Source organism: Medicago sativa, chromosome 8, assembly GCF_051527215.1.
Source record: "Medicago sativa cultivar Bolivia chromosome 8, Bolivia_mono, whole genome shotgun sequence".
Classification (NCBI taxonomy): Eukaryota; Viridiplantae; Streptophyta; class Magnoliopsida; order Fabales; family Fabaceae; genus Medicago; species Medicago sativa.
In genome coordinates this window covers 54,998,934-55,143,112 of record NC_140756.1, presented here as the reverse complement: position 1 = coordinate 55,143,112, position 144,179 = coordinate 54,998,934, and the positions used below count along the sequence as shown (strand labels likewise).

The window sequence follows — 144,179 nt, the reverse complement described above, 5'->3', positions numbered from 1 at the left end:
CTTGGTCAATGTTTTAAATCGCTTTCACATTAATGTTTGTGGTAGCACGGTGTTATACCCTAATTTTGGATCTAAAAATACTTGTTCAAAATCTTCTTTCATCTTTGATATATGTCTATTGTTCTTGAAGAATTGCCAATTTGCTATTGTTTACACTGACATTTTACTCTGCTTTATCTCTCAACTTAGCTTTACAAATCTTTTCAACTATGTATTTGTCCATGTTTTCTTGCATTTCAAGTCATCCAAAACATCTTTCTTGCATTTCAAGTCATGTGAATTTGTCTCTGATCAATTGCATCTTTCTCTGCATTTTATTTCAATGTTATTTGCAAAATTCATGAAAAAGGGTATTTTAGTCATTTCCTGCATTCAAATCCATTTTAGTCCTTGAAATTTGTTTTGAGTCTTTTCAATTGGTTTGTATAAATCCTTATTTCAATTCCATGTTAAAATCCATTTCAAAAATTGCATCTGAGTCATTTTGAGTCAGCTTAGCCCCTAGGGGCATTTTAGTCATTTCCAGTGTTAAAACTATGTTCAAACTCTAAAAATTGTCTCTGAGTCTTTTAATTTGCTTGTATAAACTCTTGCTTTAATTCCCTGTTAAAAACCATTTTAAAATTGCATCTGAGACATTCTGAGTCGTTTCAGTCCCTAGGGGCATTTTGGTCTTTTCACATGAAATTTTGACAGAGAGAGGTTACTTTAAAGTACCTCATTTAGTAGTTGGTTCATTTTAGTCCGTTTTGTTATTTTTAATCGTTTCACTTTACGTTATTTTCAAATTACATTTTTTACCAATTTTATTTTAATTAAATTTTGGTCCTTTTGTTATTTTGCATTTTAGTCCTTTTATTTCAGTTTTTGCAGATTAGTCCAAAGAGAGTTAGTTACAGTCCAGGTACACGTGGCAGATTATGACAGCCCAGAATATCACATGTGTCAGCTATAAATTCCAGTCATCACAGTCAAAGGGTCAACACCATTCATTCTACTACAACTCATCACAAACACTATTACTCTTTCTATCTCTGCATTTTTCGATCAAACTACACCAAAAATCACAAAGTCTCAAGAACATTCAAGAACACTCTTGAATGTTCAAACCCTAACAAACTTTCACCACCGTAACCAACTCCTTCCTCCACCTTCTTCCACCACAACAACCATCACCTTCACCACAAAAGCTCCCTAACCGAATCATCCATCGTAACTGAGACAACACAAACTCCAATTCCATTCGAATCATTATCGCATGTGAGTTCCAGAAATTCGCACAAATCATCAACGAACAATCACAAGAACACTGAGCTTACAAATCGAACCTGAAGAAAGAAGAAGAATAATGAATCAGTCAGTGTCCAGCAAAACGAATCTCATCACTTACCTAAGCCATAATTTTGCAACGGATTTGTGAAAGAGGACGCAAATCAGATCAGGTTTTGAATCGCGAAATAAGAACGAAGAAGCTTCGTGCTAAGCAACTTCCAGATCGGTGTAAGAGGCAAAACTGCGAGTTCAAAGCCAGATTGGTGGAGGTACGATCAGAAGATCAAGAGGTAAGTACGTCCTTCGTCATCTCTTCACTATTACTCTCTTTGGTTCCAAAATTTTCGTGAAGTATTTTTGTAGATCTAGGTCTTTTTAGTAGTTTGCAAAAAAAACTAGCCTCGGATTTGAACGGAGAAGACGAAGACGAAGCTTTCTGGGTAAAAATTTTAGAAAAAAGAAAAAAAGAGTGCTCCGGTGCGGCGGCGCAACGGCCGACCACCGCATCGGAGCGTTTTCCGGTCGTCTTCCCCGTTTACCTTCCGGCGACCAGTTTCTAAAGAGAGAGAGAGAGCACTTCGCTTTAGTGAGAGAAAACAAAGTAGGAAATGAAAAAACCGGTTTATAGGCTTATATAGGCCTAGGGTGGATCGGTTCAACCCATACCTGCTCCAAACCCGATCCAGTGGCCATTTGAGGCGCAAATGCTTTTGTTGATGCGTTTTGCTACGCACACACCCCCTTCCTGTGCTGTTTAACTGTTTCTTGACTACTCGCACCCCTGTTTGCCCCAAATTGCTTGATAAAATTTCTAAAAAAAAACTTTTCTAGTTGTTTTTCTTGATATTTTTATTAATTCTTGATGTGTTTTATATGTTAAAATGGCTTAGAAAAAATATATGTGAAAATATTGATTGTTTGTTTAGTTTAGTATTTTAACTTTGGTAAAAGTCTTGAAAAACGTCCAAATTGTGTGAACTTTCTTGTGGTTAATATTGACACATGAGGCTTGATTCTTGTGTTTTTTTCTTGCATGTTAAAAATTGATAAGAGTTTATGTAAAATTTCCTTGTGATCTTGTGGTACTTCTTGTCAATTTTTGTGAAGTCTTTGCATGCTTTTGATTCTAATATTTTGTCACACTTAATATGCAATTATGTGATGTGTTTACTTTTGGGAATTGTGTTTGTTGGCTGTTTTGAAAGTGCAAATTGTGAATTCCTTGTGTTGGATATTTGTATGTTGGCTTCACTTTTGCCTAAAACAAATATTCACTTCAGATGTGGAACACAATGTTCCAACATCAAGAGTTGTTCTGTACGTTCTGGGCCTGACCTATGTTTACGCACGCGCTTGCTTGATTGAAGGAATCCACACCAGCATGTGTTGGTATGAACCGTGTGCAATTATGAAGAGATCAGAACATATGTGATTTCTTAAGGAATTGATGAAATGACTTAGGAAAGTATTTTTATGTGACTTTTAATAAAGCCTATTTTATAGGAGTTTCTATATCCGTCCATTGCTTAATGAAGAAGTCACTGATCCGATCTGAAGCATGATTGAAGGAATGACACGCCTTGCTTCAGTATATAAAAGGCTGCAAGACCTGAAGATATTTATTCAAGACATTGTGCAACAAATAGAGTTTTTGTGTAGGTTTTGAGTCATACATATTGTGAGCCTTTCGTGTATCATCTTGATACATGTTTAGGACTGTGCTTTGAGTTGTAATACTGTGCACTACTCCGAAGCTTTTAAGCAAGGAGCTAGGTAGATTGTGGACTGCATCTAAGCTTTTAAGCAAGGTTGCAAGTTGTTGTTTTTCGAGGGTAACCTCATTTGGATTGAGTCTGTAATTTGGGAATCACAGGGGATTGTGATCTGTTGTAAGGGAGTGAGATGGGATCTCAAATCTAGGAGTTCCTAGGTTGAAGTCTAGTTGGGGTAGGTCCTAGGTCTTAAGTGCAAACGTGGTTTGCTGAGAGCTTTTGAATACGGACTGCACTAGTGGATTTCCTTCTTGGCTTGGTAGCCCCCAGATGTAGGTGACGTTGCACCGAACTGGGTTAACAATTTCTATGTGCCTCTTTTCTTTCCTGTGTATTATTTGCATTATTATGTTTGTATCTGTTAGCTTAATGTTCTAAACATCATATACAACATCTGCTTTTCTGTGTTTTGTGTTGGAACATCGTTTGGAACATCGTAAGTCTAACGTGCCAGAATAACAATTGGCATCAGAGCAGGCACCCTGCCTGTTATTGGGTGAGATCCAGAGGAGATCTATTCTGGCAATATGGAGAAAGAAGGAGGATTCGTTAACAGACCACCTCTGTTAGATGGAACCAATTATGACTACTGGAAGTCACGTATGTGTGCATACCTAAAGTCCATAGATAGCAAAACCTGGAAAGCAGTGTTAAGAGGTTGGGAACATCCAGTTGTCCTTGATAAAGATGGAAACAAAACAACCATTCTGAAACCGGAAGAGGAGTGGACTGCTCCTGTAGATGAATTGTCACTAGCAAATTCAAAGGCGTTAAATGCTCTCTTCAATGGGGTAGACAAAAATATGTTCAGACTCATCAAAAAGTGTGATGTTGCCAAAGATGCTTGGGACATCCTCAAGACAGCACATGAAGGAACCTCAAAAGTAAAGAGCTCAAGAGTTCAGCTCTTGAGAATCTGAAAATGCAAGAGGATGAGACCATCCAAGACTACTACATGAATGTCTTAGACATTGCAAATTCATTTGATTCTCTTGGTGAAAAGTTGTCAGATGAGAAATTGGTGAGAAAGATTCTCAGATCCCTTCCAAAGAAATTCGATATGAAGGTGATAGCTATTGAAGAATCTCAGGATGTCTCCAGTATGCAAGTGGAAGAACTCATAGGCTCTTTACAGAACTATGAGCTTGTTGTTGACAACAAAAGTGAGAAGAAAGGAAAAGGTATTGCTCTTACAGCAAATGCAGCTGATAATGATGAATGGTATGAAGATGCAGAAGATGACAAAATCGCAGATGATATGGCTATGCTGGGTAGACAGTTCAACAGACTTTTGAAACAAGTCAATAGCAGAATCAGAGGCAGTGGGCAAAACATCCGATTCAACATTGATAAGCAACAAAGCAATCCAAGGTATGACAGAAATAATGACAAAAATGTTCAATACAAAGGAGTGCAATGCTTTGAATGTGGAGGGTATGGTCACATTAGAACTGAATGTGCAACCTTGCTCAAGAAACAAAAGAAAGGGATGTTGGTTTCTTGGTCTGATGATGAAGATGGAGATGGTGAAGGAGATGCTGCCAAAATTGTCACTGCTTTGACTGGAAGAGTGATACCCCTGTGTAATTCTACTGATAAAGACCTTGCTGGTAGGGAAATTGTGGTACCTAACTATGATGATACAGACATGTCTAAGCTTCTAGCAGAGCATGATGAAATTATCAACCAGCTCCAGTATAAAAAATCTAATCATTCGAGAAAAGTTGCTGATCTTAATCATAAGGTAATATCTGTCAAATCTCATCTTAACAATGCCTCACAACAAGTTATGATGATGGGTGCTGGAACTGATGTTTTTACTGAGTCGTTAGATGGTCAAACAATAGAAGAACCTAATGACATAGAACATAATCATGAACCTTTGATAAATGAACATAAGATTAGTAACTAAGTCCAGTCTCTAGATCAGAATGAGATAGATAAAAGTGTGAACTCAGTTGAAAAGTTAAATTTTGTAACTTCTTCCAGCACAGTGGATAACCCTGGCAAAATGTTAGAACATCCTTCAGAACCTCTCCTAACTAAGCCTGAAAAAGAGTCTTCCACCTGGAAATGTCCTCCTAACAACTTACAAGGACATAAAAATCTGTTGTGTTTCAATCTGTACAAAACACCTGAACTGTATCAATCCAGATCTGTAGAGAGTGAAACATATAAAGAAAGGAAATCTAAATGTGTGGGTCTGATGATTCATACATCCCCAGCAACATCTGATGAGAAGGGTTGGTTCTTTGATAGTGGTTGTTCTAGACATATGACTGGTGAATACAATTACTTTGAAGACTTGAGACTGGTTGATGTTGGCCCTGTTACCTTTGCTGATAACTTTAAAGCCAGAGTTGTAGGAATAGGAAGCGTTAAGAAGAGCAAGTTACCTAAGTTGACTAATGTGTTTCTGGTCGAAGGACTCCGCTCAAACCTGATTAGCATAAGCCAGTTGTGTGATCAGGATCTAGAAATTACCTTCAGGAAGACTGGATGCAGAGTTGTGAACAAAGAAGGAGAAACCATAATGAAAGGGGTCAGATCTAGAGACAACTGTTACAAATGGGACTCAGAGTATGAGGAACACATTGAGATGTTGCGAGTAATGATTGAACATCATAAGGTGTCTGCCACTACTCAAGTTGAAAATACTGAAGGTGGAGGAAGTATGGGCGGAGATTTGGTGTCTATGCCAGATACTAAAAATACTATTTCCAATATCAGTTCTGATAATGTGACAGGGAACAAGGCCAATCTAGCAATACAAGATCCTGCTCTAGAAGAAAAGTTCAAAATTGTTGAAATCCTTGACTCTTTAGTTGAGTTTTAATCCATCTGTCTTCTGGTATGTGAAACGTTTATTCGAAAGGATAATGATGGATATCTTCAAAAAGATGTCTGTGTAGAAGAACACAGAGTTTATGATGACTCATCTCCTTCTGTCCTTGTGTACAAGAAAGCATGTTCGTACCTTGAGCAAGCTTCCAGATCTTGGCTCAAAAGATTCTCAGAGTCCTGTAACATTCAAGAATTCAAGAAAAGTGATGCAGACAAGTCTGTAAAGAAAGAACATGAAAGATTCCGGATTATCCTTACTTACCCTGATAATATTGTGTCTGGAGGAATGTCGAATCAAATGGTTCAACATTTCGTTCATCAGATGCAGTCTGAATTTGAAATGAGTCTTGTGGGAGAACTGACTTATTTTCTTGGTCTGCAAGACACAACCTTCATCTCTCAGAGCAAGTATGCCAAGAATATTGTGAAGAAGTTCGGGCTAGATAATGTCAGTCATAAAAGAACACCAGCAGCCATTCATGTAAAGCTATCCAAAGATAAAAATGGTGTAGCTGTTGATCAAAGCCTGTACAGAAGCATGATTGGAAGTCTCCTATATCTTACAGCAAGCAGACCTGACATAACTTTTTCTGTAGGGGTTTGTGCTAGATATCAAGCAGATCCTAAAATGAGTCATCTTGTTCAAGTTAAAAGGATTCTGAAGTACATAAAAGGCACCACAGACTATGGGATTCTCTATTCTCACGGTGGAAGTTGCAGGTTGATTGGCTATTGTGATGCAGATTGGGCAGGTAGTGCAGATGACAGAAAAAGTACTTCTGGAGGCTGTTTCCTCCTTGGAAACAATTTGGTGTCTTGGTTCAGCAAGAAACAAAATTCAGTGTCTCTATCAACCGCAGAGGCAGAATATATTGCTGCAGGTAGTAGCTGCTCTCAGTTAGTCTGGATGAAGCAAATGCTGGAAGAGTATGATGTTCAACAAAATGTTCTAACATTGTACTGTGACAATCTAAGTGCTATCAACATTTCCAAAAATCATATACAACATAGCAGAACAAAGCACATTGACATCCGGCATCACTTCATTAGGGATCTTGTTGAAGACAAAATTGTAACTCTGGAGCATGTAACAACTGAAGAACAACTGGCTGACATCTTCACAAAAGCCTTAGATATCAAGCAATTTGAGAAACTACGAAGAAAGCTGGGTGTTTGCATCCATGAGGAATAGCAACCACTGTTCAAAATGTCAGGTACTTTTAGCTGTAATTTATGCTTTTATCACATCTCAATTTGGCATATTCAGGTACTTTTAGCTGTAATTTATGCTTTTATCACATCTCAATTTGGCATATTTTATGGCTAAAAAGGGGGAGTAGGTATGTCCTTGCTGTATGTTACCTGGCTATGTGCTTGAGGATGTTGAGACATCCGATTCCGGCTTTCTGGTGATTTTGGTTTTTCTGATATTTCTGTTAGTTTGTATAAAAAAAATAATAATAAAATAATATGTATTCAGGGGGAGTAAAGAATATCTGTTTGTACTCCTTGAGGGGGAGTAAGCTTCTGTGTCCCTGAATGGTCCTGTGGATGTTAAAACATCCTGATGGTTTGAGCTACTGAGTACTATATTCCTATTTCTCTAAGTAGCGTGTTGTGACAGTTGACTGTCTGTTTAGGATGTACAGAAATTTATTTTTCCTTATACGTTCTTTGCTGCATAACTCTGATCTTCGCTCTGATACCTTTTAGTTTCTCTTGTCTGCAAAATTCCATATGTTAATTGTTGTGTGAAAATAGTGGAAGCAGAATCTGAGACATGTAATATAATTCTTCTAGTCCTGAAGATATGTGTGAAGACTGAAGAACTATATTTTGGTATCTCTTGGAAGTCTGAGAATGTGAACCTTTCTTCAAGGAAGATTTTATTTGTGAAGATTGAAGGAAAGGTTGCGTGTGCTATCTCTCTGTTTTTAACAGGTGTGGGCTGAATTTGTTTTAGCCAAAAATTTGCCAAAGGGGGAGATTGTTGGATATTTGTATGTTGGCTTCACTTTTGCCTAAAACAAATATTCACTTCAGATGTGGAACACAATGTTCCAACATCAAAAGTTGTTCTGTACGTTCTGGGCCTGACCTATGTTTACGCACGCGCTTGCTTGATTGAAGGAATCCACACCAGCATGTGTTGGTATGAACCGTGTGCAATTATGAAGAGATCAGAACATATGTGATTTCTTAAGGAATTGATGAAATGACTTAGGAAAGTATTTTTATGTGACTTTTAATAAAGCCTATTTTATAGGAGTTTCTATATCCGTCCATTGCTTAATGAAGAAGTCACTGATCCGATCTGAAGCATGATTGAAGGAATGACATGCCTTGCTTCAGTATATAAAAGGCTGCAAGACCTGAAGATATTTATTCAAGACATTGTGCAACAAATAGAGTTTTTGTTTAGGTTTTGAGTCATACATATTGTGAGCCTTTCGTGTATCATCTTGATACATGTTTAGGACTGTGCTTTGAGTTGTAATACTGTGCACTACTCCGAAGCTTTTAAGCAAGGAGCTAGGTAGATTGTGGACTGCATCTAAGCTTTTAAGCAAGGTTGCAAGTTGTTGTTTTTCGAGGGTAACCTCATTTGGATTGAGTCTGTAATTTGGGAATCACAGGGGATTGTGATCTGTTGTAAGGGAGTGAGATGGGATCTCAAATCTAGGAGTTCCTAGGTTGAAGTCTAGTTGGGGTAGGTCCTAGGTCTTAAGTGCAAACGTGGTTTGCTGAGAGCTTTTGAATACGGACTGCACTAGTGGATTTCCTTCTTGGCTTGGTAGCCCCCATATGTAGGTGACGTTGAACCGAACTAGGTTAACAATTTCTCTGTGCCTCTTTTCTTTCCTGTGTATTATTTGCATTATTATGTTTGTATCTGTTAGCTTAATGTTCTAAACATCATATACAACATCTGCTTTTCTGTGTTCTGTGTTGGAACATCGTTTGGAACATCGTAAGTCTAACGTGCCAGAATAACACCTTGTTTTGTAAATAATGTGTATTGTTACAATGGGAAATAATGTGTAAAATGGATTTGAAAATGCACTATAGGTCTTGGCTCATATTTGTCCTTATGATTCCCATAATATGGCTGAAATGAATCATTTGAAAATTACCATTGATATGAGAATTTTAAGTCTTAAATTTGCTTTGAGGCTATGGCAATTTTTCAAGTCCATTTTCCCATTTTCTTTGGTTAAAGTTTTTTGTTACTTTTTTGGTTAAGTTTTGTTCATGCAACTTCTACTTGCTTTATTTTCCATATCATATCTTGTACTACTAATCCCTTTGTCTCATGTTTCATTCATTCATAAGCATTCCATCCTCCATCCTACATTTTTAATTCCTTATTTCTTGCACTTTAATTTCTTGCACTTTAACTTTCATGCAAAGACTTAGTATGTAAAGACCTAGGAATTTTGTAATTTCCTTTATATTTTAATTTCTTGCAAGACCATAGCATGTATTTAGGCCAATGATGTAAAGGACAATGGACTCTAATGATGTACACCGACACAAGCACCGACACATGCACACACATCACATAGATATTTTAGATGTATGTTTAGGATATGTACGCTTAGATGTATGTTTAGGAGATTTGAAACTTAGAAAAAACTCTCTTTTCCAAAAAACATGAACAACATCACTCAAATCATTTTCCAAATAAACCTTGGGATCCAAATTCCCATTGATTTTCCCTTTCTTTTCTTAAATAAAACCTCAATGAATTTTAATCATACTTAGACCTTTTTTGCAAAATAATTAATTCCACCTCACTTTTTCACAATCTTATGCCCTTGAGGCCTCTCTCCCTCATTCTTCAAAATTCCAATTTTCAAACTTAAAATCAACCAACAAAAACAAAAAATATTTTTGGAAGAGAACTACGGTGGATTTGATCCCTTAAAAAGGTACGTAGGCAAGGAATCAAAATTCCTTCAATTCAAATAAAATAAAACTTCAAACGCTTTCTTCTCCCTCCAATTCTTCAGTTAGTAAAACCTTAGGTGTAAATATCACTTTTCAAATAGCATTTAAAAATAAAGCGCGTGCGTAGAAAGTAAAGACGGTTCCTATAGGATACTATAGTCGTTATGGGTGCCTAACACCTTCCCGTAGCGAAAACAACTCCCGGACCTTGATTCTCAAGGGTTTTGCTTATTTTTTTCTCTTCCCAAGAAAAAATGAGATATCAAAGGTTGAAACGGTTCAAACGTAATCAATGTTTGACACCCGAAAACCAAGATAAAACAGCTGGCGACTTCACTGGGGAGATTCGAGAGTTACGCCTAGTCTTTATTTCCACGCTTGCGCTTTCGTTTTTACTTGATTCTTTTACTTGCTTCTTTATGTGAATAAATGTTTAAATTCTTGCAAACGTGTGGGGTGAGAATATCAAAAGTCCTACACCCGGGCTGAGTGAACTTAGGATTTAGGGGGGGATATAATCGACAATTCAGTCCGAGGGTTGCCTCGTGTATTGGATTATGCGATCAATCACACATAGCTGAGGCATTTTGGGGGTGATGTTGTCGGCGCGTGTTATCGCGTTTAGGCACTTTACTTCTAATTGTTCTATGACGCTATGAACCGTAGATAACCGAACCCATCCATGGCCATTTTCTAGGATGTAGTGCGGAGACTAAACCGAGTGTTGTCTCGAATTTTAGTCGTCACGCGATACTACACTCAAGTTAGACCTTCTTACGGATAATCATGGAGCGAGTGTTTGTCTCGTGGCACCATGATATACGTCGGAGAGGTTGCAACTTGGGAACCTTTTTAGAACCCGGTTACTATTATCCAAAGCCCTAGTTTCGCCGGACGCCGTGTTCACCCATGACTCCTTGACTTTGAATTTCAACCCACCATGTTTTCTCCGTACTTGAACATAATCTTGCATACATGCATGCATGCATACATGCATAAACTCTTTTCCCATGAATTTATCGAAGGGCTTAGACCAATTGAATTTGTAAACATTGTAGGAATGGGGAAGACTAAGTCCTACAAGTTCAAGGAAGTGGATTTGGCTAGTTTGAGAGATTTGGCACTCAAGATCGAGGATCCGACTGGTTTCCGACACTGTTATGGGGATTTACTTACCATTCTCCGGACTAATATGGATGAGAAGCTTGTGCACACTCTGAAGGAAAATTGAATAGAAGAATGGAGTAGAAGCAGCGGAAAATTTTCGATTTTCATTCCTTGGATCATTACGAAATTCAAACATGAATCAGTGATTCGATTGTTACCTTGAACTGTGGAATCTGAAAGCTGGAACTGGAAACTGGAATCTCGATCATAGCCAAGCAAGCAGCAAGCAGCAAAGCCTGTAGCAAGTCCACACGAACAGTGCTCCTCCAAAACTCGGTGCTAGCCAATGAATTGGAAGTGCAGAGAAGAAAGGGGTTGCTTCAAAACGTGTAAAAAAAAAACTTCAGCACCAGAGTTCTATTTATAGAACTTCTAGTGTGCTCTGTAAGTCATAAGTCACCATTGGGCTTCAGTAAGCCCAACAACGAGTTTAGTAATTTTGCTAACTAATTAGTGTTATTTACTAAACGCACCCCTTATATAAGTCATACTTATATATTTCTCTTTTGACTGTTCTTTGTGTGTGACCCTATAAGTTCTAGTCACGGTGGCAATAATATTAAATCTAATATTTAATATTATAAACAATGAGCGGTATCTAGCAACACATCATTGCTACCCAAGTGACAAGAATGTCAAGTGATCTGACGAAACCTTTCCATGATAATACTCATGTGTACACTTACTCCTTTGTCTCGATATCTTTATTGATCCCAAGGCATAGGTATTGTCACCCTTGTATAGATCAATGTTTATATTCCTTGATTCCGAAATATACTGAATAACGAATAAGTCCAATATCTTATATTGACTTAGTTCGGCATGGCCATGCAATTTTACAGTCATATTTCATCAAGAGGGCTAAAGATATATCTCCCGTTTATGAGGTGGGATAAATCCCATCTAGGACACTCATGTCCCTCAGCATGATTCATCAAGTACCCATCAACCAACGTTATGGTTATCCTTTTACAGACAACGTTAGAATGGCAACAAAGCACTTGAGTCCACATCTAGGGATCATAGTGGTTTCAGGTCTAAGAGCGATATACATTATTATCATTGTGAGAATATCTTATGACATTTTCATAACATACTATGTAGTATTCTCACGGTGGGTCAATCCAGTATAAATATTACTCCTAATATTTATACCTATGTATAGACTTAATATCTCAATATCAATGACCCATAAGATGCGGTCATCAGTCTACATACATAATAGTCTTTATGCTTTATTATTATCCCAATTCATATTAAAGCTTGACTATGGATATGTTTAAGAATAGCGTTCTTTACGTAATGTAATCTCATGATTAAGTCACACTTAATATTCCATTACATGAACTATCTATTCTAGGGACTTTATTATTTTGAAACATAACAAAATCAATAAAGAAATGCCTTATTATTATATATATTCACAATATATATTTATATCAATATCATGATACAAAGCCAAACTCAATCAATTTTGATTGGATATTAGGGCTTACTCCAACAATCTCCCACTAGCACTAAAAGCCAATCAAATATCAACTCAATATATATTGATCAAGTGTTAGCATCAAGCACACCCTGGGCATGATACTATTCTAGTAGATAAGGAACTCTTTCCTATGTTGGTAGGTTACACTTCTTTCAATTTCCACTTTCGATCTTCCATCGAAAATAAATTGAAGTGTCAAAGTATACATTTGGATTATTGGTGAGATCAAGTATTCATTGCTCCCAAGATTAAACCAATTTCACCTCAGACGGGATCAATTGAATCCGCAACGCAAGAGACACATGGTTTCGCTCAGTTATGAGCTAAACAATCCAAATCATATATATTTGACATCTGTAATAGAAACAACAACTATTTGAAGCTTGTACTTTTACAAATTTCATAGTTGATATCCAAGCATAGCATTTATTCCAAATTGCGATTTGGATATATACTGTACACCGATATTAAAGTCAGCATCATTGTAACTTCTTTACAATGTTTCTTTAATCCGTGTTCAAGAAACAATCCTTAGTCCTTTAAGACATCCATGGATATTCTTGAAAGTATTCTAGTGTCGAACACTACAATCAATTTTGGTACATATTGAAAATAATTTTCTAACCATGTCTCACATGTATAGATAAATTGTTTTGGTGACTAGTATGTCATCCACATACTCCACCAAACTAATATCAATGCTCCCACTATTCTCCTTGTGTGCACAAGATTTTTATTAATCAAAGTTTTTCATAAAACTTCACTAATAAAACAAATAATTCAACTTCAAGAAGCTTACTCCAATTCATACATGAATTTTGTAATATATATACCTTTCTAGCATCCTTTGGATTAACGAAACCCTACATGTATGTCAAATACATATACAAGGTCATTCTAATTAAAGAATGCAACATCGTTGTCCATCTCCTAGAATTTGCATTATACAATAATGACAAGTGGGATCGTTAGATTTAAGCATTATGATGATGTAATAGTTTTGTCATGATTTGCATCACGAGTTGCATGAAACCTTCTACAATCAATCACATCTTAAATGTATTCATAATACCATCCATGTCAGCTTTCTACAAGAAAACTCACATTCATCTCATGAGTCATACTCATTTGGATGATTTAACCAATATCCATATATGGTTTGTGTACATGGATTCTTTATAAGATCCCATGGCATTTAGCCATTTCTCAAAGTTCAGGTCATTTACGACCTTCTAGTAAGTTTGGGGCTCATCTACCATGAAAATCATAACACCTTGTTGAGCCATGACAAAATCATGTTACTCATTGTAGTGATATGACATATCAAACTCATCTAGATCTTGTGCTACTCGAACTGGTGATTTAACAATAACCCTTTGTTGAATTAGTTCATGTTCCATTCTTAAAGATACATGTATTTTGTGGTACTTGACTTAATTCAAGTTCTACAACACTCCCACTGGCTCCTGCAGAGACATACTCCTTTAATAGGAATACTCCAGATCTAGAGACAAACGACTATTGTCATGAAAGGTGATGTATAATCAGTATCCCTTAGTTTCCTTAGGGTACCTCCACAAATGTACATTCATTTAATTTGTAGTTTAGTTTATCTAATAAACCATATAACCTCAAATTATCATAAAGTCAAAAACTAGGTACTCTTACCTCCATATCTAATATGGTGTCTTTATGATTACTCTATTAGAACTTGTAGTGGGTGAAGAATAACTGTAATTTAATTTAACATCAAGAGTCAATGAGTTATAACCAAACTATTTTAGATCGATTCATGTCAAACATGAAGCGATATAAATAATAATTATACTCATTAATCAAGCATTTACCATCACGACTTACTCATATGGTCTTTGTACTTTTCAAACCTATTTCTTTTACTTCATTGTTAAACTCTTCGAACAATTTCAAAGATTTCTTGAATTGTGTCAAATACACTTTTCTCATATACTATTAATTAGTAATGTTAGATGAAGTAAGAGAAATAAAATATCCAGCAAATATGTTTAGTGCTCCATATACATCTCATATGTATATCAGCTCAAATAGATTATGTGTCCTTTTCACCTTTACCGGTATACTAATCTATTTTGAAAGGTGGGACTCACATCCTTCAAATGATATAAAACCAAATGAGTCCAATAGTCCATATCCATGGATTTTGGAAATGTGAATCACACTTGTTTGTACTAAACAGTGATGCCAATGATATACAAAAGGTTCAAATCTCATTTGATCCTTTTCTCATATGTTATAGACTAGCTTATCAAGATCATGGAACTCAAATCCATTACTTGATCAGCACATTGTATAGAAAACATTATTAGGACAATAGGACAATATTTGTCTATCATTCAACTACATAATCCTTCTCTTGTCAATACAAGATTTATGATTTAATGTTTCTATTTTATATGGAATTTAATAACAATTATTTGGTTCCATATCAAGTTAAGTTTAAGTCCAAGCATAAGCTCTTATAGTCAATGAAACAATTTGTTCCATTCCAGGCGTAGGTGAACTTCACTTATAGTTAATGTTCTGCTTCTTTAAAACTCTCTATATTTCAACAAATATGAGATTAATCATCAAGTATCATATGCTTATGATGAAGAAGTAGAAATTTAACTTTCTATAACTATATGGGTAAATAAGAAGTCTTACTTCTTTCTTATATTTTGACCCTTTCAAAACTACGAGCAATTTTTGTTTTTCAACTTTTGAAATAATTGCTTCCCCTTTTTGCAACCGTGTTTAACCTTTCAAAGGTAGAAAAACAGAATTTGAATTTTATTCTTGTCCATGTACATCTACTTGATAGGCTTAAACTATTCATCTTATAACATTGAGGTTGAATGATCATATCATTCTCCATCGTCGTTACCACTATGAGATATCCTATATCTACTCATTTGACCCAATGCTTCTAATAAGCGTTGTTTTTCAAATATAGACATAGAAAGTTGCTAGGAAATAACTGCTCGAGAATATACAGTTTTTCTCATTCTTAAGAACAATTCTTAAATTTTGTACCAATTCAGAAACTCTTTTCTGAAAATTTTGTTCTTCATAAGAACTTTTAACAGTATAATAAAATTTATATGCTAAAGAAATTCTAAATACAGAAAATAAATAAAATAAATGTATCTTGATTTAATACATATTTAAATAGGTCTTTAATTAAATATGCTCCCACTATTTTACTCAAAACAAATGACCTTCAACATTTGAATCGGAAAATCTCATTGGAAGATTTTCTAGTGGGTTGAAATCCATATTTCACCTTGCTTTAAGTCAACGGGGGCTGTACTCAAAACTCAGTTATTTAGGTAGGAACTCCTTCCAATTGTATCTCATACAACTTTCAAATCATTTGAGTGAATAACACCTTACTCTAATCTATCATATAGATGTTCCCAAACATTGCTTCTAAATTTATTTTAATCTTATTAAAATTAATTTAGTTAAGTTAAACCCAAAAGAATAACACTTGGGTAAATTGGATTACCGCACCGCAACTTACTAGTATAGAAAGTGCACCTCGCGGAGGCGAAACCTACACATTTCGATATTAGTCTCGAAGGGTGTTAAACTTTTGGAAAGCATTAAACTTAATATTTTGAATTGAAGGATTTTTATTAAGATTGATCTCACCTCACCACGGCTTATATATCATATATATTCGCACTCCAATCATAACATGCATAACAATTATACAAAATAAAAGTGACATGATTATGGCCTCCTAACGTTATGACTCTCTCAAGCCAATGAGAGAATCTAAACTAATCCTAGAAACGACCTTGCTTCTCCAAGCTGGACCTCCAGGACTATCCTAACGCCTTCAGCCCTATTACCTACTTGTATTCTATTTACATTACATAATAAGAAACTCGTTTTACATACGAGGGAGTGGATGAGAAGAGAATGTACAAATAGAATATGAGAGAGAGGCACGACACGCAGGCCGTATTTCAAAATCCAAACAAAATAAAAGAAAAAGGACTAAGGCCATAATCATTCACACACATAATAATAACAAACACACTTTTATTATTATTAAGGTCTTATAATTAAAATAAATTAAATTAAAATTTGACATATGATCACACTACGCAGATTAGTTGGGGTTTTAATTGAGTACCAAAATATATTATATTGAGTACAAAAATATATTATATTAAGTACAAAAATATCTCATATTATGTACCAAAATATATTTTATTGAGTACCAAAATATATTATATTATGTACCAAAATATATTTCAGATCAAGTACTGAAATATATTAGATTGCATACCAAAATATCTCAGATTGTGTTCCAAAATATTCTAGATTGCGTATTTCGCATCAACACTTGACACGTTTATGAACACCCAAATCGTTTCGGCAAATATTATGATCAAATCCAAAAGATCATATATGATATTGAAACTCTTTCAAATCATAATTCTTTTAAATTATAAACAAATCAAGTTAAAGTCATGCAAATCGATTAAATAATTTCAAAAGATCATATATGACATTGAAACTATTTCAAATCATGATCTTTTAAATTAACTATCAATTTAGGATCGTTTATTACCTTTCAAACAACTTTTGAAAAACAATCCAAAAGGTAGAATTTTTTATTTACTTAATTATAGTAATATTGACACTCAATAATTATTATAATTAAATCTGCTTTATTTAGGCAATCAATTTGTTTCCAAAACAAATTACAGGGCTAAAATTAAGCAAATATTTTATTACCAAATTCAAAAATCATATCTGATATTGAGACTCTTTCAAAATCATGATCTTTTAAATTTACTACCTTTCTCCAATTAAATAAATTAATTAAACATAAATATTTTCAAAGATTGTTTGTTTAGCATGAACAACCGGATCTATGATGCTTCACCAGATTCGGATATTGAAGCTCACTCTCACGAATTGTTCAAATTCACAACAATCTCTTTGAAAACAATTGATCGAATGATACAACCAAGATAAAAGGGGTATGACAACTCTGTTTCATGATATGATTCACAAAGAGATTGAAGTATATGTTGATGACATGATTGTGAAATCAAGTGATGAAGAGCAGCATATTGTGTATTTGAAAAAGATGTTTGAAAGACTAAGAAAGTACAAGTTGCGGTTGAATCCTAACAAATGTACATTCGATGTAAGGTCTGGAAAGTTGCTAGGCTTCATTGTCAGCCAAAGGGGCATTGAAGTTGATCCTGACAAAGTCCGAGCCATCAGAGAGATGCCGGCCCCTCAAACTGAAAAGCAAGTCAGAGGTTTCCTCGGACGCCTGAATTATATTTCAAGATTCATATCTCACATGACTACTACCTGTGGACCAATTTTCAAATTGCTCAGAAAGAATCAGCCTGTTGTATGGAATGATGAATGTCAGGAGGCTTTTGATAGCATTAAAGAATACTTTAACTCCTACGTAATAGTTTGTTACAGAATAATCAATTAATCTATAACTAATATAAAAAGACATGTCCATTGAAATTACCATTTTGCCCCTAGAAGGGGCATTTTGGTAATTCAATTATTGAAGGGTGGGGTTTTTTTTAAGGTTGGCCTATGAATTTCCATTTTTGCCCCTAACCAATTTTTTTTAATTGTTTTCTAATTTTTATATTTTTAATAACTTTTAATTATTTTGCAATTTTTATATTTTTAACTATTTTTCAATTTTTCCGCCCAAATTTAAAAAGACATGTCCATTGAAATTACCATTTTGCCCCTAGAAGGGGCATTTTAGTAATTCAATTATTGGAGGGTGGGTATTTTTTTTTAAGGTTGGCCTATGAATTTCCATTTTTGCCCTTAACCAATTTTTTTAATTGTTTTCTAATTTTTATATTTTTAATAACTTTTAATTATTTTCCAATTTTTTTTAGCTATTTTTCAATTTTTCCTCCCAAATTTAATTGCTTCTACATTGCCGTTGTGGGAGATTAAGGTATCGTTTGACCCAACTATTTTCAAACTTCTCTACATTTTTAAGGAGAAGTTAGGCCGAATAAAATATCAATTAAGTACTTACTAAAAAAAGTACTTTTTTTGAACGCATAAAATTGAATGGAAAGAGCTTTGACCAGAAGCTGTTGAATGTTACTTTAAAAAACTACTTCTCGACAATTTATTTCACAAGCACCTCTTTTCAACTCACGCTGGGAACCTTTTCTTTATTTTTTAATATTATATTTCAATATGTTTTTTTCTTCCATTTAACTTTATTTTTTTTAACCGTTCCATTAATTTTTTAAGGTGGTTCCATTTAATTTTATTACCTTTTTTTTGAAAGGAATTTTATTATCTTTTTATCACTTATATATTTAATTTCAATATCGTTTAATCATCACAATCTCACAAATATTTTTATTCACGCTGTCATTTAATGATCCCAAATATTTTTATCTCCTTTCTTCAACCTCGCGAATATATACACACATTAACGTTTAGAGTAAAATTTTATGTTCGTCTGTCTGTTTTTTTATTACGCTAATGCATTAACTTTGAAGAAAACACCGTTATGGGGATTTACTTACCATTCTCCGGACTAATGTGGATGAGAAGCTTGTGCACACTCTGAAGGAAAATCGAATAGAAGAATGGAGTAGAAGCAGCGGAAAATTTTCGATTTTCATTCCTTGGATCATTACGAAATTCAAACATGAATCAGTGATTCGATTGTTACCTTGAACTGTGGAATCTGAAAGCTGGAACTGGCAACTGGAATCTCGATCACAGCCAAGCAAGCAGCAAGCAGCAAAGCCTCTAGCAAGTCCACACGAACAATGCTCCTCCAAAACTCGGTGCTAGCCAATGAATTGGAAGTGCAGAGAAGAAAGGGGTTGCTTCAAAACGTGTAAAAAAAAACTTCAGCACCAGAGTTCTATTTATAGAACTTCTAGTGTGCTCTGCAAGTCATAAGTCACCATTGGGCTTCAGTAAGCCCAACAACGAGTTTAGTAATTTTGCTAACTAATTAGCGTTATTTACTAAACGCACCCCTTATATAAGTCATACTTATATATTTCTCTTTTGACTGTTCTTTGTGTGTGACCCTATAGGTTCTAGTCACGTTGGCAATAATATTAAATCTAATATTTAATATTATAAACAATGAGCGGTATCTAGCAACACATCATTGCTACCCAAGTGACAAGAATGTCAAGTGATCTGACGAAACCTTTCCATGATAATACTCATGTGTACACTTACTCCTTTGTCTCGATATCTTTATTGATCCCAAGGCATAGATATTGTCACCCTTGTATAGATCAATGTTTATATTCCTTGATTCCGAAATATACTGAATAACGAATAAGTCCAATATCTTATATTGACTTAGTTCGGCATGGCCATGCAATTTTACAGTCATATTTCATCAAGAGGCCTAAAGATATATCTCCTGTTTATGAGGAGGGACAAATCCCATCTAGGACACTCATGTCCCTCAGCATGATTCATCAAGTACCCATCAACCAACGTTATGGTTATCCTTTTACAGACAACGTTAGAATGGCAACAAAGCACTTGAGTCCACATCTAGGGATCATAGTGGTTTCAGGTCTAAGAGCGATATACATTATTATCATTGTGAGAATATCTTATGACATTTTCATAACATACTATGTAGTATTCTCACGGTGGGTCAATCCAGTATAAATATTACTCCTAATATTTATACCTATGTATAGACTTAATATCTCAATATCAATGACCCATGAGATGCGGTCATCAGTCTACATACATAATAGTCTTTATGCTTTATTATTATCCCAATTCATATTAAAGCTTGACTATGGATATGTTTAAGAATAGCGTTCTTTACGTAATGTAATCTCTTGATTAAGTCACACTTAATATTCCATTACATGAACTATCTATTCTAGGGACTTTATTATTTTGAAACATAACAAAATCAATAAAGAAATGCCTTATTATTATATATATTCACAATATATATTTATATCAATATCATGATACAAAGCCAAACCAAATCAATTTTGATTGGATATTAGGGCTTACTCCAACACACTCTAGTGCAATTCTATGATAGGGACTATCGGTGCTTCACTTTTCCCGACTTTCAGTTGGTGCCCACACTCGAGGCTTATTCTTGCTTGATGGATCTATCTATTGCTAAGGGGGTACCCTTCGCGGGACTTGAGAATCCTCCTACTCCATTAGTTATTGCTAAAGATCTCTATCTCAAGACCACCGATGTCTCCAAGAATCTTGTCACTAAGGCTCACATCCGAGGGTTCACTTCGAAGTATCTACTTGAGAAAGCCAACCTCAAAACCACTTGTCAGGACACTCCTGAGGCTATTCTTGCACTACTCATCTATGGGCTTATTCTCTTTCCGAATCTTGATGACTTCGTGGATATGAATGCTATTATGATCTTCCACTCCAAGAATCCGGTTCCTACTTTGCTAGCTGACACATACCATGCTATTCACGATCGATCTGGCAAGGGTCGTGGATACATTCTTTGTTGTGTGCCTCTCCTCTATAGGTGGTTTATTTTGCACCTTCCGAAGTCTTTCCATGATAATCCAGAGAATTGGACTATTTCACAGAGGATCATGGCTCTCACCCCTAATGAAGTGGTTTTGGCTCACTCCCGCTGCTAGAGTCAAAGAAATCATCTTCGGTGGTGGAAAGTTTCTTAATGTACCTCTTCTCGGTACCCGGGGTGGAATCAACTATAACCCGGAGCTCGCCTTGCGATAATTTGGTTTCCCGATGAAAGAAAAGCCCATCAATCTTGCTACATCTCCTTACTTCTTCCACTACTCCAATGCACCCACAGGAATAAGAGAAGATTTCATAGAAGCTTGGTCCAAGCTTCGGAAGAAAGAGGTGAAGCATATGGGTGTAAGGTTCGGTGTTGCTCATGAGGCCTATACACAGTGGGTGATAAACCAAGCTGAGAAGATTGGTATGCCTTACCCCGCCCTGAGATATGTGTCTGCATCTATTCCAACCATGCCTTTGCCTCTACTTCCACCTACTCAGGAGATGTATCAGGAGCATCTAGCTATGGAGAACCGAGAGAAGCACCAATGGAGGACTAGATACTATGAGGCTGAGAATTTGATCATGACTTTGGATGGAAAAGATGAACAGAAAACTCATGAGGTCTTGACACTGAAGAAAGAGTTGGCTAAGGCTAGGAAAGAAATTGACGAAAAGGATAGTTTGCTTATGAGAGACTCCAAGAGGGCTAGGAGTGCCCGTAATTTCTATGTCCGATACTGCAGTTATGAGTCCGAGTCTGAGTCTGAGGATGATGCTTCCACTTCCTATGCTTGAGGATTTCTGTTTCCTGTTGTTATTCCAGTCGTTATTGTTGTTTTATATTTCAAAGTCTATCCCTTGGCTTAGTATTTCAAAGGGAGTCATCTTGTAAGACCTTGTGATGTTTAAATGTTTCAGTATGTTTAGTAATGTTTACAAACTTCTAATTTGTCTAAAAAACCCTTCGATAACACAAAAAGAGTCTTTTTTTGCATATGCATTTACACATTTCATGCATCATATGCATTCATTGGTCACAAAAGACTTCTCTCGTGCTCATTGCCTCCTGGTTCTTCTACCGCAGTCTGAAAAGTGGCTCGTGCTCGTAAGGTTTACCAACCAGATAGAGTTCATCAAACAAGATTGTACAAGAGAAGAAACATGGCTAACTTTGAAGAAGAAAACGCTCAGCTCCGTGCTGAATTGGCTGCTATGAAAGAAGACTTGGCTAAGGCTCATGACGCTATGTCTACTATGATGGCTGCACAAGAACAACCAGCCACATCTGTCCCAGCTTCTACTGAAATGATTCCATCTATCCCACTGTCTACTGTGATGTCTGATGCTCAGTTTGTTATGCCCAATGGACGCCCTTATGGACTCTCAGCTTTCTATGCTCCTAATACTGCAGATGGTATTTCTGGTATTGGCAATCAAGGACAGATTCCCGTGACAACTTTTGCCTCTACACCTATCTCTACTCCTAAGGCTCGTGATCTATGCCTGGTGTCCCGATTTGAGGTTCCTAAGAAATTCAAAGTGCCAGATTTTGACAAATACAATGGAACTTCTTGTCCACATAGCCATGTCATTCGGTATGTCTGAAAGATAGCCAACTACGCAGATAATGATGCTCTAATGATCCACTCCTTCCAAGATAGCTTGATGGAAGATGCGGCAGACTGGTATACTGGTTTGAGCAAAGACAATATCCACACTTTTGAGGAACTCGCTGCTGCTTTTGAAAATCATTATGAGTTTAACACCTGCTTGAAGCCGATTAGGGATTCTCTTAAGTCTTTCTCTCAGAAGTCAGATGAAACCTTCCGTGAATATGCTCAGAGATGGAGAGGGGCGACTGCCCGTGTTTCTCCTCGGCTTGATGAGGAAGAACTAACACAGACATTCCTGAGAACTTTGAAGAAGGGATATGTTGAAAGAATGATAGTCTCTGCTCCGAATAATTTCTCTGACATGGTTACTATGGGAACTCGTCTAGAGGAGGCTGTCAGAGAAGGTATCATTGTTCTTGAAAAGGGGGAATCTTCAGCTAGTGCACCTAAGAAGTATGGTAATGGCCACCATAAGAAGAAGGAATCTGAAGTAGGGATGGTATCTGGTAACCAGTCTACAGCTGCTACTCAGTTATCTCTACCCTACCAGTATATGCAGTACTCTCAACATCCTTTCTTCCCACCATTCTACCAGCAATATCCTCTGCCACCGGGTCAACCACCCGTGCCCGTTAACGCCATTGCTCAGCAAGTACAACAGCAGCCTCCAGCTCAACAGCAGCAGCAACAACAACAGGGTCCTCGGCCCAACTCTACTTGCTAAGGGCCACTGCGTCACCAGACCAGGCTAGCCTCCGCCTACGCCATTGCCTCCCAGGTTCCGGGCAGGATCTCACATGTGAATTCCATCAGGGCGCTCAAGGCCACGATGTTGAAGGTTGCTATGCTCTGAAATATGTGGTAAAAGACCTAATAGACAGAGGACGGTTGACTTTTGAAAATAGTGTTCCTCATTTTCTTGACAATCCACTTCCAAACCATGCTGCTGTTAACATGATCGAGGCTTTCGAAGGAGTTCGTGTTCCTCGAGAAGCCCCCACTTTAGATGTCCGTAATGTCGCTACTCCTTTGGTACCGCTACATGTCAAACTTTGCCAAGCTTCTTTGTTTAATCACGATCATGCTTCTTGTTCAGAATGTCTTCAAAATCCTGTGGGTTGTTGTGTGGTGCAAGGTGATATACAAAGCCTAATGGATGACAAGCACTTGATTGTCAGTGATGTTTGTGTGATTGTGCCAGTGTTTCATGATTCTCCTGCTGGAAGTGCATCTCAGACAAGGAACGTTGAACCTTTGGTGATCATGCTACTTGGCCCGGTATCTTATGCCTCTACTAAGGCAATCCCTTACAAGTACGATGCAACTATGATTGAGAATGGGGTGGAAGTGCCTCTGGTATCCTCAGCCACGGTTGATAACGTTGCTGGAGAAATTACATCTCTGAGAAGCGGAAAGGTCCGTCCACCCTTGTTCCAAAAGAAGGTGGTTACACCTGTTGCTACAATAACTCCACCAGTTGCTCCTCCTGTCGACAAAAACACCGGCCCCTCAGGCCAATCTATTGACGAGTCTAATCTGGACGAAATTCTGAGGCTTATCAAAAAGAGCGATTATAAGATTGTGGACCAGCTGCTGCAAACTCCGTCAAAGATATCCATCTTGTCTCTGCTCCTGAGCTCAGAAGCTCACAGGAAAGTGTTAATGAAGGTACTGGAACAGGCTTATGTTAATCATGAAGTCTCTGTGGATCAGTTCGATGGAATAGTGGGTAACATTACTGCTTGCAATAGCTTGGGGTTGGGTGATGATGAGCTCCCCGAAGCAGGGAAACACCACAACTTAGCTCTGCATATCTCAGTACACTGTAAGTCTGACATGATATCCAATGTGCTGGTGGACACTGGATCATCCTTAAATGTAATGCCTGAGTCTACACTGAGACAGTTGAGTCATCATGGACTCTCTCTAAGGGGAAGTAGCTATTTGGTTAAGGCTTTCGACGGATCTCGCAAGGATGTTCTTGGGGAGGTAGATCTACCAATTACCATTGGTCCTGAGACATTTCAGATCACTTTCCAAGTCATGGACATCAATGCTTCTTACAGTTGTCTCCTTGGAAGACCATGGATTCATGACGCTGGGGCAGTAACTTCTACTTTGCACCAGAAGCTCAAGTTTATGAGGAATGGTAAGCTTGTCACTGTACATGGTGAAGAAGCGTATCTGGTTAGCCAAGTGTCATCTTTCTCTTGTGTTGAAGCAGGGTCCGCTGAAGGGACGTCATTTCAAGGCTTAACTATTGAAGATGTAGAACCCCAGAGAGCTAGTGCTAGTATGGCTTCATTGAAAGACGCCCAGAAAGCTGTTCAAGAGGGGCAAGCTGCTGGCTAGGGCAATGTGATACAGATTTTGGAAAACAAGCGTAAAGAGGGCCTTGGATTCTCCCCGACCTCAGGCGTTTCAACAGGAACTTTCTATAGTGCTGGGTTCATCAATGCTATTGCCGAAGATGCTGCTGAAAGTAGTTATGTGCCTACGTTTGTTGTACCAGGAGGCACCGTGAGAAATTGGGAGGCCATTGATGTTCCTTTAGTCATGCATGCTTCCATGTAATGTGTCTTGCTGCTCATGTTTTTCTTTGTTTTCAAAATAACAATCCTTTCGCTCTGCCCAAGGCGAAAGTGATATCCTTGTAAGGGCATGTTTGTTTTGGCATTGCCGTTATCAATAAAAGTTGTCGTCTTTTCCGCGACTCTTTGTTTTTTTTACTTTTTAGTGCTTTTTTCTTGGAAATAATGGTAATGCCAGAAAAAAAACCAAAACATCTGTATTTTCTTATTAATTTCAAAAATATGCATGAAAAACATTTTTCTAAAATGATCCCAATCATATTATGCAGATTGAACCATAATAAACCCGTTGAACACAGTGACCCTATGGTTCCTCCAAATTTTGTATTCCCTGTATATGAAGCTGAAGATGAGGAGGATGATGAAGAGATACCGTATGAGATCACTCGACTGCTTGAGCAAGAAAGAAGAGTCATTCAGCCTCACCAGGAAGAGATTGAGCTCATCAACCTGGGTACTGAAGAGAACAAGCGAGAGATCAAAATTGGTGCTGCACTTTAGCCAGAAGTGAAAAAGAAGATTACTCAGCTTCTCCATGATTATCCAGATGTCTTTGCATGGTCCTATGAAGATATGTCGGGTCTAGATCCCAAGATTGTGGAACATCGGATACCGACAAGACCTGAATGTCCCCCTGTCAAACAGAAATTGAGAAGGTCTCGTCCAGACATGGCTCTTAAGATCAAGGCTGAGGTGCAGAAGCAAATTGATGCTGGTTTCCTCATGACAGCTGAACATCCTGAGTGGATTGCCAACATTGTACCAGTACCGAAGAAAGATGGGAAAGTTCGAATGTGTGTTGATTACAGAGATCTGAACAAAGCCAGTCCAAGAGATAACTTCCCATTGCCTCATATTGATGTGCTTGTTAACAGTACTGCTCAATCCAAAGTGTTCTCCTTTATGGATGGTTTCTCTGGCTATAACCAGATACGGATGTCACATGAAGATAGAGAAAAGACGTCCTTCATCACTCCATGGGGAACATTCTGTTATAAAGTGATGCCGTTCGGCTTAATAAATGCTGGTGCTACCTATCAAAGGGGTATGACAACTCCGTTTCATGATATGATTCACAAAGAGATTGAAGTATATGTTGATGACATGATTGTGAAATCAAGGGATGAAGAGCAGCACGTTGTGTATTTGAAAAAGATGTTTGAAAGATTGAGAAAGTACAAGCTGCGGTTAAATCCTAACAAGTGTACATTTGGTGTAAGATCTGGAAAGTTGCTAGGCTTCATTGTCAGCCAAAGGGGCATTGAAGTTGATCCTGACAAAGTCCGAGCCATCAGAGAGATGCCGGCCCCTCAAACTGAAAAGCAAGTCAGAGGTTTCCTCGGACGCCTGAATTATATTTCAAGATTCATATCTCACATGACTACTACCTGTGGACCAATTTTCAAATTGCTCAGAAAGAATCAGCCTGTTGTATGGAATGATGAATGCCAGGAAGCTTTTGATAGCATTAAAGAATACTTGTTGGAACCACCTATCCTTGTCCCGCCAGTGGAAGGAATGCCTTTGATTATGTATATGTCTGTGTTAGATGATTCAGTGGGTTGTGTTCTCGGCCAACAAGACGAGACTGGAAAGAAAGAACATGATATCTACTATCTAAGCAGGAAATTCATCGACTGTGAGACTCGGTATACAATGCTTGAAAAGACTTGTTGTGCTTTAGCTTGGGCTGCCAAACGCCTGCGTCATTATATGGTGAATCATACAACTTGGTTGATATCCCGAATGGATCCAATCAAGTACATCTTTTAAAAGCCTGCTGTTACTGGAAAGATTGCACGTTGGCAAATGTTGTTGTCTGAATATGATATTGTGTACAAAGCTCAGAAAGCAATCAAAGGAAGTATCCTTGCCGAGCATCTTGCTTGTCAACCTCTTGATGATTACCAGCCAATTAAGTTTGATTTCCCTGATGAAGAGATTATGTATCTAAAAGCAAAAGACTGTGAAGAGCCAGTGATCAGTGAAGGGCCAGATCCCAATAGCAAATGGGGATTGGTGTTTGATGGTGTTGTCAATGCTTATGGTAAAGGAATTGGGGCCATTATTGTAACTCCACAGGGGCACCACATTCCTTTCACTGCACGAATAACTTTTGAATGCACAAACAACATAGCTGAGTATGAAGCATGCATCTTGGGCATTGAAGAAGCCATTGACCTGAGAATTAAGCACCTTGACATTTATGGAGATTCTGCACTTGTTATTAATCAGATAAAGGGTGAATGGGAGACTCATCATGAGAAGCTGATCCCTTACCGTGACTATGCAAGACGTCTTTCGACATACTTTACAAAGGTTGAGCTGCACCATATCCCTCGGGATGAGAATCAGATGGCTGATGCTCTTGCTACTTTGTCTTCCATGTTTCGTGTGAATCACTGGAATGACGTGCCCGTAATCAAGGTGCAGCGTCTTGATAGACCCGCTCATGTGTTTACTATTGAAAATATGCCAGATCAGGCTGATGAAGATGTGAATAATGGAAAACCTTGGTATTATAATATCAAACAGTTCTTGCAGAGTCATGGATATCCACCTGGTGCTTCCAACAGGGATAAAAGACCTTGAGACGATGGGCTAGCAGATTCCTTCTGGACGGAGAAATCATATACAAGAGGAACTATGACATGGTCTTGTTGAGATGTGTTGATAAACAAGAAGCTGAGAAATTGATGCATGATGTACATGACGGCACCTTTGGGACCCATGCTACAGGTCACACTATGTCAAGAAAACTGTTAAGAGCCAGCTATTACTGGATAACTATGGAGCGTGACTGCCACAGACATGCCAAGAGATGCCACAAATGTCAAATCTATGCTGACAAGATTCATGTGCCTCCACATGCTCTCAATGTTATCTCTTCCCCATGACCTTTCTCTATGTGGGGGATTGACATGATCGGAAGAATTGAGCCAAAAGCTTCCAATGGACATCGTTTCATTCTAGTGGCAATTGACTATTTCACCAAGTGGATTGAAGCTGCTTCCTATGCAAATGTGACCAAGCAAGTGGTAGTGAAGTTTATCAAGAATAACATCATCTGTCGATATGGTGTTCCCAATAAGATCATCACTGACAATGGTTCCAATCTGAACAATAGCATGATGCAAGCTTTATGTGAAGAATTCAAGATCAAACATCACAACTCTTCTCCTTATAGACCTCAGATGAATGGTGCAGTCGAGGCTGCTAACAAGAATATCAAGAAGATTGTTCAGAAGATGGTCACTACATACAAAGACTGGCATGAAATGCTACCTTTTGCCTTGCATGGTTACCGTACTACGGTGCGAAGTTCAACCGGGGCAACTCCTTTCTCTCTTGTATATGGCATGGAAGCAGTTCTCCCTCTGGAAGTGGAGATTCCATCTCTTCGAGTGATCATGGAAGCAAAATTAACTGAGGCTGAATGGTGTCAAAGTCGGTATGACCAATTGAATTTGATTGAAGAGAAACGTATGGATGCTATGGCTCATGGACAGTTGTATCAAGTACGAATGAAGAATGCGTTTGACAAGAAAGTCCGACCTCGAGAATTCAAGGAAGGCGAACTTGTTTTTAAAACAAGGATAAGCCAGCAACCTGACCCAAGGGGCAAGTGGACACCTAACTATGAAGGTCCTTATGTTGTCAAGAAGGCGTTCTCTGGTGGTGCTTTGATCCTTACACACATGGATGGTGTTGAACTGCCTAATCCTGTTAATGCCGATATAGTCAAGAAATACTTTGTCTAAAAAGAAAAGAACAGCGTGGTAGGTCGAAAACCCGAAAGGGCGGCCTAGGCAAAAATGCGCTTCCCGGTGGATCGAAAACCCGAAAGGGCGATCCAGGCAAAAGTTAGGGACAAAAAAAATGAATATGAAAAAGCTCGCTGAGATTGTACGCAACTCAGGCAAGAATGAGCGTCTCGATGAGCCAAAAACCCGAAAGGGCGGTTCATGCAAAAATGAGATTGATAATAAAAGACAAGTAACTATATCTGGCAAACCACCATCACCCCTTGGGGCATCTGCAACTGTCAATGATCGTCTTCATTAGAAACTTCTGTACTTGTGAATTCAAAATTTCTATGAAATGTAGCGGTCATCGTGTTCAATGTACCACCAACCAATAAAATTACCATTTTTCAAGCTTTGTAAATCCGTGGAGTTATGCCTTTGGCTGACTCTCACTCTTCTACATCAATTTGAGCCTGTACTGTTGTTTAAAACTCTATTTTTCTTTCTACTTTCAATGATATATACAAAATATTTTCTTTCCATTTTGATAATGTCAATGTCTGAAACAAACATTTTTGAAAATTGAAAAACCTTTTTCTGTCTATTTTGAAAACAAACCTGAGCAATAAGGTACATTCCAGTGAAACATGCATGAATAAATGTATATCAATGTCTATTTCAATACATGTTACTTATTCCCCAGGATGATCTGTGGTCAATGGCAAGAATGAAAAAAAAAACAGAATGAAAATTTGAAAAAAATGCAAATGAAAAGCTCGCTAAGTTGAAAACCCGAAAGGGCGGCTTAGGCAAAAATGAGCACCCCGCTGATTGACAACCTATGAAGGCAATTCAGGCAAAAATGGGGCAGTGAAAAGAATGTTTTCCCGGTGAATCGAAAACCCGAAAGGGCGGTTCAGGCAAAAATGAGATTGAAAAATGAAAGAATGAAAGAATGAAAAGCATTGACCACAGATGCGAACATCCAACGTTTACCCAGCACTGACACGCCTAACAACGGCGACCTGTATCCAAGAATCTTCCAAGGGTCCCTCCTCTACAAGTTTTTATTGCCCTCAGCCATGGTTTTGATACGTCTTCCAACGACGGTCTTTCCAAAGAGGATTCCCATATGAATATGTTATAGCACGAGCCACTACGTGCCCAATCTTCCAATGTTTCGTCTGTCTCTGTGAAACTTCTCTGTCAAACTACAAACCAATCATGCATTTCAAGCATTCATACATGCATAATCATGCATTTTATGTGCTCATACATTTAATAATCTTGTTATACCATACATACATGTTGCATTCCCAATCTCAACTTTCAATTCAACTCAATCTTCACTTTCAATCCAGTTCAATCTCAACTTTCAATTCAACTCAATTTCAATTTCCAACTCAATCTCAATTTCAATTCAACCCAATTTCAATTTCCAATTCAATTCAATCTCAATTTCCAATTCAATTCAATTTCAACTCTCAATCCAGTGTCTATGTTTGTATCTCTGATTATTTCCAGCTTTCAATGTCTCCTTCAATGTCAACTTTCAATTCAATTCAAGTCGATGTTAATCCACTCCCAATTTGCTTTTGGGCCAACAATAATGGTCATGTCTATATCCAAATCAAATCAATGTCAACTTACTCTCGATTTGTATCTTTTCAAATCAAACTTCCAATCTGTATCTTGTTATGTCTTTTTATCGGTCAAGTGGCTAGTTCGATCCAAAGAACAGCTTGTACCTGCTTATATGCCTATGTTTCCGGTCAAACGGAAAGTTCGATCCATAGAACAGTTTGTACCCTGCTTATGTTTTGTTATCGGTCAAACGACAAGTTCGATCCAAAGAACAGTTTGCACCAACCTACATGTTGTGATATTGATCAAGCAGCAAGTTCGATCCAAAGAACAGCTTGTATCATCCTTTTGTCTATGTCCCCAGATCAAACGGCAAGTTCGATCCAAAGAACAGTTTGTACCTGCCTATCTGTTTGTGTTTTCAATCAAGCGACAAGTTCAATCCAAAGAACAGCTTGTATCTTCCTATATGACTATGTTTCCGGTCAAGTAGCAAGTTCGATCCAAAGAACAGCTTGTACCTGTCTTGTATTTCTATTCCCAGTCAAGCGGCAAGTTCGATCCAAAGAACAGCTTGTACTCATCTTCTATTTGTATTTCTTGGTCAAGTGGCGAGTTCGATCCAAAGAACAGCTTGTACCTATCTTTTGTCCCCTGGTTTGTCTACCCTGTCAATGTCTACCTAAATCCCCAGTGATATGACATGCTTTGTAGACTCCAGTTCGTTTGTCTTGCATTCATCAAAATGTTGCATGGAATTCATGTTTTTGAAAATGTGAGAAGCATATTTTTATGTCCAAAAGCAGTGCAAATGTTAATATTTAAGTATCTTCGTCCCGTCAAATCAAAGACTTCGTCTCTTGACTCTCCGGACAAAGAAACTTAAATAGGGGCAGCTGTTATACCCTAATTTTGGACCTAAAAATACTTGTTCAAAATCTTCTTTCATCTTTGATATATGTCTATTGTTCTTGAAGAATTGCCAATTTGCTATTGTTTACACTGACATTTTACTCTGCTTTATCTCTCAACTTAGCTTTTCAAATCTTTTCAACTGTGTATTTGTCCATGTTTTCTTGCATTTCAAGTCATCCAAAACATCTTTCTTGCATTTCAAGTCATGTGAATTTGTCCCTGATCAATTGCATCTTTCTCTGCATTTTATTTCAATGTTATTTGCAAAATTCATGAAAAAGGGTATTTTAGTCATTTCCTGCATTCAAATCCATTTTAGTCCTTGAAATTTGTTTTGAGTCTTTTCAATTGGTTTGTATAAATCCTTATTTCAATTCCATGTTAAAATCCATTTCAAAAATTGCATCTGAGTCATTTTGAGTCAGCTTAGCCCCTAGGGGCATTTTAGTCATTTCCAGTGTTAAAACTCTGTTCAAACTCTAAAAATTGTCTCTGAGTCTTTTAATTTGCTTGTATAAACTCTTGCTTTAATTCCCTGTTAAAAACCATTTTAAAATTGCATCTGAGACATTCTGGGTCGTTTCAGTCCCTAGGGGCATTTTGGTCTTTTCACATGAAATTTTGACAGAGAGAGGTTACTTTAAAGTACCTCATTTAGTAGTTGGTTCATTTTAGTCCGTTTTGTTATTTTTAATCGTTTCACTTTACGTTATTTTCAAATTACATTTTTTACCAATTTTATTTTAATTAAATTTTGGTCCTTTTGTTATTTTGCATTTTAGTCCTTTTATTTCAGTTTTTGCAGATTAGTCCAAAGAGAGTTAGTTACAGTCCAGGTACACGTGGCAGATTATGACAGGCCAGAATATCACATGTGTCAGCTATAAATTCCAGTCATCACAGTCAAAGGGTCAACACCATTCATTCTGTTACAACTCATCACAAACACTATTACTCTTTCTCTCTCTGCATTTTTCGATCAAACTACACCAAAAATAACAAAGTCTCAAGAACATTCAAGAACACTCTTGAATGTTCAAACCCTAACAAACTTTCACCACCGTAACCAACTCCTTCCTCCACCTTCTTCCACCACAACAACCATCACCTTCACCACAAAAGCTCCCTAACCGAATCATCCATCGTAACTGAGACAACACAAACTCCAATTCCATTCGAATCATTATCGCATGTGAGTTCCAGAAATTCGCACAAATCATCAACGAACAATCACAAGAACACTGAGCTTACAAATCGAACCTGAAGAAAGAAGAAGAATAATGAATCAGTCAGTGTCCAGCAAAACGAATCTCATCACTTACCTAAGCCATAATTTTGCAACGGATTTGTGAAAGAGGACGCAAATCAGATCAGGTTTTGAATCGCGAAATAAGAACGAAGAAGCTTCGTGCTAAGCAACTTCCAGATCGGTGTAAGAGGCAAAACTGCGAGTTCAAAGCCAGATTGGTGGAGGTACGATCAGAAGATCAAGAGGTAAGTACGTCCTTCGTCATCTCTTCACTATTACTCTCTTTGGTTCCAAAATTTTCGTGAAGTATTTTTGTAGATCTAGGCCTTTTTAGTAGTTTGCAAAAAAAACTAGCCTCGGATTTGAACGGAGAAGACGAAGACGAAGCTTTCTGGGTAAATATTTTAGAAAAAAGAAAAAAAGAGTGCTCCGGTGCGGCGGCGCAACGGCCGACCACCGCATCGGAGCGTTTTCCGGTCGTCTTCCCCGTTTACCTTCCGGCGACCAGTTTCTAGAGAGAGAGAGAGAGAGAGAGCTCTTCGCTTTAGTGAGAGAAAACAAAGTAGGAAATGAAAAAACCGGTTTATAGGCTTATATAGGCCTAGGGTGGATCGGTTCAACCCATACCTGCTCCAAACCCGATCCAGTGGCCATTTGAGGCCCAAATGCTTTTGCTGAAGCGTTTTGCTACGCACACACCCCCTTCCTGTGCTGTTTAACTGTTTCTTGACTACTCGCACCCCTGTTTGCCCCAAATTGCTTGATAAAATTTCTAAAAAAAAACTTTTCTAGTTGTTTTTCTTGATATTTTTATTAATTCTTGATGTGTTTTATATGTTAAAATGGCTTAGAAAAAAATATATGTGAAAATATTGATTGTTTGTTTAGTTTAGTATTTTAACTTTGGTAAAAGTCTTGAAAAACTTCCAAATTGTGTGAACTTTCTTGTGGTTAATATTGACACATGAGGCTTGATTCTTGTGTTTTTTTCTTGCATGTTAAAAATTGATAAGAGTTTATGTAAAATTTCCTTGTGATCTTGTGGTACTTCTTGTCAATTTTTGTGAAGTCTTTGCATGCTTTTGATTCTAATATTTTGTCACACTTAATATGCAATTATGTGATGTGTTTACTTTTGGGAATTGTGTTTGTTGGCTGTTTTGAAAGTGCAAATTGTAAATTCCTTGTTTTGTAAATAATGTGTATTGTTACAATGGGAAATAATGTGTAAAATGGATTTGAAAATGCACTATAGGTCTTGGCTCATATTTGTCCTTATGATTCCCATAATATGGCTGAAATGAATCATTTGAAAATTACCATTGATATGAGAATTTTAAGTCTTAAATTTGCTTTGAGGCTATGGCAATTTTTCAAGTCCATTTTCCCATTTTCTTTGGTTAAAGTTTTTTGTTACTTTTTTGGTTAAGTTTTGTTCATGCAACTTCTACTTGCTTTATTTTCCATATCATATCTTGTACTACTAATCCCTTTGTCTCATGTTTCATTCATTCATAAGCATTCCATCCTCCATCCTACATTTTTAATTCCTTATTTCTTGCACTTTAATTTCTTGCACTTTAACTTTCATGCAAAGACTTAGTATGTAAAGTCCTAGGAATTTTGTAATTTCCTTTATATTTTAATTTCTTGCAAGACCATAGCATGTATTTAGGCCAATGATGTAAAGGACAATGGACTCTAATGATGTACACCGACACAAGCACCGACACATGCACACACATCACATAGATATTTTAGATGTATGTTTAGGATATGTATGCTTAGATGTATGTTTAGGAGATTTGAAACTTAGAAAAAACTCTCTTTTCCAAAAAACATGAACAACATCACTCAAATCATTTTCCAAATAAACCTTGGGATCCAAATTCCCATTGATTTTCCCTTTCTTTTCTTAAATAAAACCTCAATGAATTTTAATCATACTTAGACCTTTTTTGCAAAATAATTAATTCCACCTCACTTTTTCACAATCTTATGCCCTTGAGGCCTCTCTCCCTCATTCTTCAAAATTCCAATTTTCAAACTTAAAATCAACCAACAAAAACAAAAAATATTTTTGGAAGAGAACTACGGTGGATTTGATCCCTTAAAAGGGTACGTAGGCAAGGAATCAAAATTTCTTCAATTCAAATAAAATAAAACTTCAAACGCTTTCTTCTCCCTCCAATTCTTCACTTAGTAAAACCTTAGGTGTAAATATCACTTTTCAAATAGCATTTAAAAATAAAGCGCGCGCGTAGAAAGTAAATACGGTTCCTATAGGATACTATAGTCGTTATGGGTGCCTAACACCTTCCCGTAGCGAAAACAACTCCCGGACCTCGATTCTCAAGGGTTTTGCTTATTTTTTTCCCTTCCCAAGAAAAAATGAGATATCAAAGGTTGAAACGGTTCAAACGTAATCAATGTTTGACACCTGAAAACCAAGATAAAACACACGGTAATACTTTCTCCGATCATATTTATAAGCAACTGATATATCTTGACTTATATTATAGTAAAATACATCAATCATTCAATAAATTTAAAAAAGTAATATTTATTTATAAATGCGATAAGAAGAAGTATACAAAACAATTCTTAAACTTGTACTAAGGGATTTTGGAACATGTGCAGGGACTAATTGTACTCACAACACAAGCAAGTGTATCTTCACTTCAGCCACCATCATGTGACCCAACAAGTGTATGCCATGAAGTTCAAGGTGCAAAAGCATTAATGTTGTATGGTGGACTATACCTAGTTGCACTTGGAGTTGGAGGAATTAAGGGATCATTGGCACCACATGGTGCTGAGCAACTTGATGAGGACAATGTATCTGGAAGGAAGAATAGATCAACCTTCTTTAACTACTTCATCTTTAGCTTAGCATGTGGTGCACTTATTGCAGTTACTTTTGTTGTGTGGATTGAAGATAATATTGGGTGGAAATGGGGTTTTGGAATTGCTACTATTAGCATATTTGTTTCTATTCCTGTGTTCTTGGCTGGTTCTACTAAATATAGGAATAAGATTCCTACTGGAAGTCCTCTTACAACCATTTTTAAGGTAACACACCTCATGCTCTATAATTAGTTGGTATCTCCCTTTTATTTTATTTTAACCAATATTTTAAAAATCGAACTAAACTAACCGGTTCAACCGAAAATTAACAAATTCGTCCGTTGATTTGATTTTAGTTATATTGCGGAATGGTTAAACCAAATTAAATTGGTTGAACCGTGATTGGCTCAACCAAAATTTAGTTTTTTCATTTTTTACTTTTTTATTTATTTATTAATTATCTCGTTCAATTGTGACCGACCAATTAAACCATTAACAAAATGTCTTACTGTTGGTTCGCTTTACGATCCATATTTTAAAACATTGATTTTAACTTGTTCTATTTGTAATATTAGTTTATTAAAATATGAAAATTGTATATTATTTTTTCCACTAATATCTCATTTTCTTTATTTCATTGCACGTGGTGAGTTTGGCGAAATCACACTAACACGCTGTGATTATGCCAAACTCTACTAACCAAAACATGTCTTTAATGATTTTTTTATGAAGTTCCTTGTAACAATGCTTTACCTTAATCAAATAAAGTGAGACATCCTTGACTAAATGTAACCTATGGTTATTGAATGAGCAGGTTTTGGTTGCTGCTACAATGAATAACTGCATCTACAAAAATTCCAGCAGTAGTGCTGTGGTAAACATGACATCAAGCCCTACAAATTCAAACAATATTAGAAAACCAAAAGAGGAAGGAGAAACATCCAAACAAGTAAAGGAAATTCAAGCCCCAACAGACACTCTAAGATTCCTCAACAGCGCGATCGAAAACGAAAAAATCAAATGCTCAGTCGAAGAACTCGAAGACGTAAAAATAGTCCTAAAAATCCTCCCAATTTTCGCCTGCACAATTGTCCTAAACTGTTGCTTAGCTCAACTATCAACATTCTCAGTCGAACAAGCCGCGACAATGAACACGAAATTCGGTTCATTAAAAGTACCACCAGCCTCATTACGAATTTTCCCAGTACTCTTCATAATGATCCTAGCACCAATATATGATCACATAATTATACCCTTTGCAAGAAAATACACAAAATCAGAAATGGGAATAACACATCTCCAAAGAATTGAAATTGGATTAGTCCTATCAATAATTGCAATGGCAGTTGCAGCTATAGTTGAAGTGAAAAGAAAAAGGGTAGCAACAAATCATGGACTATTAGATAATGCAACAAAACCAATACCAATAACATTCTTTTGGATTGCTTTTCAGTACTTGTTTCTTGGTTCAGCTGATCTATTCACTATGGCTGGTTTGTTGGAATTTTTCTTCACAGAAGCACCAATTAAAATGAGATCTTGGGCTACATCACTTACTTGGGCTTCATTGGCTTTAGGTTATTACTTAAGTTCAGTGATTATATCAATAGTTAATAGTGTTACTGGTAATTCCTCTCATAAACCTTGGTTATCTGGTTCTAACCTTAACCATTATCATTTAGAGAGGTTTTATTGGCTTATGTGTGTGCTTACTGGCTTGAATTTTCTGCATTACTTGTTTTGGGCAATTAGGTACAAGTATAGAGGAACAGGAAACCATTACTGATGAATGGAAATTTAGAATGTAAAAATCAAAATTTTCAAACGGTTCTAAATAATAAGTACTTTTTCAAGTTTACAGATTGTAACATGGTTCAAAATTTTGTCAAGTCAGTTTTGGTTGTAATCAAATCGTTACTAACTTGACTATCAAGATGTTACCAAATATAAAAGACACATATTAAATATAAGAGATATTTACATATTCTAATATAGATAAATATGACGACTGTGGTGGTAAATACATGTAAACACGCGTATTCATTCACCCGAGGAATGGTATTAAAACGAGTCACAGGAACACAAATCAAAGGATGGGCCCTTGGAAGGGTCACAGCTGGTTTTTCTTCCATGTTAACTTTTCCATTACCATCAACATTCCATTCAAAACACTGAATCATTGCAGCAAGATTTGTCGGAACAACTTGAAGTGCTAATGAGTAACCAGGGCAAGCCCGTCTTCCCGTTCCAAATGGCATGAGTTGGAAATTTTGTCCCCTCATATCAAACTTGTTATTTTCTTCACTCATAAACCTCTCTGGCCTGAACTCAAGTGGGTTTTCCCACAATTTGGGGTCTCTACCCATTGACCATAAGTTAACAAATAAAACGGTCTTTGCTGCAATCTCATAACCATAAATTTTGCAACTTTCCGATGATTCTCTCACTATAACGGGTACTGTAGGGTGAATTCTTAGTGTTCCTTTGCTTATAGCTCGCATATATGGAAGGTTGGGAATATCTGACTCTTGTATTAATATAATCTTTTCAGTTACTGAATCAATCTCTTGTCTTGCTTTCTCCATCACATGTGGGTTGTTTATTAACTCAGCTAGAGCCCATTCGATTGTTATAGCAGACGTGTCAGTTCCTGCCATAAATATGTCCTGCATCAACCATAATCTTCAATTATAACACATTTATATAAGTTTTTTGTTTTGAGAGGAACACGTCTATATAAGTTGTTGGCACATTGTAGATATTAGTCGGGACTAGTTGACACAAGGTGTTAAACTTATCATAATTATTTTACTAGCTCTTTGTATGTCACGACTTATTAATCATCTGTTAAATACAATTAAACACGATTTTAAACGCCATTAACCTCATTTTCCAGTTTATATTAGTTCATTAGATGACAAATGAATAGTATGCAAGATGACTTACCAAGTTGAAAGCGTTGACATTTTCACTAGTCAATTTGATTTCATTGCTCTCATCCTCTTGTATTTCCAACAAAATATCAACTAGATCCCTAACATGATGAGGACCTTCACCCCTTTTCTTCTTTTCCTCTTGATGCTCCTTTGTTACCTTGTCCATTATTGTGTCAAACCTATCCCGAATCCTTTTCAGCTTTTTATTCATTCCATGAAAATCTACTTTCTTAAAAAACCAAATAAAATCCGATACATTAACCTTCTCTACAAGCTCTGCAGTCTCTGTCACCATCTTCCTAATATCTTTAACATCGCTAATATCATTCTTCGAACCGAAAGTTTTTTCATTGTCATCATTGTTATAATGCTATTGGTGAGAGTCAATAGCTCGCCCCCAACTTCAACAGCTTCACTGGTTTCCCCTTTCTTCTGCAAAAGTCTAAGAAACCTTAGAGTCTCTTGTTGCCTCAAGGGACGGAGTTGATTAAGCGTTCTTACACCAAGAAGCTCTGACATGCACATCTTCTTCACAAACTGCCAATAGTCACCGTAAGTGTAATTATGAAACCTTTTAAGCCATATGATATGTAGGTAGTTGCAGCATTTTATAAGCGGTTGGAGAAGGAAGTTTCGTGAGTTCTAAGAAACTCCTTCGCTATTTCTGGACTTGAAGTTACTATACAAGGTATAGAGCCTAGGAAAAATTGAATTATGGGTCCATATTGAAATGAAAGCTTGTGAAAACTTTTGTGGGGAAACTTAGAGATAAGGTGACAGTGTCCAATGATAGGTAGGGAAGGAGGGGTGGGTGGAGTAAGATGATTCTTGTTCTTTTTTCTTGTTAGTATGGTTCGAATTGCAATTATGGAGAGTAGCATAACGAGTGAAAGTTGGATATAGTCTTGCATTTCAGCCATACTTGAAATTTTTGGAAGAATTATTGGCAAATTATAATGTTGGTTTGTTATATAGAGAGAAAAATTATTGGCAAATTATAATGTTGGTTTGTTATATAGAGAGGGATGAGAATGGGTGTCTACAGATTCGGATATCCATCTGTTATTCGTTTAGTAGCATAGAAATGATATTATTGCCCACCTCATTTTGCTTGAGCTACACTAAGAAATGTATAAATAAAAGCAAAAATAATAAAGGGATAAATTGTGAAAATTAGCTTGTTTGATTGATTAGATGTGTTAATTACAATGTATGAACAGAGTATTTAGAGTAAAATTATTGTTTATTAGTCAAACATCATGGCATACGGTACGTAACCCCTATTCAACTAATTTTCGCGTGTGTTGCGTGATAACCCCCTCGGCAGTGGAATCGTGTGGTGTCCCACGTTTTTGGCTTCAACTTCCTCGTCTCGACATGATCTGTTGACAACGCCCTTTTGTGCGTAGCTCCACTACAGATCGTGTCATTCCCCTCATTTCTCATAACAGTTACGGGCGTTAAGAGCAGGGATCGTGGGTAAAACATCACTTCCCGATCCGACAATATCTTTAACTCGGTTTCGAGCCTGACCCACGTTCTAAGTTAATGGTCTTAAGAAAGAATCAGCTTCCTTGTTCGGTTGCTCTAGCATCACCTATCTTTTACTATGCCGAAGGGATTCCTCGTCTGATCACTTAATCACTGTTTGCCGAATTGAGCTTACAAAATAATTATTTTTAGGTGTAAATAGATAGTAACTTTGAATCCAACAATTAATTTTGATAAAAAAAATAATAATAATATTCTAGTAAGATGTTATTGAATGAATGTAACTCTTCAACATATCTAGTACGAATGACTTAGTCATAAATGAGTTTCTATGTGAGAGTGAGTGAGAGGGGCTTTTGTTAGCATTAGATTAAAATAAATGGCTTAAATGGTCATTTTAATGACTCAGATGAGTTTTTACTTTTACCATCCTTTGTAAGGCTTGATCTATGGTGCACAAGTGAAATATGTATTGCATCATTTACAAATCGGTTTCCACTATTTTAATCAATAAATTCCACAATCAGATCAAATAAAATATGATGAGACTTATTGACCTAATAAAAAAACACAATTATTATAATACAACATTATTTTGTCAAAAAACATTATTTTACTTGTGCCCATTAGACTGTCTCACTTGCATTCACCATTCCTTTTCCTATTGTCTTCATTCCCATTTTGTATCTACGCAGACCACCATCCTTTCATTATCCATACATCTCAAGACCCAACCTTGGATCAAAATATAATAAAATAAAATAAAATGCCCTAACGCTATCCTATAGTCATACAAAAACCCCATCCTGATGCTTGGCATGCAAGAATCAACCTTCAATTTCAAGAATTTATATTTTTTATAAACAATAAAATTTGTCCTTCACTTTTTAAACAAAGAATAAACGCAAATATTAGATGAAATCAGCGTGAAGCTGCACGATGGGTAGAAGTAAATATATTACATCAATGGTGGGGGGGTTAATTACATAACCTAAAAACACTAGGATTTTTAAAAAAATAAAAATAAAATCAAAGATGAGAATGTTCTTGACAGAGTTATTAAACACAAGTTGATTAACACTTTTCTTAATCTGCATCAGAAGACCAAATAATCACTGAAGTGGGACGTAGGGAGTAAATTGGTTGTAATAATGTGTAAGGTTTCTGATGAGCTCTCTTCAGTCTTTGCCTCTTTGCCTCTTCCTTGATTTCAGGGATATTGTGCTATAACGGAGTTATTTCCATCTTCCATGTCCATGTGTACTTTCATGCTGCCATGGCCTTACACATTTCTTTGTGGGTCTTCTTTGCTGCATTTGTGGGCTTCTTCTAATCATTCAACCTCTTACAACCATCGACAACAACTTTTCTCAAGGTTGAAATTGAGATAACTTATGGTCATCTTCACTTTACCCTCCCACTTTAACTCATGCAACCAAGTACCTGCTATTGTGGCTGACACAGAAGTAAGTGAACAAAGGCAGAGCAGGGTAAATGTGCCGACTCAAATGCGGCAGATGTATAGTCTACAGCTTGAACGGGTGCACATTTTTTAGATATATGAACTTTTATGAGGCGTAAGAGTTAAATAGTAAAGTGATATAGAAGTTTTCTCGGATTCAATTCCCGCCTTCAAAAGGTCATGTTAACTTGTGCCTGCATTTGTCGCACAAGATTAAAGGCTAAAAAAATGAATTAAATGGCCAATTTTGCACTGAAAATATATATTTTGCAACTTTCAAATATTGAGTGCATAATTTCCAGGAAAAAAACTTGCACCATCCACTCACTATAAGCAAAAAAACAACTTTACAGATTCATTGAGTAATGAATCTAATTTATATTATAGATCAAATACATCAGTTACTCAATGAACCTATAAAAATGATTATTTGTTTATAATAGTGATCAGAGGGTTTGTATGTTTGGTTTTTTAACTTGTGCTCTAAAGACACAAGTTAAACTAAAGAAAAAAATACAAGTAAAGGCACAAGTTAATATTTTCCTACTAACAAATACACCATCCTATCACTTTGATAAAGAAAAAAATCACTTGTTAGATTTATTGGATAATTGATGTATATGGTTTGTAATATTAATCAGATACATTAACTATTTAATAAACTAAAGAATTATTTTTTGCTTATAATAGAGACGTAACATGACTATTTCAAACAAAAACAGGAAGAAAAAAATATAATAAAAACATGGGATATGCGATCCAAATATCATGTCAAGGGTCATACACATAAGAGTAGAGAGGAGATTTGAAGACTCGTGAATTCATATTGAATTAAATTTCATAAAAGATAGTAAATGTGTACATTATTGTTCTATTTCAAAGGTGCAGTTTCGGCGTCTTGAAGTGTCAAAGTTGAAGGAGTGGTTGTATAAATGCAGCCAGTTCTTTTCCTTTGGTGAAACTTCTAACAAGATGAAGGTGCATTTTGCCGCAATCCATTTGGACAATGACGCTTTTAATGGCACTTAAATTACATGCACACGAAATTCGGCATCACTCCGCCTTGGTCCCTGTATAATTCCAATCTCGCTCAATGATTTGGGGATTTGTATGACAACCCACTCGCGACGCTCATTCAGGTGAAACACACGGGCACCGTGACTGAGTAAGTTGATGCTTTTGAATTGGTTAGTCACCAAGGTATCTACGTTACCTGAGCACTCTGAGTATTATCATGTCACTCACATTGCCAAGTTATTTGAGGCTTCTAAAGCAACTAAACCCGCCTGTGTCCCGTCCCGGTATCCACACTAAATTTACCTCACCCTTAATTGTTCAACATCCAAAACACCATTGTCCCTTTCAACCAACTTGAAACACATAAAAACTATGGCCACCCTAACCTCCACTCCAAAACCATCTCTGACACCGCTTATCCATGTTCCCTCAATGCCTCTAAATTGATTTAGTTATATTTATTGTAGAACCTTAAAAACTAACATTAAATCCAACATTATGACGCATGTCCAGAACTGGATTGACTACAATGAACAAGGCTCTGTAAAGGAAATCAAATTCTTGTAATTAAATTATGTAGCATATTCTTGTTCTGCTCTTCAAAAAAAATCTTAAGGGGAATAACTTAATAGCATCCTCAACTTTTCAAAAACCATGAAAATATAAGCATCAGATAAATTGGGACATATAAGCAAGTAATCCATATTTAAAGGTGGTATATTTAAGCAACATATAAATTGACATCTAAAAAAAATCAAATAACAATTTTTAAGAGCATCACTAGGACAGATAGTCGTAATATTGGTCACAATTATGATCTTGTGTACCATATGTTGATATTAACCAACAAAAAAGAAATTACTAACTGAATTGCAAAATACATATTTATCAGCTTGCTCACAATGTCTCTTTTTAACGAAGCCCCGAGCATATGACCAAAGATGTTGATGCCAGCTTAAGAAATCACGATACTTCGAATGCGCACTGCCAAACATGTAGCGGAAAATGTACTCAAAGCCCATAAAGTTTACTACAACCATAGAATTGCTTAACATCTAAATTAATTAATTACTTTTACCGCTAAAGCCAAACAACTGCATCACTTATAGTCATACTATATGACAATGACATTCTAAGAAATCAAAAACATTACTAAGTAGTAACCTTCAAAGTAGACACAGATTTAACAAAAAGAGAGGAAAAGGTCAAATGTGTTGTTTCCAACAATCTGCTAAACCATGCAATATGTCAGGCACATTCTGTTGTTTCCAACAATCTGCTAATCCATGCAATATATCAGGCAGGTTGTTTTCTTCAATATTTGTAAAATATGATAACATTTTGAGTTACTTTGGGTTTTCTAGACAATCTAACACAAACAACATGGGTTTATAGTGAACAAACACTTCCCCTTATTAAAGAACAGAACATATGCCTTACCTTGCAACTATGTCAGTCTAACACAAACAACGTTCAAATGAAACACAACTTAAGTAAACTTTGTACTCAAATTTTCCATGAATTGGTAAGCCACGTTCTATAGCTTATTAGCAACTAGCCACCTACTCACTATCATTTATCTAATCTAACTAACTAACCAATAAAAAGGTTTTTTATTTTTTACAAAGGTAAAACAACATTTCATTTATAAAAGAAAAAGACCATAGGCAATAGAACTGCACTATGGAAAGAACAGTCCAACCAAGTTCTCATCACAAAAGAGTATATCCACACAAGCTCATAATCAAACCCAACAAAAATAAGAAAACCAACCCCCACACTTTGCTGCATAATTATGCAGGAAGTGACATAAGTAATTGACATAAGCTTTCTGGTTCCCCAATATACTACAATCGCCTCTAAAAGAAACAATTGAAAGAGCCTATATATTAAGCTTGATTAGAAATTCTGTACAAATTCACTATCCACCACCCTCCCATATACACTTGTTCAAGGCCATGCCTCTCTGTTGTCAATATCGGTCAAACGCGGCGCGATCGCGGCGCGGAGCGGCTGAAAACAGCCTAGCGCGTCAGAACGCGACCAAGTCACGCGTTAGGCAAAAGCGGAACAAAACCGGGTTTCGCGGCCGCTTTTCATGGAGAAAGCGGCCAAAAAGCGTGTCAACGCGGCCAAAAAACGGGTCAATGCGGGTCAACAAAAAAATCTCATCAGAAACCACAAAATCTCATTTCTGTTCTCTGTTAATCATCCTTTTTTTACAGTCAAAATGAAGAAAAAGGGGAAGAAGTGAAAGATTGATTAGAGATCTAGGAATTCATATGATCAAGATGAAGACGATCTGGGGATAAATCTCATCCGTTCTCTGCTCCTCATCATCGTCCTTTTTTTACAAAGTTAGATCTGTCAAAAAGTGTGGTGGCTGGGAGAGAGAAAGACAGTAGGGGATCTAGGGTTAGTGTATTGTATTCTCGATTGGATTGGGTCATTGGGTCATTGGGCTAGGCCCAATGACATTAGCTTACAGATTTTAAATAAGTAAATAACAATGGTAAATAACAATGGTATTAATACTAAATTTGAATGCAAAATAAAATTTTCATTTATATTAATAAATTAATAAATATATTTGTTAAAAAATAATAATAAATATATGCTTCATTTATATTAATATTAATTATTAAATACATTTTATAATAGTTTTTAATACTAAAAAATTAATCATCTTTAATTTCTCATCTATATTAATACTAAATATATTTTTTTCATACTTTTTTAGTCCTTAATTAATAATATAATATTTAGTTTTAGTGTCCGCGTCATGTAATAGTGCCCGCGTCGCGCCCGCTTACCGCGCCGCGTCAATTTTTGGGGTGGCCGCGCCGCGCCGCGTTTCCGCTTTGACAACTATGCCATGCCTCACACCAACACACTCCAATACCAACTATTGCACAATCCGCACTGCTCATCCCATTGACAGTGGAAAAAAGAACTTATTCAACGCCATGCCACACACCAACACTCTCCAATACCAACTATTGCAGAATCCACACTACTCATCCCATTGACAGTGGAAAAAAGAAAAAACACCCATCAAAGACAACATAGTGAGTTCAAAGCCAAAACCACTTTTATACTCCACATCTAAGAGTCAACTTCAGAACATATCTGAATAAAACACACTAACCACTAAACAAAAATTCACAATCATCTAGAAAAAGCTGGCAAAAAGCTAAAATCACCTTCCTACACCAACAGGTGGACCTTAACCACTCCTCCCATCAGCAAAACTGACCCCCACCAAATTCCACATTCCCACTAAATCCACCAAACAAAGCCAACAACAGCAGAGGCCACTCCAAAATAAAAAAAACAACAGAAAAAGTTATCAAACATGAGGGAGCTTCGAATTAAGAATTTTATTCAAGTTTCCAAATGAGTTCATAGGAGTCCTCACATGTATGACTATAAATTTTATTGTATACTATTAATATAATTGGTATTCATTTAGAATTTACAAAATAGTAATTCGGTAATCGACAACAACAAAAATCTCAAACTATACAATGAATTGAAAATGTTGGCAATAATAACTAGAGTAAAAAGAAGAAAATCACTAAGTTAACATAAGTGGCATAAAATCTATAAGCTTTTCCAACAATATCAGTAAGCATGTAAAGATCATCACTTTCTCAACCTTATAAATTTAGAAAATTTTAACTCTTGCAAAGATCAAAATCCTAAATCAAACATTGTTACACGGGAAGACTAAAGTAATTTAGTGTAGTACAAAGGGCCAATCTCAATTAGGCATAGTTATGAGGAAAAAATAGACCAAAAATAATTTGGATACATTAGGGGTACGGAATTATGTAGTTCTGCCACAGTATAGTTGAAAATGTGGTAAAAGTGACGGATAAAAAAGACATGTCAGACAGATAAAAAAGAGACAGTGAGAGTTTTCACCTTAAGAAGATACAGCTGGGTCAAATTTAAGTTGGACATGTCAGAGCCCCTTGGTATGTCTCTTGATCGTTTGAGAGAACAGTCCTTGTCTGTTTTGTTCATCGAAATATCAACAAAAATAAGCATTGTCTTCAAAACAACTCCGTTCCTCAAAATATATTCAACGAATGCCAATTCATCTTCAAGTCCTTGATATCCTTCTATGTGAACATAGGTCAGGTGGGATTTGAGACATTCAGAAACTGTTGTTGACTCCGGTTGCCATGTTCTCAATGGTAGTGGATCCTCCTACAACCAACAAGGGACACCATACCGTGGCTCAAAAATATATGTGTACAGATAGAGACATACATGCATGTATATATAGACCTACCAAAGAATGTTTGAATTAAATTTCAAAATTCAACAAACCTTGTTGCTCTGAATTATGAGAACTTGAAGCATGTGGCATTGCTCAAGAACATTTACCAGAAGATTTGAGTTGAAGAATGGAAGGATGAACTTCAGATGATGTAAATCGCGAAATTCAGGATAATCCAGAACAGGGGCATGAGTTGGCCACTGCACGTACACGATAACAACAAGTGATGGCGCAATATTAGAACCAAACTACACATGTAAAAACATATAAAGCATAAAAGTAAAACTTCACCTTTGATGTCGAATGACGCAACTCTAGATATAGATCCTCGTCATCATCTAGGAGGCCGTTATGAAATTCACTTCTGTCAATGATGACACTCTGTCATCCTAGTTTTTCTTAGGCATTTTTATGTCATTTTGGGTCATATTCATTGCAATGCATGGAGTTATAAGCTACAAAAGAGAAGAAATTGAAGATTTTGAAAACTGAAAATCGGCCACCGATTTTTGCTGCAGTTTTAGGCCAAATGTTACTGGAAAAATCGGCCACCGATGGCTAAAAATCGGCCACCGATTTTGGTCATTCTGGCACGCGTTTTGGGAAATCGGCCACCGATTTCTGGAGCACGGTGGCCGATTTTGAGCTTCTTATAAATACAAAGAGGTGTTTTCTGAATGTGGTAACACGATTTTTGGAGATCAAAAGGCCTAGAAACACATAGGAGAGCGATTTGGAGCAACTTGGAACATCATTGAAGGAGTTTTAACAAGGTTTATTCATGAATTCATCTTGTAATTCTTCTTTTATTGTTTATTGCTCAATTATGTGTAACTAAACCCTCCTTTGTTGGGGATGAATAGACCTAGATGAACATGTTTGTTATGACCTAGTTTATTTTATTGATTGAAATTCACATGATTGTTTCTCTTATTTCCGTTCTTAATGCTTTTTATTGTGTCGGCCGCCTTTAAATTGATTTACGGTTTATTTTGTGATACGGAAGTGGAATTGATAAACGCTTTGAAATAAGAGATCCTTGCCTTTGTAATCTAGGAATAGATACAAACCCTTGGAATCATTAAGAGAATTCTTGTTCGTTAATGCTTAACCCTAATCTTCAAATTCACTAAGGAATTAGGTCTTTATTTTAGGTTTAAAGTTTTTGTCACTAAGGAATTAGGGCAAGAATAAATTAGATAATTTGGTAACAATCATATGAGTCGATTCAATAGTTGAGACTAAGTTATTAGTTTTTCATGGTCATCTAGTGAAATTCATCCCTAGCATCTTTCTCCAATTAATCTTAATCACTTTACTTCCCGTTATTTTCATTATTGCACTAAAAACAAATATCGTACCTTTTAGTTCAATTAAGTCTTAAATACAATTCAATAGTATAACGCGATCCTCGAGTTCGACACTCGGTCTTACCGTTTTAACTTTACTACTTGAACGATTTCGTACACTTGCGAAATACGCCATCAAGTTTTTGGCGCCGTTGCCGGGGATTGCCAAATCACTGTTGAATTTTATTTTCCTTAATAGAAATTTTTTGCTCTGCAACAAAATTATTGTTTTTATTTTATTTTAAAATTATTACTCACTCATTGTCTAATCTTGTTTGCGAGGCCAGCCCTCAGCTGAACTTACCTTTATTCCAGAAGTTGAAAAGTACTGCCGAGCAATCCGGAAAGAAACAAAACTCAGAAAACTTAGGGAAAAGGAAGAGGCAAGCAAAGTGGAGACTGACACGGAAGAAGAGGTAATCGAAGTAAACAAAGAGATGGAGGGAACACCACCACCGGATCAGCCTGAAGAAAGACTTCTCGGAGACTATGGGGCTCGTGACAGAAACCGAAACAGGTTGACCATTACTAATCAGCCTGTAACGGTGGACAAATTTGAGATCAATCCCGGTCTATTGCGGGAGTTGAAGGAGAATCAGTATGCTGGAAAGTACAATGAAGATGCCAACAAGCACTTGAAGAGTTTCTTGATACTCTGTCAGACAGCAAAAGTGCAAGGGCACTCTGAAGAAGCCAAACGGTTGAGACTTTTTCCGTTTACTTTGACTGATGACGCTTATGAGTGGTTTGATTCCTTACCTGCTGGTAGCATAACAACTTGGAATGAGATGGAAGACAAGTTCTTGGAGCAATTCTTTCCTACAGCCCTGTTTGTGAGAAGACGACAAGACATTTCCAATTTCCAACAGAAAGAGGGAGAGTCCTTGGGAGAAGCTTATAAAAGATACAAGAAACTACTATCAGCATGTCCCGAGCATAACTTTGATACCACTGTTCAAATGCAGATGTTTTGTAATGGTCTATGTTTGGCTACTAGACAAGTTCTTGATACAGCTTCTGGTGGTTCCATAAATTTCAAAACCGCCTCTCAAATAATCAAGGTCATTGAAGCTGTTGCACTTAATGAACAAATGGAGTTGTATGATAGAACTGGTGGTACAAGAGGAGGACTCATAGATCTGAATCAACTTGAGATCAAAAATGCTCAAGCCATACTCACTGGTAAGCAGATTCAAGATGCAGTATCCGCTGAAGTGACAAAGAGAATGGCAGCCCTTAATTTAACTCAACCACAGGTTGCCCCGGTGAATCAAATGAACACTGTCAAATGTGATTGGTGCACTGGCCCTCATTTCACTATGCATTGTGATGTGCCCATGGATGCAACCCAAGTGGAGATGGTGAACTACCTCAGCAATCAAGGGAACCAGCTTAGAAATAACCCTTTTGCAAATACATATAATCCAGGCTGGAGGAACCATCCAAATTTCTCATGGAAAAATCAACAAGGTGGTTCTCAAAATCAACAACAAGGGGGTTATCAAGGAGGTCCATCAAACCAAGCACCAAAGAAGGCGGATTGGGAGTTAGCAATTGAAGCAATGGCTACCAACATGAATTCCTTAGCTCAAGAAACCAGAGAGGCTCAAAAGAATACAAGGGCTTCGATCAAAAATCTTGAAACTCAAGTTGGGCAAATTGCTCAACAACTCACTCAAAGAGCTCCAGGAACCCTTCCAAGCAACACTGTTACCAATCCAAGGGATCATGAAAATGTGAACATGGTAACCACAAGAAGCATGAAGAAGGATGAATCACTATCATCTCAAGCTAAACATGATGGAGGTGACTCGCCTCCTAAACTAATTGAAGTGGAGGTTGAAGTGCGTGATCCTGTTGTTACTCAAGTTGTTGAAGAGCTGGAAAAGAAAAAGAAAGATGAGGCTCCAAAGCCACAAATCAAGCTGCCTTACCCTCAAAGGTTGAAGAAAGAAAAAGATGACAAGTGCTTTGCAAAATTCATTGAGATGTTCAAGAAGCTACAAATCAACATTCCTTTTGCTGAAGCTATCCAACAAATGCCTTCATATGCAAAATTCATGAAGGACATTCTTTCAAGGAAGAGAACAATTGATGATGATGAAGATGTGATGCTCACCGAGCAATGTAGTGCTGTTTTACAAAGAAAAATCCCTAGGAAGCTAAAAGATCCTGGTAGTGTTACGATTCCGTGTACCATTGGAGATAGAACTTTTAAGAAGGCGTTGATTGATCTTGGAGCTAGTGTGAGCTTGATGCCTTTGTCTATTTATAAGAAGTTGGGCATTGGAAGAGTAAGAGACACAAAGATGACTCTACAGTTTGCAGATAAGTCTTACAAATTTCCCTATGGCATAGTTGAAGATGTTCTTGTGAAAGTTGATAAATTCATCTTCCCGGTAGATTTTGTTGTTCTTGAGATGGAAGAAGATGATGATATTCCTTTGATACTAGGAAGACCATTCTTGCAAACCGGAAGGTGTTTAATTGACATGGAAGATGGCACTTTAACTTTGAAATTCTTTGATGAGGTGGTGAAATTGAATGTTCTTAAAGCTATGAAGCACCCCGAAGAGAAAGAAAAATGCTATAGGGTCGACATGATCAAATCCTTTGTGAAAGAAAAACTCCAAAAAGAGATACCAGCCCTACCGCTTGAAAGAGTCTTAAGCTTGCCACCGGAAATTGCACAAGAAAGTGAGGATCCTAAAGAAGGTGAAGTCCTAGCTATGTTGGAGGCCTCTCCATCCCACAACCGTCGCACCCCTACTAGGTGGGAGGAACTTCATCCTCAAGACGAAGTTGTGGAGAAATCAAAAGAAACACCGGTAGTTGAACTCAAACAATTACTTCTCACTTGAAGTATGTGTTCCTTGGTGAGAAAGAGAAGTACCCAGCCATTATTAATTCTAACTTGAGCAAACTTGAAGAAGAAAAATTGTTAAGGGTACTTAGAATGTACAAGGGTGCTCTAGGTTGGTCTATTGAGGATTTGAAAGGAATAAGTCCTACTTTCTGCATGCATAAAATATTGATGGAGGACAATTTCAAGCCGGTGGTGCAGCCACAACGAAGATTAAATCCAGCCAAGAAAGAGGTGGTTAGAAAGGAGGTGGTGAAGTTACTTGAAGCTGGTATCATTTATCCCATTTCAGACAGTTCGTGGGTGAGTCCCGTCCAAGTTGTTCCTAAAAAGGGTGGGACTACCGTGGTTACAAATGAGAAGAATGAGCTGATCCCAACACGTATAGTCATCGGGTGGAGAGTTTGTATTGACTATAGGAGGCTGAATACCGCAACAAGGAAAGATCACTTCCCACTACCTTTCATTGATCAAATGTTAGAGCGGCTAGCGAGTCATGATTACTACTGTTTCTTGGACGGGTACTCCGGTTATAATCAAATTGCAGTGGCACCTGAAGATCAAGAGAAAACTGCTTTCACATGCCCTTATGGGATATTTGCTTACAGGAGGATGCCATTTGGGCTATGCAATGCCCCTGCCACGTTTCAAAGGTGTGTTATGTCCATATTCTCCGATATGCTTGAAAAACATATCGAAGTTTTTATGGACGATTTCTCTGTCTTTGGCTCTTCTTTTGATAATTGTTTGCATAATTTATCTCTTGTATTGGAAAGATGTCAAAAAGCTAATTTAGTCCTAAACTGGGAAAAATGCCATTTCATGGTGAGAGAGGGAATTGTTTTGGGTCACCGAATCTCCCACAAGGGGATAGAGGTTGACAAAGCTAAAATTGAAGTAATTGAAAAACTTCCTCCGCCCACTAATGAGAAAGGCATTCGAAGCTTTTTAGGCCATGCAGGTTTTTATAGGAGGTTCATTAAAGATTTTTCAAAAATAGCAAAACCCCTCACTAACCTGCTTATCAAAGACATTCCCTTCCAATTCAATGATGAGTGTTTGAATGCTTTTAATACTTTGAAGCAAAAATTGATCACTACCCCTATTGTCATTGCACCTGATTGGTCACTACCTTTTGAAATTATGTGTGATGCAAGTGACATAGCTGTTGGGGCAGTACTTGGTCAAAGAAAAGATAAGTTGTTGCATGTTATCTATTATGCCAGCCACGTTTTGAATCTGGCACAACTTAACTATGCCACCACTGAAAAAGAACTTCTGGCTGTTGTTTATGCTTTTGATAAATTTAGATCTTACTTGTTAGGGTCTAAAGTCATTGTTTACACAGACCATGCTGCACTAAGGTATTTGTTTTCTAAGCAGGAATCTAAGCCAAGGCTTCTTAGGTGGATACTGTTGTTGCAGGAATTTGATTTAGAGATCCGTGACAAGAAAGGATCAGAGAACACGGTGGCTGACCATCTTTCTCGCCTGGAGAAGATGGATGAAACAGAGGAGGAGAGGCCTATCAAGGACCTCTTTGCTGATGAGCACATCTTAGCTTTTACGATGGTGCCGTGGTTCGCGGACTATGCGAACTACATGGTGGGTAAGATTATTCCTCTTGACCTTAACTCCCAACAACGTAAGAAATTCCTACATGACTGCAAGTCATATGTGTGGGATGAACCGTTCTTGTACAAAAGGGGGGTTGATGGTTTGTTAAGAAGGTGTGTCCCCGAAGATGAACAAGAAAAGGTGTTGTGGCACTGCCACGACTCCAGCTATGGGGGACACTTTAGTGGGGATAGGACTGCTGCAAAGGTCCTTCAGTCAGGCCTGTTTTGGCCTACTCTTTTTAAAGATGCTTTCACCTATGTTAAGAAATGTGACCGTTGCCAACGCACAGGAAATATTTCAAAAAGAAACGAGATGCCACAAAATCCTGTGTTAGAAGTGGAAATCTTTGATGTGTGGGGAATTGATTTCATGGGACCATTCCCATCCTCATATTTAAAGATGTACATTTTGGTGGCAGTGGACTACGTTTCTAAGTGGGTAGAAGCAATCGCCACGCAAACCAATGATGCTCAAGTAGTGGTTGCCTTCCTTAAGAAAAACATTTTTTCACGCTTTGGGGTTCCTAGAGCTTTAATTAGTGATGAAGGCACCCACTTCCTCAATCGAAAGATGGAGGCATTGTTAAAAAAGTACAATGTGCATCATCGGATTGCCACACCCTACCATCCTCAGACTAGTGGACAAGTAGAAGTGTCCAATAGGCAAATCAAGCAAATTTTAGAAAAAACTGTGAACTCGTCCCGAAAGGATTGGTCTCTTAAGCTTGATGACGCCTTATGGGCATATAGGACTGCCTTCAAAACACCTATAGGTATGTCCCCTTTTCAAATTGTTTATGGAAAATCTTGTCATTTTCCCTTAGAGCTTAAACACAAGGCTTTGTGGGCAACTAAGCTCCTTAATTTTGATCTTTTTAAAGCAGGTGAGTCTAGAATTCTTCAACTCCATGAGTTGGATGAGTTCCGGAACTACACCTACGAGAATGCCAAAATTTATAAAGAAAAAACAAAGAAATGGCATGACAAAAAGATTCAATTTAGGGAGTTTAGAGAAGGGCAACTTGTTCTACTTTTTAATTCCAGGTTGAGGTTGTTCCCTGGAAAGCTGAAATCAAGGTGGTCCGGGCCATTCAAAGTGGCGAAAGTTTATCCATACGGTGCTATTGAGGTACAACACCTCGATTCTGACAAGACCTTCAAGGTCAATGGACAAAGACTCAAACCATACTATGGGGGAGAGTCAGAGCGTTCAAGGGAGTCCATCTCGTTACAACCCACTTGAAGAAAGAAAAGTGGACCATCAAGCTTAGGACGTTAAACCAGCGCTTGATGGGAGGCAACCCATCGTAGGTATATTTTTCTTTTCGTTATCTTTGTATTTATTTTATGAAAAATGTGGGCACTACAGATTTTAAGTCCCACACAAAAAAATTCAGAAATTTCCTTTGAAAATGTCAAAAATCGGTAGTCGTTTTTCACAACCGGTGACCAATTTTTGACACCAAAAATATATTTTTCATCAATTTTTGTACAGTTTTAAAAAAAAAAACTTCAAAATCGGTGGCTGATTTGCCTGGCTCGGTGGCCGATTTTGAAGCAAGCAAAACGAAATTCCTTACTGGAATTTTCGGCGGCCGATTTCTTATCATCGGTGGCCGATTTGCTCTTTGCCCATATACACAGCACTACAACATTCTCTTCTTCCCAAAGTCCACACTTAGAATTATGCTGTCCAAACTCCCATAGGAACCGAAAATTGGCTTTCTCTCTTCATCTTCATCATTAACAACAACACAAAACCACAAACCTCCATTGTTCTCTTCACCCACCATCTCTAAACTTCACCAATCTTCACCCCTAACCTCACAACATCATTACCCATTATCCCTTACTTTCATAAACCATTCACAAACACACACATCTTTATCTCTAACCTCACCAATTCATAAACCTTCATCAACAACACCAATACCCATTAACCCTAACCTTCAAAATCATTCCCACAAACCACACATCATCATCACCAATCAAACCCACAAGCTTTTTGCCAACAAATTCAACCCAAATTCCATCAATTTCACCAAAACCTAACTTTATCCCCAAATTTTATTCTCCCAAATTCACATACTCATTTCCAATTCCAACAACCACTATGGCTAAAGATAAAAACCAAACTCAAGAACCCACCAACAAGAGAAGTAGAGGGAAAAGATCTACCGGAACCTCTTCTCAACCACCACAACCTCAACCACCCATTCAACCACCATACCAAAGGTTTGTTTCGGAGATAGCGGAGGAAAGGTACAATTTGATTAATAAGAGGGCTTTCAACAGGGAGAGGGGTATTGCTATGGACAAGTTGGTGAAGCACCCTGTTTTTGTGTGGCAAATTGAAGCAAGGAAGTGGGAAGGAATTGTGAACATGGTAACCGAGGAGAGTAATTCGAGCATTGCCTTAGAATTCTTGACAAATGCATTTGTTCAGAAAAATGGTTACACTTATGTGCGCGGGAAGAAGGTTAGTTATCAGAAGAGGGACATTAAGCGAGTGCTTGGTTTGAGGGATGTAGAGAAGTGCAATGTTGTGTATCGGAAGCAGGTATATGATACTTTCCGAAGTCGAAGTGCATGGGATAGTTTGCTTGAGGGGCTTATGAGAGATGGAAAAGGGTGGATAGGAACTTTGGAAAGACCTCAGAGGATTAACACTGTCGATTTGCTGCCAGAATACAAGGCATGGGCTTCATTTATTTTGACTGTTATTGAGCAAACTTCATCGACAGCTGAGATGTTAAGAGACCGGGTGATTATTTTGCTGGCATTGATAGCTGATGAAGAGATAGATGTTGCTCAGTTGATGAAGGATAGTTTGTGGAAGCTGATTAGCACTGATAAGAATACTTTGGGGCATTGTTGTTTGATTAATAGACTATGTCAGGAAGCTCAGGTTCCGGTCGAACCCACTGATGTGTATGTGAGGTCTTTGAGGTTTATTTCTGATTCTGTGTTAGAGGGTTTTGAGAGAGAACAAGAAACTTATGATAGGAAGCTTAGGGAGGCAGAAGAGCGTCAGGCTATGGAACAGGATCACATCCTACAGGTACCTCCACAACAAGTGCCACCACCTCAGGTGCAGTAACAGGGTCTTCCACCCTATTTCATGGAGTATACTTATGCCATGGCAAACTGGGCTCAGGACATTTCTTCTCGAGATCGGATGCCCCCACCAGCGTTCCCTCAACCCTTTTATGAGGCGGCTGAGCTCTACCGTCAGAGTGCTAATGCAAGGACTAATGCTTATGACCGGTTTACTAGCCCACTTGAGATGGAGAACTATTTTGCTGAGGAGAGGCAGCGGGGACTCAGAGCAGAGGAGCGAATTAGAGCGGAGTACTTTCGGATTCAAGCTGAGAGGAATCCGGGTGCAGACTCACAACCTCTATACTATCCATTTCCACCTTCAGGACCAGGAGGGTCCTCAGGAGCACGACAGTGATTTGGGCACCTTGTCTAGCCTAAACAGTTACTATTTGTATCGCTTTCAGTATTTCTATTTTTGTTTTGTGATTCAGTACTTTGTTTCAGTTGTATTTTGATTTGAACTTGAGTAGTGTCCCTTATTTGTACTTGTTCTTTAACTTGTTTATTATCAATGAATTTGTTTGTTTCAGGTGACCTATTCCAGTTTAGTAACAGTGATTTGATGAAATGATATTCTGAAAGTTCAAAAAGGAGGAGTGACTTGGTTCTTCAAAGGCGAAGTGTACGGCGTTGCTAGGTAGTCACAACTCCCAGAAATATCAGCCATAAGGTTCATTGCCGAAACTTTGTTTTTCAATTTACTTATATGATAGATTAGATTTCCATGCAACTACATTTCTAGAACTTGCATTGTTTCTCTACTGTTGATTGGTCTTTGTCATTTACACACTGAGGCAAAAGTGCTTGGTCCTGTGAGCCTTTTTGAAGCCTACCCTATTTTGTTTAATTTTACTTTATCCATTTCTAAGCCAATTTGAGCCGGTAGGTTTAGAACTTTTTGTTCGGTGACAAACTACAAATGAAGCCTAGAGCCTAGGATGATTTACCCGAAAATTTTATTTTGAGCTAGGCTATGTAGGATGTTGCTAAATGATAAGTTTGGGGTTGCCTTTGGAATTTGCAACCCAATAAGTTTGGGGTGGGGGTACTAGAGAACAAGAAAGAAAGAAAAAGAATGAAAAATACACACAAAATGGTGTATCGAAAAAAAAAATTTGAAAAAAAAATGAAAAGAAAAAGAATGAAAAGGGACACACAATGCTATATCCGAGTAAACTTCAAACTCGAAGTGTCCCAAGTTTTGAAAATGTTCTCTAGGTACCAAAAATTTTGGGAATTGGGGATTGAATTTTGTTTATCACTTGTAGGAATGCCTAACTCAAATTTTGTGTAGCCTACTTATCCAAATATATCCCACCTTTTACCTAAGCCCCGTTACATCCCTAAAGACCTCAAAAGTGTGTAATGACTTTGACTTTGATTGATGTTTAGAAACTTTTCAAGCGTATGGTAATATGTAGACCTGCATGTCGACTGGTAGAACCCTATTTCATATGTTTGCGTGGAGTTGTGAATCGGTGGATGCGAACAAGTCAAACTAGCTCATCTTTAGCTAGAGGAGATTGAACTTTTGGGTACTATCATTTCATCAGGTAACTGTTATTTTACTGTCATTTGTCACTGTTGCAAGTAAATTCCTTGAGGACAAGGAATAGTTCAAGTTTGGGGTTGTGATGACACTCTGTCATCCTAGTTTTTCTTAGGCATTTTTATGTCATTTTGGGTCATATTCATTGCAATGCATGGAGTTACAAGCTACAAAAGAGAAGAAATTGAAGATTTTGAAAACTGAAAATCGGCCACCGATTTGTAAAATCGGCCACCGATTTTTGCTGCAGTTTTAGGCCAAATGTTACTGGAAAAATCGGCCACCGATGGCTAAAAATCGGCCACCGATTTTGGTCATTCTGGCACGCGTTTTGGGAAATCGGCCACCGATTTCTGGAGCACGGTGGCCGATTTTGAGCTTCTTATAAATACAAAGAGGTGTTTTCTGAATGTGGTAACACGATTTTTGGAGATCAAAAGGCCTAGAAACACATAGGAGAGCGATTTGGAGCAACTTGGAACATCATTGAAGGAGTTTTAACAAGGTTTATTCATGAATTCATCTTGTAATTCTTCTTTTATTGTTTATTGCTCAATTATGTGTAACTAAACCCTCCTTTGTTGGGGATGAATAGACCTAGATGAACATGTTTGTTATGACCTAGTTTATTTTATTGATTGAAATTCACATGATTGTTTCTCTTATTTCCGTTCTTAATGCTTTTTATTGTGTCGGCCGCCTTTAAATTGATTTACGGTTTATTTTGTGATACGGAAGTGGAATTGATAAACGCTTTGAAATAAGAGATCCTTGCCTTTGTAATCTAGGAATAGATACAAACCCTTGGAATCATTAAGAGAATTCTTGTTCGTTAATGCTTAACCCTAATCTTCAAATTCACTAAGAAATTAGGTCTTTATTTTAGGTTTAAAGTTTTTGTCACTAAGGAATTAGGGCAAGAATAAATTAGATAATTCGGTAACAATCATATGAGTCGATTCAATAGTTGAGACTAAGTTATTAGCTTTTCATGGTCATCTAGTGAAATTCATCCCTAGCATCTTTCTCCAATTAATCTTAATCACTTTACTTCCCGTTATTTTCATTATTGCACTAAAAACAAATATCGTACCTTTTTGTTCAATTAAGTGTTAAATACAATTCAATAGTATAACGCGATCCTCGAGTTCGACACTCGGTCTTACCGTTTTAACTTTACTACTTGAACGGTTTCGTACACTTGCAAAATACGCCATCAGTCAATATTGGTAGATCTAAAGTATTGCTACAAAAGCTAAATTGTTGATTAGTAGCTTAGCTACATAGAAATATTATACAATTAATTATCATGAAAATACATCCAATAATACAGTTTTTTAAAGTCATATCGTCGTAGTTTTTAAGTTTAATTATATTTTATTATCTTGACATTTTTTTTGAACAACATTTATCTTGACATTGAATTGATTCACACGTTCCTAACCCTAGCCGCCAGCCTCACTCGCTCATCTTCACCAAAACTCAACTTTCTGTAACTTTTTTCTCTACTCATAAATCCACATATTACCTTATCTTACCAAACTTCTTTCACAAAACCTTCCTAAATTCTTCTCCTCTACAATATCCACCCAACAAATCACCAAAATTTCACAATTTTTCCCAAACTCAAACCATGATGATAGAAGAAAATGTGTCGAATTTTGTGGCGGCCAATAACCGTATGGATTTCTACTCTAATGAGTACAAGTTGAGATTTAAGAATGATATTCCGGACTCGAACCCAGACATTCTCCAGGTGCAGGATCGTTCTTCTGTATATGTGCTGAACAAGTTTGAGGAGTTCCTACATCCTATATTGAAAAGAGTTAAAGATGACCAGCCATTCGCATTTTCAATTCCTTCTCCCGCCAAAAAGCACCTGGTGTACGATTCTAAACTGAATCGTTATGTTCTCAAAAAGAACATGGCTACGAGTCTCTCCTCAAATGCCAATTCTCGCAGAGCTACAAACACTATATATATGTGATGATGACCATCCAACAGTTGCTGCAATCCGGCGTGCAATCCACCTTGCGGGTCGTATATTATAAGGTTGCTACACTCAGAGGGAATGCGATTCAATAGTCGATGACATTGCGTGCTTTCTATCGTGCCGTCGTGAAAATCTAAACATTGTTGGCGCCGACAAAGGGGAGGTGATCGGAAATCTGTGCTATACTATGGAAGGAGATAGCATTGAATGCTTCAAGAGATCTCAGGTGATTCCTCATTCAAAGGAGTTGGAAGGTTTTCAGAGTGCGGCTAAATTTATTCTGGTTATTGAAAAGCAAGCTACATTTTTTCAACTATGTGAGTATCATTTTTTCGATCGCATTCCATGTATACTCGGAGTCGAATGGGTCTGAGTCGAATAAACCAAGTACTGGAATCTTGAGTTCCACATTCAAGATATTCAGGAACCTCCTGGTGGTCACATCGGGGTACCCCTTTGCCATAACGAGTATACATGGAATGCGATCGAAAAAATGATACTCACATAGTTGAAAAAATGTAGCTTGCTTTTCAATAACCAGAATAAATTTAGCCTCACTCTGAAAACCTTCCAACCCCTTTGAATGAGGAATCAACTGAGATCTCTTGAAGCATTCAATCATATCCCCATCCATAGTATAGCACAGATTTCCGATCACCTCCCCTTTATCGGCGCCAACAATGTTCAGATTTTCACGACGGCACGATAGAAAGCACGCAATGTCATCGACTATTGAATCACATTCCCTCGGAGTGTAGCAACCTTATAATATATGGCCCGCAAGGTGGAGCGCACGCCGGATTGCAGCAACTGTTGGATGGTCATCATCACATATATAAAGTGTTTGTAGCTCTGTGAGAATTGGCATTTGAGGAGAGACTCGTCGCCATGTTCTTTTTGAGAACATAACAATTCAGTTTAGAATCGTACACCTGGTGCTTTTTGGCGCGAGAAGGAATTGAAAATGCGAATGGCTGGTCATCTTTAACTCTTTTCAATATAGGATGTAGGAACTCCTCAAACTTGTTCAGCACATATACAGAAGAACGATCCTGCACCTGGAGAATGTCTGGGTTCGAGTCCGGAATATCATTCTTAAATCTCAACTTGTACTCATTAGAGTAGAAATCCATACGGTTATTGGCCGCCACAAAATTCGACACATTTTCTTCTATCATCATGGTTTGAGTTTGGGAAAAATTGTGAAATTTTGGTGATTTGTTGGGTGGATATTGTAGAGGAGAAGAAATTAGGAACGTTTTGTGAAAGAAGTTTGGTAAGATAAGGTAATATGTGGATTTATGAGTAGAGAAAAAAGTTACAGAAAGTTGAGTTTTGGTGAAGATGAACGAGTGAGGCTGGCGGCTAGGGTTAGGAGCGTGTGAATCAATTCAATGTCAAGATAAATGTTGTTCAAAAAAAATGTCAAGATAATAAAATATAATTAACTTAAAAACTACGCTGATATGACTTTAAAAAAACTGTATTATTGGATGTATTTTCATGATAATTAATTGTATAATATTTCTATGTAGCTAAGCTACTAATCGACAATTTAGCTTTTGTAGCAATACTTTTTTAGATAATTAGGCATAGTTATGAAACTTAGGCAACATATAAACTGACATCTAAAAAAATCAAATAGCAATTTTTAAGAGCATCACTAGGACAGCTAGTCGTAATATTGGTTACAATTATGATCTTTTGTGTACCATATGTTGACATTTGCCAATAAAAAAGAAATTACTAACTGAATTGCAAAATACATATTTATCTGCTTGCTCCCAATGTCTCTTTTTAACGAAGCCCCGAGCATATGACCAAAGATGTTGATGCAAACTTAAGAAATCACGACACCTCGAATGTGCACTGCCAAACAAGTAGCGAAAAATGTTACTTAGAGCCAATAAAGTTTACTACAACCATAGAATTGATTAACATCTAAATTAATTAATTACTTTTACCGCTAACGCCAAACAAGTGCATCACCAAAAACATTACAAAGTAACATTTGAAGAAAACTAGATGGATACCTTCAAAGCAGACAATTAAGAAAAAGAGAGGGGGGGAAGAAGGGGAAAAGGTCAAATGTGTTGTTTCCAGCAACCTGCTAAAACAGGCAATCTATCAGGCACATTCTATGCATTAGTGCATTTCCCTATGATCCAAACAGATGTGAATTACATTATTTTCCTTTTAAGCTAAAGAAAATATGCTTCCATAATGTACTAAAGTATCTATACTGTTGTTAATAACAAAAATTTGTAATACAATATAATTTCCTAAGTTCATCTGAAGAAACAATGAAATTAGGTTGAATGTATGTGAATGCCGCATAGGTAGGTTGTTTTCTTCAAAATTTTGTAAAACATGATAACATTTTGAGTTACTTTGGGTTTTCTAGACAATCTAACACAAACAACATGGGTTTATAGTGAACAAACACTTCCCCTTATTAAAGAACAAAACCTATGCCTTACCTTACAGCTATGTCAGTCTAACACAAACAACGTTCAAATGAAACACAACTTGAGTAAACTTTGTACTCAAATTTTCTATGAATTGGTACGCCACGTTCTATAGCTTATTAGACACTAGCCACCTCACTCACTATCAATTATCTAATCTAACTAACTAACTAACAAAAAGGTTTTTTATTTTTTGCAAAGGTAAAACAACATTTCATTTATAAAAGAAAAAGACCATAGGCAATAGAACTGCACTATGGAAAGAAAAGTCCAACCAAGTTCTCGACACAAGAATATATCCACACAAGCTCATAATCAAACCCAACAAAAATAAGAAAACCAACCCCCACACTTTTCTGCATAATTATGCAGGAAGTGACATAAGTAATTGACATAAGCTTTCTGGTTCCCCAATATACTACAATCGCCTCTAAAAGAAACAATTGAAAGATCCTATATATTAAGCTTGATTAGAAATTCTGTACAAATTCACTATCCACCACCCTCCCATATACACTTGTTCAAGGCCATGCCTCACACCAACACACTCCAATACCAACTATTGCACAATCCGCACTGGTCATCCCATTGACAGTGGAAAAAAGAACTTATTCAACGCCATGCCACACACCAACACTCTCCAATACCAACTATTGCACAATCCACACTACTCATCCCATCGACAGTGGAAAAAAGAAAAAACACCCATCAAAGACAACATAATGAGTTCAAAGCCAAAACCACTTTTATACTCCACATCTAAGAGTCAACTTCAGAACATATCTGAATAAACACACTAACCACTAAACAAAAATTCACAATCATCTAGAAAAAGCTGGCAAAAAGCTAAAATCACCTTCCTACACCAACAGGTGGACCTTAACCACTCCTCCCATTAGCAAAACTGACCCCCACCAAATTCCACATTCCCACTAAATCCACCAAACAAAGCCAACAACAGCAGAGGCCACTCCAAAATAAAAAAAACCAACAGAAAAAGTTATCAAACATGAGGGAGCTTCGAATTAAGAATTTTATTCAAGTTTCCAAATGAGTTCATAGGAGTCCTCACAGGTATGACTATAAATTTTATCGTATACTATTAATATAATTGGTATTCATTTAGAATTCACAAAATAGTAATTCGGTAATCGACAACAACAAAAATCTCAAACTATACAATGAATTGAAAATGTTGGTATGCCAACATAAAGAATACACAAATAAATAAAGATTTGTTAGCAATAATAACTAGAGTAAAAAGAAGAAAATCACTAAGTTAACATAAGTGGCATAAAAGCTTTTCCAACAGTATCAGTAAGCATGTAAAGATCATCACTTTCTCAACCTTATAAATTTAGAAAATTTTAGCTCTTGCAAAGATCAAAATCCTAAATCAAACATTGTTACACGGAAAGACTAGAGTAATTTAGTGTAGTACAAAGGGCCAATCTCAATTAGGCATAGTTATGAGGAAAAAATAGACCAAAAATAATTTGGATACATTAGGGGTACGGAATTACGTAGTTCTGCCACAGTATAGTTGAAAATGTGGTAAAAGTGACAGATAAAAAAGACATGTCAGACAGCTGAAAAAGAGACGGTGAGTGTTTTCACCTTAAGAAGATAAAGCTGGGTCAAAATTAAGTTGGCACATGTCAGAGCCCCTTGGTATGTCTCTTAATCTTTTGAGAGAACGGTCCTTGTCTGTTTTGTCCATTGAAATATCAACAAAAATAAGCATTGTCTTCAAAACAACTCCATTCCATAAAATATATTCAGTGAATGCCAATTCATCTTCAAGTCCTTGATATCCTTCTATGTGAATATAGGCCAGGTGGGATTTGAGACATTCAGAAAGTGTTGTTGACTCCGGTTGCCATGTTCTCAATGGTAGTGGTTCCTCCTACAACCAACAAGGGACACCATACCGTGCCTCAAAAATATACTTGTGTACAGATAGAGACATACATGCATGTATATATAGACCTACCAAAGAATGTTTGAATTAAATTTGAAAATTCAACAAACCTTGTTGCTCTGAATTATGAGAACTTGAAGCATGTGGCATTGCTCAAGAACATTGACCAGAAGATTTGAGTTGAAACATGGAAGGATGAACTTCAGATGATGTAAATCGCGAAATTCGGGATAATTTAGAACAGGGGCATGAGTTGGCCACTGCACGTACACGATAACAACAAGTGATGGCGCAATATTAGAACCAAACTACACATGTAAAAACATATAAAGCATAAAAGTAAAACTTCACCTTTGAAGTCGAATGACACAACTCTAGATATAGATCCTCGTCATCATCTAGGAGGCCGTTATGAAATTCACTTCTGTCATCTCGGATGAGGTTGAGAATAGGGTCAACAAATTCAGTTTCAGCCACGGAAAAGACATCAAGAAACGCTTCCACCATACTGTGAAACTTACCAACAATGCCCAATTTAAAACATCCTTCATTTATATTAAAGTAAGTCCAAGTGAAATCGTCATTGGAGGAAGGTTTCTCGAGAACTTTGGTGAAAGACATTTCTTCAGAGACAATGTAAAAGTAAACATGCAAAGTTTCCAGCCTAGGGCAGCCAGAGATAAAGGAAACTAATTCAGTTGGACCCACAATATCTTCGCCGAGAGACAACGTCTTCAGTGATGGAAAATAAACGGAGTTTACACGGTCAAGATTGCAGTGTGCTGTTTCGATTGAACCGTGAAGACTGCAGTATTAGAAAAATATGATTCGAAAGTAAAAGTGAGTTTGAACATAAAAACAAATCATTCTGAGTTTTCATTAAAACATGAGTATCTGCAAAAATTTACCTTAGGGAAACGAGGTTAGTGCAATTGATGAAGAGTGAACGAGGGATGTCAATACAAGACTCGTCAATACAAAGATAGAGTTCTTGAAGGTGGGGTCCAATGGCAGCAAGAATCCACGTTTCAGCATTCCTGAGTTGTAACTCATCGCGTGGATCATCAAATGTGAGAGTGAGACGGAACCTTCGCATGTCGCGGGATTTGCGGAGAGTGAGAACAGAGTTAATGAATAATGCAACCTTTTTGAACGAAGTTGAGTGGTGAAAGTCGAAGTCGAAGATCTGGAGATCCTTCCAGAGATGAAGATATCTAGGAGAGACGAGGCTCATGGTTGCGACGGAAGTTCTCGTTGGGAGGAAGGACATGATATGGCATAGTACAAAGTCCGGTAGAGTGCTCAACCTGTCGGTGAGGTCATCGCCTCCTCCACCGTCGTTTTCTTCTTCTGCTTTTGGTGGTGACTCCTCCGCCATCGTGGATTCAGCGTATCCTATCGTTCTAGAACTAACGTGTTTCAATGTGTGAGTGTGATTGACATTGACATTGAGTGAGGGTTTTAGGGTTTAAGGCGACGTCGTCGTTTCGATCAACTACCTGCTGAGTTTCACTCAAATTACCAAATTATCCACCAGAGTATTGCATTGGATTGCATCGCCTGTTTGCCTTCCTTCCTTCCTTTTTTTTGGCATGTTTTTTTTAGGAATAAAATAAAATAAAAGGAAATGCTAAAAATCAATAGTATATATATAAATTAAGGTTTTTTATGCCACATGTCACTTCCACATTCATTCTCAATATTTTTATTATTTTTTCTATTTTATTTAACATAAATATCTCAACAAACTTTTGATCTTATGCACTCAGTATTTTTTATCTCAACAAACTACACATCAATCAATAAATCAATCAATCAATAGTTTATATATAAATTAAGGTTTTTTATGCCACATGTCACTTCCACATTCATTCTCAATATTTTTATTATTTTTTCTATTTTATTTAACATAAATATCTCAACAAACTTTTGATCTTATGCACTCAGTATTTTTTATCTCAACAAACTACACATCAATCAATCAATCAATAGTATATATATAAAGTAAGGTTTTTTATGCCACATGTCACTTCCACATTCATTCTCAATATTTTTATTATTTTTTCTATTTTATTTAACATAAATATCTCAACAAACTTTTGATCTTATGCACTCAGTATTTTTTATCTCAACAAACTACACATCAATCAATCAATCAATCAATCAATAGTATATATATAAAGTAAGGTTTTTTATGTCATGTCACTTCCACATTCATTCTCAATATTTTTATTATTTTTTCTATTTTTAAAAACCAATATTTTATTTAACAAAAATCGGGTTTTCGGGCTACTTGATCGGATTGCTCCGAAACATCCCCAGAAAATCAGAAAAAATTCAAGGACCATGACTCCCGTAGAAGCGACTTCTTACGGGTCTCCGCCCCTCAAAATCCAAAATTCCATCGTTTAAACCCATTTTTCATTTTTATTAATTTTTCATATTCTCAGAAAAATCCGAAAAAAAATTCCATTAGTTTTATTTGATTTTTAGAATTTTTTGGTACTATTTTTATATTTTTATGATTTTATTTGACAGGTTTTTAGCATTTTTTACTTAGTTTTTTTGTTGTTTTTAAAAGGAAAACTCAAAACTGTTGAAATGTGAGAGAGTATGACGACTGATTATACATAAGAATTGTCTGGATTATAAAATCCGAAATAGTAAACACGAATCCGAATTTTAAAATCTGGAACGCACAAGGGCATTTTTAGAAATTTTACAGGGCGCGGGAGAAGGCAATAGGGTGGGAAAGTAATAGTCCATGTTTAAAGGACCCAAAACTATTACCACTTGGACTAATTCATTATTGATTTTGTTACACTTTTTATTCTTGCATTGGACATTCATCTCTTCATTTATATTTATTTTTAATTTTTTTTGAAATATTTATATTTATTTTTATGATATTATTATAATTGTAAATTTAAATAAATTCAATCTAATATACTGACACGTGTATTCCTGCACACAAACTTATAAAACTTATTTAATATCTAACCCGGGCAACGCCGGGTCTCTAAACTAGTAAAATAAAAGGAAATGATAACAAATATTATGATACTGTTGTTAAGAAAATTAATACTCCCTCCGTTCCTTTTTAACCGTTACATTTGCTAAAAAAATTGTTCCTAAATAAGTGTCACTTTTAGAGTTTAAGAGTGTAATATGTCAATTATACCCTTAACCTCTCAATTACTAAATCTGCCACATTAATTGCATTATTATTTGAGCCTAATCTAATTCCTCTACTCCATCATAAAAAGCTTTTACCGAGTGTAATATGTCTTCCACTTTTGGAGTAAACATTTTTACCGATTCCACAAAAAAGCTTTCTGCTAATAAATACAATAAACCCACTCTTCATTGTTCCAATACATAGAGCTCCACAACTATTTCTCTTTAAATATGTACAGTACACTAACCATACTTATGTTATTCCAAGAAAAAAAACACCCAACATATGAACATGAAAGAGGAAATACCCATGAAACAAGAAATTGCTTTGAACAACAATGAAGAAAAAAAAGTGGAAGATTCATTGTACAACAATGAAGAAAAAACAGTGGAAGGATCATTGAACTACAATGGCGAAAAAACAGTGGGAAATTCATTGGGTTCGTTGGGTAGCATAGAAGGAGAAATAGTGGAAGACTCTTTGGACAACAATGAAGAAGAAATAGTGGAAGACAGTGAGGACAGCAATGAAGAAGAAATAGTGGAAGACAGTGAGAATGAAGGAGAAGGATTTCCAGCACCAGTAGTAGATTTTGACTTAAATGAAGAGCATGAGTATGAATTTGATCTGAATAAATTTCCAGAAGATGATGGAGAAGAGTCTTCCTAAAGAGAAGAATTTCGTCCGGTGATTAGGAAGATGCGGAAAATTCTTCTTCCTAAATTTTATTGAAGACTTGTTAATCTTTAAATTTATGAAGTATGAACGAATGAGACTCAATTTCTATCCTTTTTATTTTGAATTATGAATGAATGAGACTGAAGTTATTTTCTTTCATTATGAATGCAAATTCATTTATGTTTAAAGAATCCACACAAACACTCCACACATACGCATTGCTTTATTTACGGTTGGTGTTGTACTTGTTGCATGGAATTACATGTGTTAGTACTATTCTTGTTAAAGTGCACGTAAAAATAAGTCTTGTACTTGTTGCATGGAGTACTATACTATAGCTACATAAAAATAATGAAATTTTATAAGTGAAGGAGTAATACTTAAACTGCTTAGTGTTCATCAAAAGTTCTTGTACTAACATTGTTCAAATGAGTAGAAGTGTTCATGTGACTACAACCCAGTCACAATAAGTATCACTCAGTTAAGTAGTTCAAAACATCTTGCACTAACATTGGATTACACTTCACTTGAGTGGGTAGTTGTCCTTCTCTTTCTAGTCTCTTCTTATTCATATGTGGAATCTTATATTTATTGGAACCATTGGCTATCATGATCTCTATCATGCATAATTGTAATGTTACAAATATGCGATTGGACTTAACCGATGGAAAGTTCTCAAATGACTTTACCACTGCATTGACAAGTTCATCAACAGTTTTTGGTGACTCCTTGTGTTGTAATGATTGTATAGCACTAAAAAATCCAAGATCTAAGACATTTAGATCCGGAGAATTTGGAGGTTGAGACATCAAACGGATATCAAATCCATCTTTTGTGGCTTCTTGAAGGAACTCAGGATCATCAAGACTAATATGAGTTCTTGCGTTATCTTGTTGGATAAATATTGTAGACCCCAAGTCCTCTCTTGGCCATTTTGCCTTTATAGCTGGCAGGACTTTCTCAATAAAAAATGATCTTATGACATCTCTGTTTACCGAAGTCATTGCTTTTGTCTCCATTGTTCCCGTAACTCGGTTAGCACTTGTCCTCTTAGCTGGTTCCTTGGTAACAAAAGGAAAAATGCCAATTTTACCATCAAAAATTTCATTTCCTTGCGCGTCAAATCTTGGTCGAGCTTGAGCAACTAAAAACATAACTTTGGCAATAAAGTTTTTGCTTTTACAAGTACGATGTGGCTCATCCCCATCCGTTAGCAAATAATAGTTCTCTGACTTTTTAGTCAGGTAAAACCACTTTTCATCAATATGAATAATATTGTGCATACTTTTAAACATTGGATCATGTGGTATACCTTCAAGCATCGACAAACAAAATTCCATCCTAGATCTTTTGTTTTCTTCTTTCAAAAATGGCTTTATGGAATTTGAATGGCGTCGTATAATCCCCTTCTTTAGAAGTCTAAACACAGAAGTTGGATTTGTATTCAACGCCCAAGCTAATGATCGAATGGTTCTTCTTTTTCTCAAAGGAACTTCACGGATTTGGTTTGGATCAATTTTAATTCTCTTACGTCCACAATTTTTTGTCTTTCTATGAGACACATCATGTGCTTCACTTTCTTTTGATCTTTTCCAAATACGTTGGACAGTTCTCATAGAAACTGAGAATGATGAAGCCGCTGCCTTTGTAACTCCTCTAGGTAATTTTCCATCAACACTTTTTTGCAGTAGCTCATGATAAACAGATTTGCGCTCTTCATTGCTTAAAACTCTTAGTCTATTTCTTTCACTATTTGGTTCAGCTTCTTCAATATTTTCTTGAATTGATCCTAAAATTAATAATAAGAAGGACAATAAATGATTTGGACAATAAATGAACAAATAAGTTGGAAGAAGTCATGACTAAAGAATTTGTCACAGTATGCACGTTAAAGAAGAATGAAGAATAAGAAAACTTTAGTAGTGTAACAAAGGTGACAAAGCTACATGCATATCTTAAGTTTTTTTTTTTAATGAATGAGCCAAATGCATATCAAGTTTTTTTTTTTAATGAATGAGCCAAATGCATATCTTAAGATTTTTTTTCTTAATGAATGAGCTAAAGAAAAATAACTTACCATTGTCCAAATCATTGTTTGTGACTTCAAAATTGTCTTCCAAATTCATATCTATACCATTGTCCAAATCATGGTATGTGACTTCAATATTTTCTTGAATCGCTCCTTGCATTGAAAATAAAATGGTGAGATACTAAAATATAAATTAATATAACACACAATCTTAAGAAAAAATTCTTAATGAATGAGCTAAAGAAAAATAACTTACCATTGTCCAAATCATTGTTTGTGACTTCAAAATTGTCTTCCAAATTCATATCTATACCATTGTCCAAATCATGGTATGTGACTTCAATATTTTCTTGAATCGCTCCTTGCATTGAAAATAAAATGGTGAGATACTAAAATATAAATTAATATAACACACAATCTTAAGAAAAAATTCTTAATGAATGAACTAAAGAAAAATAACTTACCATTGTCCAAATCATTGTTTGTGACTTCAAAATTGTCTTCCAAATTCATATCTATACCATTGTCCAAATCATGGTATGTGACTTCAATATTTTCTTGAATCGCTCCTTGCATTGAAAATAAAATGGTGAGATACTAAAATATAAATTAATGTAACACACAATCTTAAGAAAAATTTCTTAATGAATGAGCTAAAGAAAAATAACTTACCATTGTCCAAATCATTGTTTGTGACTTCAAAATTGTCTTCCAAATTCATATCTATACCATTGTCCAAATCATGGTATGTGACTTCAATATTTTCTTGAATCGCTCATTGCATTAAAATTAAAATGGTGAGATACTAAAATATAAATTAATGTAACACACAATCTTAAGATTTTTTTTAATGAATGAGCTAAAGAAAAATAACTAACCATTGTCCAAATCATTGTTTGTGACTTCAAAATTGTCTTCAAAATTCATATCTATACCATTGTCCAAATCGTGGTATGTATCTTCAATATTTTCTTGAATCGCTCCTTGCATTAAAAATAAAATGGTGAGATACTAAAATATAAATTAATGTAACTCACAATCTTAAGATTTTTTTTTAATGAATGAGCTAAAGAAAAATAACTCCATAGTACACGTACATGAACAAATAAGCTGTATATTATGCAAGCTGTACATGAACAAATAAGCTAAAGAGAATACTCCATGATTTGGACAATAAATGAAAAAATAATAAGGAAGAAGTCATGATTAAAGACTTTGTCTTAGTACTCATACGCGTTAAAGAAAAATGAAGAATAAGAAAACTTTAGTAGTGTAACAAAGGTGACAAAGCTAAATGCACATAAATGAACAAATACAATACCAATATCATTGTTGAACTCTTCAGCCTCTTCATGAGAAAAGGTTTCTTCAGCATCAAAATTAAGATCTGGCAAAGGTGTAAATTCAACATTTAAATCTATATCACACAATGAAAATCTTGTAATGTTTGATGCCATATTTGATGAGTTATAAAATCTGCAAACTGCCATATATATACACTTCAACTATTGGTGATTTTACTTTTGTTTTGGTGGGAGGGATAAATTTTGATTAAAAAAGTTGGAGGGAAGTTCAAACCAAAAATTAAGTTGGAGGCAAGGTTTATTTGTTACTCCTTTTAAAAATTCAAAAACAAAACAAGAAGAAAAATTGGAAAAAAACAATTGGAGTACGTGATTACTCATTTGGGATTTGGCTTTTGGGTTTCCAATGCTCTTGTCAAAAAATTGAGCCATGCATTTACTGTATGTAGTGAACGTGAGCCGCATTTGGAGTACCAAGGAAAAGTTCAGCTAAAGATATAAGGGTAGAACAGGAAAAAGAGAGCTATTTTTCCTATGCCTTGGTTGTAGCAAAATGTGCAAAAGCGACACATATAAAGGAACAGAGGGAGTATAGAAATTTTATATTGGAAAATGGTGAAAAACTTGTTTAACTAGTACTCCCTCCGGTCTCAAATGTAAGAAACAAAAAAATAAAATTGGTGGTCTCCATTTGTTCAACTTGAACATCTTCCTCAATAGACATGTTTGAAGCTAAGATCTCAGCCACTTTCTGAGTATTTTCATCAACATTCTGAGCAATCTTTTCAGTATTTTCTTCAACTCTTTGATCTCCATGTAGAGAATTTTCCTTATCAGCCATCTGAGATATACCTTCATGAGTCTCAGTAGCTTGCTTAACATTCTCAGCTTCCCTTTGAAGAGATGCATCACCATCCTTCTGAGCATCATCTTCAGTTAGTGATTCTCCAAGCAGAGCTTTGAACTGAGAGCTTCCTTCTGCAACAATTTCCTTTGCAAGCTTGGAGACTTCAGAAAATATCTCCAATGCTGGTGGAGAGGGAGGTCTGGTTTCTACATTCCTAGGAGGTTCATCTCTGATCTCCTCTACCTTTCTCTTCTTTCTGGTTTTCTGAACATTCTGATTAGAAGTCCTCTTAGCAGATCCAGAAGTGCCTGAGGTTGTGAAGGAAGGCATATTTGAGGTGGTGATGCGTAGTTGACCTAAAGTCTTTGATGTGAACTTCATGAAGTCAAGCTTGCGTGGTTCACCCTCAAGTGGCACTTTTGCTTTCTGAAATATAGGAGTAAGCTGCATTCCATAGGGCAATCCAGCTACAGTTTGTTTCATTGCCAAACATGAGTCAATCATGTGTTGGATAATGAGAAAACAAAGGTTAATTTTGGTTTTGCTTATGAGGTGGTGGATGATGCATAGGTCCATATCAGAGAAGACATTAAAAGATCCACATTTTGGTACTAGAGTGTGCCTAATCATGTTGTGAAGGATTTTTAGTACATCTACTAGATATTTGGAGTTAAAGGTGAGATTTTCTGTGGTGTAATTGGCTATGAGTTGAGTTTTGTTAACCTTGAGGTTATCAAACCATGAGCAAGAAAATAGTTTGTTACCTTCATTAGGAATTTTCAAAGCTTCAGAGAGGAAAGCCTGAGTGATAGTGATATGTACTCCTTTTACAGAAGAGATGAGAAAGTTCTCATTTTCCTTTTTCTTCTGCTTCACAATCAAGTTGGTGTAGAACTCTCTAACCAAACCTTCATAGGTGTGCTCTTGTAGAGACACAAAGTTAGTCCATCCTTGTGGATCTGTGAATTTCTTCAGATCCTAACCCTTTGTCTTCAAGCTATCAAACTCAAAACACTTAGTTCTGCTCAGAGGTCTAAGAGCAATCTTGTCTGCTCTTTGAGCCTTTAGAACAGCAGCCACCTTTGTGATGTCTTTCCCTTTGCCATGCTTTCTTGGGAAAGATTCATTCTTCACAACAACTTCAACACTTGCATTCTTTTCTTTTGAAGAGGAAGCAGACTTCTCTTCAGTCAGAGGAAGAGCTTCATCAGCAATCTCCTTCATTCTCTTGTAGATTTTTATGGAAGCCTTAACAATCTCAGAGAGAGTTTGCTCCGAATCTTCTTCAGGAACTTCCTCTATTTGTTCCTCATATGTTTCATCCATTTCCTCATCATCTGAAGAGAAGCTTTCTTCTTCAGTGCTAGGTTCTTCCTCCTCTTCTTTTTCTTCTTCTTCTTCTTCTTTTTCACTAGAGTCTGTTTCTTTTTCTTGATCAGAGATAAGATCTACATGAGAAACAGTTGGTTTCGTTGAGGATTTCTTCATCCTTGTAGAGCGTCTAGTAGGAACAGGTCTAGGTTTGATGATTGGTTGTTTAGAAGATGTTGCTTTTGAAGATTTTGGAGCGTCAAAAGCAGGGTAAATGACGTTAGGAAGGATTGTGTGAACAGGGTTTTCGTTTAAAGTTTGTTGATCAGAGGTTTGATCAGCAGCGACGTTTAGTGGTGGTGATGGAGAACGTTCGACTTGAGAGTTCTCATCATCAGCAAATTTTGAAGTAGTTTTGGTTCTTGCCATTTTGCAGAAAATGTGAAGAACAGAGTGTTTGTGAATATTTTGAGAAATTTGAATAGAGAAGTTTGGATTTGAAGTAGATGTGAAATAATCAGAGTTGTTACTGATTATATAGACCAAACGTGCAAAGTGAAAAGAAAGAAGGGAAGAAAAAAGTAGCAGTTACATTGGGAAGGAGGCAAATTGGAACGGACAGGAGAGAGAAAGGAAAAAGTAGTCGTTTTAAAAAGTGAAAGGGGATTGGTTGATTTGATAGTTAAGGTTTTATATGGTGGTTAAACCTGAAATGTAACTTCTTATAACCAAGCATTAAATACTTAAGATTATAGAAGGATTTCTGGAGAAGGGTTACAAAAAATCTTACGCTTGAGATTTCTGACCCAGATTTCAGGTTTTGAACATTCTGAACTTGATGAACATTCTGATCTGAGAAACATTCTGAGCTCAGGAACATTCTGAACTCATGAACATTCTGATGAATGTTTTGATTGAGATAGATCTATCTGATTTACATCAGATGACATCACGGGGTTTAGTCTAAGGCCCTTAGTGATCTGTAATCAATCTTTATTGGGATTTTTCATGATTGACAATTTTTCTTTAAGAAAATTGAATCTATCCTCAACAAGGGGTTTTGTGAAAATGTCAGCTAGTTGATTTTCAGTATCAACAAAACTCAATGCAATATTCTATTTCTGAACATGGTCTCTAATGAAATGATGCTTTATTTCAATATGTTTAGACCTAGAATGCTGAATAGGATTTTTAGAAAGATCAATTGCACTTGTATTATCACAAAAAATAGGAACACTTGTGTACCTTAATGAGTAATCTTCCAATTGATTTCTTACCCACAAAATTTGAGAGCAACAACTAGCTGCAGATACATACTCAGCTTCAGTTGTGGAGAGTGCAATGATGTTTTGCTTTCTGCAAGACCATCCAATCAATGCTTGTCCTAAGAATTGACAGGAGCCACTTGTACTCTTCCTCTCAACTTTGTCTCCAGCATAATCAGCATCACAATATGCTACAAGATCAAAACTGGAACCTTTTATATACCAAAGGCCAAGATCAGTAGTACCTACTAGTTATCTAAAAATCCTTTTAACTGCAGTTAAATGGGATTCTTTTGCACAAGTTTGAAATCTAGCACATAAACCTACTGCAAACATTATGTCAGGTCTGCTAGCAGTCAAATATAATAATGAACCTATCATGCCTCTATATTCTTATTCAGAAATAGATTTTCCACTCTCATCCTTATCTAAACTTGAAGATGGATGCATAGGGGTGACCATGATTTTTGCCTCATTCATTTTATATTTCTTAAGAATGTCTTTGACATACTTTTCTTGACTTATGAAAATTCCATTTGGATGTTGTTTGATTTGTAACCAAGGAAGAAACCAAGTTCACCCATTGTAACGCCCTCCTTTTATTTAATTATTTTTATTAAGTTAGAGTCTATTTATGTGATTTATTTTATATATGTGAGGTGTTAGTATTTTATTATGTGGCATTATTCTATTATTTATTAGAATATGAGAATTATTAGTGTAAGTAGAATTGGAGGTTATATTAGAAAGAAGAATAAGTTATTGGGCCTAAATAGATTTAGGAAGAGTGACTAGTATTATAAATAAGGAAGCTTATGTTAGAAAGAGTTTTTACGTTAAACCCCTTTTTGGAGAAAGAGGAGAACTTAGAGAGAGAGAACCCTAGGAACGAAGAACGCTGTTTTTGATTTCAGAAAAACTATCTAAGGTAAGGGTGAGACTATCTTGCAATAATAATAAGTCTGTGAATTATTAGATTACAATTAACATGATTTAGGATGAGTTTGTAAGGGGGAGAAACTTTCATCTTATAGTATTCTTATATTTATGGTTGTTGTAACTCTATGAATTTGGTGTTGTTATCATAGAAAACTATGGTGAGTAATTGGTGATGAAAAAAAAGATTGATGATGATAGTTAACGGTGTGGTTGAAAGATTATAGTTATGAAACCAAAGTTAGGAGAATGAATTAGAGGTTTTAGTCATGTGTTTGAAAAGTTAAATCTGATCTATTTTGAAATTGGAATATTCTTATGAACTGTATTTAGGGCTTCTGCGATATACGATTTTGAATTAAAAGCGTTGAATACCTGATCCAAAAACCAAACTTTTCTTCTTGAATGATCCAAGGTGTTTTCCTGAAAACTTAAATCTTGAATTTTGAATAAACATTATCGTAAGGGAGTTAGAGTTTCAACGTATAATAAAAGTCCTTGAACTTAAAATTTGCATATTTTCTGTTGACTAGGGTTGGGTTCATGCTAATACCCATGAGTGTATAGTTTTAATTAGTATTATAGAATTTGTAGAATTTAGTTGAATTTATGAGTCTGTTATATGTGAATCATGGTTAGTTTCCTTAGATACCACTTCGCCATTATCTTTTTATAGGTTGTATACTATTTTAGACTAGTATAGGCATAGTTGCAAGTAGGGGTGGGAACAGGCCAGGCCGTCCGACAGGGGCCTATGGCCTAGCCTATTTAAAGCCTAGCTCGGCCCAGCTCGTTTATTAACAAGGTCAGGCTCAAGCTTTTTATAAAGCCTATTTAATTAAATAGGCCAGGCTAAGGCTTACAAAAAAGCCTATTAAGCCCGTCGGGCCGGCCTATTAAGCTTTTTATGTATAATATATCTTCCATTATTGATATCGTTGAAGTTTTTTTTCTCTTAAACTCAAGCCTTCATAAGATTAGTTATTTAGTAGCACATATATTGTTGTGATTATACCTTCATAAGATTTCATTATTTAGTTGCAGATATATTCATGTGCTTTAGGCCTTCGTAAATTTTGGCCTATTTAGTAGTAGGCTTACATGTGTTGCTAGGCTTTGGTGTAAAATAGGCTTTTAAATAGGCTTTCAGGCTTCATCGGGCCTTTAAATAGGCCAGGCCAGGCCTCGAAAATGAGCCTATGCCGGGTAATAGGTCAGGCTCAGGCCTATAATTTTTGAAGTAGGCCAGGCTTAGGCCTTACAAAGCCCGGCTCGGCCTAGCCTATTTCCACCCCTAGTTGCAAGTGGTTATGAGTGGAGTGTGTCACTCTAATGTCCAAAAACCGAGAGATTTTTCTTGTTCAGTTATATGAATTATGAGTTTTCCTTTCTAAAGCGTTTGTAGTATTATAACAATGATAAGGAGCCATTATTGGCTTTGGAAATCAATTAAGTACCATGTTCAAATTAGAATATATATATATATATATACACGTGATATTTTCAAAGGATACTATATATTGTTCTTTAAATTCCTTAGCTGATATGAGTAATTTAATTAATTAAATTATTAGAGGTTTATAATTAAGATCTTTGCAAGTTTGGCAATTTTATACTACATGTGTGTCGTGGCTTATTTTACTTATGTTTTGAACGATGAATTGAATTGGTTATGTGAAAATGGACTTAAGTAGAAAATGAAGGTTATCTAGATTATTAGAAGTTGTCCAGGAAGCCTAAGTTAAGATGACTAAGATTGTTAATGATGTGAGATTGTTATATATGCACTATATGTGTTATTTATGATGCTGATATGATGTGACTTTATAAGTACTGCATATGTTGTCGTTGATCTTATTTAAGTTGTAAGTATCGGTCTAAGTTGCAAGAATTTAAGAAGTTGTCCATGATTACGGAGTTGTATAAGATGTTTACGTTGTGTCTAAGTTGTAGGAAGATTGAGTCCATTGCATACTCATTAAAGTTGGGGGCTTTAGGCCCGACAGCCTTGTGCTCATTAAAGTTGGGGGCTTTAGGCCCGGCAGCCTTGTGCGCAAACTACGTTGGGGGCTTTAAGCCCGACAGCTTTATGCTCACACGTTGAAGAGCCTAATTACGCTCATTTATGTTGTTGATTGGTACCACATGCATTTGCATATCAGGATGATTTAAGATTATTTTAAGAAGTCGAAGTTGCATAGTCGAGTAGAGTTGTTAAGAGGTTAAGATGTCAAGTTGTTAAGATTGATTTATAAGTTGAATACGAAGTTGATGTTGATGATTGATTATGAAGCTGACCATGAATTGATTATGAAGTTGTTATGATAATGCTATGTTTGATAATGCTATGATGTTTATGATTAATATTTGACGATATGTGATGATGTTTGTGATTAATATATGTGATGATGTTTATGATTAGTAACTGATGTTATATGATGATGTTTATGTCTATGATTAAGATGATATAAGATGAAGTATATGACTAATGTAGGAGATTAATGGTGCTAGTTAATGAAGTTTAAGATATGTTAATGATATTTAAGTTGTTAAATGTAATTTATGATTTATAAGCTTGATATTATTGTTTGAGAAATCTCACCCCTTCTGCTTGAAAATGTTGCTCTTCGTATGGGTAACTTGAAGGTAATCAAGATTAGCTGCGGTCGTGGGTGACTATCTCTCACTGTGTCCTTAGGTGCTCTGATACGTAACGGGATGGGGATTTTGATACTATTTTCTGTTCCTTTACGTATTGCCTTTTGAAGTTTAAGAATTATTATTGAACTAAGATTTATGAGACTTTTATGATGAGGCCTGCGTGCCAAGACTTTTATCATGTTGAACTATTTCCTCTGCGTAGTTTCAGATTTTATGATGTTAAATTTTGGAGGATAATTATTATTATCTATCTTATGACTTTCAAGCAGTATGTGGCATCCCTTTTATGAATTAAATACTCTGATTTAAATGAAATTTTTATGTTGGGAAAAACGGGGTGTTACAATTGGTATCAGAGCAGGTCGGTCCGTCCGGCCAAGTAGATGAGTCGTGTGTCGTGTCGTCATGTTTTCTATTTAGTAGTTATGTTTTGTTATGTGATCATGTTTAACTGACTAACTTTGATGTGTTTTTTTTTTGTGTTTTGTTTGAAGAAGCAATAACTAAATTTATTTTCTCTTGTGCTTTGAATTTCGAGGACGAAATTCTTTTAAGTTGGGGAGAGTTGTAACGCCCTCCTTTTATTTAATTATTTTTATTAAGTTAGAGTCTATTTATGTGATTTATTTTATATATGTGAGGTGTTAGTATTTTATTATGTGGCATTATTCTATTATTTATTAGAATATGAGAATTATTAGTGTAAGTAGAATTGGAGGTTATACTAAAAAGAAGAATAAGTTATTGGGCCTAAATAGATTTAGGAAGAGTGACTAGTATTATAAATAAGGAAGCTTATGTTAGAAAGAGTTTTTACGTTAAACCGCTTTTTGGAGAAAGAGAAGAAAGATGAGAACTTAGAGAGAGAGAACCCTAGGAACGAAGAACGTTGCTTTTGATTTCAGAAAAACTATCTAAGGTAAGGGTGAGACTATCTTGCAATAATAATAAGTCTGTGAATTATTAGATTACAATTAACATGATTTAGGATGAGTTTGTAAGGGGGAGAAACTTTCATCTTATAGTATTCTTATATTTATGGTTGTTGTAACTCTATGAATTTGGTGTTGTTATCATAGAAAACTATGGTGAGTAATTGGTGATGAAAAAAAAGAATGATGATGATAGTTAACGGTGTGGTTGAAAGATTATAGTTATGAAACCAAAGTTAGGAGAATGAATTAGAGGTTTTAGTCATGTGTTTGAAAAGTTAAATCTGATCTATTTTGAAATTGGAATATTCTTATGAACTGTATTTAGGGCTTCTGCGATATACGATTTTGAATTAAAAGCGTTGAATACCTGATCCAAAAACCAAACTTTTCTTCTTGAATGATCCAAGGTGTTTTCCTGAAAACTTAAATCTTGAATTTTGAATAAACATTATCGTAAGGGATTTAGAGTTTCAACGTATAATAAAAGTCCTTGAACTTAAAATTTGCATATTTTCTGTTGACTAGGGTTGGGTTCATGCTAATACCCATGAGTGTATAGTTTTAATTAGTATTATAGAATTTGTAGAATTTAGTTGAATTTATGAGTCTGTTATATGTGAATCATGGTTAGTTTCCTTATATACCACTTCGCCATTATCTTTTTATAGGTTGTATACTATTTTAGACTAGTATAGGCATAGTTGCAAGTGGTTATGAGTGGAGTGTGTCACTCTAATGTCCAAAAACCGAGAGATTTCTCTTGTTCAGTTATATGAATTATGAGTTTTCCTTTCTAAAGCGTTTGTAGTATTATAACAATGATAAGGAGCCATTATTGGCTTTGGAAATCAATTAAGTACCATGTTCAAATTAGAATATATATATATATATATATATATATACACACACGTGATATTTTCAAAGGATACTATATATTGTTCTTTAAATTCCTTAGCTGATGTGAGTAATTTAATTAATTAAATTATTAGAGGTTTATAATTAAGATCTTTGCAAGTTTGGCAATTTTATACTACATGTGTGTCGTGGCTTATTTTACTTATGTTTTGAACGATGAATTGAATTGGTTATGTGAAAATGGACTTGAGTAGAAAATGAAGGTTATCTAGATTATTAGAAGTTGTCCAGGAAGCCTAAGTTAAGATGACTAAGATTGTTAATGATGTGAGATTGTTATATATGCACTATATGTGTTATTTATGATGCTGATATGATGTGACTTTATAAGTACTGCATATGTTGTCGTTGATCTTATTTAAGTTGTAAGTATCGGTCTAAGTTGCAAGAATTTAAGAAGTTGTCTATGATTACGGAGTTGTATAAGATGTGCACGTTGTGTCTAAGTTGTAGGAAGATTGAGTCCATTGCATACTCATTAAAGTTGGGGGCTTTAGGCCCGACAGCCTTGTGCTCATTAAAGTTGGGGGCTTTAGGCCCGGCAGCCTTGTGCGCAAACTACGTTGGGGGCTTTAAGCCCGGTAGCTTTATGCTCACACGTTGAAGAGCCTAATTACGCTCATTTATGTTGTTGATTGGTACCACATGCATTTGCATATCAGGATGATTTAAGATGATTTTAAGAAGTCGAAGTTTCATAGTCGAGTAGAGTTGTTAAGAGGTTAAGATGTCAAGTTGTTAAGATTGATTTATAAGTTGAATACGAAGTTGATGTTGATGATTGATTATGAAGCTGACCATGAATTGATTATGAAGTTGTTATGATAATGCTATGTTTGATAATGCTATGATGTTTATGATTAATATTTGACGATATGTGATGATGTTTGTGATTAATATATGTGATGATGTTTATGATTAGTAACTGATGTTATATGATGATGTTTATGTCTATGATTAAGATGATATAAGATGAAGTATATGACTAATGTAGGAGATTAATGGTGCTAGTTAATGAAGTTTAAGATATGTTAATGATATTTAAGTTGTTAAATGTAATTTATGATTTATAAGCTTGATATTATTGTTTGAGAAATCTCACCCCTTCTGCTTGAAAATGTTGCTCTTCGTATGGGTAACTTGAAGGTAATCAAGATTAGCTGCGGTCGTGGGTGACTATCTCTCATTGTGTCCTTAGGTGCTCTGATACGTAACGGGATGGGGATTTTGATACTATTTTCTGTTCCTTTACGTATTGCCTTTTGAAGTTTAAGAATTATTATTGAACTAAGATTTATGAGACTTTTATGATGAGGCCTGCGTGCCAAGACTTTTATCATGTTGAACTATTTCCTCTGCGTAGTTTCAGATTTTATGATGTTAAATTTTGGAGGATAATTATTATTATCTATCTTATGACTTTCAAGCAGTATGTGACATCCCTTTTATGAATTAAATACTCTGATTTAAATGAAATTTTTATGTTGGGAAAAACGGGGTGTTACACCCATCATGCTCATCTCAAATTCACTTTGCATAAGATTGGAAAACTCTTCACACATTTTTTCTTTGGTGGCACCAAAAATAATATCATCCACATAAACTTGAACAATAAGTAAATCAGAGTTATGTGTTTTTCTAAAAAGTGTGATATCAATTTTTCCTCTTGAAAAACCATTTTCAATCAAAAATGTGCTAAGTCCGTCATACCAAGCTCTAGGAGCTTGTTTAAGACCATAGAGTGCTTTAGTGAGTTTGAAAACATGATTTGGTTTTTCTTCATTTATGAAGCCAGAAGGTTGGCTTACATAAACTTCCTCATTTAAAAATCCATTTAAAAATGCACTTTTAACATCCATTTGAAAAAGTTTAATGCTTTTGTGTGCAGCATATGCAAGAAGAATTCTGATGGCTTCTAACCTTGCCACTGGTGCAAAGGTCTCATCATAGTCAATACCTTCTTGTTGGTTGTAACCTTGAGCAACTAACCTTGCTTTGTTTCTGACCACCTTACCATTTTCATCAAGCTTGTTTCTGAAAACTCATCTTGTTCCAATGATGGTTTTCTCTTGATTATTTGGAACCAGGTTCCAAACTTTGTTTCTTTCAAACTGAGAAAGTTCTTCCTTCATGGCCTCAATCCAAGAATCATCAATAATAGCTTCATTGATTGACTTGGGTTCCATTTGAGAGATCATTGCCATGTTGGTATCTTGAAAGGACAATCTGGTTCTTACACCATCAGTTGTGCTTCCAATGATTTGATCTACATGATGATCTCCTACCATTCTCCAACTTATAGGTGGACTTTGGAGAGTCTGATCCTGAACATTCTGATCATCTTCTTTCTCTACTTGATTGTCAGTGTTCTGACTGAGAACATTTTGAAGTGTTGCCACTTCCGTGTCTTCACTTTCTTTTGGTTGAGAATGTTCATCGTATTCATCAAATATGACATGCATACTAATTTCAACTGTCTGGGTTTTTAGATTGTACACTCTATAACCTTCAGAAGTTGTAGAGTATCCTAAAAAGATAGCTTTATCTGATTTAGGATCAAACTTACCCAATTTTTCTTTGTTGTTCAGAATGTAGCAATAGCAGCCAAATATGTGAAAATAAGATATGCTAGGTTTAATGTTTTTCCAGAGTTCATATGGGGTTTTATTAAGAACCTTTCTTATTGAAACTCTATTCAAAATGTAGCAAGATGTGTTAATGGCTTCAGCCCAAAAATAATCTTCAACATTTGATTCATTTAACATTGTTCTAGCCATTTCTTGCAAAGTCCTATTTTTTCTTTCAATAACTCCATTTTGTTGTGGAGTTCTTGCACAAGAAAAATTATGTTTAATACCATTTTCATCAAAGAATGTTTTGAAGGATGCATTTTCAAATTCTCCTCCATGATCACTCCTTACTGTAATGATATTAGAACCTTTTTCATTTTGAACTCTTTTACAAAAGTTTTGAAATGCTTCAAAAGATTCATCCTTGTGTTTTAAAAATAAAACCCATGTAAATCTGGAAAAGTCATCAACAATAACAAAGCCATATCTTTTGCCATTTAGACTTGCAGTTTGAACTGGACCAAAGAGATCAATGTGAAGAAACTCTAAAGGTTTCTGAGTTGAAATAAACTCAATGGTTTTAAAACTGCTTTTTACTTGTTTACCTTTAACACAAGCTTCACAGATCTTGTCCTTGTCAAAGCTAATCTTAGGCAAACCTCTAACTAGATCAAGTTGAGAAAGTTTAGCAATGGTTTTCATGCTTATATGACCAGCCCTTTTGTGCCAGATCCATTTGTCTTTTTCAAGAGACATAAAACAGGATTCAGCAGGCATATCATTTAGTTCTAAAACATACAAGTTCTTTCTTCTTGATCCAGAGAAAAACAATTTGTTAGAGGAGGTCTGTCTTATTTCACATATGTTAGGTTTAAAGATCACTTCAAATCCACTATCACATAATTGACTTATGCTAAGTAGATTGTGTTTTAAACCTTTTACAAACTGAACATTTTCTAGTTTAGCAGAGTTAGGTTTTCCTATAGTACCTTTACCTCTGATCTTACCCTTGTCATTATTACCAAATGTCACCAGTCCTCCATCCTTCTTTTCAAAGGTCAGAAAACAACTCCTGTCACCTGTCATGTGCCTAGAACAGCCACTATCCAAGTACCATGGCTTTGTTCTTGCACCTTGAGGTAGGACCTACATTTGACAAGATAAAAACTTTAGGTACCCATGTAATGTTGGGTCCTTGAGGGTTAGTTCTTCTAAGAGATCTTTCCTTATTGTAACATTCTGTCTTGTATGATCAGATTTGTTATAGTAGGAACATGACTTCTTAGCCTTTTCAGTCTTTTGTGAACTTTCTGATCTATTGAGATGAGAACGTTCTGAACTAAGATTAATCTTATTTTGTTTGATAAGTTTTTTTCTTAACATTGCATATTGTTTCATCATGTCCATACCTATCACAAAAATAACATTTAGTTCTTGGTTTAGCCTTAGGTACAAAATTTTCAATAATTTTTTGTGGATCTTTAAAGCCTAAGCCAGATTTTTTAGCACTTTCATTTTGAGATCCTAAGATGTTTTGAAATGTTTCTGTAGATTTTATAAAACCTGTAAGATCATTTTTCAAAGTTTCAACTTCCTTTTTCAAAAGCATGTTTTTCTTTTTCATTTCAGAAGGTATAGAAATAATGCCTTTTTGTTTTCTGTTTAGTTCTCTTTGTTTTTCTGACATTTCAAAGTGAGAATCTTGCAAAATTAATATGGTCTTTCTAGACTCATCATACTTGTTTTGAAGTGTTTCTTTTTCTGCTTTTATCTCAGAAAGTTATTTGAATAAAGAATGGCATCTATTAGTTAAGAAGTTTGAATCATATAAGAGACTATCCATTTTATTTTCAAGATCTTTATATAAAGAATCAGTTTTATAGATGATTACCTCTTCCTCATCATCTGATTGAGCCATCAATCCCATGTTGGCTTCTTCATCTTCTTGAGGTTCTGATTCTTCCAAGCCATCCCAAGTGATCATTGCCTTCTTCTTGAAAAGAGGTTTCCTTTGCACCTTCTTGATGTCAGGACATTCACTCTTGTAGTGTCCAGTTTTGTTGCAGCCATAACAAGTGACTTGGCTTTTGTCTGCTTCAGTTTTGGTGCTATTGTTGGTGTTTGGAAACTTCTTTCTGATGTGATTTCTTCTTAACATAATTCTTTGAATTCTTTTGGAGATTAGAGGAAGTTCATCTTCAGCTTCTTCTTCATGAACTTCTTCTAATTCTTGTGGTTCTTGCACATCATCATCAACTACTGATGGGGTTTGCTGAGATGCTTTCAAGGCAAGTGTCTTTACCTTCTTCACTGGTTTGTCTCCTTGAAGTACAACTTCATGAGCCCTCAGTGAACCAATGAGATCTTCAAGGTTCATGGTTTTTAAATCCTTGGCCTGAGTGATTGCAGTGACCATAGGTCTCCACACAGTAGGAAGACATCTTAAGATTTTTCTGATTCTATCATGAGTAGAATATGCCTTTCCAAGAGATCTCATTTCATTTACTATTGTAGTAAATCTAGCATACATCTCATCAATGGTTTCATTTTCACTCATTTCAAAAACTTCAAACTTTCTGACACCAATGTCAATTCTAGTTTCTTTGACATGAGATGTACCTTCATGATGTATTCTCAAAGTATCCCATACCTCTTTAACATTCTTGCATTCATCAACTCTTTCACTTTCTTCCATGATTAGTGCACATGATAGAAAGAGTCTAGCTTTAGAGTTTAACAATACCTGAGCTTTTTCATCTGTTGACCATGCACTCTTTTCCTTGACAGCTCCTTCTTTGGTTGTTGGAACAAAATCTCCATCTGTGATGACTGCCGACATATCATTGTCTTGAGACCTGAGAAAGAGCTCCATCTTGCCTTTCCAGAAGTAATAGTTTGAACCATCAAAGAGTGGTGGTCTGTTTCATGATCCTCCTTCAGCTATGTACTTGACTTTAGACATACTTCCTGAATCTTTTCTCTAACACTTGTTAAAGTGTTCAAACCCTTAGAGCCGGGCTCTGATACCAATTGAAGTAGATAAAATAGTCACAAGGAAGGGGGGTTTGAATTGTGACCCTTTAAAAATTATCCTGAAACTTAAAAGTGATTCTCAAGTAGTTTACTTGGAATAGTTAAGTTAACTTTCTGAACTCAGAATGTTCTGAGATTCATGCACAGAAACTAATTAACAAAGTAAATGTGTTGGTGTGTGTTGTGTATACTGAAATTAAAGAGTATAAGGAAGAGAGAGAGAGAGAACACACAAAATTTTATAGAGGTTCACCCAATGTGGGCTAGTCCTCTCCTCACAATCTTGTGAGAGTTTCCACTATGATGCTTGAGATAACTTCTCAAATCCTGCACCTTACAATCCTTGTTCACCTGAACAATTACAATTATGTATTCTCTAAGCCTCAACAGGCTTACACCTTCTTGCTAAGTTAACCACTTAGACTTTTACAACCTTTGCTCAAACTAACACTTTAGTACCCCTAAAGCTAGATGAGACTTTGTTACAATTTGTATGGAGATTGAATGTTTGTGAATCAGACAGGGAAAGAGGAAGAAGAAGAAGAAGTTATCTTAGAGATAACAGAGAGTATTGATTTGCACTAAGTAATGAAAGCCTTAGAGATTGATCAATTTCAGATTGCAAGAACTTCAAACAAAATCAAAGTTGTTTTCTTGTATGCTTTGCAATGGTGCAAGTAATGTTGAGCCTTTGAACTGTATTTATAGAGTCCTTGGGTTCATATAGTCGTTGTAAGGTGTCCAATGGTGTTATGTCATGTGTGCTGGGTCTAGAGCTGTCAAAACGGGTGGCCCGGCCCGTTTAGGCCCGGCCCGAACGGGCCACGGGCTTTTTAGGGCCGGGCTAAAAAGCCCGGTTTAAATATGGGCTCGAAAAATAGAGCCCGAGCCCGGCCCTATACGGGCTCCCGGGCTAACGGGCCGGCCCGGCCCGCAGGTATTTTTTTTTTTTTCATTCTTTAAAGTGTTATTGCTTTGAATTAGTGTGAGATCACTCGATAAAGTAATGATAACAGAATTGAATTATTTCTTTAAGAAAAAACTTGCATTATGGTGTATGAGTGAAAGATGGGGAAAAAAATTAGGAGATGGATATTAGATATCTAATAAAACATGTGAATATACTGCCTCACGTATTGGATCAGGCCTATTTTCATGGACATTCACAGCAGGTATTTCTTGTCAAGCCTAGTATTTTCAACTCAAAACCTGCATCTTCTGGCACACTCATTGCTCTGCTCAAACTTAGTCTTAATTGCATTTTTCATAACTATTGTGCTGTCATGTAAGTACAGTTTGGTTTTGTTTTAGTTACTTTCTGTTCAATATATGCGCCAAGCATTGTTTTGAAAGCAGGCTTTGTCACTTCTCAACCAACAATTAATCATGGTCCTGCAATGCATATATTATTAATGCAGATAGTTGGGTATAGTAAAATGGCATGGGTATAATAATATAAAATTGTATGGGTATAATAATATAAAATGGTGTGGGACTTTCCATTATGGCATAACATCATAGTTTAATATGATGGTGTTAAATGAAACGAAACAAGTTTGAAAAATGCTATGGGTATAATAATAAAAAATGAGATAAACTTTTAAGAAGTGATCTCACACTAATTCAAAGCCTGAATCTATTCGGGCTCCAAATTTTCGGCCCAGGCCCTGCATTTAATTCGGGCTTTCGGGCCGGCCCGTAAGGCCCGGCCCGTTTTGACAGCTCTAGCTGGGTCCCACAAGCTTTTACTTGAAATTCTGGGGAAACATTCTGATCTCTGATGAACATCAGAATGTTGTTGGGTTCATGATGATCTTCATCTGGGTTCATCATGTTCTTCATATGGGTTCATCATGTATAAATGAACATATGAAGTTATGGGCGTGTCATATGCTTTCCATATGAATTTCTGGGCAATAACCAAAGTATGGACTTTTCTTCATACTTCAGAAAGTTCAGTTCCCAGATCTGCCTTGGAACTTGGTGCAAGAGGATATAGTGGGATTCTGCATCTTCATACACATGCTTTGAGAGATTGTATGGTCCTTGTACTGTACCAACTCCCATGCGTGTCTGTCTCTCATTGAGCAAGACAGATTTGCTTTGCTTTGGCTTTTTGCTTTTCACCTACTGTACTGTTCATGAGGTAAGCATGTGCAGAGCTGAACATTCTGACCATCAGAATGTTCCATTTGTTTCACTTAGGATGATTTGTAAGACTACCATTTGATGTAATCAAATCCTAATGGTGAAACACAATGAAGAGCAGTGTTATTAACATCTAGGATGATATTCCCTTGTGGAATATTCCTAGTACATCAATGTTCATAGTCTTAAATGAACATTGAGTATCCTTTTTGACATAATCCTTGTATATGCCTTTATTGCTTGATTGATCCATGCAAATGTACTTTTTTGGACATATATCCATGTCACATGTGCCTTGCATGACCTTGATCAGTATTCTTGAGATTCTTGGCTTGTGTAAGAACAACCTTCTGATCTCTGCTTGAACATTCTGATCTTCGAGCAACATTCTGATCTAACTTTCTGACCTCAGTTTTAGATCATGAATTCAAATGTCCTTTGATTTCTTGATTCTTGGTATGAATTAAACTTTGTTCATGTCTTAGTTATAACACTCAAGAGCACAAGTTAAATACCAAGGAATTAATCAAAGTCTATTAATTCTTTAATCATATTGGTTTATTATCTTTAAAATTAATTAGGGATTTTGCCTCAACAGTTATGGCCTGCACATTTAAGTCATTATAAAAAGTGATATTTTTCTAATTTTACCCTTGTCTTAAAGTAGCAAAGACATTAATGAGGTGGGTTTAGTGAGGGTAAATTTGGAATTGTGGCATTTAATAGGTTCATTTTACTATACCTTTTCTTATATTTGAGACCACCAATTTTATTTTTTTGTTTCTTACATTTGAGACCGGAGGAAGTACTAGTTAAACAAGTTTTTCACCATTTTTCAATATAAAATTTCTATATTAATTTTCTTAACAACAGGATCATAACATTTGTTATCATTTCCTTTTATTACATAAGTCAAACTTTGTTGTCTTTCTAGTTTTCACATAAACTCTTCATTTTTCCTCATTTAGGATGTACAACACGCGTATTATGTTTGTGATTGACTGAAATATCAATGTTAAATATCCGAAAGCATGAGTATTTTAGTGATTTAGATTTTATCATATTATTTATAGGAATTTTGTCGTTGTATGCTATTAATTTGGTACTGTAAGTTTGTTTGCAAAGTCACCCTTTACGTTTTTAGCGATGTTGATCATGTTATTTTATCTGATATATTCCTATCAATTTGAATAAATGAATATCGTTTTGCTTTTGTAAAAAAAACGTATTAGGTCGGGTTGTAAATGACCCGAATTCAGCCCACATTAAATTGGACCAAACGAGACATATTTATTATGTAAATATGTGTTATTTTAAAGGGTCTTGATAACGAGTGCCTCGAACACTCTTTAAGCATTCCAAATTAAAAAAATTATTCTTAAAAAAAGTCAAATATTCCAATTTGCTTAGATTACACAAACTTTCATAAAAATTTATTATTTAAGGCCCTTAACGAATGTTCTAGAGGCACTCCCGTTAGTAATTCCTTTATAAAATACTTCATCCGATTTTAGACTACCTCCATCCTTGAATAAAATTCCCTTTTGCAAATATATTTTTTTTAACAACATTAATTATATTTTTATTTAATCAACAATAAATACTATGTTGAAAATATTTTTTTACCAACAACATTAATTATCTTTTTACCAAGTACCCTTATTTATTTTATATATTTTTCTTCAATGAACTATAAATACTATGTTGAAAATATAAACTAAAAATCTCTCTTAAAAGATTTGTCAAAAAAAATCTCTTAGAAAATAAAATTGTAAAAATAATAATAATTAGAAATAATACAGCTATCAACTTTCATAATTCACGTGATTTTTCCAAAAGGATCTTATAATTAGGGGTAAATGTAATATACTATCTCCGTTCCAAAATTCATATCGCAGTCAACCACTATAGACGCGCCAATATACAATTTTGATCATCGATATTTTTAATTATCTATGACAAAAAATTATAAAAATTTGATATTTTAAAAATATTGAGATAAATTGAACAATATATTACATACTACTCCCTCCGTCCCATAATAACTGAACCATTTGCAAAAAAAATTAACTCATCTCACCTTTCAATGCAATAATAATTACTTTTTTCTAATTATAACTTTCATCACTCCTAATTTAAAATATTCTACTTTGCATTTATGATAAGAAGGAATGCACCAATACTTGACGAGACACTCAAAACTGGTTTTCTTCCTCTTTCACTTATACAATTTTTCTTAATACGTGTAAAATGAACAAAATGCTCTATAAAAATGGGACGGAGGGAGTAATATTTATATCTTAATTAGTTAAAAAATATGGTTAAAGTAAGTTAGTTGAATAATTCACATTTTAAAATAACGACATGGAATTAAAAACGGATGAAATATAAACAAACTTTTATTTTCAAATTCATAGAATAATTATTGTATTTAGTTTATAATATAGATCAAATACATCAGTTATTAAATGAATCTAAAAAAAATATTCTGAATATAGATTTGCTTATTGACCTCATTAAATAAATGATTAATTAATCCAATAAATAATTAGGCGAAGCGTAATAATCAGTTATTCACTCACAGCCAACCAAAACGGTGCGTTTTAAGTTCGGGAATTAAGAAATTGAAGTTCAGTGTATAGAGTGAAAGACTTGAACAGATTCAGATCGAGATTGAAGTGATTCCGTTTCTACTTCGTAGTAGCACCAACTCCTCTTTGCTTCAAATCAGGTATATCTATATCTATATCTATATCTATAGATATATTCTTCCAATTTCATTTCTCATAGATCCTTTATATATATTCTTCACCACTTCAATTTCACATTCTCATTTTCATCATTTCAATACTCACTCACTCTTTTCATTTTTTTCTCAACTAACTTCAAAACAAAACCCTAGTAACTAACTTTACAAATTCAATTACTTATAAGAATTTGAATTATTACAATTTGAATTATTTTTTTGCAGGTTTCAAAAATCTTAGAAAATGAATTTCTTGATGCGTTCAACGACACACGTGTATTCAGACCGAGAAAAATCTTCATCAACAACTCCATCAGAACCACCACCACCACCACCACGTGTTGATGCGCTTCCTCCACCTTCTCCGCCACCTCCTGGGGCCCACTCTTTAGAGACTCTTTTGTCTGAGGCTCAGTATAGCCCAAGAGTTGATCAGTTTGAAGGAGGAGAGATTGACGGCGAAAACGGCGGTTTGAAAAATGATGTAACTGTTTTGGCGAAGCATTTGGATGTCAATGAAGAAGAAGGATGGATCACCATTCCTTATAGTACGTGTTCGAATTTATTCACCGAAGTGATCTGGCTCGTCTAAAGTGAGCAATTTAGTATAGCGAGTTAAGTGAGTGATATTGACTGTTGAAAAATAAATCAATGGTTGATATCGCGTTAGGCGTATTCAGTGTCTGACACGACAACGACACATGTGATGACATTCAATTATGCTATTTTTCAAATTATAACTGGTGTTGACTTGTCGGTGTCTGTGTCAGTGCTTCATAGTTTGAGTTTCTCACTTTACTGATTACTCACTTTAGAGGAGTCAAATCTGAACGAAATTTGCATATTGATGTTATTTGGTTCTTTAAGAAGTGTATGGTAGACTTGTTAGAATATTTGATATGTTATATGTGCTAGTTGTGGAGGGGTAACCTTGGCGCAACTGGTAAAGTTGTTGTCATGTGACTGGAAGGTCACGGGTTCAAGTCCTAGAAACAGCCTCTTGTGTAAAAAACAGGGTAAGGTTGCGTACAATACACCAAATGGTGGGACCCCTTCCCGGACCCTGCGTATGCGGGAGCTTTAGTGCACCGGGTTGCCCTTTTATATGTGCTAGTTGTGATATGCTACATTCGAAAAATAGAAGAGAGGTTTGAATGAAAATGGTGTGTTTTAGTTTTAGTTGAATGGTGGAACCGGATCAGTTTAGTGTGATTGTTATGGTTTTGTTATGTTTGTACATGAAGTGATACCTAGGGTTGATATGTTCGAGTGAGACTATATATCATCAATTATTTCTATATTGTATTTGTGTTTTAGAGGGATTTGGATTCTTGTAGTTGTGCTTTTGTGCAGTTGGATATTGGTCGTTAGACTAAGATCAGATTCATCATTCGAGATCTCTTTTAAAATTGATTTGGTAAAGTTAGAATATGAGCTCTTCGATTTTAATCGAACGGTCAAGATCCCTTGTCTGCGTGACTTTGTGCTTTCCGCGACTACTTGAAGTTAGGGAAATAGTTTTTTATTGTCTTTGCTTTTAGATTCTATCTACTGCTTGTTGTAACTTGATATATCTGGTTCCAATTTTTTTAATAGAAGAACTTCCTGAAGACTGGAATAACGTGTCAGATATCCAGTCCCTGCGTCCTCTAGACCGTTCCTTTCTCTTTCCTGGTAAGATTCTCTCCTTATTTGGAGCTCAAGTATCGGTGTTCAAATATGTTAGTTGGTCTTTCAGCTCGTTCGGAAAGTTACCTTACCTGAACCTAATTTATAACTATAATTCAGGTGAACAAGTTCATATTGTGGCATGCTTGTCTGCGTGTAAGCAGGATACAGAGATTATCACTCCCTTTAAAGTTGCTGCTGTGATGAGTAAGAATGGCATGGGTCACAGTCCTAACAAAGAAAACGGGAACATCGAGAAGAGAAATAATTCAGTGGCTGGAGAAGAGCAACTTAGTCCTAGTAGTCAAGATCAGAACAAGGAAAACCTAGTAAAGGCCGATCACCCAGCAGATGTTTCTTCTGGCGAATCCCTTCTAAGAATGGAGGTTCATAGAAGACAAACTGCATCATTGTTGGAAAAATTCAAGAGTTCTCACTTTTTTGTGAGGATTTGTGAGTCTGATGAACCACTTTGGTCTAGACATGGTTCTTCAGAAAAGTCCAATTCCTCTGAAACAAATGGCCAAAATATCTCAACAATTGAAGTGAAAGAAAGTGCAAAACACGAGTCTTCTATTAGCGCAGTTATTGATAGAGCAAATTTTGATGCAACTATTTCTGGTGGAGCGGCGAGAAATTCTGTGAAGTGTTGTGCCCTACCTAATGGAGACATAGTGGTATGTGCCATAGAAAGTCGATAATATGATTAAGCATTTTCTTCAGCTGAATTTTTGTAATTCTTTAAGTTCTGTTCCACTGTCTGTTGGTGCATTATTTTCCAGTTTGATTTGAGATTGATTACAAGCTCTCCTCCTCTTTGCTTTTGATCATTTAAATTTTTCATTTCCCTAACATGCACACATACTAGCGGCTTAGCCATCTTTTACTTGCAATTTACAATAATTTGTAACTTTTAATGCTATCTGTATGTGTGAACATGCTCTTATTCCTTGTGTATATTAAGCTAGAAATAGTTCTTAGATGCAAAACATGAAATCCATTTCATTTGTTCATCCTAATTGTCAAACTCATAGATGAGGTTGTGCTACGAGCTGTTGCATACTCGTTCTGTTTCGGCTTGTAACTGAATTTTCAGCATTTACAATCATTATATTTCTCAAGGCAATTTGGAGCAAACAATTTATATATGGTACTTGGGCTGTTAGGGAGTATATTAACTTATGTAATTATCATCATTAATTATTAATGAGCTTTCTAGGACATCTGTTTTCTGTTGGCAAATTGTTGCGTTAATCTAGTTGGCGTCTTCTCTTCAGTGAACATGAGCCTTTGTTAAATTTTCAATATATTTTATGTGCTTTTTCTATGTTTCTTTAATACTTCATAGATCTTTGTGAAGTATTCCTGTGAAACTCATGTGGATCAAGAAATGCATTTTTTATAAGTTGATTTGAGGCATTCTGTCTTGCATACACAAAATCCTCCTAAATATGCCTGTATAATCTCATTTTCTCAGATTACTGATCTGATTCTATTTTCCTGTTTGGAAGGATCCAGGTTCTTTTACAGGTGAATGTTGGTGTTAATTTTCTTAGAGACCCCTGTATAGAAATTCTCCAATATGAAAAATATGAAAATAAAATATTGTCTTCCGAGAACCAGGACAATTCAGTTTATACAAATAAGGATCCATGTGGAGACCTATTGAAATGGATACTTCCATTAGATAACGTTCTCGCCCCTGCTTCTCGCCCGTTACCCCCTTCTCCATTGTCTACAAACTCCGGAGTGAGTGGCACCTCTCAGAAGTCCCATTCTTCAGCCTCATCTGGCCCTCAGATATTCTCTTTTGGCAGCCATTTTAGAAGTTATTCCATGTCATCATTACCCCAAACCCAAAGTACTAGTGCGCCAACCATTTCTTTAAAAGCTGCTAGTTCTAAGCCAAATTTTGACATTGATGATTGGGATCAGGTCTCATCTCAGAAATTTTTAAAGAAAAAAAATGGGGCTGAAGAACTTTTGTCTTTTCGAGGTGTCTCATTGGAGCGAGAAAGATTTTCTGTTTGTTGTGGCTTGCAAGGTATCTATACCCCAGGAAGAAGGTGGAGAAGGAAACTTGAAATAATACAACCTGTAGAGATTCATTCTTTTTCTGCTGACTGCAATTCAGAGGATCTTCTGTGTGTCCAAATAAAGGTTTGAACTATCATACTTTTTTTGGGGGTGGGGGGAGTGGCCATTTTATTGTCAATTGTTTCTGGACTTTTGTTTTTCATTAATGTTTTTCAAGTTGATCTTCAGAATGTTGCTCCTGCACATGCTCCGGATATTGTCATATTTATAGATGCCATTACAATTATATTTGAAGAAGCTACAAAAACTGGACCACCATCATCATTACCATTTTCATGTATTGAAGCTGGCAATGACCATTCTTTACCAAATTTAGCCCTCAGGTTGTTATTCTTAATATGATTCTTAATGTTGTTTGTATTGTTCCTTATCTGAATGCTGTACACCCTACATAACTCAGTTCTATATATTATTTTGCTGAGGGATCCTGTTCCTGTAAAAGAGGGGGAAATTGTTTCAAGATGCCATGTAATATATTCCCTTGCCCTCCTGCAAATTTGGGGGTGGTAGTTCTTTTTTTTTTTTATTTTTTTTTTTTTATAAATTTAGCAATGTAAGGGATGAGGTCTAGTTCTTCTAATATATATGAATCGTTCCCCTCTTCTTTCGGTAAAAGTTTTTCCTCCCTGTAGCTTCCCCTGTTACCCCATCCTAACATTAGCTTACTGAAAAAGCCTTGCCAACTTCGCTATGCTATTATTGTGCCAGGGCTTTGGGTTCGCAGATATAGGGTTAGGGTTATAAAATGCAAGAGTAGTTTAAAAAGGAAAAATGAAGATGAACAGTGGTTTGAAATGATTTAGATCATTTGTTAGACATATCATTTTATGTAACAGAGGCCTTTTCCGGCTAGAAGCAAGTATTTGGCTTTGAGGGTGAGTTTTTGTATTTAGAACAAATTTTTGTGAAAACTTTTATTCATTGGAAAAATTGTGGAAAATTTAAAAGAAGGGTATAATCTTTTATAAGTAAATAAAAGAGGAAGAATGTAGGTATGAACAGGAATTGAGTTTGCCAGCGGCTAATGGACTTCTTTTATTTTACTAGTTTGAATTTCATACTGCTTGTCAGGCATTACAATGACAAACTGAGTAGTATTAAATTAGACTCATGGAACTAGGTAAGTTAAAGATAGGTCATGAATTTTATTAGAATCTATTTTCCCATTTATCTAATTTGATTAGTTAGTGCTTTGCAGAACAACTACAATACTCTTTAATAAGAACTGTAACTTGTAACATCTTGGTTCAGTTGATATTCCTAATTTACCATATATATAATCCTGTTTGAACAATTGCATAGTGGGATGACGAAATAATAAGAAATTATGTTTCATGAACACGCGGCTATGTATCTTGTTTGATCAATCTGATTATTAGCTCGTTAGGAAGGGAATAATTATTGCATACAATTGGTGAAATTCAGAATTTGGTATGTGTAGTTAGCTCTAGTATTCTTTATCTCTTTTTTTTTTTTTTAAACAAGTATTCTTTATCTTATTAGAAGTTTCTTATTCCAGGAGAGGTGAGGAGCATTCTTTTATCCTTAAACCTGCAACTTCTGTGTGGAATAATCTAAAGGTTCATGATGAAAGTCCCCGCTTTCCAAAGTTGCAATCTGGAAACTCGACATCAAAATTAAGTCTTTCCTCCAATAGTCTTGACAGAAGTAAGATTTCTTCTAACGATGACCAGTATGCAGTTATGGTGTCATGTCGATGCAATTATACAAGTAAGTCTTGCTCCCTTTATTTGTTCTGTTATACCAATGAAAATTAAGGTGTTGACCAGTACTTCTTTCCATCGTTTTATTCTTAATAAAGCATCAAAGTTATTCTTTAAACAACCAACAAGTTGGCGTCCACGTACATCAAGGGATATCATGATTTCTGTTACATCTGAGATGTCGGGAGAATCTCCAGGACCTTGTGAAAGAAATTCCCAACTTGCCGTTCAGGTCAATATATGTTTAAATTTTGACTATCTTGAGTTGAGATCTTACATTAGTGCTCATATTTAGTTTGCTATGATTATTCCCCTACTAAATTACAATTAGATTAATCTAATTGCTGCTTCTTTATCAGGTTCTGACTCTTCAAGCTTCGAATTTGACATCCGAAGATCTAACATTGACAGTGCTTGCTCCAGCATCTTTTACTTCACCACCTTCTGTAGTCTCACTGAGTTCACCAGCCTCTCCAATGAGTCCTTTTATTGGTTTCACAGAATTTTTGGGAAGGATAAACGATGATGGCAGACCTCAAACAGTTTCTACGAATGATGATGTCATCCCTAGTTCTGGTGTGAGTTGTACACATCTGTGGCTCCAGAGTAGAGTTCCACTGGGGTAATATATTATTCCTTGTTTTTCAATTTTTGTGCTTTTGTTTAAATTAGCACTGATGAATATAAAACCGTATATTCTCCACATCAGGTGTATCCCATCTCAATCCACATCAACCATTAAGCTTGAGCTACTCCCGTTGACTGATGGTACAATCACACTTGACTCTTTGCAAATTGATGTCAAAGAAAAAGGTATGGATCGTCACACATTTGGATGATATTTTTTCTTGTTATGAGTATAGATGTTTGGGAAATTGTGCCCAGTGTGGTGTTGGTCGCTGAATTATACAGTACAAATGTACAATATAATATAGTCGACTCGTACCCTTTTCATATTAATCACATGCATAGTAAAACTCAATTCTCAACACTCCCCCGAAGTTGGGTCCAATTTGCACTCCAATTAAGTGCCGGGGTGAAGATGTTAGTGAAAGTTCTCTTGTTCCAACATGTACGGTAGATACAAAAATGAATCTTACAGATGTTTCAAGATATGCAAAACTGCATCCCAATGAGAACTTTTAGGGTATGGCATGAATTAATTGACACTTTCTGGGTAGGAAACATTTGGACATATGAGTTACATGGTTAAATTACCAATACCATTTAAGGAAATGGGAATTTCTGGATCAGATAGTAACTCGCCATCATCTGGAGCGTGTTTAAGATTTGGAACGATCGAAGTATCTGAAGGCTTAGTTCCCCACATGGTAATCTGGGAAGGAGATTGAGAAAATTTCCAATTTTACTTCTAAATTTCTCATGAACTACTTCAAAGTACCTAGACCCTTTGGTCTGAAAACTGGTTCCCCCCACATACTAACCTCAGTGGCTAGCATGTTGTGTCTATGAAAGATTCTTCTGGCATTTTTGGGAAGAAGGGGAAAAATAGACGGACTTAAAAAGTTCCAAGTTACCATGTCAGAAAAATAGAACAGTGATGAGTCCAGCTCTCCCTATCTGTCAAGTGTCGAATGTCTTTTACTGCATGTAGTAGTACAATATGGTACAAAAGGATACATACCCTTTGCACATGAATCACATATTCACATGCTGTCTAATTAACTATAATGACATACATATGTGGTTGAGCTTGTATTTAAAGAAATATTTGGTCAATACTTTATATTTCGTCAATCACTCATTGGCATGACAATAAACATTGCAACTTAATAAATACAGTAAATTTTAGTCATGAATATTACATAATATGGTATTGTATCGGTTTCCCCCAGTTGTGATACTTCTTTGCAAAACATCATTTGGGTCCATTTTCTGTTATTTATTGTGTGGTAATTTATTTCCTGTTCTCCACAGTCATTACTTTATGTATTTACATGTGGACTCTGCAAATCATATGTTGTTACATAGATATTCACTCCTATATTTTTACCATGTTTGGTTTATTATACATTCTGGTTATGAACAGGTCTTACCTACATTCCTGAGCGCTCACTAAAGATAAATGCAACTTCAAGCATTTCTAAGGGGATTGTTTAGTATAGACAGACAGGCTGGTTGAGTTTCATTGAACATGTGATCTGGTGCTGTAGAAGCAAAAATTGAATGATTTGTTTGCTTGGATTTCATAACTGCCCTTGCAACTTGCTACCAGTGGTACAAAAGTATCTTCCCTTACGAGAGCATTGTGATGGAGTTGGTGTGCCGATTTATTTAGAAATAGAGCTTCACTTTTGTGTTGTAAACCACGAGGTTAAGAATAGATGATTGTTTCATACCCCTTGAAGGGGGAAAATGTAATTTTTATAGATAGATAAATCTATTTTTTTGTGAAGATGTACGTATCTGACTTCAGATTCAAGGTCATGATTGGCTTCCGGATCCTGGCATTGGCACCTGCTGTTTAGTGTCCTTCAGTTGACATCAGTGGAAGGAAAGCATTGTAAACATGGATTTTTTTTATTGCCACATTAATACACATGGTTGGTTTGGTTTGCTTATTTTATGGAAGAGAATATTTGAACACTATTATCATTACTCTTTATCCGAGACTCTAGTCTTGTACTCCCTCCGGTCACTATTATAAGCAATTTTTGACTTTTTAGGTTCATTTAATAAATGATGTATGTGGTCTACAATGTAGATCACATACATCATTTATTGAATGAATCTAAAAAGTAGAAATTTGCTTATAATAGTGACCGGAGGGAGTAGTTGTTATTAAACCTGGCTTTTATGCATGGGAAACATGGTTCCTTCCAGCATATTTTAACTATGCTCTTCCCACTGTTGTTACATACACCCAAACTAAAGTCATATTGTCTCTTGAGTAGCTGGCGGGTATTAACAAAAGATACTCATTTAAGATGAAGAGTGTACTCTTTTCCTAGTTCAGATTTATCCCTTTTTTTATTGCAAATGTTAGTAATTAATTTTTGATTAACATCTCATTTGTCTGAATTTAAATTCAGAACCTCCAACTCCTTATCAGCTTAAATCAGTTGAGCTAATTAACCTTCATTTAGATGAGATAAACACATTCTATCTAGATTTATCTAGACGGGTGTGAGGAAAATAATATCGTTTGCCGGTTTGGATAAGTAAATCCATGGGATTGTGATTTTCAAGAAATCAGTAGGTGATAGGAACCCAAATTAAGAGAAACAAAAGAAATGGTATTATTGATTGAAAAGAAAATATTACAGAAGATTATCCCTCTGTAATCCCAAAGCAAAAGTTCCTCAGAGAAGAGACATTTCTCTCTCTGCCCAAAACCAATAAGGTTCCTAATTGAATTATTTTTAATTTTCCTACTGTTGTGGCCAAATGGCCTTATTTATACAAACTAAGGGCATAAACTGCCTGTAACCGCTCCTAATCAATACAAATTACTGCATAAACTGCCTAACTGCTCCTAATCAACACAAATACTGCATATTATACAAAATGCTAACTGCTCCTAAATAACTATATATTAAAATAACTGACTGCATCAGCGGTTACCCTATCAATACCACCGGATACCTAACATTACCGACCGCTAGAAAAACAGCCTTGTCCTCAAGGCCGAGTTAAAGAAACTAACTTGAATTCTTTTGCCCCCAGGATCCCATTGTTGGAACCTTGACAAGCCCCCTTCAAACAACCAAGCCACATACAAAGTTTTATATTTGCAACTCCTTTCTTTCAAATTCAGAGGGAATGGCTCCAGCGGAGGTTGTGGGTAAACCCCACCCTCTTGCTCTCTTTTTCTAACTGTCATGTAAGATTTTCTTCTTGCTTTCGCTTCTTCATCTGCCCCTTTCTCGTTCAATACTCTTCCCCCAATTCTATTATCCTTGCGACTCTTCTTTGTTTGAATGTTCTCCATTTTAGCATCAACAAACTTTTCCGACGAAGGTGAAATTTCATTGACGTACCTTCCTTCTCCATCGTTGATGGTCTTCTCTAATACTGGTTCATCGTGTTTTTCTGTCATCTTCCAGAGTTTTGGTTTTGATTCTTGATCATGATTTTGCACCATTTGTTTATCTGTTGAGTGCTCCATCTGTGCTCCAAATTCTCTAATCATGGCCATAGAAAATGACTTCCAGTCAGCATCTGGGTTCTCTTGGCACCAAGAATAAAACCACAACAACGCTTCTTCATCCTCCATACTCGTGAAAGCCCACTGCAACTTATCACATGAGTGAATTTCATTATCTGCAAAGAACATTTCAGCCCTTGTGATCCATCCAGCAGGATCTGTCCCAGTAAATTGTGATAGTTTATACTTCAAAGTCCATATTCCATCCATCTCCGATAACACTGGTTTCCTTCTCGTATCCGGTAGGTCGGACCAATTGATAGGAACCCAAATTAAGAGAAACAAAAGAAATGGTATTATTGATTGAAAAGAAAATATTACAGAAGATTATCCCTCTGTAATCCCAAAGCAAAAGTTCCTCAGAGAAGAGACATTTCTCTCTCTGCCCAAAACCAATAAGGTTCCTAATTGAATTATTTTTAATTTTCCTACTGTTGTGGCCAAATGGCCTTATTTATACAAACTAAGGGCATAAACTGCCTGTAACCGCTCCTAATCAATACAAATTACTGCATAAACTGCCTAACTGCTCCTAATCAACACAAATACTGCATATTATACAAAATGCTAACTGCTCCTAAATAACTATATATTAAAATAACTGACTGCATCAGCGGTTACCCTATCAATACCACCGGATACCTAACAGCAGGAGTCTCACTCAAGAAATATACAGCTTCGTCGTGGTTAAGAACATATATGACATAGTTAATGAAACGGTTAAATAGAATCAACAACATATCTTAAAAATTTCCCAAAAAAAAAAAACATATCTTAAAGGAGAAAAAACAATTTATGAATTTAAACTCAGCTAAATATAATGAATAAAGACATGAACGTCTTAACCAAGAGGTTTGACTCAAATGTTTATAATTCTTAGTGTATGGTAAATCATCTGAGTTTAAATATTTGATAAAATAACATTTGATGGGACTTTATATATTTAACACGAATGTCTTAAATAGTCAATTGATCTGAGTAGTGGTGAAAAACTATGAATCATGAATGGAATAGCTATGGCTACCCAAACTCGGTGCTCATCAGTAACCCTTATTTATATGGAATGAAGTGTTTTGAAAAACTATTATAACATTGTGTTGTATCATTTAATTAGAGCAAAAATATTGAAACACAAACCATATCAACATTGTATAGACACCGTATACCATTTATTTAAGGACACCCTATACCATTTGTTCCCTGAATACGTGCGCAGAAATCTATACCAAGCTACACAATGTGTATTTTTTTCAAAATATACATTGTGTTCCCTGAACACAATGTATCCTAACCTATTGAAATACGGTGTATGGTGTCTTCTCTAATGTTTATCCATTTTAGCTCTTTTTGACGGTGTTTATCCCCATTAATTAATCTGTGATGTTTGTTACGATATGACTCCAAAACAAAATGGATAAGTTTTTCACATACATGTTTATTTTGAAAAAACATTGCAAATCTATTTAGTACATAAATAAATTATTAATGATTTGATTCCTTCACATGCTGTTGAGCTCTACTTTTTTAAATAGTTATGATAAATTTCTCTCATTCTATTTTTTGGTACGAAACTTTTTTTCATTCTTTAATAAGGTAATTATAATCATTTTATCATCGGTTAAATTTAATATTATAAATGAAAAACAATTCTTTGACATATATTTGACTCCTTATAAAATTTAAAGCAGCTCTGTCACTTGCTTAAAGAAGCGTTTGTAAGATTTGGTTTTCATTTTCTAACCCTTCTATAGGAATTAATAGGAAGTGTTTGCAAATGAAATATATTTTATATCACTAATACTATATAGCTACAAATTAGAAGAGCTTGGAAATCACTGCTCAGTACACCACAAGTTGTGGCAACTTGGTAACATATGTACTAGTTATCCCCATGCCATCGCACGTGGGTCAGAAGAAAAAAAGGAAAAACATAACACATATTATATTACATTATCTTTGCTAGCAATATTCACACAACCCTCTCTCTTTTATTGTGTAAAATTCATATCAATCCTACTATTTTATGTGAGATTCATTCTCAATGTAGTAGAAAGAGTGTATCGCTAACACTCTTCGTCTATTGCCATTAAGTACGTTCATTCTATAGACGAGACCGAATAAACACTCTCCTCCCATTTTTCTGCAGAAGATTAATTCCCTTAAAGACATCGCCGTCCATTTTGTTTGGAGGCTGTTGCGACTCTTCAACAAGTTTGGTTGATGTTTTGTACTGCTGCTTTACATTGTTCATGTCTTCTGTCACTTTCTCCACTTTAGTTTCAAAATTGAATTCATTTGCAACCTTTTTATTAAGCTGTTTCTTGGTCTTCAATGGTGTTGGCATCGGTATATTTATCAATCCTTCAGGCACCATCTTATCTACCTGCTTTCTACCTGCAATGAGCATAGTAATGATATTTGAGGCATTCCTCGTCCCAATATGGAATAACATGAAGCGTTATAGCATTTAATTGAATATAATCCAAATAGGTTCCATAGTAAGGAGAGAAGATCAGATGCAGAGCAGTCCAATTACTAAAGGTAGAAAAAGAACATGAAGAACTATTAAAAAAAAGACTTAAGTCAATGTTTTCGATAAAAATATGGTCTATGAAAGAACATTATGCAATCATTTGATCCATGCAGCTGACACCTAGTTGAATAAAGTTTGATAGTTGTTGTTTCATTGTATATACACATGCAAAATTATTTGAATCTCATTTTCAATTGTTGATTTTTCATTCAACAGATTTAACTCATCACTTTTTCTTCTGAAGTACATTATTGGTTTTGGAGAAGGTAATCCAATCACATAGATAGTTGTCATAGTCACAAGTCAATGGTTATCTTATCTATTACACAGTATATCAACGACAAGGAGCAATGTATCATGAGAATAAGTGACCAATGCATCATCAAACAAGGGACAAGTTGCAGTTTTAGTTGTCCTACTCCTACCCATATGCTCAACTACTCATTTATCAATATTGTAAGATAAACAAAATTACAAACTATATTTTATTTTTGTCTTAACCCTTCGGTTCCCATAATATGAAAGGGGCTTTGGTTGGTAATACAAAGTTCTGTCGGAAGGTAAGTAAGGTCTGACGAAAAATTGTTTTAGTCAGGAATTGAATTTGGATTCTCCCAAAAGATTCTTAACTGAAATTCATTGACCACTTGAGTCAAGCCACTTGGTTAAATTATAGACTATATGGAACAACATAATACAACAAAACATTTGTACAATCTTCAAAACAAATTACAGCATTCTACTTCATCCTATTACTTCTCTTGTAAGAGTTTTCCCATTAGTAAAGAACCAAATAATGTGGGTGAGTTAGTAGCAAATTCCGGTTTAAGAGAAGTAATAGGATGAAGTAGAAGACTTAGTCCCAATCTAATAGAAGAAAGAAAAGGATTAAAAGCACAAGATAATTAAGTAAGAAAGTTATTTCAAATCTAGTAGAAGAATGGAAAAGAAGAAGAGTAGAAAATATGGGCGAGCTAATAGGAGGAGGACAAAGAGTAGTTAATTCCCATTGAATATGATTGAATACGATTAAGACTCCTTTATTATATTGGTTACTTTAAGTGTAGAAGTATTGTTATGTTTGCGAAGCTAAAAAGAAAGAACTCACCAAACAAGCGCGCCGGAAATAAAACCATGAAAAAAGAATGCATATGGAAGCAACGGTTCCGCCATTAAAAGCAAGATGATGAAACACAGAGTTATCCTAACCTTTCTCGACCTTTGAGATTTGTTTTGCAAGTTTTAACGAGGCGGCCTACTTTCTCAAAAGTATCATTCTCTAAGTCTTAAGGTCTGATGAAAAATTATAGACTATATGGAACTAAGTCTTCTACTTCATCCTATTACTTCTCTTGCAAGAGTTTTCCCATTAGTAAAGAACCAAATACTCATTTTAGTTGAGGCCAGTGTTAGCTAGAAGTTAATCAATGTTGATTACTAGCAGTCACGAAGGGATGGTGTGGCGGATTTTTGACAAACACCATAGGCTATTTGTGAAAGGATGCCCCCCATGGCGACACCCTAGGCACAATTGTGTGTTTATATAGCAGATTCACAGCCTTCTGTCATCCACCATCAACAACAGTGAAGCTGACCCAAATCAACCCCATTCACTTTGGATAATAAATCAAACAAACAATTACAGAAAAAAAAAAAAAAAATTAAAATGATGTTGCAATATTTGGGACAGCTCTCTCATACTCTCATTGTGTTCTTACTCTTTCTCCCTATCTTTTTGGTCTTCATGTCAATACTTATAATATTTCTTTGATTGTCTCGTAAATTGTCCCAAAAATGGTTGTTCAAATAACATACCTCTTAAATTCTATCTTACCTACTTGGGTTGGCCCAAACCCACTATCACCCTATATCCTAACAGAAAATAGGTACACTTTCTAACTATATAACAACATCAAAGCATATTTTTATTCTAACTCTAAACCTCTCACTCTTAACCACATGAATCACCTACTGACTAGATCATTGAAGTCAATGCACTTACGCCCCGCCGTTGGGCAGGGCAATGTAGCACTGCCGCGATAGATTGGGATTGTCATCCACCATCTCTTGCAGCCATCGAATCTTCACTTTCATGTTTATAACATAACATGTATGTATTTAAACTAATAAGTGAATTAAAAACCAAAAACTTATTTCTAATTAAACATCTCCAATACACCACCAGGGTCTAGCGCAAGTTGTTGATGCGCAATGTGTGATTATTGTAAACCCCGGCTGCGGAATGCTATTACTAATGATAAAAAAAACAGGTCTAATGCAAAATCTAATCTCATCTAATCTAAAACTAAAAACATAAAATCCAACAATGAAGTTACTTTTTTTGTATAAATAAATAAATAAATAAACAACGAATACGAGCAATTTCGTTCTGAACAGATAAACAAAAGCTTTGATTCAGAAACATAATTGGATTAGAGTGACAGAGAAAGAAAAATGGACCAGGGATGATTTTGAGGGAGCCGTCGATGGCGGAGCCAACGGCGAACTTGACGATATCAGCAAGGATTTGGCTTAACGAGTGGCGGCGAGAAACGTTTGACACGGCGGTGGCCATTCCGGCGGCGAGTATGTTTCAATTCCGATGAGGAGATTTTGTTCGGACGAAACAAGGTGTGTGTGGTTGCGTTTTGCTTTCAATATTGGTTTTTACGACATTTCAATTCTGTTTCTTTGGTTTCTTTTATTTTATCCGTAAGAATAGAATTACACACTTCCTCGTCTCAAAATAACATTGGTTATATGCAAGGTCCGTGTTCAAATTCCGACCACCATAAAAAAATTTAGTAATATTTACTAAAATATATTTATTAATTGTAGATAGTGAATTAGTTAAGTTTGATGAAAATCGTAGTTAGTGAATCAATTAAGTTTGATGAAATTCAGGAAAAAAAAAGTATAATAATGGGTAAAAAAAATAATAAATATTGTGTTAGTATTTTAAAGTGACAATTATTTTAAGACAGAAAAAAATTTACAAAAAAGAAAATTATTTTAAAATTGAGGGAGTAAATAAACAAACAATTAACTTTCCTTAAAAAAATTAAATTCATAAACTATCACAACGATGTTTTAGAAACTAGATAAAAAAACAACGATGTTTTAGAAACTAGATAAAAAATCGAACCGGTTAGGACTTTGGATCACAAGGTTTAACAAATTCAACCGATTAAGTTGATCCAGGTTATTAATAAATAAAATGATAAAGATATAAAGAAAAACATTAACAAATACCCCCAAAACACTTTTAATAACCTTAAATAAACAGCTCTGAACATGAGGAGAGGGGATGTGCGAGTGTATCGTGATGGCCAGTGGCACCGCCACGGGCCACCACGCCGGCACGTTTCGCCGGAAGTGAGGATCATTGGGGGGGTAAGGGGTCCAAGCAGGGTGCCACAAAGGGGTGGGAATGAGGGGGATTGGATTGACGTGAGACCGCGACGGAGGAAAGCGTTGCGACAGGATTTTCAAGGTCAGGACAGGTTTCTGGAACGCCAGCGGCTTCGGGATAGAAACGACTTCAAGCTTCGGGATTCTAGGGTTAGGTATTCATCACGGGAGGAGCGCTACTATGGAGATTTTGAAACGGGTTCAGACTATACAGAAGGTAGGTCAGTTTTGGAGGAAGGTTGCGATTTGGGAGTGGTGGATTTTGAGGAAGGTTCTGATTATCGTAAATGGAAGCAAGGCTTGGGTGCAACATCGCGAAGGGGAGACCGTAACAATGGGAGGAGCAGCGCGGTGGTTCCAATTCAAACACAGCCACCGCGAGACTTGGAAGCTATAGGGAAGGGCGGTGCTACTAGTTCTGCACTAAAAAGGTTTGTCACTTTCTATATCACTAATTTCCCGCCACATGCTTCGGCTTTTTTCTTGCGAAGAAATTTTGAAGTATGTGGAATCCTAGAAGACGTTTTTATTGCAAATAATAGGAATCGAAATGGTGAAGTGTATGGCTTTGTCCGTTATGCTAAGGTTCGCGATGTTGATAAACTATTGAAAGCATTAAACAATGTAAGTTTTGGTCAATATTGTGTCCGAGCGGTGCTTGCTAGGTTTGATAGGAAGGGTTCGAGGAAGGAGGAGGATGTGCGGGAGGTTGAGGGAGGAGTTGGGAAGCGTAGGGAGCATCGGGAGGATGGAGGTGAGGTGGGTAAGGAGAGGAAGAAAGGGGTTGAGGGAGAAAAAATTGAGAGGAAGAGTGGTGTAGAAGAGGTGGCGGAGGGAGTGGTTCAGAAGGAGGGAGAAGGAGGTGTGAGAGTGGGTTCGGTGTTGGTAAAGGTGGGAGATACGGGGAGGAAGGGTAGGGAGGTAGAGGGAGGAAGAGAGGATCTGAGAAGGGAGCAGGGACAGTCGGGTAGGAATGCATGTATGGACAAATTGACAACGGGTACGAGATTGGTGCGGAAGTATAGCTCATGTAAAGATGATTTGAGGTGGGCAACTCGTGGCTTGATTGGTACGGTGATTGATGGGATGGCTATACCACTTATTCAGAGTAGAGTGTCGGATGCGGGCTTCAAGGATATTGACATCATTCCTCTTGGGGCGGACAAGGTATTTGTTCACTCGTTGTCAGATATTGATGTAAAGGAGATTGTGGCGGAAGCGAAGCAATTTTTTGATATGATTTTTTCAAATTTGGTGTGTTGGAATAAAACAGTGATGCCGTATCATAGGGGAGCATAGGTTCGTTTGTATGGCATACCGCTACATGCATGGAATGAAAACTTTTTCAAACTATGTGTACTTGATTGCGGTAGTTTTTTAAGAACAGATAATAGCTCCCTGAACAGAGAACAGTTCGATTATGCTAGAGTGTTGGTATCAACAACATCTTTAGATGTGGTGAATGTTACCGAACAACTCATTGTGGATGGAACGTCGGTGGATATAAAAATTGTTGAAGAGTTTGGGTTCAATATAGCTGATGACGTTTGTTTATATGATGTGGATGATAATTCTGAGTCTGACAATCAGGAACATGCAGACATGTATGAAGACATTGCAGCGGATAAAAATGTTGATATGTTGGCGGATAAAATAGTACAAGATTTAGTAGATATGGAGGACTTGAATACCACTGATGTTAATGGTTTGCTGCCAGAAAATGTGGCGATTACGGCATCAGCTGCTGTACATAACAAGCAGTCAGCTGAATCTGAACAGCCGGCCAGTCCCACTTGTTCTAAACAGTCGGATAATGTGAATGTGGAGATTACGGGATCAGCTGCTGTGCATAACAAGCAGGCAGCTGAATCTGAACAGCCGGCCAGTCCCACTTGTTCTGAACAGTCGGATAGTGTAAATGTGGAGATTACGGCATCAGCTGCTGTGCACAACAAGCAGTCAGCTGAATATGAACAGCCGGCCAGTCCCACTTGTTCTGAACAGACTGTTAATGTCTCTGAAAACGCTGAGGAATTATGTATGAAGCATGGCACTGTGCTGGCGAGTTCGAAGAGGGGACCGAGTTTGCAAGAAAAGGGTGTAGAGGTATCAGCTGAAAGGGAATCTATGAATTTGGTAGTGGGAACACAAGCTTGTACTGCTTTGGAGGCGTCTAGTAAACAAAAGAAAAAAATTACATCGTGCTATTCGAATGATACTCGGTCTATCGGTTCAGGCCCGTGGAGTGTGGATTGGATAAAAAATATTCAAAAAGGTGATTTAGCTCTTATTTCTTCCAAAAATAAGCGATTGAAGAAGGTAGGTAAGGAAAGTGGTGTTCGTGGGGGAAACGCAAGTGCATCCAGCAAGAAAAAGGTGGGAGGAGGATTGCGACATCCGGTATTGACTCTTAAAAAAATTGCAAGGTTACCAAGTAAGGATAGACAGGAGGTTATGAAGGTGTTACGAAATTCTAAAGTTATGTCAATGATGAATGAAAAAATCCAGCGTCGTCGTCGTTTACGGGAGAAGATAACAAGGTCGCTAGAGGTGCCTAGTGAAAGCTCAAACAATGTTTCCGTATCAACGGCTTCGGTGAATAATGACTGGCAAAATTGGCTCGTTTTACATGGTAGTGAGAAGACTAAGGTGAAGGATATTCAAGGTATTGCCCAGAAATATAGCGTTAGGTCCGGTGTTAACGCCTGTGTCGGTTGGGGGACATGTGGAGGATGGGATGTAGTAGGTTTGGTGGTGTGGGGGTGGAGTTTGGGCGGGGTGGGTGTTTTTGATGAAGTTGGTGTCATGGAATGTGAGGGGTTTAGGTAGTGTCGAGAAGAGGAGGGAAGTCCGGAAATTGGTGGGAGAAAAATGCCCTTTTCTTATTTGCCTTCAAGAAACAAAATTAGCGGTTTGTGATGATTCTTTATGTGCATCGTTGTGGGGACATTTAGATTATGCGTTTTCGTATCGTCCGTCCGTAGGGGCCTCAGGTGGGTTGTTAATTATGTGGAATTCATCGGAGGTGGAAGTTTGGTCATCTGTCAGTAAAGAACATATGTTACAAATTCATGGTAGATATATTCGGACGAATGAGGAGTTTTACTTGATTAATATTTATGCACCTTGTGAATCTCGTGCTAAACATGAATTATGGGCCTCTTTGTCGACAAGATTGCAGATGATAGGGGGTTCAAAGGTTTGTGTTTGTGGTGATTTTAATGCGGTTCGCAGTATTGAAGAAAGACGGTCGACTAGGGAAATTTTTCAGACGAATGATATTCAGCAGTTCAGCCTTTTTATTACGGATAATGGTTTGATTGATTTGCCTTTATGTGGTCGTCGGTTTACGTGGTTTAAGGGGGATGGTACATCTATGAGTAGGATTGATCGTTTTTTGTTGTCAGAAGAATGGTTTCTTCGATGGCCCAATTGCTTTCAGTTAGCCCTTCTCTGGGGCCTTTCGGATCATTGTCCGCTCTAGCTGTCTATGGATGAGGAGAATTGGGGTCCCCGCCCTTTGAGGATGTTAAAATGTTGGCAAGAGTTACCTGGTTATAGACAGTTTGTGCAAGAGAAGTGGCAGTCCTTTTTAGTTGATGGTTGGGGCGGCTATGTCCTTCGACAAAAGCTAAAATTGATTAAGTATGCTTTGAAGGAGTGGCACTATATGCATGCTAGTAATTTACCAGGAAAGCTTGATAACTTAAAGGTTCGACTCTCCGAGTTGGATGAAAAAGGGGAGGACGATGGTTTGTCTGCGGAAGAAATAGTTGAGATGAGGGGTATAACTCAAGATATTCATTCTTTGTCTCGGGTAAGTACCATTATCAGTTGGCAACAGTCACGGCTTCATTGGTTGAGGGAGGGTGATGCAAATTCGAAGTATTTCCACTCGGTTCTTGCTAGTCGTAGAAGGCGGAATGCTATCGTTTCTTTATTAGTGGACGGTAACATCGTTGATGGTGTGCAGCCCATTCGAAGTGCAATTTTTTCTCATTTTAAACATCATTTTGCGGCTTCTAATGTGTCTAGACCGGGGGTTGGTAATTTAATTTTTAAAAATTTATCTTATGTCGAAGGGAGTGGTTTGATAAAACCTTTTTCGGAAGCTGAAGTAAAAGCGGCAATTTGGGATTGTGACAGTTACAAAAGTCCAGGTCCAGATGGAGTGAATCTTGGTTTCATTAAGGATTTTTGGGAAATGATAAAAGCTGACGTTATGCGTTTTGTATCTGATTTTCATCGCAACGGCAAATTATCAAGAGGTATAAATAATACTTTCATCGCTCTTATCCCGAAGATTGACAGTCCCCAGAGCTTAAATGATTATAGGCCAATTTCTTTGGTTGGATCTTTGTATAAAATTTTGTCCAAAGTGTTAGCTAACAGGTTGAGAATGGTTATTGGGCGAGTAATTTCAGAAACTCAGACGACCTTTGTGAAAGATAGGCAGATTCTTGATGGTATACTTATTGCAAATGAGGTGGTTGATGAGGCAAAAAAGTCAAAAAAGGAGTTAATGCTTTTTAAAGTTGATTTTGAAAAAGCTTATGATTCGGTGGATTGGGGGTACTTGGACGCGGTTATGCATAAAATGGCGTTCCCGGTGTTGTGGAGAAAATGGATTAAAGAATGTGTTAGTACCGCAACGGCTTCGATTCTAGTTAATGGAAGTCCAACTGACGAGTTTCCATTACAACGGGGACTGCGTCAAGGAGATCCGCTTTCCCCTTTTCTTTTTTTGTTAGTAGCTGAAGGGTTGAACGTTATGATGAAGGCAGCGGTGGCTAATAATTTATTTAAAAGGTATGACGTTGGGACATATAACTCAGTGAGTGTATCTCACTTACAGTTTGCGGATGACACTTTGCTTTTAGGGGAAAAAAGTTGGGCTAATGTCCGAGCTTTACGGGCGGTGTTGACTTTGTTTGCGGATATGTCTGGCTTAAGGGTGAACTTTCATAAGAGTTTACTGGTTGGAGTTAATATTGGGGATTCGTGGTTAAATGAGGCGGCATCTGTGTTAAATTGTAAAGTGGGTAAAATTCCGTTTTTGTATCTTGGCCTCTCAATTGGAGGTGATCCTCGGAAGTTGGCGTTTTGGAATCCGTTGGTGTCTACCATTAAGTCTAGATTGTCGGGGTGGCAAAGTCGTTTTCTATCATTCGGAGGTCGGTTAATTTTGCTCAAATCTGTCCTGACTTCGCTTCCTGTCTATGCTCTTTCCTTTTTCAAAGCTCCGTCAGGTATAATCTCTATCATTGAATCTATTTTTATTAAATTTTTTTGGGGAGGGAGTGAGGATAACAGGAAAATTGCCTGGATTGCTTGGAGCTCTATTTGTTTACAAAAGGAGTTAGGAGGTTTGGGTGTGAGGCAGTTGGGGAAATTTAATTTAGCCTTGTTGGGTAAATGGTGTTGGAGGTTGTTGGTGGATAGAGGTGGGTTTTGGTATAGGGTTTTAGTGGCGAGATATGGTGAGGAGGCTGGGAGGTTGGAGGTTGGGGGCCGGAGTGTTTCTCATTGGTGGAGGGAGGTAGCGAAGATTAGGGATAACGTGGGTGATGTAGAAGGGGGCTGGTTTGCTGAGAGGGTGTCGAGGGTGGTGGGGGATGGTTCCAATACATTATTTTGGTATGATAGGTGGGTAGGTGATCTTCCTTTGCGTAGTAGGTTTGCTCGATTATTCGATTTAGCGACGGATAAGCTGATCACGGTGGCGGAAATGTTTTCTCTTGGTTGGGAGGTAGATGGTGATGCTTGGAGTTGGCGGAGACGTTTGTGGGCGTGGGAGGACGAGTTGGTAGAAGACTGTAGGGTTTTACTTGATACTGTTATTGTGCAACATAATGTTTCTGACAGGTGGCAGTGGGATCCGGATATTCAAGGCGGTTATACAGTGAAAGGTGCGTATCAGATTCTGACATCTACGGCCTTTTCTACTCCTGTTGCAACTGATGAATTAGTATGGCACAAACAGGTTCCTTTGAAGGTTTCCATCGTGGCTTGGCGTTTGTTGAAGGTCAGGTTACCCACTAAAATCAATTTGCAAAGGCGTGGCTCTCTGCAGGGTGCGGCTACTACGTGTGTAGCGGGGTGCGGTTTCGAAGAGACGGCTTCTCATTTGTTTTTGCGCTGCGAGGTTTTTGGCTCTTTATGGCAGCATATTAGGACCTGGATTGGTGTGTCAGGAGCTGATCCTCAAAACATACATGATCACTTTTACCAATTTATACATTCCACAGGTCATTCAAGAGCGCGTAAGTCATTTCTCCAATTGCTTTGGCTTCTTTGTATTTGGCTGGTTTGGACTGCACGAAACAACAGGTTATTTAACAACGTTGAAACACCTGTTATTCAGCTATTAGAAAAAGCAAAATCACACTCGCTTTGGTGGCTAAAAGCTAATAATGTCTCTTTTGTGTATGGTTCCCAAAGATGGTGGTCAGACCCTCTTCTATGTTTGGGTATTGACTGATTTTTCCATGTAAATTCTTTGTATGACTCTTTGTTTTCCGGGGTGTTTCTCTTAGTACACCTTGTACTAACGAGTTAGCACCGCCGTTGTTAATATATCCCATTTTGATTTCTTCAAAAAAAATAACCTTAAATAATAAGTTTTTAAGAAAGTATGTGTATTAAATATATTAGAAATTACAATATTTAACTTTTTTAGTAAATAATTTCTTAATTGAATTTCTTAAAGAGTGTTCCGAACGCATAAAAGACTAATTGCTTATACCCATTAATTTTACTTTAAGAAAATTGTTTAATAGGCCTCTTAAATTGCTTACAGACCCTTCAAAATCCCAAAAATACCCTCCTTAGATTGTAACATCGGAACCTATCGGGACCTAACCCCTGATCGCTTAAGTTTGGGAGTTACAACCAAACATGCTTGCGTTACATATACAAGTAAAATCATTTCATTTATGTGTTAAACCTTTTATTTACACTTTTCTTCCTCCAAATTCGTTCCTTACTCCAAACACTTTCCTTACTCCAACAATTGAAACTCAAAGGAACATGAATCAAACTCAAGCAACTACCCAACAAGTAAATGTTTAATTTCTCAAACGTACACATTCTTTATCATTTTTAAGGTTATGGTTTTTTATGTTTCTAATTAGTTTGTGAATTTGAATGTTGTTGAGTTATTTTGTACTTGTTGATGAATTTGAAGGTGGATTTTACTCTGAATTTAGTTTAATTTAAATATTAGTGCAGTGTGGTATTGAAATAATAAATTGGAAATTCTAAGTTAATCTTATGCTCGATATGTTTCATGAAATGTTTCAATGACAACAAAAAATTTCATCTCCTTCCTAAAAAATCTAACAACAAAAATCCTAAAATCTCAAAAGACCCTAAAAACCCATATACCCTAAAAATCCTAAACACCCAACATCAACCCGTTTCAGCAATAAGTAGTTGCACAATTCTTCCAATAAAACATTTGTCATGAATGGCAACAACCTCTTTTAGATATACGAATCACTATATTTTCATATCTGAACCATAAAATAATGAAGATCTTGTTCGAGTAATGCAAGCTAGTCAGTGAATCTTGAGTTCGGCCGTGAGGCGAGTATGAATCTCGTGATGTTTCTTTAGGGTTTCTAATTTCTGCTCATGTGTTTCTCTAACCTTGGATGATAAATCTTGCTATTGAAAATTGGACATAAAAAAAATCATATTCTTGTTGGTTAGGATTAGGGATTGAATGAGGGTGGAATGAAGGTTTTTCCTTTATGAGCATGCACTCTGCAGATTTGATTTGATTTTTGAGTGAAGCTCGAAAGCTTGAATTTTGGAAATATAACTTATTTTTTCACTATTTCTTGCTTGCTATGTGAGATTTCAATTCCGCACGGTGATCCATTACAATTCGGGGAGGTTTTGTGATTAGTGTAATGAAGGTCGATGAAGAAGATTGAAGATGAAGATGATGCGGATGATTATGAATGTTATCTTTTTATGGGTTTTTTACTAAAATAAATTATAAAAGAATAAAATTATTATTAATAATTCTATGTAGCAAGCCAACTCATCACTTTTGAATAAAAGATAAGAGACCTAAATGTTAAAAAAAAAAAAAGACAAAGGAAACAAATGTTGCAAATAATTAGGAGATAAATGATCCCTAGTGTAATTTTGCAATTTAAATATTATCAGAAATTGTAACGCCAACCAAAAATACATTTTCACGAAAATAAACAAATCACGACTCTTCACTTTATGGATCAACTTATGACTTGATTGATGTTGATTCAATACAAGAGATATATTAGTTTTTTTTTATTGACTCAATAGCTATTAAGTCAATAAAAATAACAATGATCATTACCACCTACTTTCAAGAGATGATATTTATCGTTTTAGAGCTTCAAATGTTTTTCAAGTATCGGCCCAAGACAGGCATAGTCCTCGTTAGATGAATAATTAAATTAATAGTTACTGTAATAATATTAAATAACTCACTTTAATTTATTCTTTATTCAATACTAATCAAACAATAATTCTAAGACGGATAAATGTCTTTGTTTATGGGTTATTGAAAAGCACAGAAGTGAAAGATGATACATCTGTTGGTTCTTAAAGTCAAGGATAATCCCTTGTTTGAGCAAGTAATCCTTTAATCAATCTTGGTTTGTCAATGTCAGCTGTCTCACACACACACACACACACACACACACACACATATATATATATATATATATATATATATATATATATCATTCATTTACTAATTTTCCTGTTACTATATGTGCTTGCCAGTTACCACCTACACTTGAAACAAACTCTGGATTTTTAGATTCGTTGGATTGGATTAAATGTGAGAGCGATGTTTAAACTGTGTGTGCTCAAATTCATTTTCAAAAAGTGAAAATGTGAGTTGTATTATAACTTATAAGTATTAATTAGCTTTTAAATTAACGGCCAATGAAAAATTAATATTTTACAATATTTTAACTTTTTTTTTTGAAGAAACAATATTTTAACTTTTAAAAGTGTGATTGCAAAAGCGGATTTATGTAACAATTGTTTTAAAAAGTATAGCTCTGAAACTCATACACACCAGATGCTGAGAGTTAGAGAATTATGCGTTCGAACCCACCCCCTAGTATGTCAAATATCTCTACAGTTTTTTATCACTTGAATGATTGATAAATTGAATTTGATATAAAACTAGTCTACACCTATAATGTATCTTTCTTAAACTCTTTTTATGAGAGCACAAAAGAATATAAAAATAGTATTGTTAACTTGTGCTCTTACGATAGTGTTCAAAAAATTCAAAAGTAAAATTTTATATTAAAAAAATAAATTTAAACTTTTAAATAAGCGAATAAAAGATTTCAATGACAATATTTTTATATTTAGTTCGTTTACGCGTGTCCTTTGCTATGCATGTTAGCATTTGCCAAACAAAAATTAGTCTTCTGTTCCCAACTCTAATGGTGGGTGTATGAAGGAAAAGTATGCCATTTTTCTTCTTTTTGGCTGATCAAAAGCAGTAATCTTTTTTTTTTCTTCATTTTCAATCTTATCATTCAAGTTTCAAAGATAAGATTTTCCCTCCTCCTGCCCCAGCAATAGTAGTGATATTAATAACTTTTCACCTTTTTAGCAAAATTTCAAAGTAGATTGGGTGTGAATTGATTTGGAACAATTTCATTTACGAAAGCACAACCACATATGCCTGGACCGAATAATGGTTGCACAATTAATTTCCCCCCAAAAATGTATATCATTCAATAGGTTTATTTATCAAGTTTTTTTTTTAATAAGCACTTATCAAGAAAATGGTTATTAGAATAGGGATAATTTCTTGATGGACGAGTTTTTTTTTCTTGTGCGTGTGTTTTTTATTTTATTTTTATGAAGTGTGTCACTTTACAATGCAATGGAAGAGGAAGGCCTATAAGTTTGTATGAATATATTTGGTAAGGCATGTAAGCTAGCTTATAAGTTTGTATGTCACGAAATACCTATTTGATAAGTGTCTTTTCTTCACGAGCTTATAACTTATTTTACTAGTTTATATTTTATTTTTCAGACAATATTTCAAATAGTGTTTGAGCCAATAGTTTATCATTTTATTTTTTCCATTTTTAACCTTATTATTTTATCTAAAACCCTTTTTTACCCCTTTATAATTTAAAAAAAAATAATGAATGGGTAGAAAAAAAATATAATGGATAGCAATATATTTTAGTGTTAAGTTAATAAATTTAAATTACTAAATTATAAAATATCTTAAATATTAGTGAAAAAAGTATTTTAAATATTAATTGATTCAATTTTTATTATGAATTAAGAACATCTTTTTTCTATCATTTTACATTTATAGTTAAATTGTTAATTTTACCAATCACTTTAATTAACTGTTATTAGTCATCAGCTATAAGTTATCTGATGAAAAAAAAAACAATAATGTGAGATGGAAAGGGTAATTAGTACAATAAGTGACAATTATTGTGAGATTGACAGAGTAGTTAATAATGTTTAATACAATGACATGTTTGTTTCACAACGACTTTAATATATTTTTACAATCTATACCAAAAAAAATTAAATGAATTTTTTGTGTGTTAACCTTTCGAATTCTAGTAAAAGAAGACTCTGCTAATCAGAATATTTTTATTTTTTGGTCGTAAGATAAATATGATCTGACAATTTTTTTAAAGGGGATAATCTACCAAAAAATTGTTTCACACATAAATTAAACCTAAATGTAAATTAAAATAATGAATTTAGTAAATTAAAAAGAATGAAACTAATTTTAAAACGGAGGTAAATTTAAAAAAATCATACTACGTGATATCATGAATTATCTGAAATATAATTAGACATATTTATTAAGGTTAAATATGTTTTTGGTTTCTATAAATATATTGGGTTTGTCTAATATGTGCAATATTGCACATGTTAAGGCAATTAAAAGTAATAATTTTTCATTGAAAACTACCAATTATTTATTAAAAAGTTATATTTTGTCCTTGTGAGCTTAGCTCGGTTGGTAAGGACAATGCATAATATATGCAAAGTCCGTGGTTCGAATCCCGGACACTACAAAAAAAAAGTTATATTTTAACATAAAATACTAGGGGTGTTCAAAACCGAACCTATCCAATAGAAAAACCGCAAACCGAACCAACCCAAACCAAAACCGCAAAAAATCGCATTTGGTTCGGATGTATTCGGATCATTTTTCTACTCAACCGCATGGTTTGGTTTGGTTTGCGGTTTTTATCTTACCAACCGAACCAATCCAAACCAAACCGCAACATATGAAAAACACTAATTAAGGGGGATGTATTGGATTAGGATTCTATGGGATTTTAAAAGACTTTTTAATTATGAAAAAGTCTTGTGGTATTCAATCAAGACTTTTTGCAACTTAAAAAAAGTCTTGTGGTATTCAATCAAGACTCTTTGTCATTTTAAAAAAGTCTTGAGGTATTCAATCAAGACTTTTCATCACTTAAAAAAAGTCTTATGGTATTCAAAATCATTCAAATTTCGAAGGATTGTTTAATAAATTGGATTTTGATGGATTTTGTGGGATTTTGTAGTGTAATTTTAACAAGAAAAAGTCTTTCATGAAAAGATGAGATTTCTTGGGATTGTTTTTCATTTAAAAGTTATTATCTCTTTCTTCTCCCTTCTCTCTCTCTCCCCTCCCCCCTCTCTCCTTTCTCTCTTCGTCTCTCTATCTCTCCGTTCTCTCTCTCTCTCTCTCTCTCTCTCTCTCTCTCTCCCTCCTCTCTTCTCTCTCTCTCTCACCTCTCTTAGAAAAACTCAAACGACTTCTCTAATTTCAAACACAAAATAAGGGCTGACACAATATTTTTTTTTTGAAAGATTTGTAAGGGCTGTCATAATTTTAAATATGTACAATTGAATTTTGTGGGAATAACATTTTTAACAAATAAAAAATGTGTATGGAGAATAATGTGTTAAGAGTGTTTTTTAGTCCCTTAAAAATCTTATAGAATCCATAAAATCCTTAAAATTTTAAAATCAATAGTAAAAGAATTTTTTATTGGTTTTATTTTTCTTTATTCAAACGCTAGAATTTATTTGTTCATTATTTTTATCATTCACACTTGTAAGTTTGTTCTTTTTTTCCCTAAAATTCATTGAATCCTTTAAAATTTCAAAATCCCATAAAATCCTTTGAAATCCTTAAAAGTCAATGTGATAAATCCATTAAAATCTTGAGTGTATAAAGTCTTTTACATCAAAAGTCTTTTAAAATCTCACAGAATCAATACAATCTCACACAGTCTTTTAAAATCTTAAAGACTTTTTTTTATTAAAATAGTCTTTTAAAATCCTAATCCAATACACCCCCCTAAATATATGTTACCAAGACCAATACTCAAATAAACTCAATCGATAATTTTATAAAATGACATATATTATCTCTTGTTAAGTTTATTCTTTGTTTTTTATTTCAAAAATGTATTTATGTGCTATTTGAACTTTTAAAAAACGATAAAATCTTAGTTTTTTTTCATTTCTTACAAAATAAGATTACTTTTGTCCACATTTTTAATTTGATTTATGTAGTTGTGAACATTGTTGAATAAAATAAAATTGTAACGTTAGTGAAATTTAAAACATTGTTGGAAACATTAATGAAAATATGTTGAGTTTTAGCATTTTTACTTGATTTTAATATCGGAAACAAAAAATTGAATTGTCTCGGAAAAACCGCACCAACCGATCTAACCCAAACCGCATTGATTTGGTTTGGTTTGGTTCGGATTGTATTTTAAAAGTCAACCGAACCAAACCAAACCGCATGCATTTTTATCTTGCGGTTCGGATGACTTTTAGCCTCAAAATCGAACCAAACCGCACCGCGAACACCCCTATAAAATACACAAGTTCTAAAACAAACTTACCATTTTAAATTTCTTAACATGTGCAACTTTGCACATGATATATTAATTAAAATAATAATAAATATTTCATTGTTATTCTAAAATGATATTTTAATTATATTAAGAGAAATGCTAACATGTGTTAAGAAACTCTTAACAAGTGCACTTAGTGCACATGTTAGCATGCAAGTTGTTTTAAAGAGAAACAAACAAAAAAATGGCACTAATTATGAGACATAAAGATTAGTTAAGTAGTGTTTAATAAAAATGTCATACTTCCCTAAAAAAAAAAAAAAAAAATAAAAATGTCATACTATTGTTTTTGCAATTTTACTACATTTCTTAATATTAATATTTTTTTAAATGAAACATTTTTATGCGTTAATCCTCCGATGTTAGGCGAAGAAAACTTTGATAATAAGAGGGTTGATCGTCCTTAAAAAAAAAAGTTACGTGAACAGTGTATATTAGTTCATCTATATTTATGTATTAGTTAAATAATATGATTAAAATAAGTTACGTGAACAATGTATATTAGAAAATTGCGACGTTTATTTTGAATGAGAGAATAGTTTTTATCAATAATATGTTCAATTGGTAGAATTTTTAAAATGTGCGATTACCGCACATGTTAACATGACCCTTGATTTAAAAGAGAAACAATAAAAAAATACACTTATTATTCAACATAAAGAGTAATTAATAGTGTTTAAAAACAATGCCATATTTTCTTTTTGTCAAAAAAAAAACAATGCCATATTTTTTGAGAACTTTGATACATTTCTTAATCAGTAAGAAAAAACTTTAAATGATTTTATTTTTGTGTTAACCATGTAATTGTAATAAAATAAAAACACTCAGATAATCTGAAGTTCGGTCATGAGATAAGTATACTCTGACAAACGATTGTTCCACAAAGAAATCAAATTCAGATGTAAATTAAAAAAAAAATGAAATTTAGTAAATTAATAAAATGAAACTCATTTTTTTCGAATTTAAAATGAAACTCATTTTTAAAACGAGGTAAATTAAAAAATTCATATACTACTTTTTTTGTGGCAGCCGTGGTTCGAACTCCATACACATGTACATATTGTCTATAGCAACCGAGCTAAGTCGTTGAGACAAAGTTCTTATACTACTATGATATCAATAATTATCTGAAATTGGACATATATTTAATATTATTTTCATTTGTTTCCGTTTCAGTAATGTGTGTTGGAGTTGTACTACTGAGTCAGCTTTGCTTTGCACAACACAACACAACACAAACATAAACACAAACCCCATCTCCGAGTTTCATGTATCTGTCTCTCTCCGACCATACCTTTCTCTGTTAAGCTAACTTAACTTGTTCTCTTCTCTTCTTTTCTTCAAGAACTGTTCCCACTACTCTCTTCAATCTAGGTTTCAAAAGGGTTTCATTTTAGGGCTTTTGATCTGTTTCATGTGATCTACCTTCCCTTTTTTTACCATTTTTAATTTCTGGGTTTTGTTGGATTTCATCTTTTAACCGTTATTGAGTGATAAAGTTTTGATTTTTAGGTTTTATTTGGAAATTAATAATCTGGGTCAGTGTGTTTTGTGGTGGTTAGGCATTGTAGGGTTTGAGGGTGTTTTGGTTTTGATGATTGTTTAGGGTTTTGATGAAAATGGGATTAGGTGGTGAGAATGGTAAGGTGATTGAGTCTTTGGATGTGTGTAAATCAAAAGGGTGGAAAAAGAAGAAGAAACAAGATGGGGTTATGGAAGATGAAGAAACTGAAACTGGATGTTGGCTTAGTTTTAGGTTCATTGGAAGCTGCATTTCTTCAAGATCCAAGGTTGATAGCTCTGTTAGTGGCACCAGTACTAATTATGGTAACCTCTTTTTTCCTTTGATGAATTAATTTTCTTTTGTTTTTGGAAGGTTTTCTTCTGTAATTTTGGTAAATTATTTTTATACTGTTTTTGTGTGTGTTAATGACTTAAAGCTGTACTTGTAGAAATTTATTTGTTGAACAGTAAATAATTTGTCCTTGTTCAGAATTCTATATGAAAATTTATTCCAAACATAGGTGTTGTTAAAAGTTAAAGTATAAGCTATGTTTTATTTAGGATTTTCAGAACTTTGAAAGGCAATCATGGTCCATTTTTTTAATCTTCCGCTTGTCCAGAGCAGCGTTGGCTGGGAGTTGCTTCATTTCTTTGAGTTAGAGATGAGTTCTTGAATTGAACAATTGTATTTTGTGATTTGCAAACTGTTAGTATGTCACCCTATATCGATGTATGTGTTTTTCATGTATGACAAAAAGAACTTGGTTTTCTTAGTTGGTTTCATTTCCTTTTCTTAATTTATCAAATGAGAATTGAAATGGTACCTATTTCCTATATAGCACTGACACTTCAGACGATCGTGTGTCAAGTGTTTGACAAGTGTCGATGTCTAATACTGACACGGCACCAATGTAGTCACATTCAACTGCTTTCATTTTCTTAAATAAGTACATGTGTATACATGTTGGTGTCGTGTCTGGTGTCTATGACAGTGCTTCGTAGCCTATTTTTCCTTGTTGTCTTAGTTGTTAGTATGATAAATGATTCTATCTTATTGCTTGTTCTAATTATTGTGTTTTTCCTTTGTTTGCTGGGTTGTCTTCTCAATAGCTGAAAGCAAATCCACTCTTGATACAAGTAGAGACCAACCATCGGTTCCGGTAGTCTCTTCAACAACCACTACCACTAGTAACGCTGAAAGCAACTCATCTACATCAAAAGTTGAAGACGAAATTAAAGTTGCTTCCAGGCTGCGGAAATTCTCTTTCAATGATCTTAAGTTGGCAACAAGAAATTTTCGGCCCGAGAGTCTTCTCGGTGAAGGTGGGTTTGGTTGTGTGTTCAAAGGATGGATTGAAGAAAATGGAACTGCTCCAGTGAAACCTGGCACAGGACTTACTGTTGCAGTCAAAACCCTTAACCATGACGGCCTCCAGGGTCATAAAGAATGGCTGGTATGTAATTTTTCTAATAAGATTTGTCTTCCTTTAAGTTCATTTTTTATGTTATATTTTTTTAAAGACGTGTTTTTTTTTTTTTTTTTTTTTTTTTGAGGTTTTAATATCTTGTTTGGTTCATGTTATAGGCTGAAGTAAATTATCTTGGCGATTTAGTTCATCAAAACCTTGTCAAACTTATAGGCTACTGTATTGAAGATGATCAAAGGCTGCTAGTATATGAATTTATGCCCCGTGGAAGCTTGGAAAACCACTTGTTTAGGAGTAAGTTACTTTTATTCCAACGAATTATGTTCTAATTCATTTTAAAATTCTGCTAACATGAGATAGAGGACCCTGCTGATGTTACTATTTTCTTACTAATTCTGCTTTGTACTCTCTATTTGGATTATATCCGTTTTTAATGTTCTCGTGTACAAAACTATATTTCTGTAGGATCCTTGCCTCTTCCGTGGTCCATTAGGATGAAAATTGCACTAGGAGCTGCTAAGGGACTTGCTTTTCTTCACGAGGAAGCCGAACGACCTGTAATATATAGGGATTTCAAAACTTCCAATATATTATTAGATGCAGTAAGTGGCAAATATTATGACATGATTGCATTTCATTCTTTCCTTTATTTGAGTATTTCTAATAATGTAATGATTCAGGAGTACAATGCCAAGCTCTCAGACTTTGGACTTGCAAAGGATGGCCCAGAAGGTGATAAAACCCATGTGTCTACTCGAGTTATGGGAACTTATGGTTATGCAGCTCCAGAATATGTCATGACAGGTAAATTTTGTTGGTTATGCCAAAGTCGAAATCCAGAACACAACTTTTAGTTGTATTTGGTCCTTTTTTTATTTTTTATTTTTTATATCACTGAACCTGTGTCCTGAACCAAAGTATTTTGTAAATGATTCAGTGTCGTCTGTTTCTCTTGGTTAAATGTTCTTGACTGTTTTTTTCCTGAATAGACACATTTTAGTAACTTAGTGGTTGATGTTAGTTTCCAGAGTTTGAACACTAAACCTCTTTTTTAAAAACTCCTTTGGCCTCCCTTTGCTCACCAACCGAGCTATCTACGTGGGACGCTCTTGACCTTTATTAGGTGATGTTACCTGTTTCCTCGTAAGGAATACTTCGGATTAGGATCCGAATTTACGCAGGAGTTGTCCAAGTTTTGCATTCTCATGATGTTTATAACTTCCTCCTTATGAGATATTTGCTGTTCTATGATACTCTGTTGATTTTCATTTAGATTTGTTCCAAGTCCTTTTAAATATAATCAAAATCTGTATCATCTAATCCTCATGTATTGGTTTCAGGGCATCTTACATCAAGAAGTGATGTGTATAGTTTCGGAGTGGTACTACTTGAGATGATAACCGGGCGAAGATCCATGGACAAAAACCGACCGAATGGCGAACATAACCTCGTGGAATGGGCTAGACCGCATCTAGGAGAGAGAAGAAGGTTCTACAGGTTAATAGACCCTCGGCTGGAAGGCCACTTCTCGATAAAAGGAGCTCAAAAAGCCGCCCATTTGGCTGCTCACTGCCTTAGCAGAGATCCAAAAGCTAGACCACTAATGAGTGAAGTTGTAGAAGCTTTGAAGCCTCTCCCAAACCTTAAGGACATGGCTAGTTCATCATACTATTTCCAGACAATGCAAGCTGACCGTTTTAGTGCAAGTCCAAATACTCGAAACGGTAGAACACAAGGGGCATTCACGCGCAATGGACAACAACAAAGAAGTCTTTCCATATCACATGGTACTCATGCTTCTCCGTTTCATCATCAGTATCCTCAAAATTCACCAAAACCAACTGGAAAGGCACAGAGTTGATGAACTTTTCATACCTTGCTTTTTCATCGTTTCTTATTTTCTAAGTATAGATGCAACGACGTCTTGTGAAGCCATTTGTTCATGGACAACTTGAGGGTAAAAGAAGCATGCTGCTAGCTTTATGTTCTATTATGTTAATTGGTGTTGACCCCTTTGAATGTAATGGCCAGCGTAGCTTATTAAGCTAACTATGTGCATGTTTGGAATTACGACGAGTTTGACAAGATTATAACAACACCGTGATTTTGTTGAAGCTCAACATTGCAGCTTCATCTAAAATCACGGTGACACACTATGATTCTGGCAAACTCACCGTCAATCCAAATATGTATTATGATGTCTTTTGGAAATTGTCAACCAATATGTTTCTTTCAGGTTATTTAGAAAATATTGAAGATTGTTAACTCCTCAAGTTTTATTTTATTTTATTTCAATTGGCCCTTGAAATATTATATATATCTTGTTGATTTATTATGTATGCTTTAGTTGTTCTATCAAAGAGTGCGGCTCCTTAAATTAATCACTGCCTTTAGTTTATGGAAAGATGAGAAAGAAGCTTTATTGCATTAATTTATGTCTGTTGTGAGTGTGTATTTAACACTGGTACTTGATCCCTCAACTCTTCTAAGGGTATGTGGGGATATGGATAATATTCTTTATGTTTCATTTAATAATTGAACCTCTTTTTTATGCTTTTGATATGTATCAAAAAATAAAAAAATTTGATAAATTTGCGTCATAGTACACGTATTTAATGGCGTGCAATATACTATTCACATTTTTGTGAGTAATTTTCACATGTTGGTTTCAAGTATTGAAATGGTATAAAGGATAGTTTGTATTCATACCTGTGTATGGTTCTTTATTTATAATACCTGTGTATGATACTTGATCATTTTTCTTATAGATATTAATTAATTATTCTGTAACAAACTATTACGTAGGAGTGTCGTCATCCTAATCTAATGGAACAACAAGAAACTCATCCTAAAAAATTGGAAGATGAAATCAATTAAAATTTAATTAATCAAAAGATGAGTCTTATGACACTATCTTTTTAACGCTCTTTCAAGGGTTAAATATAGGTAGGTATTACGCTTTGGAAATATGTTTTATATAGTGGTGAGAAAGAGAATATTTATAGTATATTAGCATGGGTTCGGTCAAAAAAAAGATGGTTTGGATCAAATTTGATATTTGATATAATTTTTAAGAAAATGAATAAATTACTGATTGTGGTTGGTACAACTGGGTTAGTCATTACACTCACACTAGCCTTATCACGGGGTTTTAGTATGAAATTTTGTCGCAATTGGTAAGTTATATGTAAATTTCATTGTAAATTTTTAATAAGATAAACTTGCACCTCTTACTTCATGTGACAAAGTAAACAATTCATTTTCAATGAGAAAAAATAAATCAACCAAAACCCCTTCAAGAAAAGAAGGGCAACTCTTTGGAATCTAATTCAAACATAATTCACTTTAAATCCAAAGCTTGAACCAATTTGATCCCTAATCTGATGGTCCAAAGAACTTTCCATTCTGCATTGCAAGAATCAAACTTACTATAGAACTCTAAAAAACAATCATTTTCGCAACCTTGAATAAGATTAGATTTATGTCCTAATAAATACCCTGATTCATGACTTTGTTCAATAAATCAGCAACCTTGAATGCAATTTTGAGAGAAAACCAAATTGTTCCTAGATTTTTAGATTTCATAAAGAGACACTTAAAAGAAAAAGTGCATGAAAACTTGCCAATTCATTTTTTCTCTACCAACTTTTCCGAGGACAGATTTAAATCCATCCAGTTATGCAAACTAGAAAAATCTATGATTGTGTGCACCAACAACATATTATAATAAATATTTGATAAAATCAGAGTCTCTCATCAACGAGGTTGAGTCTAATGGAAGAGGTTAAACTCCAAAAACGCGGCGAACTAAGATTCAAAATCCTGACAAAGAGAGGTACATACGTTTAGTGTCCGATACACCTCAAATATGATTATTTTAAGTGGAGGGAAGGGCTATGGATAAAAAAAGTACTCCCACTGTCTTACAATAATTGTCACTTTACCATTTTTTCTTTTTCTTAAAATAATTGTCACTTTAGAATATCAATGCGTCGTTTATTATTATTTTTCCATTAATATACCCTTATTTATTGAATTTCATCCAACTTAACTACAATTAATAAGGATGTTTTAGTAAATGACACTAATTTTACTATCAAAATCAACCCAACTAATCATTTCCTTAATAACCGTGCACAAACGACTATAATTTAGAGACGGAGGGAGTATAGCATAACATCCATATGGATTTTATACAATTTTGATATCTAGGACATAAATTTCTCTATGACATGCCACAAATGCATCGAATTCCTCATTAGTCAATAAACAATCATGAACAAATAATCTTCCTAAGCATTGAACCTATTCGGACTAGGCCAATTCCAAATCTGTACTACAAACATAAATTGGATTCTGATTCAAAGTAGTTTGATCAATCAACTTCAAAGGCTGTCTTGATAGAAAAGTCACCATCAGAGCATAAATGCCAATCGAGGAAATCTGGTGAGTTTGAAGTAGGTGCTTTAAAAGAACCAATCATGTGAAAAATATATTCAATAACAACGACCTCTGCTAAAATACCTGATTAGAAATCCTCTCATTTAATTATATCAGCAATTTAGAAATGCAAGCATATATCTTTTTTTTTTTTTTTGGTACAAATGGATACAATCAAATTTTTATTTTTTTTATTTTTATAAATAGAGAGGATCTTGGCCCAAAATAAATTGCTTCCTATCATCTTAAACATTAGAAATCTGCTCTTCCCCCAACACAAAACACTCGCGCCCTGCAGCCATGCCCAAAATGCTCATGCGCTAGTTAACTAGCGCAAATGTAAAATAATGCGCAAGTTAAGTTAAGTGGCGTGAGTTAAGTGGCGCACGGTGGCTATTTTTTTTTAATTTATTTACTATTTTCAAATCATTTTATTTACTTTATTCTAAAATATTTTATTTACTTTATTCTAAATTATTTGTTCACTTTATTCTAAATTATTTATTTGCTATATTCTAATTTATTTATGCACTTAAAATAAATTCGAAATTAGAAAATAAATTCGATTTTATTTATTCAATATTTATTTATTCAGTACATAATCATAAACATAAAATAAATGCAAATATAAATACAAATAAAAAAAATAATAAATATAACTCTCGTTTTATTAATATCATTCAAACATTACAATAATCAATACATATATTTTATTTGAATTCACTAATCTACTTATTATCTTTTTACCCTATTGGGGAAAAAGTTATTTTTACCCTCTACGGTATATAGCAATGACAAAAGTTATGGTGCATAAAGAAATCCTTATGCACCGTGCGCATAAAGAAATCCTTATGCACCGTGCATAAATCATTCACAACCATCAGATCTAGTGTACATGTGTAATAATCCTAGGCTTCTCCTCTCAAACTACACCAAATCAAGGAATAAAGAAAGAGGTATAAGTGAAACATAAGTTAAAATGCTTCTCTCTCTAAATTATTTTAGAGAGAGAAGCTCTGCAACAAAGGTTATCTTCTCCAATCAACATTAAAACGCCGGCGCGGTGGTGGCCAGCCCAACAGGGCGGCGCCACCGCGCCGGAAAATTCAACTTCCTTTTTTTTTGAAACTGAAGACACTTTCTGACATCCTTTTTCGCGCTGGTTATGAATATGGCCTTAGATTTTTCGAAAACTCAACGGTTTGTTCTAGATCTAGAAAAATAGATCACGGTTTTACCTTTCCTTTCTTCTTCTTCTTCTTCTTCTTCTTCTTCTTCTAGATCTAGAACCGGCTTTGTTTTGTACAGATCCGGCTCGGGTTGTGTTGTGATTGCTTGAGTTCGGATTTGTTGTGTTATTCTAGATGATGATGATTTGAAAAGGTGGTTGTTGTTTGTGAGATACGGAAAAAATATTGATGGAGATAGTGTTGTTCTTGAAATCAAAAGAAAAAGATTGTTGCTGGAAATTTTTATCTGATGATTGTTTGCTGGAAAAGTGTTTGATGGATTTGTAGTGAAAGCTCAAAAAATGAATTGCTGGAAAATATTGTTCATGTTGTTCTTGCTGGAAACCATTCCCACAGCAAAATGGTTTTGGAATACAACTCATGGAAACCATTTCCACAGCAAAATGGTTTTGAAGTACAACTCACAGAAACCATTTCCACAGCACAATGGTTTTGGAGTACAACTCACAGAAACCATTTCTTTCCCCCTCCTCCAATTGTGTTAGTCCAAAACTGAATGATGGCAATGACTCTAGGTCCTTAGTTTTTTTCACCTGCTAGAAACCATTAAGTAAATCCAATGGTTTTGGAGTACAATTCACAGAAACCATTTCCACAGCAAAATGGTTTTGGCATAATTTCATGTTTTCATTTTTTATTACATGTTTTCATTTTATCTAAGACATGTTGAGTTTTTTACATGTTAGTGTAAAAAAATTCTGAACTGGAGCATTTTTCTTTGTTTTATTAAAATGATTTTAAGCATTTATGTGAACAATTAAACTGAAATTTCGATTGTCAAAAAAAAATAAAAATTAATTAAACTGTGATTCACGTAAATGCTTCAGGCTACTAATCAGACCAATGATCACTACTAATGTGAGAAAATAGACAAATATTAATTAGGACATTATGAAAACAAATTAAATTCCGTAAAAACAAAATAAATGGTAAGGAGATATTAATTGTTATTAGAATTAAGCTTTAACTTGGGGTGTAGAAAGCAATTATGTTGAGCTACCGGTTAATGGGTTGGGATTTACGTACGGTGCATAAGGATTTCCTTATGCACCATAACCACACCCTATAGCAATAGCTCTTGGGGAAAATAGTGATCAATCCTGTTGGGGAAAAAGACATCAAGATCCCTGGAGGTAAATTTAAATTTGGTTCCTTTTATACCTCCATGATGATTCTTTTTACCCACGGTAAATAGATTTTGGGAGTAAAAGGAAGCAAACCTAATTTTACCTCAAGGGATGATGTCTTTTTCCCCAACTTGACTGACCACTATTTCCCCCAAGAGCCACTACTATATACCTAAAGGGGTATAAAGAGCCTAGAGACTATAGAAGCAAAAAAGAAGAAGAGAAAGAGGGGAAGAGAGTGGGAGGAGATAATGTGAGGAAAAGATGAAGTTTGTGAGGGTATTTATAGGTAAAAATGATAACATAGTTTGTATCTGTAACGCCCTCCTTTTTATTTAATAATTTTAATTAGTTTTAGAATATATTTATATATTTATATGATGTATATGCGGGATATATGATTTGTTGAGATTAGATGTCTTTTTATAATTTAGTTAATATATTTTGTTGAGTGATATTTTGTTATGTTATATGTTGGTATTTACTAGCATAATATATTTGTTAATTGTTATAGATATATTTTTGTTATTTGGTGTATTATTATATATTTAGTAGATAAATATTATTATTAGAATATGAGGATTATTAGTGTGAGTGGATTTGGGTTTTAGAATAGAAAGAAGAATAAGTTGTTGGGCCTAAATAGATTTGAGAAGAATATTTTAGTATTATAAATAGAGAAGCTTAGGTTGGAAAGAGTTTACCTTAAACCGCTTTTTGAAAAAGCGGAGAACAAGAAAGAAGAGAAGAGGAGGGAAAAGTCAAGAGAAGAGGAGAATACCTTAGGAAAGAAGAACGCTGCTGCTGATTCAGGAATTAATCTAAGGTGAGGGTGTGACAATCTTGCATTAATATTAAGTTGTTAAATCAGTAGATTACATCTAACAAGTTGGGGAGAGTTTGTGAGAATTTGAGAATTAGGGTTTTGAGAGAGATTTGATGATTGGATGATGAAAACTTGTTGAATTGATGTAGAAATTGTGTACAGACCTTAGATAATCCATAGGATGATTATTGGAAGTAGTTTTGAGGTTAGCACCATGAGATTAGGTGAAACTTGAAGAAAATCTGCATTCTGCCCGAATTTTGATATTAAAACTGGGATTGATCGGTGCGGAATTGGTCTTAGGTGTAAACACGAAAGTTGTAGGTATGGATGTTAGCTTTCTAATGCCGTTGGTCTCACGTCAAAACGATTTATAAAACTTGAGTTATGGTCAAATTACCGCGCGTAGGTCATGTAACACCCTATTTCTAATAAGCGGTAAAACGCGCGAATATACAAACATATTCTAGAAATAGATGCTACGTCTTCGAATAAACCACAATACATACATGCATAAAGATCATGTCACATCACATAGCAGCGGAATATATATATATATATATATATATATATATATATATATATATATATATATATATATAATACATAAACAACTCCCAAATATCAATATAACAAAATATATCCTCCATATCTCAAATACAACAATATCTCAACTCCAAAGTACATAGTCAATAAAGCAACATGCAAGAACTATCCTAGATCAGAGCCCTAATCTGGACACTTGCAAATAAAGAGGAACTCCACTCCTCGGCATCATCAAGCAAACAAACTAAGCATCCTGCACTCCATCTACCCGTCCATACGGAAAGGTAGGTGGTAAACCACTGAGGGTTAGCATTACATCATCATAATCCATATAAGATTAAAAAGAACTTTGAAAATGAAAGATATAATCAAGGATAAAGAATGACAATTCATACATAGTTCCTCAATATTCACAACATATAAGCAATCCAAGATCATTCAATATCATTATATCAGGTTCATATCCACAAGTGTATCATACACATATCACAACCTCACCTTGTCAATCAACAATTAACAATTCAATCTGCAAGTACAATTAGCAATAATCAACCATCAAACACATCTTAATGCAATTCAATCCACCAACAGCTTATGCAATGTCTCTAGACTCATCTAGATGCATGTGGTACCAAAACACCTCAAGGTCGTCACCTTCGATGCAACAAAAACATCGTAATCACCTCTATTGGATATAAAATCCACCACCATCAGTCATGTATGCATGAACATATAACTCAACTACAAATGCATATGTTCACACAAACAATAATCACCTCACCATCACCAATACTTGTATATATGCAATCATTAACAATTCACCACCACATATCATATATACAATCACCAACAATATCCAAAAAAATCCCACAACATGTAGTTGTCACATAAATACACCACCAATCATCTTCACATAACATGTAATAACTCTCCATAAAGGATTCACAATCAAATGATTCTCAAAAGTCATCTTTAGTCAAGTTCGTCTCTCAAAATCACAACATTAAGTTAATTGAACATTTGAGTCAAAACCAAGTAAACAAGCTCAATTGCCTATGCCTTGAATTCTCACAAGTCACATATGCGTGTAATAGAGATTACATAAGCATTTCATCGGCCAAATACGACAAATTCAATAAAAACTCAAAGTTCGTCTCACTTTCTCATTTTTCACAAAAACTCTCATTTTCAAGCAAAACAAGTTAAGACTTGGTGGAACCAATCACAACTACTTTTTAAAATCATATGAACAAGAGCCTAGGCCAATTACAAGCAATCAAGCCTTAGTTCAAAAATTAGCCTATGTTCGTTTGAGAAAATCTCAAGTTCACGTATTCCACAATTCCACCCAAAAGTCAAGTTAAACATGATTAAGACATTGCACCGACTTTACAAGCCCTGCCTAAGCCTATATGACTTGTAGACTAAGCTTGCAATCCCTTGTGCTCACAAAAGGTCACTTTTCAACATTTTTCCAAAAACCGAAACGACACAAATCCAAGTTTCAAACCATTTGAAAATTCGAACATTCAATAAAGTCAAGTATGTTCCAGTTGAAAAGTAAGTGAAAACAGTACAAGAACACCTTCAAACGGTCGCTACGGACCCCTACACGACTGCCCCCGACCCCCCGAACACGGAACAACGGGCATGTTGCCCTGTGCAGGGCGCCTGGCGCCAGGAGTGTAGCGCCTACCGCTAGCTCTCTGAGTGTGGGCGCCCTAGCTCAGGCGCAGCGCTCTGCAACGTGCGTTTTCGCGCGTTTCGACCGCGGGTATATGCCGTTTTCGCCCCAAAATCGGATGTTTAAAACCCTTCAATGTCAAAAGTGATCCGAGGCATAACCCGAGGCTCCAACACATCAAACTCACACATTTCATACCATTTGAATAAGTTATACAAACCTTTGAAAATTCATTTTCTCAAAACAACAAGTTTTCTTCTCTAATCAAAACCAATTTTCACAACAACCATTTTCAACCACAACATAACAATTCTCATCACCAATTCACAATTAATGATACCCAATGTATCAAATCAACAACAACATGATTCAAATCATCAACAACAACAATTGAACATGAATCCATTCATAATTCAACAACCACAACTTCGCAATTCATCAATTTCATCCAAAAACATACTATGCTCATTTCTACTCATTTTGACATACAAATTCAACAACAACAACACAATTATCATACTAATCATGTTCTCAAACATAACAACAACAATTATGCACGAATTTACATCAATTAAAACCAATTCATCAATTTCATGAAAATGGGTAAAAGAGAAAAGTTATGAAATTATGAGTGAAACCTAACCCTCTTACCTTAATTCTCCACAATCACTAGCTAGTGCTTCACTTTAGCTCCAACCCTTGATTCTCTAGCCTCTTCTAGCTCTCTCTAGATCCTTCTCTTCAAAACCCTTTTTCTCCTCTTGTGTTTTTCTCTCTAACTCTCTCTAATTGTGAAATGAAAATGAAATGAAATGTTTGTAAGACCCCAATTTCACTACCAACTAGTGTTTATATAATCTCTACTCAATTGGGCTCAACTCACAATGTTTTAATGGGCCTAACCCATTTCTATTCTAACCCAAAATGTTACTACTCACTTAACGGTAAAATACAACACTAACGGTCACTTAACGGTAAACTAAATAATTACCCCACTCTCCAACACTTAGTAAAATAAAACCCTCACTAAGCACTAAAAATAACCTTCAGCAAAAATTACAGAATTACCCCTGCCCTCAAAATGACCAAAATACCCCTGAGTCCAAAATGACTAAAATACCCTTCTAACACCGAATTCTACGAATCCCAACCAAAAATACACACAGAGGCAATTAATCACATAAGAGCACATAGAACACACATAAATAAATAATAAAATAAATCAAGCGAAAATCGGGCTGTTACAACTCTCCCCCCTAAAAAGAATTTTCGCCCTCGAAAATTACCTGAAGGAAACAACTCCGGATACGAAACCTTCATCCTACTCTCCGATTCCCAAGTGGCACTCTCACCCGTCGGTCCAACCCAAATCACTTTAACCAAAACGATCTTTTTGCTACGTAGACGCTTCACTTCACGATCCTCAATCCTAACTGGCCAAGTCTCAACAGTCAAATTATCCCTTACTTCCAAATCATCCACTTGAATCACATGAGACGCATCATACACATACTTCCGCAACTGAGACACATGAAACACATTATGAAGATTCGATAAAGATGGCGGTAACGCAATCCGATACGCTACAACCCCAACCTTCTCAACAATCTCGAAAGGTCCAACAAAACAAGGAGTTAACTTCCGACACTTCAAAGCACGTCCAACACCGGTTACAGGATTCACTCTCAAAAACACATGATCACCAACCTGAAACTCAAGGTCCTTCCTCCTCTTGTCATGATAACTCTTTTGCCTACTCTGAGACGCTTTCATCTTCTCTTGAATCATCTTAACCTTTTCCGTAGTTTCTTGCACAACTTTCGGTCCTAACAAGGCACCTTCACCTGACTCATACCAACACAACGACGTCCTACACCTCCGACCATACAAAGCTTCAAACGGTGCCATTCCATTACTAGAATGAAAACTGTTGTTGTAAGTAAACTCAATCAACGGTAAACATTCAACCCAACTGACACCTTGTTCCAAAACACAAGCCCTCAACAAATCTTCCAAACTCTGAATAGTCCTCTCCGTCTGACCATCAGTCTGGGGATGATAAGCATAACTCAACCTCAACTTAGTTCCCAAAGCAACTTGCAAACTCTCCCAAAACTTAGAAGTAAACCTCGGATCCCGATCCAACACAATACTAGAAGGAATATCATGCAATCTAACAATCTGCTCAATGTAGACCTCGGCCAACTTTGCCACAGACATACCGGTCTTGATAGGAACAAAATGTGCCGACTTCGTCAACCGATCAACAATCACCCAAATAGAATCAAAACCCTTAACAGTCTTCGGTAACGCTCCAACAAAGTCCATAGAGATACTATCCCACTTCCACTCTGGCACAAACAACGGTTGCATCAAACCCGACGGTTTCTGATGTTCAATCTTGGACTTCTGACAAACCAAACAAGCATACACAAACTCTGCGATCTCTTTCTTCATCCCAGGCCACCAAAACAACCTCTTCAAATCTTGGTACATCTTAGTCGCTCCTGGATGAATACTCAAACTACTTCTGTGACCTTCTTCCAAAATCTGTCTCTTAAGCTCAAGAACACTTGGCACACAAACACGATCACGAAACATCAAAACACCGTTCTCATCCAATCTAAAGTCTCCACCTTTGCCTTGATTAACCAACACCACACGATCAACAAGTTCCAAATCTTCCTTCTGACCATTCTTGATCTCTTCCAAAATATTACTCGTCAGCTTCAACATTCCTAACCTCACACCATCCGGCGTCAGTTCACTAACCAAACTCAAGTCTCGAAATTGCTCAATCAACTCCAACTCTTTCACCATCAAAGCAGACATATGCAACGACTTCCTACTCAAAGCATCATCAACAACATTGGCCTTTCCAGGATGATAGCTCAACTGGAAGTCAAAATCCTTAAGATACTCCAACCATCTCCTCTGCCTCATATTCAACTCTTTCTGGTCAAACAAGTACTTCAAACTCTTATGGTCACTGAACACTTCAAACTTAGAACCATACAGATAATGCCTCCAAATCTTCAACACATACACAACAGCCGCTAATTCCAAGTCATGAGTCGGATAATTCTTCTCATGCACTTTCAACTGCCTTGAAGCATAAGCCACAACCTGACGATTCTGCATAAGCACACCACCAAGTCCCATCTTAAAAGCATCACAATACACAACAAAAGATTCCTTCGGATTCGGCAAAATCAACACTGGAGCTGACGTCAACCTCTTCTTCAACTCTTGGAAACTCTTCTCACACTTAGCATCCCAAACATAAGCTTGTCCTTTCCGAGTCAACTGCGTCAATGGCAACGCCAACTTAGAGAATCCCTCTATGAACCTCCGATAGTAACCTGCCAATCCAAGAAAGCTTCTAACCTCAAAAACAGACTTAGGTGATTCCCACTGCAACACTGCCTCAACCTTCGACGGATCCACGATAATACCACCTTTAGAAATCACATGACCAAGGAAACTCACTTCCCGCAACCAAAACTCACACTTCGACAACTTAGCAAAACACTTATTCTCCTTCAAGACTCCCAACACAATCCTCAAATGCTCGGCATGCTCTTCTTCAGACTTCGAATACACCAAAATATCATCTATAAACACCACCACAAAACGGTCCAGAAAAGGATGAAATATCCTATTCATATATTCCATGAAGACACCTGGCGCATTAGACACTCCAAATGGCATCACAGAATACTCATAGTGTCCATACCTCGTTCTGAACGCAGTTTTGGATATATCTTCTGCCTTCACTCTAATCTGATGATATCCTCATCTCAAATCAATCTTGCTAAACACTTCTGCACCAACCAACTGATCCATCAAATCATCAATCCTCGGAAGCGGATATCGATTCTTGATTGTCACCTCGTTCAACTGCCGATAGTCCACGCACAACCTCATGCTTCCATCTTTCTTCTTAACCAACAACACAGGAGCTCCCCACGGCGAGACACTCGGCCTGATAAACTGTTTCTCGATCAACTCTTCCTATTGTTTCTTCAACTCACCCAATTCTGATGCAGACATCCGATAAGGCGCAATCGAAATAAGACTCGTTCCAGGCACCAAATCAATTGCAAACTCAACCTCTCTCTCCGGTGGTAACTCGGTAATGTCGTCCGGAAAAACTTCTGGAAATTCTTGCATTACCGGCAAATCACCAACTCCTTTCTCAATACTCTCCTTCAAGGAAGCAAACATCATGAACACACAAGCTTCACCATCCAAAGACTTCTTCACTTGCTCCGTGGTTAAGAATCTTCCACCTTCCTCAGCTACTGGTTTAGAAAACGTTATACTCTTGGTTAAACAATTAATGTTAACACCAAAAGTCAACATCCAATCCATACCAAAAATTACGTCCATATGCTTCAACGGAAGACACACAAGATCCAACTCAAAGTCAACATTACCAAAACTAACAGGACACTTAGCACACACTAAAGAAGTAGTCACTGAACCACTAGCCGGGGTATCGATAACCATCCCTCGAGACAACGGAGTCATAACCAAACCCAAACGCTCAACACAACTTGCCGCGATAAAAGAATGAGTAGCACCAGTATCAATAATTGCAATCAAAGGAGTACTATTGATAAAACACATACCTCGGATGAGATTATCAGGATGCTCCACCTCTTCCGCATTCAATGCAAACACCTTCCCTGCCGCCTTCTTCGGCTTGGTACACCTAGTACTGATATGCCCCTTCTCACCACAATTGTAGCAAGTGATCTTCTTCTTGCACTCAAAAGCCTTGTGACCTGCTTCTCCACACTTGTAGCACTTCTCACCATCCTTGCAATCATTAGCAAAATGACCCAATGTGCCACACTTGTAGCACCTCACCTCAGCAACATTCACCTTAGAGCCTCCACCAGATTCTCTCTTCTTGCCTTTGTCTTTGTTGTACGGCTTCCCAAATCCATGCCCCTTTCCTTTTCCTTTCTTCTCATTCTGAGCCTTGTAGTGATTAACCTTAGCCCTTCCAGCATCATCAAACATACGACACTTATGCACCAAAGTATCAAAGTCTCGGATCTCCTGAATACACATATACTGGTAGATGTCGGGCCTCAAGCCACTCTCAAACTTTACACACTTAGAGACCATAGCATCCTCCGCATTGATGTACGGACAAAACCTCGAAAGCTCTTCAAACTTTGCCGCATACTCAGCCACTGAACGGTTCTCTTGCTTCAAGTTCAAGAACTCCACTTCCTTCTTAGTCCTCAAATCCTCAGGAAAGTACTTCCTCAAAAACTCAGTCTTGAACCTAGCCCAAGTCACAGCCTCTCCACCAACCTCAAGTCTTCCCTTAGCATTGGTCCACCAATACTCGGCCTCCTCTGCAAGCATATGAGTAGCCAACCTGACCTTCTGGTCCTCACTAGTCACCATAGCACGGAAGATCCTCTCCATGGCCTGCATCCAACTCTGAGCTCCATCCGGGTCATACCTACCCTTGAACGTCGACGGACTGTTTTGCAAGAAACGATCCAACCTTCGCTCCTCTGCCTCAACAGGATCACGATGACCAACTGCCGCCTGCTCATTAGCCTGAGCCAACACCTGAGCCATCGAAGCCAAAGCCTGTGCAATTGCCGCATCATCTCTACCACCAGCCATCTCACTTCTACACAACCAACCAACAGATAAGAACAACAACACAACTAACAAGTATCGAAGGTAGCTCATTACCATTCGCATACTAACAGGGTAAATCAACATACACTAGTCTATTAGTCCGACAAGACTGACCACGACTCTGATACCAACTTGTAACACCCTATTTCTAATAAGCGGTAAAACGCGCGAATATACAAACATATTCTAGAAATAGATGCTACGTCTTCGAATAAACCACAATACATACATGCATAAAGATCATGTCACATCACATAGCAGCGGAACATATATATATATATATATATATATATATATAATACATAAACAACTCCCAAATATCAATATAACAAAATATATCCTCCATATCTCAAATACAACAATATCTCAACTCCAAAGTACATAGTCAATAAAGCAACATGCAAGAACTATCCTAGATCAGAGCCCTAATCTAGACACTTGCAAATAAAGAGGAACTCCACTCCTCGGCATCATCAAGCAAACAAACTAAGCATCCTACACTCCATCTACCCGTCCATACGGAAAGGTAGGTGGTAAACCACTGAGGGTTAGCATTACATCATCATAATCCATATAAGATTAAAAAGAACTTTGAAAATGAAAGATATAATCAAGGATAAAGAATGACAATTCATACATAGTTCCTCAATATTCACAACATATAATCAATCCAAGATCATTCAATATCATTATATCAAGTTCATATCCACAAGTGTATCATACACATATCACAACCTCACCTTGTCAATCAACAATTAACAATTCAATCCGCAAGTACAATTAGCAATAATCAACCATCAAACACATCTTAATGCAATTCAATCCACCAACAGTTTATGCAATGTCTCTAGACTCATCTAGATGCATGTGGTACTAAAACACCTCAAGGTCGTCACCTTCGATGCAACAAAAACATCGTAATCACCTCTATTGGATATAAAATCCACCACCATCAGTCATGTATGCATGAACATATGACTCAACTACAAATGCATATGTTCACACAAACAATAATCACCTCACCATCACCAATACTTGTATATATGCAATCATTAACAATTCACCACCACATATCATATATACAATCACCAACAATATCAAAAAAATCCCACAACATGTAGTTGTCACATAAATACACCACCAATCATCTTCACATAACATGTAATAACTCTCCATAAAGGATTCACAATCAAATGATTCTCAAAAGTCATCTTTAGTCAAGTTCGTCTCTCAAAATCACAACATTAAGTTAATTGAACATTTGAGTCAAAACCAAGTAAACAAGCTCAATTGCCTATGCCATGTATTCTCACAAGTCACATATGCGTGTAATAGAGATTACATAAGCATTTCATTGGCCAAATACGACAAATTCAATAAAAACTCAAAGTTCGTCTCACTTTCTCATTTTTCACAAAAACTCTCATTTTCAAGCAAAACAAGTTAAGACTTGGTGGAACCAATCACAACTACTTTTTAAAATCATATGAACAAGAGCCTAGGCCAATTACAAGCAATCAAGCCTTAGTTCAAAAATTAGCCTATGTTCGTTTGAGAAAATCTCAAGTTCACGTATTCCACAATTCCACCCAAAAGTCAAGTTAAACATGATTAAGACATTGCACCGACTTTACAAGCCTTGCCTAAGCCTATATGACTTGTAAACTAAGCTTGCAATCCCTTGTGCTCACAAAAGGTCACTTTTCAACATTTTTCCAAAAATCAAAACGACACAAATCCAAGTTTCAAACCATTTGAAAATTCGAACATTCAATAAAGTCAAGTATGTTCCAGTTGAAAAGTAAGTGAAAACAGTACAAGAACACCTTCAAACGGTCGCTACGGACCCCTACACGACTGCCCCCGACCCCCCGAACACGGAACAATGGGTATGTTGCGCTGTGCAGGGCGCCTGGCGCCAGGAGTGTAGTGCCTAGCGCTAGCTCTCTGAGTGTGGGCGCCTAGCGCCCTAGCTCAGGCGCAGCGCTCCGCAACGTGCGTTTTCGCGCGTTTCGACCGCGGGTATATGCCGTTTTTGTCCCAAAATCGGATGTTTAAAACCCTTCAATGTCAAAAGTGATCCGAGGCATAACCCGAGGCTCCAACACATCAAACTCACACGTTTCGTAGCATTTGAATAAGTTATACAAACCTTTGAAAATTCATTTTCTCAAAACAACAAGTTTTCTTCTCTAATCAAAACTAATTTTCACAACAACCATTTTCAACCACAACATAACAATTCTCATCACCAATTCACAATTAATGATACCCAATGTATCAAATCAACAACAACATGATTCAAATCATCAACAACAACAATTGAACATGAATCCATTCATAATTCAACAACCACAACTTCACAATTCATCAATTTCATCCAAAAACATACTATGCTCATTTCTACTCATTTTGACATACAAATTCGACAACAACAACACAATTATCATACTAATCATGTTCTCAAACATAACAACAACAATTATGCACGAATTTACATCAATTAAAACCAATTCATCAATTTCATGAAAATGGGTAAAAGAGAAAAGTTATGAAATTATGAGTGAAGCCTAACCCTCTTACCTTAATTCTCCACAATCACTAGCTAGTGCTTCACTTTAGCTCCAACCCTTGATTCTCTAGCCTCTTCTAGCTCTCTTTAGATCCTTCTCTTCAAAACCCTTTTTCTCCTCTTGTGTTTTTCTCTTTAACTCTCTCTAATTGTGAAATGAAAATGAAATGAAATGTTTGTAAGACCCCAATTTCACTACCAACTAGTGTTTATATAATCTCTACTCAATTGGGCTCAACTCACAATGTTTTAATGGGCCTAACCCATTTCTATTCTAACCCAAAATGTTACTACTCACTTAACGGTAAAATACAATACTAACGGTCACTTAACGGTAAACTAAATAATTACCCTGTTATACCCTAATTTTGGACCTAAAAATACTTGTTCAATTCTTCTTTTCTTGCATTATAAGTCATTTGATATGTCTCTGATCAATTGCATCTTTCTCTGCATTTTATTTCAATATTATTTGCAAAATTCACATAAAAGGGTATTTTAGTCATTTCCTGCATTCAACTCATTTTAATCCTTGAAAATTGTTTGAGTCTTTCCTGGTTTCAATCTCATGTCAAAATTCATGTCAAAAAATATCAGTTAGGGCATTTTTTAGTCAATTTAGCCCCTAGGGGCATTTTAGTCATTTCCTGTGTTAAAATTCCTTTCAGTCTTTTAAAAATTTTGTTAAGTCCTTTCAAACAGTTTGAATAAGTCCTCATTTCAATTCTATGTCAAAATCCATTTTAAAATTGCATTTGAAGTCATTTTTAAGTCAGTTTTGCCCCTAGGGGCATTTTAGTCTTTTCATGTGTCAAAACCCTGTTTAAATTCTAAAAATTGTCTCTGAGTCTTTTAATTCGCTTGTATAAGCTCTTGCTTTAATCCCTGTTAAAAAATCATTTTAAAATTGCATTTGAGTCGTTTTTAGTCGGTTTAGTCCCTAGGGGCGTTTTGGTCATTTCACATAATATTTCTGATACGTTTTAATCTGCTTCGTTGTTTTTAATCGTCTCGCTTTACGTTAATTTTCAATTTACTTTTTTCAATTCAATTTTAGTTTAATTTTCGTTTTAGTCCTCGTACTTTTGTTATTTGCATTTTAATCCCTTTTAAGTTTGTTAGAGTCCAAGTGCCACGTGTCCAAATGTTATTGGTCCACAAAAGTTTGTTACAAGTCAAATACACATGGCATTGTCTCATTGGTCCATACATTCCTTTCATCCCCTATATAAGTCAAAGGTCCAAGTCAAAGTCTCACACATTTTTTTTCATTTCACACAAAATCACACAAAATTAAATTTTCTTTTCCTTCCCTCTTTTCTTTCTTTCTCCCACGTGCTATTTTCTTTCTCCACCCTAACCAACTTTTCCAACCACCACTCCAACTCCATAACTAACTTCTCTCCACCACTTCCACCACCCTAACAACCTTCTCTCTCTCACCTCTAACCTCCATAACAACCAAAAACCACCACAATCTTCATCATCACCTTCATCCTACCTCAATCATCATCATCATCATCCATCAACAGCACTGTTTCTTACAAATTCATCAACAATCGGACCCAAGCTTCAATCTCATCAAACTACGAACATCAACAGCAAGATATCAATCAGCCGCATAACAACGCCATTTCGAGAATCGGCGGAGAAGAAAGGGATCGGAACAGAAAGAGGAGAAGGGAATCGAACTCTTGCAACCTTGAACGAACCTGAACTGAATTCGAAGCATCATCATGGCCGAGCTACACTTCTGATTCGCAAATTTGGAGCAGCAGGTTCACAAAGCGTCAAAGAGACAAAGATTCATACCTACCTGAAACCGGCGACGTGGATTAACGTGAATCTAGAGGTCTTCCGTCATATTATTGCCGTTCTCCGTTTCAAACAGAGGTAATTCTTCCCTCTTTTGTGCATTACGTTTAATCATAGATCCAAGGCGTTCGTGTTAGGTTTTGAAAATTTCGGTACCGGATTTGAGTTTAGGAGAGGAAAAGATGTTTGAAAGTGCAAAAAAATTCGAAAAAGGGTGAAAGTAAGTAACTCCGGCGGCGGCGCCGCCACTTTAGGGTGGCCGGCCACCGCGCCGGAGTGAAAGAGTTCACCGGAGAAGATGAAGACTCATCTTCTTTCTTGTTTTTCAGAATCATCTTAGAGAGAGAGGAGGGAGCTTTTGTATTTTAGAGAGATGAAGGTTCTAATAAAATGAGGTTTTTATGCAGCAAATTTTCTTATATACTACCCATGCATTTAACCCAACTGCCCTAACCCATAACCCATGGGTCCAACCCTACCCATTTCGTTTGGGCTTGGGCCTGACTTGCCTACAGCCTTTCTTTTCTCTACTCTTTTGCTGTTCACGCCCCCCTTCCCTGTATGTTCTTAATAATTTCTTGCTTTTTACACCCCTGCTTGTTTGAAAACCTTTGATAAAAATTCTGAAAAAATTCCTATAATTTTCTTTGTACTTTTTGATCAATTTTGACATATTATATGTCAAGATTGATCAAGAAACACTGGAGAATTATTTTTACTTTGGTTTATTGTTTTTTTCTTTAATTTTTGTTGAAAACCTTGATAAAAAACTTGTAAAAACCTTGTGATTTCTTTTACATTTGTTTTGAGTGATTAAGACTTGTTTCTTGTGACCTTTCGCATGTTGAAAATTGTTAGAGAAAGAGCATGTGAAATTGTGAATGGTTTGTGTTGTTTTTCATCATATTTTGTGAAGCTTTTTGCACATTTTAACTCCAATATCTTGGCTTATGATAATTGGTACTTGATGGGTGATCTTAGGGTGTTATTTGTTGCATAATATGTAGTGTTTGGTGCTGTTTTGAATGGGTGATAATTGGTTGCTTAGTTAGCAAGTTATTTGTCATTTTAATATGTAAATTGGTGCAAAAATAGACCTAGTTTCGTATCATGATTCCTTGGCTTATAATTTTCTTGTAACTCTCACATTAGGGCTGACCCCAAAACTCTTTGAAAAATGTTACAATGTGAGGGTTATGGGTCTTTTGTTTGCTTGGAATTTTGGTATCTTGTTAGATGTATTTTGTCATCTTTCCTTGCCATTTTATCATGTTATCATGCCTTATTTCTTTGTCAATCTTTTCTACTATCACATGCCTATTATTACTAACCATTTGTTCATTTCTTGCATACACCATGAGCATTCCATATCTCATCCCTTTCTCCACTTTAATTGCTTGCACTTTAAGTTTCAACTTCATGCAAAAATTAGAATGTAAAGATTTAGGAATTCTTGTAATATTTTACTTTCATGCTTTTAATTTCTTGGCAAAGAGGCCATAGAATGTATCTAGGGTATGATGTAAAGGACAATGGACTCTAATAATGTACACCGACACAAGCACCGACACATGCACACACTTCACTTTAGATAAATAGCTAGAATATGCATGTTTAGATGTATGTTTAGGATTGTATGTTTAGATGAATGCCTAGGACTTATACTTAGAAAAATCATTTTCCAAAAAATATGAACAAGCATCATTCAAACTATTTTCCTAATAAACCTTGGGATCAAAATCCCATTGTATTTTCCTTTTCATTTTCTTAATCAAATTTCAATGAACTCTAATCATGATTAGACCACATTTTGCAAATGACTAATTCCACCCCACAATTTCATAATCTCATGCCCTTGAGGCCTCTTTCTATTCTTCAAATTCCAATTTTCAAACTTAAAATCAACCAACAAAAACAAAAACATTTTTTGGAAGAGAACTACGGTGGATTTGATCCCTTAAACGGGTACGTAGGCAAGGAACAAAATTCCTTCAATTCAACTAAAATAAAAATTCAAAAACATTCTTCTCCCTCCAATTCTTCACTTAGCAAATTTTAGGTGTAAATAACATTTTCAAATAGCATTTAAAAATAAAGCGCGCGCGTAGAAATTAAAGACGGTTCCTATAGGTTACTATAGTCGTTATGGGTGCCTAACACCTTCCCGTAGCGAAAACAACTCCCGGACCTCGATTCTCAAGGGTTTTGCTTACTTTTTCCCTTCCCAAGAAAAAATAAGATATCACCGGTTTAAAAGGTTCAAACGTAATCAATGTTTGACACCCGAAAACCAAGATAAAACATACCCCACTCTCCAACACTTAGTAAAATAAAACCCTCACTAAGCACTAAAAATAACCTTCAGCAGAAATTACAAAATTACCCCTGCCCTCAAAATGACCAAAATACCCCTGAGTCCAAAATGACTAAAATACCCTTCTAACACCGAATTCTACGAATCCCAACCAAAAATACACACAGAGGCAATTAATCACATAAGAGCACATAGAACACAGATAAATAAATAATAAAATAAATCAAGCGAAAATCGGGCTGTTACAGGTCACATT

General features: G+C 35.9%; 11 protein-coding genes and 2 pseudogenes across 15 annotated transcripts; 5 read left to right on the top strand and 8 right to left on the bottom strand.

Annotated features, from left to right (window-relative positions):
* The first annotated feature begins 3,571 nt into the window (after nucleotides 1–3,571).
* Nucleotides 3,572–3,964, top strand: LOC146899643 (uncharacterized). Its single transcript, XM_085736829.1, has one exon. It carries the CDS (start codon nucleotides 3,572–3,574, stop codon nucleotides 3,962–3,964), a length of 393 nt encoding a protein of 130 aa, XP_085592955.1.
* A 31,383-nt stretch (nucleotides 3,965–35,347) lies between these two features.
* Nucleotides 35,348–37,457, top strand: LOC146899642 (protein NRT1/ PTR FAMILY 4.6-like). Its single transcript, XM_085739216.1, has 2 exons — nucleotides 35,348–35,824; nucleotides 36,414–37,457. Exons 1-2 carry the CDS (start codon nucleotides 35,495–35,497, stop codon nucleotides 37,383–37,385), a joined length of 1,302 nt encoding a protein of 433 aa, XP_085595342.1. The 5' UTR covers nucleotides 35,348–35,494; the 3' UTR covers nucleotides 37,386–37,457.
* A 79-nt stretch (nucleotides 37,458–37,536) lies between these two features.
* Nucleotides 37,537–39,458, bottom strand: LOC146899641 (cytochrome P450 93A3-like; annotated as a pseudogene). The gene is made up of 2 exons (XR_015024146.1): nucleotides 38,546–39,458; nucleotides 37,537–38,265 (listed from the first exon to the last, which is right to left on the bottom strand). The product of XR_015024146.1 is annotated as a cytochrome P450 93A3-like (transcript).
* Nucleotides 39,459–43,133: 3,675 nt separating this feature from the next.
* LOC146899640 (uncharacterized) lies at nucleotides 43,134–47,159 on the bottom strand. Its single transcript, XM_085739217.1, has 4 exons — nucleotides 47,085–47,159; nucleotides 46,844–46,993; nucleotides 46,433–46,720; nucleotides 43,134–43,489 (listed from the first exon to the last, which is right to left on the bottom strand). Exons 2-4 carry the CDS (start codon nucleotides 46,874–46,876, stop codon nucleotides 43,469–43,471), a joined length of 342 nt encoding a protein of 113 aa, XP_085595343.1. The 5' UTR covers nucleotides 46,877–46,993; nucleotides 47,085–47,159; the 3' UTR covers nucleotides 43,134–43,468.
* Nucleotides 47,160–48,579: 1,420 nt separating this feature from the next.
* On the top strand, nucleotides 48,580–53,867 carry LOC146899639 (uncharacterized). Its single transcript, XM_085736827.1, has 3 exons — nucleotides 48,580–50,277; nucleotides 51,183–52,763; nucleotides 53,259–53,867. Exons 1-3 carry the CDS (start codon nucleotides 48,580–48,582, stop codon nucleotides 53,865–53,867), a joined length of 3,888 nt encoding a protein of 1,295 aa, XP_085592953.1.
* A 9,208-nt stretch (nucleotides 53,868–63,075) lies between these two features.
* On the bottom strand, nucleotides 63,076–65,245 carry LOC146899638 (F-box/FBD/LRR-repeat protein At5g56420-like). Its single transcript, XM_085739214.1, has 4 exons — nucleotides 64,566–65,245; nucleotides 64,009–64,462; nucleotides 63,768–63,917; nucleotides 63,076–63,642 (listed from the first exon to the last, which is right to left on the bottom strand). Exons 1-4 carry the CDS (start codon nucleotides 65,033–65,035, stop codon nucleotides 63,355–63,357), a joined length of 1,362 nt encoding a protein of 453 aa, XP_085595340.1. The 5' UTR covers nucleotides 65,036–65,245; the 3' UTR covers nucleotides 63,076–63,354.
* Nucleotides 65,246–67,906: 2,661 nt separating this feature from the next.
* LOC146899637 (uncharacterized) lies at nucleotides 67,907–69,898 on the bottom strand. The gene is made up of 2 exons (XM_085735471.1): nucleotides 69,591–69,898; nucleotides 67,907–69,302 (listed from the first exon to the last, which is right to left on the bottom strand). Exons 1-2 carry the CDS (start codon nucleotides 69,700–69,702, stop codon nucleotides 67,987–67,989), a joined length of 1,428 nt encoding a protein of 475 aa, XP_085591597.1. The 5' UTR covers nucleotides 69,703–69,898; the 3' UTR covers nucleotides 67,907–67,986.
* Nucleotides 69,899–70,762: 864 nt separating this feature from the next.
* On the bottom strand, nucleotides 70,763–73,433 carry LOC146899636 (uncharacterized). Its single transcript, XM_085736826.1, has 6 exons — nucleotides 73,106–73,433; nucleotides 72,677–72,991; nucleotides 72,458–72,601; nucleotides 71,547–72,160; nucleotides 71,224–71,335; nucleotides 70,763–70,929 (listed from the first exon to the last, which is right to left on the bottom strand). The coding sequence occupies exons 1-6, from the start codon at nucleotides 73,431–73,433 to the stop codon at nucleotides 70,763–70,765; spliced, it is 1,680 nt and encodes a 559-aa protein (XP_085592952.1).
* Nucleotides 73,434–81,758: 8,325 nt separating this feature from the next.
* On the bottom strand, nucleotides 81,759–85,248 carry LOC146899635 (uncharacterized; annotated as a pseudogene).
* Nucleotides 85,249–90,100: 4,852 nt separating this feature from the next.
* On the top strand, nucleotides 90,101–98,284 carry LOC146899634 (heat-inducible transcription repressor). 2 transcript variants are annotated; one of them, XM_085738022.1, is made up of 11 exons: nucleotides 90,101–90,198; nucleotides 90,439–90,761; nucleotides 91,813–91,887; nucleotides 92,002–92,558; nucleotides 93,400–94,041; nucleotides 94,147–94,301; nucleotides 95,498–95,709; nucleotides 95,801–95,934; nucleotides 96,062–96,324; nucleotides 96,412–96,515; nucleotides 97,753–98,284. In XM_085738022.1, exons 2-11 carry the CDS (start codon nucleotides 90,458–90,460, stop codon nucleotides 97,821–97,823), a joined length of 2,517 nt encoding a protein of 838 aa, XP_085594148.1. In that variant the 5' UTR covers nucleotides 90,101–90,198; nucleotides 90,439–90,457; the 3' UTR covers nucleotides 97,824–98,284. The 2 variants fall into 2 exon arrangements, with proteins under 2 accessions (XP_085594148.1, XP_085594147.1); XM_085738021.1 differs by having other exon boundaries at nucleotides 91,810–91,887.
* A 654-nt stretch (nucleotides 98,285–98,938) lies between these two features.
* LOC146899633 (uncharacterized) lies at nucleotides 98,939–100,518 on the bottom strand. 2 transcript variants are annotated; one of them, XM_085738020.1, is made up of 3 exons: nucleotides 100,393–100,518; nucleotides 99,189–100,350; nucleotides 98,939–99,146 (listed from the first exon to the last, which is right to left on the bottom strand). In XM_085738020.1, the coding sequence occupies exon 2, from the start codon at nucleotides 100,078–100,080 to the stop codon at nucleotides 99,325–99,327; it is 756 nt and encodes a 251-aa protein (XP_085594146.1). In that variant the 5' UTR covers nucleotides 100,081–100,350; nucleotides 100,393–100,518; the 3' UTR covers nucleotides 98,939–99,146; nucleotides 99,189–99,324. The 2 variants fall into 2 exon arrangements, with proteins under 2 accessions (XP_085594146.1, XP_085594145.1); XM_085738019.1 differs by having other exon boundaries at nucleotides 99,189–100,512.
* A 1,119-nt stretch (nucleotides 100,519–101,637) lies between these two features.
* Nucleotides 101,638–105,105, bottom strand: LOC146899632 (uncharacterized). Its single transcript, XM_085733834.1, has 2 exons — nucleotides 104,864–105,105; nucleotides 101,638–102,264 (listed from the first exon to the last, which is right to left on the bottom strand). The coding sequence occupies exons 1-2, from the start codon at nucleotides 104,976–104,978 to the stop codon at nucleotides 101,972–101,974; spliced, it is 408 nt and encodes a 135-aa protein (XP_085589960.1). The 5' UTR covers nucleotides 104,979–105,105; the 3' UTR covers nucleotides 101,638–101,971.
* A 14,815-nt stretch (nucleotides 105,106–119,920) lies between these two features.
* LOC146899631 (serine/threonine-protein kinase PBL36-like) lies at nucleotides 119,921–123,986 on the top strand. Of its 2 annotated transcripts, XM_085739342.1 has the most exons (6): nucleotides 119,921–120,573; nucleotides 121,360–121,703; nucleotides 121,835–121,970; nucleotides 122,142–122,278; nucleotides 122,357–122,480; nucleotides 123,017–123,986. In XM_085739342.1, exons 1-6 carry the CDS (start codon nucleotides 120,360–120,362, stop codon nucleotides 123,535–123,537), a joined length of 1,476 nt encoding a protein of 491 aa, XP_085595468.1. In that variant the 5' UTR covers nucleotides 119,921–120,359; the 3' UTR covers nucleotides 123,538–123,986. The 2 variants fall into 2 exon arrangements, with proteins under 2 accessions (XP_085595468.1, XP_085595467.1); XM_085739341.1 differs by having other exon boundaries at nucleotides 122,142–122,480.
* The last annotated feature ends 20,193 nt before the right edge of the window (nucleotides 123,987–144,179 follow it).

Bases quoted from the DNA above. Each gene is read 5' to 3' on its own strand.
- LOC146899643 (XM_085736829.1), top strand. From the start codon at position 3,572: ATGGAGAAAGAAGGAGGATTCGTTAACAGACCACCTCTGTTAGATGGA.
- LOC146899642 (XM_085739216.1), top strand. From the start codon at position 35,495: ATGTTGTATGGTGGACTATACCTAGTTGCACTTGGAGTTGGAGGAATT. The intron at 35,825-36,413 runs GTAACACACCTC...TTGAATGAGCAG, and splicing joins CTCTTACAACCATTTTTAAG to GTTTTGGTTGCTGCTACAAT.
- LOC146899640 (XM_085739217.1), bottom strand. From the start codon at position 46,876: ATGCTTCAAGTTCTCATAATTCAGAGCAACAAG. The intron at 46,721-46,843 runs GTTTGTTGAATT...TGTTGGTTGTAG, and splicing joins TCATAATTCAGAGCAACAAG to GAGGATCCACTACCATTGAG. The intron at 43,490-46,432 runs GTGAAAACTCTC...CATGTTTGGCAG, and splicing joins CCCAGCTGTATCTTCTTAAG to TGCGCATTCGAAGTATCGTG.
- LOC146899639 (XM_085736827.1), top strand. From the start codon at position 48,580: ATGGAGGGAACACCACCACCGGATCAGCCTGAAGAAAGACTTCTCGGA. The intron at 50,278-51,182 runs GTTTTACAAAGA...ATATTGATGGAG, and splicing joins TCACCGAGCAATGTAGTGCT to GACAATTTCAAGCCGGTGGT. The intron at 52,764-53,258 runs GTGTTGTGGCAC...TACCATCCTCAG, and splicing joins CCGAAGATGAACAAGAAAAG to ACTAGTGGACAAGTAGAAGT.
- LOC146899638 (XM_085739214.1), bottom strand. From the start codon at position 65,035: ATGGCGGAGGAGTCACCACCAAAAGCAGAAGAAGAAAACGACGGTGGA. The intron at 64,463-64,565 runs GTAAATTTTTGC...CTAATACTGCAG, and splicing joins ACTAACCTCGTTTCCCTAAG to TCTTCACGGTTCAATCGAAA. The intron at 63,643-63,767 runs GTTTGTTGAATT...TGTTGGTTGTAG, and splicing joins TCATAATTCAGAGCAACAAG to GAGGAACCACTACCATTGAG.
- LOC146899637 (XM_085735471.1), bottom strand. From the start codon at position 69,702: ATGCAAGGAGCGATTCAAGAAAATATTGAAGTCACATACCATGATTTG. The intron at 69,303-69,590 runs GTAAGTTATTTT...TATTAATTTTAG, and splicing joins AAACAATGATTTGGACAATG to GATCAATTCAAGAAAATATT.
- LOC146899636 (XM_085736826.1), bottom strand. From the start codon at position 73,433: ATGGCAAGAACCAAAACTACTTCAAAATTTGCTGATGATGAGAACTCT. The intron at 72,992-73,105 runs GTGAAAAAGAAG...AGGAACAAATAG, and splicing joins AGAAAAAGAAACAGACTCTA to AGGAAGTTCCTGAAGAAGAT. The intron at 72,161-72,457 runs GTAACAAACTAT...AACAAACTGTAG, and splicing joins TTTGAAAATTCCTAATGAAG to CTGGATTGCCCTATGGAATG.
- LOC146899634 (XM_085738021.1), top strand. From the start codon at position 90,458: ATGAATTTCTTGATGCGTTCAACGACACACGTGTATTCAGACCGAGAA. The intron at 90,762-91,809 runs GTACGTGTTCGA...TTTTTTTAATAG, and splicing joins ATGGATCACCATTCCTTATA to AAGAACTTCCTGAAGACTGG. The intron at 95,935-96,061 runs GTCAATATATGT...CTTCTTTATCAG, and splicing joins ATTCCCAACTTGCCGTTCAG to GTTCTGACTCTTCAAGCTTC.
- LOC146899633 (XM_085738020.1), bottom strand. From the start codon at position 100,080: ATGGATGGAATATGGACTTTGAAGTATAAACTATCACAATTTACTGGG.
- LOC146899632 (XM_085733834.1), bottom strand. From the start codon at position 104,978: ATGGCCACCGCCGTGTCAAACGTTTCTCGCCGCCACTCGTTAAGCCAA. The intron at 102,265-104,863 runs GTCCATTTTTCT...TGCTCATTGCAG, and splicing joins CTCCCTCAAAATCATCCCTG to GTAGAAAGCAGGTAGATAAG.
- LOC146899631 (XM_085739341.1), top strand. From the start codon at position 120,360: ATGAAAATGGGATTAGGTGGTGAGAATGGTAAGGTGATTGAGTCTTTG. The intron at 120,574-121,359 runs GTAACCTCTTTT...TCTTCTCAATAG, and splicing joins TGGCACCAGTACTAATTATG to CTGAAAGCAAATCCACTCTT. The intron at 121,971-122,141 runs GTAAGTTACTTT...ATATTTCTGTAG, and splicing joins GGAAAACCACTTGTTTAGGA to GATCCTTGCCTCTTCCGTGG.